The 142,053-nt window shown below is 53.0% G+C and overlaps 1 protein-coding gene across 2 annotated transcripts; it reads left to right on the top strand.

Moving 5' to 3' along the window:
• The first annotated feature begins 28,661 nt into the window (after nucleotides 1-28,661).
• On the top strand, nucleotides 28,662-132,152 carry ADGRD1 (adhesion G protein-coupled receptor D1). 2 transcript variants are annotated; one of them, XM_081037210.1, is made up of 26 exons: nucleotides 28,663-29,293; nucleotides 29,381-29,417; nucleotides 38,004-38,087; nucleotides 40,164-40,259; nucleotides 41,843-41,965; nucleotides 54,368-54,547; nucleotides 56,776-57,030; nucleotides 60,676-60,740; nucleotides 61,425-61,580; nucleotides 62,865-62,924; nucleotides 65,298-65,415; nucleotides 66,389-66,499; nucleotides 67,530-67,605; nucleotides 72,540-72,681; nucleotides 94,895-94,968; nucleotides 99,516-99,639; nucleotides 104,580-104,683; nucleotides 106,055-106,166; nucleotides 106,883-107,036; nucleotides 114,895-114,961; nucleotides 116,394-116,460; nucleotides 124,703-124,794; nucleotides 127,059-127,185; nucleotides 128,311-128,352; nucleotides 129,340-129,432; nucleotides 130,116-132,152. In XM_081037210.1, the coding sequence occupies exons 1-26, from the start codon at nucleotides 29,228-29,230 to the stop codon at nucleotides 130,209-130,211; spliced, it is 2,721 nt and encodes a 906-aa protein (XP_080893336.1). In that variant the 5' UTR covers nucleotides 28,663-29,227; the 3' UTR covers nucleotides 130,212-132,152. The 2 variants fall into 2 exon arrangements, with proteins under 2 accessions (XP_080893335.1, XP_080893336.1); XM_081037209.1 differs by lacking the exon at nucleotides 40,164-40,259 and having other exon boundaries at nucleotides 28,662-29,293.
• The last annotated feature ends 9,901 nt before the right edge of the window (nucleotides 132,153-142,053 follow it).

Below are 142,053 nucleotides of genomic sequence, written 5' to 3'. Positions count from 1 at the left end.
TAGACAAAATATTTTAATTAATGCTTTAGTGGGCTTCCATTGCTTCTTGTGTTTCAAAGTTGTCATTTGCTATATTAATGAGCAAAATTATTTTGTATGCGCTCTTTAACTAAGTATTTATGACGTATTTTTAAACAGTTCCCAGGTAGGGTGTTCTGTTTTTTTCTGGCTGTGAGATGTGATTGACATAACGCGGTCTAAGTGTAAGGTGTGCACCGAGATGGTTTCATACACGTACTTACTGTGCAATGTTGACCACAGGACGTTCCTTAGCGCGTCCTCCACCGCCCGTACTTACCATATTGGTTGTTATTATGGTGGAACATTTAAGATCTACTCTCACAGGTGTACAATCCAGCTAACTGTGCTCACCGCGCAGCGCATTAGATCCCAGAACTTATTTCATTTTAGGATTGGAAGTTCCCACCCTTTGCCCGACCTCTCCTCACTTTCCCTCCCCCTAACCCTCCCCCCACCCCCTCCAACTGCCATCTCCTCTCCTTTTCTCTGGATTCCACTGTGTAGTTTTCTATTTGTGAAGGTGCTTAACAAGATACTACATTGTAAAATTCATCTTATTTCCACTTTATTTTTAAATTTTTGTCACTTTAGACAAACAGAATATTTTTCTCCATTTTTTAAGTTTTAGCTGGTTATTGCTAATACACAGAAAAAAACGTTTTTAGTTATATTAATCTTTAATCCAACTGCCTTAACACATTCCTTTATTTATTTATTTTACAAGTCTTGCTTTTTCTGGGTACTCAATTGTATTTAGCAAGAAGAGACTTGTTATGCTGTGTCTAATATTTCTCATGGTTATTTTCTTATAGTTTTGAATATGCAGAACTGCTAATTAATTTGAATAATAATGGCAATTATGGGCATCAATGTTTTGTTCCTGATTTTAAAGGAAAGGCATTAGTATTAACTGATTTAAATGATCTCTATTCTTGGTCTTTGGCAAATAACTTTTAACATATTTAAAAATTTTATTCATAGATTTTATTGGAAGTGGTTCCTAAATTTTGTCAATTACCTTTTCAGTATCTAGTCATCACCATTTATTTTTCTCTCCTCTAATTGATGTAATTTTGTAATGTTGATGGATTTCCTAATATCACTCCTGAATTTCTGGACTATACCTTGTTAGGTCACAGTCTTTATTTGATGCATTTCTGCTTCCTTGTTGTTAATTTTTGTGTCTAGATTTATGAGGGCATTTTCTAGTTTTATGTACCCGTTTCTGGTTTGGGAGCCAGGCTCTGGGAACAGACGGCCTGGGCTGGAATCACCTGTCCCCCACTCACGGGCTGTGGCCCACGGACAGCCTTCTCTCTCCCTTTGAGTTGTCCCTTCTGTACCACCTTTCTTCTCTCACACAGAGGCGCTGTGAGTGGCTGACGTGCAGTGCTCTCTCAGCTGCCAGGAAAGGGTGCTGCCTCCTTGAGGTGGAACGAGGACCTTCCGATGTTTCTGTAGTCTGGAATTATATAAGGAACTGGTCTACTGACGTTAGCCTGGCATCTGGGGCACCAAATGTGTGTATCATGTGGTCATGAAATGAGGACACCTGAGGTGGGACACCTGACGGCAGGTGTTTTTACAGAAGAAAGGTCATCGTGGGCTGGTCCGTGGTCTGTGAACTCCATGCAGGTCGGTAGATTCTCAAGGTGAGGAGGGTGACACAACAGGCTGTGTCCCTTCTCGGAAGAAGGAGTCTGAGGTGCGACCTACTTGTACACAGCCGCTCCCGCTCCTCTGAAACTCTTAAGATTTGCCAAAACGTTTGACACTCGTTCTCATCTTTTAAGAACCCGTGATCAAGTTGGGCATCTTTCTGATGGGCCATGAAATAGAATATACTCTGGGAAGATGGAGGGTTTTCTTCTTGTCGTTTAAACTGAGAGTTATTCTCCTACTTAGGAGCAGGTGTGTGTTTCTAAAAGGAAGTCTCATGCTTAGACAACTTCCAGGCCGTGTGTAAATAGGGACAAACACAGGGAAGGAAGTTCCTTGGTTAGTACGTGAATCTTATATAACCAGGCAACGCAGTTACACTTGAAAGACAGAGCCCAAACCAGGGGACTTCAGCACTCGGGGGCGTCTGAAGTCACCTAGAATGAAATACACGCATCTCATGTTGACTCTTCAGTTTGCTCCTCTCCCAGTGACTGGCCCCCACCTCCCCACCCCCCTGTTCCAGCCACATCATTGTTCAGTCTAGTCCATGAAGACGCCAACTCTTACCCTTCTCGGGACCTTTCATGTTCCATCCCACTTTCTGGACAGGTGTTTGAACGGCTGGCTCCTTCTCAGTGCTCAGTGCTTAGCAGAAACACACCTTAGTGACACCTTCCTGAGGTATTGCCACATGCTCCTCGAGAGTTCTTCTGTCTTGTCGACGGCGGCCTGCCTCGTGTCAGGACTGTGGGTGAACAAATGAATTAACGCACAGAACGGCTAGCCCATCCACCAGAGAGTGAGGTGTTGTCCCTGGCCAGTTAGCTCGCTGCAAAATGCTGATGAAAATATGTTGTCAAACTGCATGAAAGTACTGACATTTTTCATTTTGACCTGCACACTGGCAGTTTCATGGGATTGAACCTTGTAAATTTGGCACCATCCTGGCTCTTTAAATATTTTGCACTAATATTCTCACACAGAACAAAGCTCTTTCCTCTCCCTACCCAGGTGTGTTATTCTACCAAAGCTGACTCCATTTCCTCTCCAAATTTCTGATCTTTTCTTCCTTTCCCCCAACTTTCCATTTTCAGTCTGGCTAACCCCAGGTGACGAGCAGTGAGAAACAGTTGGCCTTAATATGTGAAAGTTGCTTGCTCCTCCCTCCTACTGGAAGAATTAGCATTTCAAGGAGATTCTTGGTAACTCGTGTGAATCTTCAATTTACATAATTAAAGACACTTGAACAAAATAGAAATGAAACAGCTCACTGTGGATGGCAGTATGTGTCGGGTTTATTATATTTTTTCTATTACAGATGACAAAATTCTAAATTGGCTTTGACTCCAACCGTCTTATAAGGACCCCGTGATGACACTGGGACCCCTGATGACCTGGATCCTGTCCCGTCTCAAACTCCTTCGCTCAGTTCCACCTGCACACGCTGCTGCCCTGTGAGGTAGTGTTCTCACAGGCTGTCACGCAGGGTCTCAGCTCCCGCTCCCCGCATAAGAACGCAGGACACGGTGAGGCCAAAAAGGAACACCCACGGAGCCATAGGTAGGGGAGTCATACCACTATATTCTCGATGGCGGCTGGGCTGGAGACACAGGAAGCAGGAGCCACATGACCCGCAATCTGCCATCTGTGCCTGCTAACCCCACTTGCTAGCCATAGTCCGCTGTCTGCTTCTCTGCCTGCCTAACAGCCAACCAAACAACCAACCCCTTGCTAACTGCAACCCGCGCTTGCTAGCTCAGCCACAGCAGTTCTATCAGTGGCCAATGGCTAACTGGTTACAGCTGACGGCCAACTAGTCACAGCTGACGGCCTGAGCCAGCACCTTTCCACGTGAGGCCGAGAGCCTGGAAACTGCTCTCCTGGCTCTGTCCCTACACAGGCTCTGGGTCAGGACGTGGACACCCTGGGGGTCATATGCAGCTGGCACAGTGGGCACCATCACCGACACCCTTTTGTGCCCAGCGGTGCTGACGAGCAGGTAATGCCCCTGTGCCCAGGCGCCCACAGGCCCTCTAACCCCCGCGGTCGGCTCCTCCTAACCCTAGCCTGTCACCGTCATCTCAGAGGCACCCTGTGACACGCTGCACCATAGCAGCAGCCGTGTAAGATGCTTTCACCATCCTTCCTACCTTTTGTTTCTTTTCATTTGACCATTTAATACGCATGTATTGAGCACAGGTGCTCAATGGCCATCCGTGAGCAAAGCGGAAGGCTCTGGTCTGGGGGACTTGTCCACGCGGGCATTCTGCTTTATTACAAATGCCTGCTGTTGGCCAGAATGTGCTCTGTGGGCACAGGGACCCCTCCTGTCCTGTGCACCCCGCTCGGGGACCAGAACCCTTAGGAGTCCTCACTTCCTGGGTAAATTCCCCTAAGAGCCACATGGGGGCACTCATGCTCCATGCTTGTGGCCACCTACGTGCGTGAGAATCAAAAACCCGGTCCAGTCCGCAGGAATCACCCTCCACTTGGCCTCTGGAAAAGGGGCGACGTGAGCCCTTGTTAATGGCCGCAATACAGTCATTAAGTTACTAGGGAAGAAAAGCCATACCAAGTGCATGTCCAGTGGGACAAGTGAGAAGATTTGGTGGTTGGTCTGCACCCAAGGCCACCGCTCCTTCCCGAGTCGTGTTTCAGCTCCGCAGGGTGGTCCTCTGCTCCTTGCCAATGAGATCCTTGAGGGCTCAGAGCAGGACAGCTCGGGGACAGAGACAGGATCTCGGAAATGCCACGGAGAGCCCTGAGGACAGGAGACTTAGCCCTTGGCCACCGGCGCTGCCGGCCTGCACAGAAGAGAGGAGTGTTGCCCCGTGGCTGTGTCCACAGCTGCAAAGGTCATTGAGGAAGGAGCCATGCGGCTGGCAGCCGCAGTCAAGCTGACGAGGCACTGTTCCTTGAGTACTGAGCAACGCAGTCCCTTTGCGGGGTCTTTTAGGGAGATTCTTACACATGTTTGGGACCGTACCCTGAGATAGCTTAATGTTCCCAGCCTAAATGAAATCGCGTCTCTGGCAGACTGGTAGGAACACGTCAAAGTCTGCAAAGCAAGCCAGACCTGGAAGTGGCTCTCAGAGCCAGGGTGCTTCCTGACGACTTAGGGCCGCCCATCAGCTGTGGGAGCACCAGGTAAGTCACCAGCAGCCAGGAAACCCTCAGTGGCATCAAGGTACTTTGAGGGACGACACAGGTGTGTCAAATGCTGTTGCTTGAGGGACTCCTGAGATTTAGAGGATGGGAAGTGTTGACGCTCCGACAGAAGAAAGGCCAAGAGTTTAGCAAAAGGACCCTGAGACAGAAAAGGAAAAGCTGGGGCAGTTTCCCCGGTTCTCAGCAGCGTCAGAGACTGCCTTTCTGACCAGCTCCCACCACGTCTGCTTCTGCTGGTCCTCGGACCACACAGGACACTGAGGTCTCGGCTCGTTCCAGGTTACTGAGGCCCGTCCGGACTGGCGGCTGGAAACGTGAGTAAACCTGAACTTGGTCCCTGCCCTGTTGAGGCTTATTGTTTTACTTTGGGAGACAAATAGTCGCGGAGAAGGGCAACTGGTAACTTGTAGTGCCGTGAGCGGTGGAGCCCGTGGAAGGCTGTGAGCGCGTGGCAGGAGAGAACACCTGGTGGGTTTCCAGGGCGAATAGGATTGAGGGAGCCTCAGGTGGTGGGGGAGAGAATGTGGCAGACGAGGCAGCGTGTATGCAAAGGCCCTGGGACAAGAAGGACACGGTTTCTTGGAAGAACTGGAAGGTCCACGCGGTTGGAGCACAGTGAGTGGGAATAACCCGGCTCTGAGGCTGGAGGCGACGCAGGGACCTGGTGGGGCTTTGGGGGTCCCATTAGAGTCCCAGGACACCTGCCTAGTTGGAAAGTGCAAGGGCACTGCATACCGAGGGGAAATGGGGACTAAAGGCCCCTCTTTTTACAGTAAGGGGAGCATTCCGCGTTTACTAACTTGTCCCTGCAAAGCGTGAGCCCAGGTCACATGGCCTGACAGTGGGCCAAGGAGACCGGCTGGTCCTGGAACGGCCACCAGGGGGCAGCAGAGCAGAGACCGAGCAGCTCAGGGACCAGGAAACTGCAGGGAGGGGTGTCGCCAAAGAATCTTCAATTGATATTCCAGATATCCTGAAAGAAGCTGGAAACGCCCACAAACAGCCCGCAGAGCTGTTTATTCCAGTCGTGCTACTTCGGTGGCTTCAGCTGGGTTAGACTGCAGGTGAGAGTGACAGAGGGAGGGGAGGGGCACCATGGCCATGACATCTGGTGGGAGCTGGCGTGAGGCCTCCCAGCGCTACAGTGGGTACATCGCCCCTCCCGACGTGTTGCGGGGGTCCTGGCCGACAGACAGGTGCCAGACGGAGCCCGGTGATTAAATGCCGAGCTAGCCCTGAGGGGGCCAGCCGGGGGTGCCCTCCACCGAGGCATGGTGGGGTGGCCACACATGGCATGTGCCACGGTCTCAGCCTGTCTTACAGGCGTTAGGCTGGCCAATCTTGGCTCTGGGACTCTCCCGACCTTTCCACTCAGTGGCCAACAGGCCTCCAGGAAGGAAACAGGCTTCCAGTGTGACAACTAAGCAACAACCAATGTCAGCGTGTGGAGGGGACCATTTGAACCAGGACACTGGTACACTCTCATGTGCCACTCAACGACAGGGACATTTGTCGAGCAAACATTGTGGCCTGCGCTTGCACAGGCCTGGGTGGCACAGCCACCCGTCATGGTGTGTGCGAGCCCACTATGTGTATTCACACCAGCGTCACCACACACACGAGTAACGCGTTTTCTGTGGCATTACCATGGCTACAACGTCACCAGGCGGTCGGAATGCTTCTGCTCCGTTATAAGCTTATGGGACCACCGCCGTGTATGCGGTCTGTCGCCGACTGAAGTGCCATCAGGTGGCATGTGACTGCTTGTTCTCTTTCTTAGGCTTCCTTTCCGTTTGTTGGTGTAGGTGGAGACGACGCACAGGCTAAGATTCCCCGCTAACCTCAGAGCAGTGAGGGTCTGCCAGTTTCCAAAAGGGCGTTCTGTGTCCAGGGTGGACCTCACCACACTGCCATCCCGTAGTTTGTTCGTTATCTTGGCACCAAAAAAAAACTCGCATGTTTCTCTGTATTGGAACTGGAGTTGCCAGCGGGAGTCACGCGTCTCTTGTCTTGCCCCCGGAGCGGACAGGCGGCACCGGAAATATCAGCCCTGCCTGATCCCGCGCTCTTTAGTTACGGACCGGACTGGGTGATATGTGTGGACGAGATGCTGATGGGTTTGCTTTTTCCAGCCAGGGGTCTCCGTGGGGCCGGGGTTGCTGTTGGCCACTGCTTTCCTTTCTTGGTGGACACAGGGTTTCATATCCTGGCCTCCCTGAGCAGTTTGGTGTGGCCGATGGAGTGAGTGGAAATGACGTGTGACCTGTGAATTGCCCCACACGTGTGTGACCACCAGCCGTTTCCCTGTCTCTCCCACGGGCTTGATGTAGAAGAGCAGATGGGAGGGTCAGCGTTCCTGGATCTTCTGCTGAGTCAGAGGCCGTTTGGGGAATATGGACAAGAGATAAACATCGGTCATGCGTGAGTGTTGTATGTGGATGTGTTGTTCCAGCACTTGGCATTGTCTTACCTGGCACACAGGGGCTTCCCTTTTTTCCTTTTTCTGTTTTAAATTAAATAAATTTTTAATGACAGCTGACATACAACATTAGTCTCAGGTGTACGACATAGTGATGAGAGAGACGTTTATAAACCGTAGGAAGTGATCCCTGCTCAGTCCGGTCCCCACCTGGCACCATCTGTTATTATAGCATTATTGACTGTCTTCCCCGTGACTGTTTTTATAACTGGCCGTTTGTACACAGTGAGCTTTTTGTCCGGGTTCAGGAACACACAATATGAGGAGAGTCACCCGTCAGGGAGGAGTCCAGGGCGTCTGAAGGACCTGGCGTAGGTGACAGCACAGCCAGGCGGAGCCATGTGACGGCTGTCCCGAGGCCTGCGTGCTGCCCAGCAGCTCAGAAGGAGGCCTGGCCCTGACCTGTCTCCCGGTGGAGGCAGGTTTTATCGCTTACACTCAGAAACAGAGCTCGCTCTTGGAATTCGGCCCCGCCTTCCCGGGTCCTCCTCTGCCAACATGTATTCTGAGGCCAAATGATGACCAGGCCTGGCTGTTTGGACTGTCCTAAATGCACAAGACATGTTGGTGGGCGCTGTGCCAAAGGCGTGCCGCGTGGCATCGAGTCACCTCTAGCTGTGGGAGGCGGGCGCGCTGGCTTGGCTGAGAACAAAGTGTGTAAACATGTCTTCCTTCCCCCACCCTCCCCCCCATGGCAAGTACGTTAGTTGGGGTCCTGGGTTGTGGGCCGTAGACTGACTCTAGCTTTCTTGTGCAGGAAGGAAATTTTTGGAAGGATGTTGAGGGTTCAGAGAATCATTGGGGGGCTGGAGAGTCAGCCTTGGAAAACAGAACCACCGAGGAGGCCGGGGACGGCTGGAGCAAAGGGACGGCTGCGGAGGGTGGGGTGCAGTGGGGACTTCCATCACTGGATGTGCAGGCCGGAGTGGGGGTGGGGAGAGAGCCCGGTCCCGGCTCCCTGGGCTGTGCCAAGGTGGGGGCAGGGGGCCTTGTCCCCTTCAGCTTCCAGAGTGGCTAGAAATGCTGCCTTGTCAGTGCCCACGCACAATGGCAAAATAAAAATAAAAAGTGAAAGCTTCATTTTTCCCTGTCAGAGTCTGGTACAGCATTCCTCATTGGGGATGCCCTTCTGTGACTCGGAGCCAGGCCCTTCCCCTGGGGCTCCAGCCGTCTCAGAGGCCTCGGCCCCCAAGCAGAACCCAGAGAGAGGAGCTGCCGCAGTGCATCTCAGGCCCCACCTGGATGGCAGCAGGAGGGCATGCATGACAAGTGGCACTGTGGCTCCCACTTCCAGAGCTTGTGACAGGACAAACATAACCTCGAGGGGTCTGGGACACACAGGCCTGCTGTAGGGCACTCCCAGGGGGACAGCGTGGCTGCTCCCAGACATGGAAAGTCCCTGTGAGCTCCTGGGGCTGCACGTGTGTTGGGGGAGGTGGGGGGATGCTGGGGACAGAGTCCTTCCCTACACGTTGACAAGGTGGGTGGGCACTCATGTTTGTTGAGCAGTTATCATGTGTCAGGCACTTTGCAAATAGAATCTCGCTTGATGGTTAGCACAAGCCTTTGGAATAAACCACTGCCCTTTCCATTTTACAAATGAGGAAACTCAAGAGAACAGGCCGCAGGGGGGTTATTCAGCTGGCTAAACAGAGCTGGGATTCACTCCCAGGCCGTGTTTACTCAGAGCCCTCGCCCCTCACCCTTTTGTGCCCAATGTAAGGATCCCTGGGCTCCACCCTTGGCCCAAAAGATTCTTCTCACTGGGCAGCATTGGGATGCCCAATTTGGATCAAGATAAACCATAAGCAGTAAAAATACTCCGGGGGGTCAGATGTCACGTTTCCCCATGGAGAGGGAATTTTGGGGAAAGCTGGAAGGATTGGAGGGGCCGGGGAGGGAGGGAGAGGGAATAACCTGGCTCAAATGTGAGCAGTTACCATCATCAAATATTTCCCTAATTGCAAAAAAAAAAGGGACTGAGGGTTGCCAACAAAATAAGTACAAGAGTACTAGGCGTTGGCTTTTTTGGCAAAGCAGATTTGTCTGTAATCACTTCTAAAAAGATATAAAAGGAATTGCCTCACACAATGTGATCACTTAAGGCTGGGTTTTTATCTGTTTCTCCAGAAAACTGCATTTTGAAGGGGAACCGCATTAGCTGAAGATGGTGAATTTGTCTGTTAATTGCTTTCCATTATAAATCTAAACAACACTTAACACTGCGAGCCGAGGCAAAATTATCAAGACCGCTAAAAGTAGAAATCATCTTTTTCTGAGTCGAAAGTTCTGTTTTCTTAGTTGAGAATGAATGGTTTAATGCTCACAGGACACCATTTCCTATCACTTAGTCCGATTATGGGAGCAATGACCAGAAAGCCCCCCCAGCCCCTGCTGGTTTCGAGGCCTTATGAGCCTCCCCTGAGGCACATTAGAGGACCTACTCGGCAAGGAGAGACTCGCTCTAATCAAAATTACTTCCTGGTGGCGTGGGGTGGGGGCGGGTAACACTGCCCTGCCCTCATTGCTTCAGGCTTTTAAACTTCTGGGCTCATCTTTGCCCCATGTGCTTCTATTTTCTTTGTCAAATCCCTTTTGAAAGTTGGTCAATACCGCTCTGTCGATGGAGATAGACACCCAGTAGTCCTGTCCATCATTTTAGAATATTTGCATTCACTGTCAGTGTTGAACAAATCAAAATGTTTTGCACACCATTTAGAATTTGCAGCGTTCTCCAAAAACCCACACACATGAGAAGGTCTTGCAAACACGGAGGCCTCCCCGCCTCCTGGCAGAAAGGACTCTCCTCCAGGACCCCCAGGCTAAGCCTCCTGGCTGCCAGCCATCGTCTCTTGCTCCATCGCTCTCAGCAGACACGGTCTGTCCCACGTGTGGGGGGCTCACTGCTCACATCCTCTCCAACACGGGGTGCTCAGTCTGCATGACCTGAACCAGTCTGGGTGTGTGAGTACAAAGTCCTTGGGTTTCATCTGCATTTTCCTAATGACTCACGATGTTCGGCAACTTGTCATGTGCAACTTCTTTCCTGAAATGTTACTGTCCCAGCAGTGGCTTAGTGCCCGACTGTCCCAGAGCCAGCTCCTTACACCCTGTCGTGCAGTCGCCCTCGCTGGGCGGCCCAGGTCCCCAGAGGGCTGAGTGCCTGCTCTCTGGGAGCCCAGCGGCAACCAGAGGGCAAGAGATGCTCTGCTGACACGTCTCCGCAGGGAAACCGCAGTGCGAGCGTCTGAGCCTGACTGTGGTTTTCTGTGGTCAGGGGCAAAGAGGCAGTTAAAGCCGTCATGCGCACCATTGCACGGTGAGCAGTTAGGTGGGGAGGTTTCGGGGAGCTGTGGCGACAACACAGAAATGCATCCCGCAGCGGTTACCTGCCTGGTAGTGGGCTCATGACCAAAGGAGAGCCTCTACGAGTTTTCATCGAAGGCAGGGCAGGACGCCCGTCGCCCACGCCCCACCGCACAGCCTCAGGCTTCCTCCCGCAGGTAATTTACAGTGAAGTGGAGGCGCCCCGAAGCTGACCGCTGCCTGCCCGGGGCTGCTGCACACGTCCTCCGCCTGTGGCCTTCAGTCTTGTTCCAGGTGTCGTCCTTGGTGTTAATCGGTGGCCCAGGCGTCGTCCGTCGTGTTAATTGGTGTTCCTTCTAGCTCTCCGCAAGGAACCGGGCACCATCCTTGAACTTGTTTCCAGCAGGTGCCCACTGGGCAATAGGAAGGCGGGGCCCGAGGTTCCGCAAACAGACCAGTCTCCTGCCGAAGACGGCGCATGCCGGCAGCTGACGTCCCCAAACAGGCCGTCTTCCTCCGAAGAGCCTGGTGCTGAATGCAGGAGGAAACAGGGCAGGAGCGTCACGCACACATGGCCTTCTCTCATCTGCTGTTTTAAAGTCTTCAGATTGGTGAAGACTTGTCCTTGTTTCCTGCTTCTGAGCAAAAGTAATGGGGACATTTGGTTTACACGGTTGGTTTGGGAGGAGAAAAGGTTTCTTTGCCATTGATCTGACTTGAATTCTTGACCATCAAAAGGGCAAATCCTGCCTATTTGGAAAACCAAAACACGAGTGAAGAATTCAGCATATAATGAAGAACAGTGCAGTGGTCGTTTCTTAAGATGAGAAGTCCCAACATGTGCTGTAAACATTTATGAAGCAGCTTTAATGAAGTTACCTGCTGGGTCCTCCTTGTAAAGATGTGAAGTGTCCCAGGTATGGCTGGCAGCCCTCTTTGACTTCTGGCCTCTCCCTCCGTTTTCTAGAGGTATCTTCTCTTCCGATAGCCACCTGCCCTTCAGGACTTTCCCTGCTGCCTTTACCTACCTGCATACGTTCCTGGAGAGAAGCTCTGTGTGCACATGTGTTTTACATAAGCGGTGTGACTTGTATTAATGGCTCTGTAATTGTTTTCTTCATGCAGTGTATCTTTGGAGAGCTTCCCGTGTTTCTGCCCATAGGTCTTACCTTTTATTTTTATTTATTTTTTACTTTTTTAATATTTTTTTTGCAGCTACACAATACTGTAAACCATGAGTGCACACCAGTATATTTAGCCCCTTCGAAAGCATTTGAAAAACTCCGGAGCCCCTAAACTTCATACAATTGGACAACTTGCTTTCATTACCAGGAATGAGCAATCGCGATTTCTTTGAGCTTCCTGAAATCCCTGTCAGGTTGAGGATTTCCACCTAAGCATTTGTAGCAGGTCCGGGTTCCTTTTGAGAAAAATGATAGCATTATCCCCGTGAAGCCCCTTTTCCTCCGATATGTTCATTTGCTAAATTTATGAGCTGCTATTCTCTCTCATATTCCTTGATGGCCAAAATGAAAATAATCAGCATTTCTCTGTGATGCTCACCGAAAACTGGTCTGAAGACATACCCACAGAGCAGAGAGGGACCCAGGCCTGGAGCTGCCAGCATCCTCCCACGTTGCCGCGCGGGAGCGGGTCTGAGGGTCTGGCCGACATTGGGAGGGCAAGGCTGTGCCTCTGGACTTGGTCAGGATCCCAGATCCAGCGGTGCCTGCCCCCAGAATCACTGCTGGCCTCTCCCTTGGCAGCCCAGTGCGTCTTTCCTTTTGTTTCCGTCCAATGGGGTAGCAGTGGATGTGGCCCTCACCGGCAGGGCTTCAGTGCCGGGTTTTGTCCCTCCTGGCATGTTTCCTCTGGTTTCAGCATCCTCAGCGAGCTTCTGCCTGCCCCTCGATGTCCTGCCTCTTAGCTACTTATTTCAACATGGCAAAAGACCGACAAAATCAATAGTCTGGACACAGCGTACATCGTTCTCTGTCTGACTGCATAATGGTTACTACGTGCCCTCGCTGTGAGTTCATATTTTACTTAGGCAGCACGGCAACCTCCCCCGGCCCCAAATCTAGCAGGAATTACTTTCTGTGCAGAAACTTTACAGTCATCTCAACTCCAGCACGCTGGGAAAGGAGCATCTGGAGAAGCTTTGTGGCCTCCTCGTTACATTTACATTTCCTCGTGTGCGTCAGGCCTGAGCGCCTGCCAAAAGTTTACATCCAATTGCCCCACATCATATTTTCCCCCTTAAATAAAAACAAATGGTTGTAAACACTTTTGCTGCACACTGATTTTGTTTGCCTGCTCCACATGGGCTCACAAATGTAAAATGCTTCGCAAGGCACCTCAGACTTGATTCCAGGCAAAGCAAAATGTCAGTGGCACTATTTCTCTCTTAATGAGTGTACCGCTGGGCCCGCTGGGCCACTGGTTCCACGCTCTGGCATTGTCACAAACGAGACGGGACTATTGTTAAAAGGCTCAAGCAGAGATGGAATAATAGGAAGGATTTTTGTTTTGTTTTGTTTAATACATTAAAGAAAAAAACATTCAGGAGGAACATGCAGTGATGCTGGGAAGGGTTCCAGTGTTGGAATTGTCGCACATGAAATTGCTGGGAAAACTCATGTGTGAGCGTGAGCCTGGACGAGGAGAGCAGCGTGAAAGGTGACCACAGGTTGTGACAACTGCATGTTTGTGCACACGTAGGATGTAACATCAAGCTAATGGTACCCTTTACAATGTGTGTGTCTTCTTGATAAAGTATTTTTCTTTTGGCATGTTTAGGACACGGAGAGGCTGTACCGTGTGGTGGTAGGGCCCTGGCTGCTGGAGTCAGACGTCCTGGGTGTCAGGCTTTCCTTCCTGCTCATAGACTCTCTGACCTGGAGGCTTACTTTCTCGGTCATCGGGGCCTCTGTTTCCTCATCTGCAGAGCAGGGATTAAAGACAGCAGCTGTCTCACGCCCGTTGTTGTGAAGGTTCGAGGAGTCACTGTAGGTGGGTCTGCACGGGGGACTGTCCTGCCTGGGAGTATCTGCTTTGAGGGTGGTGGTTAGGCTGTGCAGAAGGAGATGCTGTACGTGGTGGTGATGGTGGAGAGAGCAGGAAACTGTCTGTGAGGATGGGCATGATGAAGATGGCCACGAGGACGGAGGGACGATCTCATCGCCCCCAGCCCCCGACGTGGCACGCTCTGCCAGCCCGCACAGACAAAACACCTCAGAGCACACCAAAAACACGCTTCTTGCTAAAACTCTCCCAAAAGTTATGGCTTGGGGTGTGTTTTCCCATTTTGCAGAATGAATGGCGACTCTGCGGAGGGCCTGAGGTTTCGGAAGCGGCCGCTCTGGGCCTGCAGCTCAGGACTGTACAGCGTCCGCTCGTGTCCTGCTGGTTGTGGACACACAGACGCTGTTGGAGCCAGATGCCGTGCAAGGGTCTCTCCTCCCACGTACAGAATGGCCCCTCTTGGAGGTCCGCGTTGGATGTGTGGCAGTCTGTCCAGTAAATGGCAATTTGCTTCGCTGGTGTATAATCAATGGCTTATTATTCTCCCACACGGCACCCTTTCAAGTGGTTTGTTCTCCTTACAAGTATTGTATGTACTGTGATGTTGCAAATGATTTTGAAAAGATTTTCCTGAAATTCTCAGTGTATAGATCGGGAGCCTTTTGACCTAGGACTTACCCCAGTTTTCAAACAGACATGGGCCAATCCACCATCCCCCACGACATGACACAATTTGGGACCCACACCAAATGCTCTCAGAAGAATATACTGTTCAGGAATTTAATATCGTTAATTTAAATAGATTAGAAATGGTATTATTTTCTACTCTTTTAATTATTACTTGGCACCCTCTTTGTTTGATAACCTCTGAGTACATGAACAAGGGAAATTAAAAAAGAAGGGTAGTTCCTGACATTATAGGAATACTTTGATTAAGGGACAGAAAAAGAATGAGGTGCGTAAGTGATACCCATGTAACTAGCATATTGAAATTAATCATAGTAATTAACTCGTTTAAAGTAACCTATAAGGAATTATGTTCAGGATTCAGGAAACGGGATCTTTTTAATGATTGCATAAATGGCATATTTTCTTCAACGACGTGGAACAACTTGTAATTGTTAAGTGTGAGGCAAACAGATGAGTTCGGGGCGTAAAAACCGCGTACGTTCTGAGGTAGCCAATTTCTTAAAGGTGGCTTACAGACATCCCAAATCTAAGGTCAAGGACATAACATAATTCAGACTGAGACATGTTAACCCTTTGGGTAACTTAGTTCTATGGTGTAGATTATCTTGTCTGTGGCAACTGAAAATATCCAGAATTAACACGACTCACCCCGTGACGTGTGACCCACTGTCCCTTTTGTCCCCAGACCAGGGTGTTGATCTATTTCAGAAGTACGATTTGAGCACCAGCATATTTACGCTCTTCTCCCCCACCCCATCTCCGCTGCACCCCAACACTATATACACACAGGGGAGCCTTTGGCCCTCTAAACCCTCATCAGCCCCTTTCCCCCAACTGTTATCAGCAAAACCATGCCAGTTCCACCATCTTTTCATTCTCCTTCTGATGAGAGACGCGTGTTTCCCACTCAATAGCCAATGGCATTCGTCCCTTTATTTTAGCAACGACGCAATGTGAGACAATCCATGTTCTCAGGAATTTGTAGCAGATTGTAAGTCTTTACGGGAAAGGAGGCCAACCAGGAATGAAATCTGACAGCTGGGGAGCTCGTTAAACTCTTTTCTCTCTTTCCTAAGGATTTTAGGACCAGTGATGCAGAGGGGTGTCTTAGCTATGTTATCAACGAAATTCCACATCGAATTGTCTTCTTGGCTTTTTGAAAATGAAAGTGTCTTCTGTGGGATAACGTGAGAGATTAAAAACAAAACAACATCCAGATGAGATTTCTACTAGCAAGAAAGGGAGGGTTTTAATGAGTCTATTTCTCTCCCCTTTTGTCATCCCCACTCACTGAAATTGCTTCTAATCTGTAGAATTCTGAGCGATATCATTGCAGAGCAGAGTTTGGCTGGGATTTGAAGGCTCTGAGATTGATATGGGGTCTAACGGTGCTCTTGGTTAGGAGAAAAGATAAAGGAAGGTGCCTTTTTATTCTGGAAAGACTCACGATAGCTAAGAAAGGAAGAGAAAGACAGAGGGTGTTTCCTCCTTGGGTGATTGCTTTTTTTTAAGTTACTTTTAAGGAGTTGATTGCGGAGTCAGCTGCCTCCTTCCCTGTTCTGTTCCAGCCCAACTGGCAAGAGAGGCACATTCCACGGACACTGAACAAAAACACTACACTGGAAACAAATAAACATGGGTGAGCCCTGTAGAAGGATGCTGGCGGATGTCTCAAGGGCAGTGAAAGGTTCTTTTGTTAACCCCAGCTGCTGGGACCCGGGGAAGGACAGAGCGGGGCCCCTCCACGGAGGCAGAGATGACACGCTTCAGAAAGGCAGCTGGGAAGTGGGTGTTTCCACCCCCTTGGAATTACAGACCCAAAGTCAACAAGGACATTTTTAGTTATGCAAGCGGTTTCTGCAGCGGTCCTTGTGGGCACCGTGTGGGTTCTCCAGAGCTGCAGCCTCACCAGCCCGTGATATGGTGTGGACCAGGGACGGGTGGTGACATGTGATTTGACCTTGAGATGTGGGGGCTCCAGGAGGCTCCCTCTGCCTCGACAGAGCTGCTCTTGGATCTCTGCTGGTGAGCCTGTTCCCAGAAGACGTCCACATTTTCCCGATATTCTCAAACACCCATTGAGTCTCCCCAGTGTCCCCACAGGCCCCCAACGTGGTGGCAGGGTCAGGATGTGCTGCACTCAGCCCTAAGCTCGCATGGCTCTCAGAAATCCCCATCTAAGCCCCCGTGGCTCTAGGGGGCAGGGGTCACCCTGGGATTTGGTTGTGTACTAATTCTGCATTTCCCGTGGCTTCAGTGACTCCTTCCCCTCCATCCCAGCCCCCGGCTGCCACCAGCCTATTGACGTCCCGCTTCGTTCTTCTTATTAAATTGCACCACCATTTACCTGGTTGCTCAAACCAAAACCCAGGAGTCGGGTCCACTTCTGAGTCTCTGCGTGGCCTCGTTTCAATGCCTCATCACGTCCCACCAGCTTTATTTCCCAAAGCGTATCTTGAATTTGACCTACGTCTCCATTCCCATGGCCGCTACCCTGTCCAAGCCACCGTTTCCTCTTGGTTGGCTGTCCCCAAAAGCTTCTAAACTAGATTTCCTGTTTCCAATGGTGCCCTGCCCTCCAGTAATGTATGAACGATGCGGCAGCCGGAACAATCTTTTAAAAACATAACGTAGCTCATGTCCTCATCTCTTTGAAATCTTCCAGTGGCTTCCCCTTCCACGTTGAAGCCAGTCCGAACTCTTCCCACCTGCAGAGCGAGCTCGTTGTGCTCCAGACCCTGCAAACTTCCAGTCTCCTTGTGGACCCTCTCCTCTGTTCCTGTGTCTCAGCCACACCAGGTTTCCTAATTCTCTCGACTACCACGTTCATTTTTGCCTCAGGGAATTTGATGTCTTCCTCAGCTGGCATACTTTCCCCTCAGTTTCACGTGTGTGCACACACAGGGCCCAGCTGAAACATCCCCTGTCAGGCAGGGAAGAACTTCCCAGACCGGCAGCCGTGGGAAGGCTGCCTCCGCTCTTCCAGTCGCGGATACCAAATGGTGCTGGATTTTATTGAAACACCGCAACTTTCCATCTTCTTGTTTTTTGTTTACTTGGGACCTGTGTTCTTTCTCCCTTCTCTATTAGACTGTAAGCTCCTTGAGGGCAGACACCCGTTTTTCTTGTTCTCTCTCCGTCCCCCGTGCCTAGAGGAGTATCTGGTATGCAGCAGATGCCTCTAGATGTTTACCACTAAACACCCCCCTGAAAAGGCAAGCAGACTGCAGAGAGCAGGGTGCTTCGTTTAGGCTCTGCCAAGTCCTTGGGCTCGTGGGTGCACGGGTAGGGTGTCCACACGTTGCTGTTGCCCAGCTCTAGCTGAAGCTTCTATGGGCGTGTGGATGCAGTAAAAACAGTTTTGTTGTGGGAAGGGAGGTAATAGTTGCAAGAAAAAAGACTGAAGCTGAGCCCTATCTCATGATTTCTCAGCTTCCATAATCACACAAGCCAATTCCTTGTCTGTCTGTCTATCTATCTATCTGTCTGTCTGTCTATCATCTATCTGTCTATCATCTTCTGTTTCTCTGGAAAACCCTAACTAAGACACCTTCTTCTCTCCTTCCATCCCACAGATATATATATATATGTGTATATATATATATATATATATATATATATATATATATATATATATATATATATATATATATAAGCCTGAATTGGATGTAATTGGGAGTTGGTATAACCTGGCCTTTATGCTCTGGGAACTAATAATAAGAGAGCGAAGATGAAGACACAAAATTCCAGCCGTAACTTAGAAAGCACCGTCAGAGAGGCACAGATAGGACACTCTAGAGTTCACAGGCAGGAGGTATAACCATAGAGTAGTAGGAGCGTGAACTCAGGAGCCAGGCCGTCTGGGCTCCACGACCTGTTCCCCTTTTTCTTTCTTGTGTGTTCTTTGGCAAGTGATTTAATGGTCTGTGCCTCCGTTTCCTTACTTATAAAACATACGGTACCTACCTCACAGAATTATTAGAAATAGACAAAAATAAGACCCTTAAAACAGCATCTTAATATTAAGTATTCAATATGTGGGGTTGAGGTGGAGGCATTTTATCCTCAAGTTGGGTAGGATTTGCTTTAAGATAAAGGTGGGCAAGGAAATTCACATGGAGCCATGTGAACAGAGGGAGCAGAAGGGGGCCACCGTGGATGGCTGGCAGCAGATGAAATATTTCATTTGGAAAACAGGAAGCAGGAGATAATAATGTTGGGAAGTTATGGCGGACCGTAATGGGGAGGGTCATGTTAGTAACCATCCTCCTGGGTGAGTAATTCTGTGTCACTGAAGATATCTAAGCAGAGAAATTGTTGAGATGCCTTAATTTCTGCCACAGCTCAGAAATCTTTAGTAACTTATAATGACTTAGTAAAACTTATTTCTTTCCTTCTGCTTGATTTGGGTTTATTTTCTAGTTTCTTAACACTCACATTTAGATGATTGATGTTGGGACCTTTCCTTCTTTTACTATAAACATTCAATGCTATAAGTTTCCCTCTAAGCACTGTGTCCCACCCATTTTGATATGTGGAATTTTCATTTTCACACCGTTAAAAGTATTTCCTCATTTCCCGTGAGTATTTCTCTTTACCTATGGATTGGTTGGAAATATGTTGTTTAATTTCCAAGGGATTTGAAATTTAACTGTTATTTTTTCTGTTGTTGATTTCTAGTTCAATTCCATTATTTCCACAGAGCATACTTTGTATTATTTCACTTATTTAAATTGGTTAAGATTTGTTTTATGGATGAGGATATGGTCTATCCTGGTGAATGCTGCACATGTATTTGTATATTCTCCTCATAGTTAGGTGCATACACATTTAATATTGTTATGTCTTCTTGATGAATTGATTCTTCTATGTATGTATTATTCCTCTTTATCAGTGGCAATTTTCTTTATTCTGAAGTCTATCTTGTTTGACATTAATATAACCAGTCCAGCTTTTTTTCTTTGGATTAGTGTTTGCATGGTATATGGTATACCTTCTTCCATTCTTTTACCTTTAACTTACCTATAACATTATGTTTGAAGTGAGTTTCTTGTAGACAGCACATATAATACTTAGATCATTATATAAAACCTAATCTGACAATTTCTGTCTTATAATTGGTGTGCTGTATATCACTTAATTATTGATAGTTTGGATTTAGATCAATCAGGTTATTATTTTTTTCTTTTTGTTTCCTTTCCTGGTCCACTGTTTCCTCTTTCCTGAATTCTTTTGGCTATTGGAGTGTATGTTAGCACCTCATTTTGTTTATTATTTTGATTTTGGCTGTGTCTCTGCATACTTTTTTAGTGGTTACTCTAAGGGTTACCAAATAAATTCTCAACTTTTCACAGTCTATTTAAAATAGTATTGAATTTTCAAATTGAATGTAGAAATCTTGTCACTCCATAGGTCCCTTTATCTTCCTCTCTTTATGTATAGCTGTATTACATATTACATTTGCATACATTAAAGACTTCATCAATGTTTTATATATATGTACATATATACACACATATATAAATATATAAAATTAAATACATAAAATTAAATATATATGTGTGTATATATATATATATATATATATATACACACACACAAAAAAATTTCAATTGTCAAACATGTTTAAAAGAACTTCGGAAGGGAGAATAGCATATTATACTTACCCATGTGTCTACTCTTTCAGTTGCTTTCTCCATGCTTAGAGAATGGAGCCCACAGAAAGTAAGTGGGGACTGAGAAATAGAAACTAAATTCCCAATGATATTGACCAAGTCCTGGATATAGCTATACTATCCTCTGGACTTTTCATAACTTGAGTAATACATACTGCGTTTCCCCCAAAATAAGATGGGGTCTTATATTGATTTTTGCTCCAAAAGACGCATTAGGGCTTATGTTCGGGAATGTCATCCTGAAAAATCATGCTCGGGCTTATCTTCCAGTTAGGTCTTATTTTCGGGGCAACACGGTAACACACTTTCCCCCTTTTGTTTGAGCCTGGTTTGAGTTGGATTTTCTGTCATTTGCAATTGAAAGCACCTTGATTGACACCATCTTAGAGGAGGAGGTTCTGGAGAAGGGGATTATGATAATTTTATGGCTCTGGTTTAATTTAGGCTAATACATGACAAAACTGGTGAAATTTAACTGGATTTCAAATCCAAATAGCTTCCTTTTTGTGTGTGATTTCTAGTTTAATCCCATTTGTAGTGTCTTTAAGAAACTCAGCACTGGAGCGCGTGTTGGCATTGGCTCTCCCAGGGATGAGTGGCTGGAAGTGCAGCAGTATTTTGAAGGTTGACATCCTTACTCTGTGAGACAGCAAGTACAGCTTTAATTAATTGCTCGTTTTGCTGCAGTGGTTCAGCAGGATTTTCTAAAAGGTGCGAGATAATTGATTGTCTTTTTCTCCGCCACTGATTTGACTTCTAAATGGCAAATCACATTGTTTGCTGGATAATATGCTAACTGCTCGTATCATGATGGGGTTGGTAAAGATGGATGATGGTTACTTACTTAGGGCCTCAATGTCTCTTAAGATCTCATCTGTTAATGTCTACAGTTGTTCATTTCTCAGTTGCAAGTAGGTGAAAACAAAAACGGACTTGTAGGTAAGGAACCCGGTACTGCTTATGTGGCTGAGTTCAGAGACAAAGTAGAAAAGTCTGGACTGAGACATCACCTGAGATGAGCAATCAGGATGAGGCCACATCAGCATGTCACACACTAGCGGTTGGAGATGATTTTCTAGCACATGTAACAGAAACTGGACTCCAGTGGTTTAGCCAAATAGAGGGGCAGAGATGGCAGTTCCACGACGTCACCGAGGGCTCAAGCTCCTTCTAACCTTTGGCTCTGCCATTCTTAGCCTACAGGACTTTGGGGGCAGGTTTATTTAGATATAATTCATAGGTAGAAACATAATCACCCTTTTTAGAGTGCAATTCTGAGTTTTTACAAACAAAAAGAGTCATGTAACCGCCACCATAACAGGACATAGAACAGGCTCAACACCTCCTGCAATTTCCCTCGTGCCCCATTGTAGTTACATCTCCTTTCACCCCATCCTGACAAGCAGTGATCTGTCTCTGTCTACTGTTTTGTCTCCCAGAATGCCATATAAATGCACTCATCCAGCGTGCAGCCTTCTGAGCGTGGACGCTTTCATTTGGAGGTAATGAATGTGACTTTATGCTGTGTGTGGATCAGTATGTTTTCCTTTTCAGAAAAACTGAGTAGTACTCTATTTCATGGACATGCCCTAGTTTGTCGAGCCATTGACTAGTTGAAGGACAGATGATAGGGTGGCTTCCAGAATTAGGAGATTACGAATCAAGCTGCTGTGAGCCTCTGCATGCAGGCTTTTGTGGGAACGTGTTTCATTTCTCTTGGGTAAGGACCCAGGAGAGGGGTTGCTGGGTCATACGGTGGGTATAGGTTTAGATTTACACGAAACTGCAAAATCGTATGTAGTGGCCAGACCATTCTTCCCCGTGAGGCACACAGCTCCCGTTGTTCTGTCTCCTCACCAGCAAGCGCGACTGGGAGTTTTTCCCTAATCTGACAGGGCTGTGGTGGGATCCCCTCGTGGTTCTGCTTTGCATTTCCATAATGGCGCAAGCTGTTGACCATCTTTTCATGGTTGATTTTCCATCTATATGTCTTCTTTGCTGAAATATCATCTTCAAATCCTTTGCCCATTTTTTTTTTGTTGGTTGATTGAATTTTCAGAGTTTCATCAAGATACACGCTTTGCAAATATTTTCTTTCAGTCTTTCATCTTTTTATTTTCTTAACACTGTCTTTTGAAGAGCTGAATTTTGATGAAGTCCAATTTCTCATTTTTTTTCTGTATGGTTTGTCTTTTTTTTTGCATCTTTTCTAATAAGCTTTTGCCTTTTCTCAAGGTCACAAAGATTTCCCCTTATGTTTTTCTCGATGTTTTATGTTTTAAGTTTTTTATGTTTTAAGTTTTAGGTTTTAAGTTTAGGACTGTGATTCCATTTGAGTTTATTTTTGTTATGATGTGAGGTATGAGCGGAGATTTTTTGTTTGTTTGTTTGTTTGTTTTCCATGTAGATGTCCAATCATTCCAGTTCCGTATGTTGAAGAGATTACCATTTCTCCATGGGGTTCCCTTTGCACATTTCATGGGCCTATTTCTACATTTTTTTTTCTGTTTTATCCATATATATGTATAACTGTTTGCTAGTAACACTGTTGATGACGACAGCTTTATGGCAAGCCTTGAAATCAGGTGTTCAAGTTCTCTAACTTTGTACATAATTTTCAGAATGGTTTTGGCTGCCCCCAGTTTGTTGCCTTTCCGTGTACATTTCCGATTCAGCAAGTCACCAAAATCCTGGTGGGACTTTGGTTGGGGTTGTTATTGACTGTGATCTGGGAGGGGTTATTTGGGGGCAAACTGACATCTTCACAAAATCCAATCACCCACTCCAAGGACACGGGGCCTCTCTCCATTTATTTGGCTGCCCCTTGTATATGTTCTATTAGACTGATACCGATTTCATTTTTTGGTGCTATTATAAATGATAGTTTTTGTATTTTAATTTCTGATTATTCATTATGAGCATATCAAAATACAGTCATTTTTTTATGTTGACCTTGTTTCTTACAACCTTATAGCCTCATTATTAGTTCTAGTAATTTTACATACTACAAAGTTCATCCATTTAAAGTGTACAATTCAGTGTTTCTTGGTGTATTGACAGACTTATGTAACCATCACCACAACCTAATTTTAGAATGTTTTCATCACCTCAAGTCCAGATACCATTCTTTCATTTGGATTTCTAGTTTAATTCCATTATGATTAGAGAACATCCTTTAGATGATTTCAGTTGTTTCTTTTTTCTTTTTTTTTTAAGTTTTTTTAATGGGTCAGAGTGTGTCTACTTTGGCGAATGTTTTTTGTGCACTTAAGAAGGATGTTGTTTTTCTGTTGTTGAGTGGAACATTTTATACATGTTGTTACTACAAGTAGGTTGGTAATTTTGTCAGATCATGCATAGCCTTAGTGATTTTCTGTCTGCTTATTTTATTGATTCCTGAGGGAGGTGTCTCCAAATACAAGTGTGCTTTGTGTATTTCTCTTTTCAGTTAGCAGCTTGGTAATCATGCATTGTGTAGTTATTTTGTGAGACGTGGGCCTGTTTAGGGGTGTTATGTGTGGCTGAATTTGTCCCGTCATCCGTATGCAGTGACCCTGGTTCCCCTGAGAACACCCCCGCTCTGAAGTCCACTTGGATAACAGAGACACTCCTGGTTTCTGTTGTGTCATGTTTCCAGGACCTATAATTTCTGTCACTTACAATTTTAACCAAACTCTGTATGTACATTTAAAATGGGTTTCTAAACATTAGATGGTTGGATCCTTCTATTTTGTCCAATCTGGGAAACTCTGTGTTTTATTTGGTGTGTTCAGATCATCTAAATCAATGCAATGATTGGTATGTTTGGAATTACATCAATGTTCTTGCCAATTATCTTCTATTTGTTCCATCTGTCCTTTGTTCTCCCTTTATCCTTCTTTTTGCTGCTTTTGGATTAGTTCAGAATTTCCCACGCTTCCATCTTATGTCTTCTTCTCAGCTTAGTACTCAGACCGCTGTAGCATTGGTTCCACTGGTTGTCCTACGGTGTACTTCACCTTCTCACACAGTGGCTATCATGGGATGTATCTCTTGAATTAATCACCGTCTACCTTCTAATCACACTTGAGGTACAGTGCAGACACCCCACAACTGTATACTCCCACTTTCTCCCTCCCAGCTTTTGTGATATTTTCATACATTTCACTTTTGCAAACACCTGCTATTAAGTCACAGCACATTCTACTCTTTTTATTAGACAATGGTATTTTTATAGCAATTAAAAATAAGAGAAAATGTCTTTCGCATTTTCCTCGGTTGTGGCTGTTTCTGGATAGCTTCATTTCCTCGTACAGACCCAAGTGTCTGCCTCGGGTCTTACTGGTCTGCCTAAAGTACTTTCACATTTCTTGAGGTGCTGGTCTCCTGGTAACAGAGTCTTCCAGTCAGTGCTGGTCTCCTAAAGTGTTTGTTTCTCTTTCATTTTTCATTGAGATATAATTCACATACCACGAAATGTACTTGTTTAAAGTATAAAATTCAGTGACGTTCACACCATCACCACTATCTGACTAGGAACAGTTTCGTCATCCCCACAGAACCAGGAGAAGCCACACCCCCTCCCACCCCAGCCGCTCCCTCCCTCGGAAAGGCTGGTACCTGACACGGCGTCCTGGCCGGCCAGGTCCCTCCCCCACACCTGGGTGTTACATGTGTCACTGCGTTGTCCTCTGGCTTAGAGTTTCTGATAAGAGTGCACAGTGATTCTCGTCTTTCTCCTGTGAATGTCATATGTGTTTTCCTATTGCTGCCTTGTGATTTCTCTGTTATATCTTATTTTTAGCAGTTTGATGATCAGATCTCCAGATGTTTGTGTTGTGTGTGCTGTGTGGTGTTGTGTGTGTGTGTTTGGTATTTATTGCTTGGGATTGTCTAAGTGTCTTGGGTCTGTGGTTGAACTTACTTCATTATTTTTGAACATTCTTGGCCAATAATGTCTCTTCAAACATTTTCTGCCCCATTTTCTCACTTCTGGGTCTGGAATTCCAATGACAAGTATCAGATTATTTGACCCTGTGACCCTGCTCCTTCACAACTTGACTTTCTGGCCGGGAGGCTCAGGGACCGTCCTCTGCTGTGTTGTGGGCTGGGCCCCCGCCTTGTTGTGTGTCCTTGCCCTGTGTCCTGGGGGTACAGCGGTCCATCTGCCAGTGACGTAAGGACTTTGCTCGTTGGGGAGAAAGGTCTAGGCAGGCTTGTGCCTTTGCACAGTGGCTGCCACTCCCTTCTGCCCCTGTGTCCGCTGAGAGGCTGACTCCAGGCCCCCAGCTGCTTCCAGCTGTCCCCTGAGTATCCTGGGAGGGGAGGCGGACTCCCTGGTGTCTGCAGTGCCAGCGTCCTGTGCGCTCACACTAGCCCACAGTGGCTTTTCCAAGTTCATTGCAGTTGTTTTGCTGAGTTCGTACTTGTTTGGGCCCATCTTCCTCCCGCGTGTGAGCTGATGCTCGTGTCCCCTCTCTCCTTAGCGGCGTCCGTCTTCCGCGGGCGTCAGGTGGTCTTCCTGAGCCTGCTCGCTGATGGGCTCAGGAAGGAATGACGGAGGGACAGCTGGCTGTGTGAGGGGCGATGCTGTTCCGGCATTCCGTGTCCCTGGAGGAAAAGCTGTTCCCATTCCCATGATGGCAGGACAGCCACTCTGCATAGTGACTCTACTTGTCCCTTCTATGTTCCAGTCAGAAGAAAAGTGCGTGCCTCTGGGGTGTTCAGCTCTCCTGGAAGCCAGTGCCCGAGTGACCGAGACCCACAGGCCCAACACCTGACAGTCACCCCGGGTTCTCAGGAAGCAGACCCCCAGGCAAAGACTTGGGCTTCTGGGTGTGATTCCGGCGTGTTCACGGGGGAGCAGCTATGAGTGGGGACTCCATTCAAGGGCGTGCTGTGATGTTGCTACTGCTAGAGTGAGGATGATGGGCGTCCACCGCCGACCCCCCCGACCCCCTCACACACACGCGCCCGCCTTCTTGTCACCGCCTCAGTGGGTTCATCCCTCAGATGCTCAACCCCGTAACCCCCACAGAACCTGTGGTCTGGGTGTGTCCCTTCTCACGTGGCTCCTGCTGGTCGTCTACCTTGAAACCTGCCGGCAGCCCCCGACAAACATGGTGGTTGATTGAAGGACGCGTGGCTGGGCGTAGAGCTGGGTGGTGGGAACTAGGCATTGAGAGCGCATTGTCCCTGGCGTGTCCAACCTCCTCAGCATTGGGAGACCCTCCAGGGTCCTGCATGAGGTCCCAGGCTGCCCTGCTGGGCACAGGGAAACGTACCTGCTGTGAGTGAATCATCAGCCTAGTCCCCACCTCCAGCTTCACACTGCACTCCTCCCTGTAAAACTGGATTGAGTGAAGCCTACTCGGTACTTCGTGTCCCCTCTTCTCACTCTCGTTTTCAGCTTTATTGAGGTACAATTAACAAGTAAAAGTGTATTTATTTAACGTGTGGATGGTGATTTGATATACGTACGCCTTGTGACAGGCTCTCCAGCGCAGAGTTAATTAGCACACCTGTTGCCTCACCGGGCACATTTCAATCGCGCTGTGCGGTATCCGGGCTACACACTGGACCCTCCGGCCTGTTTGTGTCACACCTGGAAGTTTGTCCCCTCTGACCCACCCCCAGCCCCTGGCAGCCACCATCTACTGTCTGTTTCTGTGAGTTTGACTGCTTTTTTTTTTTTTAGATTCCACAGCAAAGTGATATTAAGGTCCCATTTAAAATATTTAATTAACGTCTACCTCAGTACCAACGTACCATGCTTTCACGAAAGCATAACAATTTTTTCCACCCTTTACATTAAGCACACATGCACATATTTTTAAAAACCAGCACTTATTGAATATTGAGTATTCAGTCCGTGGCGCAGTTTTAGGGGCCGAGGATACAAGAGGGAACGAGACAGAAGAGTTTTCCCTCCTCATATGGAGCTTACCTTTCCCTGGGGAGAGAGTGACAATAAATGAAATAAGCGTTTCCAATATACAGGATTTCTGGTCGTGAAAAGTGACACTGAGCGGAAAGAGCAGGGCGGGCTTCGCGGGTGGGAGGCCTCAGGATGAGATCCCAGACACCCAAAGGAGGCAGCACTCATGAAGGGACCCACGAGCGAGTGCCGGTCTCAGAACCCCCACACTTTGGGAAGCGCTGCTGTAAGTGGAGGTCGGCTCATGGGATGTGTGACCAGGAGTGAGGACGGTGAGGGCTGTGATGTCACTTGCTCACGTCTGGGATGTGAGCCCACGGTGTGTGGACAGCTGGAGGCCAAGCTCTGCTCGGTTGGCCTGTGTGTGGTTTTCTGACTGCCATTGAATTGGGGCGTCTCCCAGTGCCCGATGATAATTCTTGTGATTGAGAGAGGAACACATGGGCTTTGTTCAGTCTTGGAAATGGGAGAGAGCCATGTATTTCACAGGCCATTTAATGCTCAAGTTGAGACCTGGATTGGGAAACCCAGCCCCTGCTGCCCCTCCGTACGCAGCGCTCACTTTCTTCCCGACGAGGCGAAGGGACAGATCGAAAACTCAGGGAATGCAAAGGCAGAGGCTGTAAATTAGTTTCTCCCGGCAACAGGATAAAGGTCGGTAAAAACAGCACCGTGCATTTGGGGTTCCCGGCTTCTCAAGAGCCCCAGATGAAAGTTCACAGGGATTGCCTGGAGCCAGCTGCTGGTCTCGGCTCAGCGACAGCCTGGGCCCCACGTTGGACACCACGCTTTTCCTCCCTCACAGACACAGGAAGACATTTTCTTTTCCTCTTTAGGCAGGATCCTTGGGTCAGGGCTCTATTCCCATTTAAAGTCAGGCCCAAGGCAGCGTATCAGCTAACATTTAATGGGTGTTACTTTCTACTGTATAATCAGCATCAGGGCTAACATTTATTGAGGGATATTTTTGCTTTGCAAAGAACAGCTAGCGTGTACAGGGTGCTCCGTAGTTCCCAAGGTCTGCTCTGAGAGCCTTGTATTTATCGGCTCGTTTTCCATTGTCGCCTTCTCAAGAGGGAGAAGTCCATTTCACAGACACATTTTCAAACAGAGACATAGAGTAACTCGCCTAAGAGCTCAGAGCTAGTCAGTATTGGAGGTGGTACTGAGAGAGACGTGTTATTTAAATCACACAGAAAATTACAGCCGTGACTATAATTGTGTGTGTGAGGGGGGCGGGGTGTACATGTATTTGGACCGGATTGGAGAAACTTCTGGTTTTGACTGAAGCGAGGCGCAGGCTGGCTGAGGGTCCTGCTGTTACCACGTTCCCGGCTGTTGTGGGGGCCTGGGGTCCAGTGCAATTACACGGGGTACCTTGTAAAGAGTTTCACAGCTTTCATTCACCTCTGAAAGGGTTAAAGAGGAAAACGTGGGCCGGCACTGGGGTGGAGGCACATGGGTGGGGTTTATCTTCTCTCCATCCATAGACCATCTTCTTTTTTTCTCTGGCAAGTAGGACTCGGCGCTCCATACACCTCACGGTTTGTTGTACTTGTTCCCATTTATGCTGACTTGCTCGGTGCCACCAGAAGGCACCCGGGGCTGAGGGTCCTGGAACTGCTCCCTGTTGTTCTGAACAGACTGGAGTTAGGACCCAGGAAGGACGCCGCAGCCCCGGGATACAGGATATAAATAGAGGACAGAAGAGAACAAAGTTTGAGGCGAGAGCCTTACATCACTCTGTCTCTCCACCCAGAGAGCTGCAGCACGAGAGGTGTAAGCTTGAGTCAGACCAGAAGGACTTGGCCGGCCACCAGCCCAGGAGCGGGCTGGGGCGCCGGGACAAAGTTCCTTTGGAAGTCCTCTTGCTCTGCCGACTTCAAGGAGAAGGACATGTCCAAGTCCAGCCCTGGATGGAGACAGTAAAGGCTCTTGAATAAGGGGGATGCAGTGACCGCAGGCCGAGCCCCCCGCCCCTCGGCGTGCCGCTGGTGGTCTGGCATCGCTTACCCAGGACCCAGTGTGGTGTGCTGACGCCTCCTGAGTGCCACGGCCCGTCTGGTCATCATGATGTGCGCACTGATCACTGAAGACTCTCAAGCCTGGAGACGAGGAAGGAGCAGGCAGTAACTCTCTGAGACACCCGCTTTCACACACTTGGGAGCAACAGATTTGTTTTTTACTCCGGGACCTGGGAAAATGTCCCTTGCCCGGCGAAGTGAAAGTTAAAGGTTGTCACTGACCTCCGGACTTTCACGTGGCTCACGTTCCCCCTCTGACACCATGAGGAAGGGGCTGCCGGGATGCCGCTGGCACTCCTGGATGCTGCTATTTTACTGCAATTTTCAGGTAACGTCCCAGGTGGCCGTCACGGTGCTGGGAGGAGGCTCTGCGGGGAGGTGCCGCGTGTCTCACCCTGTGCTGTTTTGTGTGCAGGTGCATGGAGCCCACTCCGGGTCACAAGCACATCCAGGTAAGGACCTTCCTCCTTTGCAGTGCGCTACCTGGTCCCCAGCCTCAAGGGCGTCTGCACCCCGCGGCTTGTCTCCAAGGGTGTCGGGTGGCCGTGCCTTGGCCATCGGGGGCCCCGCCAGCTGCCTACGTGCTTTGCCCACCAGGTCGCTCTGCTCATCCTCCATGTACGACCTCAGTGTCCCCAGCTGTGGCTCGAGAGGCAGGTGTCTGTGCCCCCAGGGCCTCTCGCTGTTGGTCATTTGAAACCTTGGGACTAAGGAATTGGGACGTTCTCAGGCTGAACGTTTTCTGTCTGTCTCCATCGTGCGTGTTCAGTGCAGCCCCTGGAGCTGACGTAGGCTCAGTCCTTCAGCCTCAGGGCGCTGTCTCTCCCCTCTGTCACCGACCTGTGCCTGGGCCATTGATTCCTGCAGCCACACTGAGATCACAGTGTTGGGAGGAACCCCTCACCCCCCGCCGGGCCCCCTTTCTTTTGCTGTGTGAGTCCTCGGTCTAGAAGCAGGCCAGACTTTTCTGGGGTGGGTGGTGGGGGGAACAGAGGAGGCATACGCTGTCAGGGAAAGCGCCTGCCCTGTGAGCAGCCCTGCTCCCTCTGGGCACCAAGCTTTAACGACCCACCAGCACGGCCGGCCCAGGTACGAAGCAGGTCCTCGGATGCACCGGGACCTTGTGGGGTGACGTTAGACCTGGGGGAGCACTTCTGTCGCCTTTGTGTTGTGACATGGCACAGAGCTAGGACGTTCTGACCGTCCAGCTGCCTCAACTTACCCGTGTCAGTGGCAGAGGTGTTGCCAGTTGTCTCTCACCCATGTCTTCTAGTTAAATCTGTTGAACAAGGCATGAAAGCAGTGAGATTCCACATGCTCTCCTTCTCTCAGCCACAATGCTGACAGAAAGAAGAGGGGATTTCTGTGGCTCGGGGAGAAGTTACATCCAGCATCGCATTAGACAGAGGACATGCCTCCCCTTCTCCAAGCCCCTCATGGAGGGGAAAATGACAGAGGAGGGGACAGTGCCCCACCAGGAATGTCAGGGTGGACGGGGCAGCCCCCAAAAACCCGGCCGCTGCTCAGTGTTAGGAGTGGAGCTGGGAGGGGGTTCCCAGATTGGGCCTGAACCATGTCGCGTCCACATGTGTCCACAGGCGTCCACATGTGTTCACACCTTGTCTACACATGTCCACATGTGTCTATCTGTGTCCACGCCGCATCCACACAGTTCACACATGTCCATGTCTCATCTACCTGTGTTCACCTGTGTCCACACATGTCGACACACACCCACATGGGTACACACGTGTCCATGTGTGTGCTTGTGTCACCTTTTGAACAGTGTGCCCTGTGGGCCTGATTCCTTTTCATCTAAGTTTCCACTTTCTAGCATTCTCTCTCTCTTCCTCTTGTTCTCCTGCTCTCCCCGCTGTTCTTTGAACCGTCCATTTCCTTGTCTTTTATTGAATAATGAGGAGTGTACGATGCTGAGCCCTCCAGAATCCTCAGCTGGATTTCCCCTTAGGGACGAAACCCTCGTGCTTCCTTTCCTTCCCCTCCTCCCTCCAGCCTTTCACTCTTGTCTTGTGTTCGTGCATCTTGGCCTCTGCTCTCCCCTTTTCCCCCCTCTGTCTGTGACCGCTCAGGCCCCAGGGTCCCACGAGGAGCCCCAGGGGAGGAAACCCCGTTCTCATCCACTCGTGGGCAGAGCAAACACACAACAAGCTGGTCCTCGTAGGAAGAAGTCTGGAAACAGCCTGGATGGCCATCGGTGTGGAAAAGGTACATACATTAGCATTTGATTCCAAGCAACACTAGGTGGGGACCCGAAACACCAACAGGGCAGCGTTTGGGGTGCTTGTACATAAACTCCATGCACTCCTCGCACATGGAGCTGGTTCCTCTCCTACCGAGGTACCCGCAGTACACGGTGAGCGCCCCTCCCTCTCAGAGGGTGGTTTGCCCAAGGCCACAGCTGGCAAGGTATGGTGCTCACGCTTAGGAAGACACAGCTTGGAGGGCGTGGGGGAGACGAACAGAAAGAGATGGTGGAAGACAGCGAGGGAGGTGAGCTTGGGGTGTCAGGGGGCCTTAGCAGGGCCCCCCACACAGGCTGGGAGCCTAGTCTCCTGACCGCCGGCCTGTGTCCCACCGCAGCCACACACTTTCCTTTTCACGGTTCTGACGGGCCTCGTAAGTCTGTCCCGGTCTGGCCCCGGGCACCATGCCTTGTGCAGGGTCAATGCTCAGTCACGCCTGTCACCTGCTGACATGACTGCACTGTCCACAGAACATTGGCTGGCCGTCGGGGTGCTGTCAGTGACCGCAGCTCCCATCCACACCAGCCCAGGCACCTAGACATTCGCCATGTAGACAGGCGTTTAGTTTGATAAATCACTGAAAAACAACTTCAAATAGTTTTGAGCCTTCTCGTTATCTGTGTTTATCTGTGACCGTGGATGGTCCCTTGAAAGACATTAGAGCTCGCTGTGGTTCAAAGGAGGCGGTTACCTAGCCTGCCTCCCATTTGATCACTGATGGAAGTGAGGCTCAGAGACGGAGAACTGGGACCCCCCACCCACCTCTGAAACCTTTCCTCTGGCCCAGTCTGCCCGATTTCTTGCTCCATTCCCCCATACAATGCTAGGAAACCATGATGGTGGATGAGACTAAATCCATAAATGGCGCTGGCCAAGAAATTGCAGGTCATTTCTTAAAAGTTTATAAATATACCCTTTACAGATAACTTTTGTAATGAGGAAAAGGGAGCTTCAAAAATAAACCCATGTCACTATCCAGAAGTTTCCTGGTCCCGGAGTATGGAGAGCAGCTGGCTCCAGTCCACTTCTAGGAGGTCGGGGCAGTTCCCTTCCCATCCCATCCTCTCCCCTCTCCTCTCCTCCACTCACCTCATCTCACTTCACTTCACCTCACCCCACCTCACTTCACCTCAGTTCAGTTCACCTCACTGGCCTTATGTAAAGGTCAAGGAGGTCAAAGCAGATTATAGGAATTATAATTCCCTGTATTTACTTGGTGGTTGTTTTTCTGTTCGAATCAATAGTTGGCTCCCTTTATTTTTATCTTTTTTAATTGAGATATAATTGACGTGACATTATAGTAGTTTCGGGTGTTCAACATCATGATTCAATATTTGTAAATATTGCGAAATGATCACCACAATAAGTCTAATTAACATCCGTCACCAACATCGTGTTGCACAGTTTATAAAGGACCATCAGAACCACCAGGTCAGGGTAGAAAATTCATTCTTCCTAGTGCAAAAACAAGTGTTTTTGTGCTGGAATTTTTATGCCCTAATGAACAAGTGGAAATTTGGCAAATAGAGATTTGGGGAGAGGGGGCATTGGAATCATTATGTATGTGTATATATAAATATATATATATATATATATATATATATATATATATATATAAATGGAAGGCAGAAGGGGAAGAACCACGGCCGTGAGAGAGCGACCACTCTCCTCTGGGTGGGGAAGGCTTCAGCCACGCCAAGTCCAAGGACACTGAACATGTGTTTCCTGCCAAAATTCAAGGGGTCAGGGTTTCCCTTCGCCGGCACAAAGAATAAGTATGAGGGAGATCTGGGAGAAAAGCTGGAAAGGAAAAATTGAAGGCTTTATTAACTTTCTTTTTGAGTATTGATACTCCTGTCTGTCTGTCTCTCTCCAAACTGAATCAATAAAATATTAAACATGGATGAGAAATTACTCCTGAAGAACTGATTCATAATTGTGGTGCTGTAGGCCCACTCTCCCTCTCCCTCCTCTCACCCCCATTTTATTTTTTAGGGCTGGGCGATGTTTTGAAATTCCCAAATAAGCCATGTTGTCACTTATGGTCTTGTCTGAGTAGACATTTAATCTTTATGAGAGTTTATCTGGTGAAAAGCGGGGCACTTATATAATTAGGAGATCTCATGGCACCTTTTTTGGAGGGGAAAGAGCCACAGTGTCTCATTCACAAAGGAAGATGTCCTTGTTCTCATGACACTCCGGTGTCTGGGTTGTTGACTGCTTAGCTTGTAAAACGGAGTTCGTGTGTTGAACTCAGTTCTTTGGCACGTCTTATTAATACCACACAGTGTTTTCATCAAGAAAACTTAATTCCTAACATTAAAATTGGGGGAGATTTCAAATGAAAAACTCAGGATTCCTGACTTCTCTTGCAAAGTGGGAGACCTGGCAGTGCTGGGCACAGCTTCGTACGGGGCCCTGCAACTGGGCCGGGGCAGCAGCTGCCTCCATGACAGGATGCCTGTCTCCATCTCAGGGTGACGCCGAGCTCTGTCCTGACTAATCTGTGCCTGTGCCTTCCAGGCTGGTAACGGTACCGGGCAGCATCCCGGCCGCAGGCCCCACACATATTTCAGCACGCGGCCCCTACCAGTCTGTTGGACTCACTCAGTGTGGCTAGTTTCAAGACCTCTGGGGTACTTAGTGGGAGTTTTACCCCTGTCTGAACTGCAGTGACTTGGACCAGCAGACACTCTTCTGATCTCAACCCCCCTGTCCCCACCACGGACACTGATGGACACTGGGGAGCTTGGGGATGAGTCTTTCCACGTGGACAAGACGCCCTCCCTTTACTCTCTCAGTCATCCTGCCAAGAATGGACTCTGGCCATTTGCAAATGGAGATGACAGGAACACAGGGCTTGTTTTGTGAAGATGAGGATTCTGAAGACACAACATCTGTTCTTTGTACAACAGATGTCCTCTCCCTTTCCGATTTCTTCTCCCAGATGCATTGAATAACAAATCAACGATGGTTTCCCGCTTCCACAAGGGCAGCCTGGATTTTACGAAAGGAAAATCCTGGTAGAAACTCAAAGGAGTATTTTTACTCTGATGTTTCAGGCTCTCTCTGGGGCATTGCGGACAGGGCCACGCCCAGCGGACGTCGGCTGCAGTCAGGTGTCGCTCTCTACCTCTGGTTGGAGAGTACGGCTACTATTTAGCCCATATTAATGGAACCAATTCTGTTCTTGGCTTATGTTTTGGTCTCAGGCACATAACACTTTGAAAAAACTGGGACCAGCGACCTGGATGTGCGCTGGTGTTTGGGGCCCCATGGACAAAAATTCCGATATTAGATGGGGTGCTTCCGTTTTCATCTGAAAATTTAGTATGGACAATACCCAGGGGTTATTCTAACTGTAAAAAGCAAGTCTTAAAACACTTCTAAAATAAATATAGTCTGTGTTCAAGGAGAACATGAAGCTCACGAAGTCTCTAAGTCTTTTTACCTCTTCCACCGACTTCCTCAGTCTCCTCAGCCCCAAAACACTGGTGCCCATCGCCACAGTACCCACGCAGACACCTCTCCTCCCCTTCTCTTCTTCCCATCCTCCCAGCTCCCTGAGCAACGGGGTTTATACAAATAGCTCAGAGGACACACATTTTTTTCTCACCTTGGTTTTTTTCTTCTTAACTTAGCAATATAACTCAGAGAACGTTCCGCATGAGTACCTGGGTATCAGCCTGGTCATTCTTCCAAGCTGCGCGCCAGTCACTATGCTGACGCTCAGTGCTCCCTGAGCCAGCCCCCTGGCGAGAAGCGTTTCGGCTGTCTCAGGCTTTGGATACTATGCATATAAAACCTGCAACAAATATTCTGTGCATAGGTCTTTGGTCATACTATGTGTGAGTGTATCCCCAGAATGGATTCCTAGGAGTGGAATTACGAGATCAAAGGGAATGTGCCCTTGTAATTTGCATAAATATTATCACTTAGCTCTCCGGAAGGGCTCCCCTCATTTGAACTCCCACCAAAAACAGGATAGAACATGCCAACTTGTCTATCCAACTTTTTGTTTGGACAGTCATAGGCTCTCTCCTTGTCATTTTAACACGCTTTTGAGAACAATGAGCAAGTTTGAACATCTTATCTTACAGTTAAAAATAATTTGTATTCCTTTTTCTTTATGCCCTTTGCTCCAATGTTCTGTTGGTTTAAATTTTCTTAATCATAGGAGTTTTATTAATATAATAAATGTAACACCTCTAAAAAGGCATCTCCATCCTAGGTGTTACATGTACATGCTTCCCCAGTTCCATTTTGCTTGATTTATTTTTCTGCACAGACATTTAAAAAATTTATGTAGTCAGATTTACAAACTGTTTTCCTCAGAAGCTTTTCTGTTTTATTTCATTTAAATTTTGATCATTAGAAGTTGTTACGGTATAAAGAGTGAAGTAGGGATCTTATATTTTTTAGATGGCTAACTGGTTCTAATACCTTTACTTGAGTAATATTTCTCCTCTGATTTGAAGTACCACCTTAACGTAAACTACATTTTCCTATGTGCGTGGGGGTGTTTGTGGCTATTTTGCCACTGACCTGTGTATATGTGTGTATTACCAAATCTCTATTTTGTGGCTTTACATTATGTTTTACTATCTGCGAGTCTAATCTCCCCTCAGCCACTGCTTTCCCCTCTCCAGATTTTCCTGATTATTCTTGCTTATTTATTTTTCTATATACACTTCACATTCAGCTTTCTCCCTTATAAAAAAACTCTCAGTATTTTTACAACAAATTTCCTAATATTTATATATAAAGAGTAATTGATATTTTATGGTTTTGAGTTTTCTTTTCCAAGAATAGATCAAGTACTTCATTTACTCAAGGGTTCTTTTTTTTTAAATTTTTTTTTCAAATGTTCCTTTACGTCCCTCAATATTATTTTAGTGTTTTCTTCAGGAAGATTTTGTACAGCTCTGATTCTTTTGTTCTTAAATGTCTTCTGTTCATTGGGCGAATTTATAAATGAGAACTTTTATTGTTTTTTAGCATTTCTATTTGAATACAGGGAAACAGATGACATTTGCTTATGAAGTCTGTATAAGCCGTCTTACTAAATTCCTTCATTGTTTCTAACAGTTTTTCACTCACCAAATTCTTTTCTTATTTGTAATGGTTTTTCATTTTCATTATGAGGCTCACATCATTTGAAAATAACGATCATATTATCCTCTCTTTAAAAATGTGTATTACAATGAATAACACGTAGATGATTAATTTTTAGTTTTCTATGATCTGGCAGACATTTAGGGCAGTTGATTATTATTTAGCCATCTGGACCATTCTTTCTTTCCACTTCTGGGAACTGAGCGCAGGGAACTAACCCAAGAGAAGACTAGAGCTGGGAGAATGGCGGAGTACTTGGTGGTGCCGCCCGTCAAGGGACCATTATCCACACTCGTCGAGATGGCGAGATAGAAGTAAGTAATGAAATGACGCACATGGCATTAAGCGAGAGCGCATGCAAAAGGACTGCATCTGCACAAAATTATGTCTACTCAAAACCCAAGGGTCACGAAGGAAACTGTGAAACGAGTACTTTTTAGTGTGGAGAAAACCCAGAGGTAATGAAAAGGTGAGGACTGAAGTGAGAGGAGCTCGTGTGTGAGCATTGCATCGAAAGCTAGCTGGCTGGTGATTGCCCAGGAAGCGTTTCGTTCCCTGTCCTTACAAATGGGTTACGAATACAGTGACCTTACAGATTACAGGTGGGGTGGGATGAGCAAGGGTTTGTACAACCTTGCACAGCCTCTGGCACACGACTGGTGTTGGTTGGCACCTCTTTTGTTTTCAACATTATTTCCGTCTCTCGTCTGATTACATCAGGTATTTCCTTAAAACAATATGTATATATATTTTTTAATTTATTGGGGTGACAATGTTTAGTAAGGTTGCATAGGTTGCAAGCGTACATTTCTATAATACATTATCTATATCTCACATTGTGTGCTCACCACCCAGAGTCAGTTCTCCTTCCATCTCCATGTATTTGATCCCCTTTACCCTCTTCTACCACTTACCCTCTGGTAACCACTAAACTATTGTCTGTGTCTATGAGTTTTTGTTTCTTTATTTGTTTGTCTGTTCCTTTGTTGCTTTCAGTTTTATATCCCACATATCAGTGAAATCACATGCTTCTTGACTTTTTCTGTCTGACATATTTCGCTTAGCATTATAATCTCAAGATCCTTCCATGTTGTCGCAAATGGTACTATTTCATCTTTTCTTATGGCAGAGTAGTATTCCATTGTGTATATGTACCACAACTTCTTTATCCATTCATCTATCGAAGGACACTTTGGTTGTTTCCATGTCTTGGCAGCTGTGAATAAAGCTGCAATGAACATCAGGGCACATATATCTTACAGATAAATGTTTTCAGGCTTTCCGGGTACATACCCAGGAGAGGGATTGTTGGGTATAATAATTGCTGAGTTAAATAATAACGTGAGGTTCTTGTCTTTTTCCTGACGCTCCTGGGGGTGCTTATGATGATAGCGCATTTAGCAGGATGGCTTTATTTTCTTTGGTTCAAAGGTATCTGTCTATCCCTATTTATCATGTTTTATCCTACTAAGGAAATAGTCATTGGTTTTTAATTTATTAGGACTAAAAAAAAAAACCACAACCCACCAGGAGACGTTGTTCAAACGTCCTTGCGGTGTGTCCCACCGTCCCCAGGACGCTTCTGCCCTCAGCCGCTGCAGGTGGAGAGCGGTCCTCACGCTGGCTTCTTCCCCCCTAACGTGCTTCTTTTCTCCGCAGGCTTTGAGGTCTTGGCCTCTGCCTCCCACTACTGGCCGCTGGAGCATGTGGACGGGATACATGAGCTGCAGGACACAACTGGAGGTAGATGCGGGTGGTGAGAGCACCCGAGGCCGCAGGGCTGGGTGCTGGGGGTCAGGGCCTTGGGGGAGCCCCTGCCCCACACATGCTGTGAAGCCAAGACCGAGGGACAGACAAACATTTGTGCGGCTTCCTCTAATCATTGCCATTCCAAGGTGTCTTACTAGAACTTCTATACATAGGTTTTCAGACTTTTATATGTTTGGATGATTGAAGGACAGAACTTATGATTCAAAGCATTGTTAAAAGGTATGTTTTCCCAAAAACCTTAAAACAGAAGCTGCTCTCTTAAGCTTTAAGTTGCAGGTGTTAGGTCAACCTATGCACGGGTCCCAATGTATGTTTTCTGGAGAGAAACTGGCATAACCTGCTACCCAAACACGGCCCCATCTGAACCCAATGCTGAAGGTTGTGCCAATGAAAACCAACTCGCGTGTTCGTGGGTCAGGGTCTCACTCAGCAAAGCCATCCCCACTTCCTGCCCTGCTTCTCCCCACATCACGGCGACCCCCATTGGAAAGATCAACACCTAAGATGCTTCCAGTGGTCCCCAATCCCATGGACAGTAACGTCTGTACCTAATCCGACTCAGACGTTTGCCGGAAGGGGAAACCGCATATGTACCTGACATATGCATTTTTTCCATTCCAATAAGAACTTTTAAAAAAGTGTCTGTTTTGAGAGATTTGCGATGCTTTTACATTTTTATTTTGTTTCCTTTATTGTTCTTAGTTATGTCAAATGGGGGATGTGTCCAGCAAGGCTTCACTTGCAATCATCCTGCCATGTGTACTCCAATTGTGTCTACTCTGGAGTGGATGTTTCTTTTAAATCCCGCATGTTGCTGATTACTATGCTTTCCAAACCAGCAAGTTGGCATTTTCCTTATACCTGTGACTTCATGTGCTGCCATAAATTGCCACCTAAAGTTCTAAAATGGTCTGTGCTTCTGGTTTCCTTAGGGCGGAGACAGCATTGGCGGCCACGGCGGGAAAACCATCCTGCGGCTCAGTATCTTCTCCCAGAGCAGACCTGTACTTTGTCCCCCGGGCGTTTATTACATGACTAGCTCGGGTTAACAGAAACTGCTTCCCCTTGTTATAATCTAGTTTTCTTTTCTCACGGCCTTTATTTTAAAGCCTTTGAAAGGAGATCGTTCCACCAAGTGGAAATGTATTGTCAAAACAGTTCATTGTTTAGGACACAGAAACTAAAATTGTCAGAGTTATTTTGCACAAGAGCTCAAATAACGATCTGTGCATTTCTCTCCCCACCCCTGCTCTCCAGTCGTTGTTGTGATTAAATCAGTAACTATTGGTGTCTGGAAAACCTTTACCTATGAAAAATTCTTTGTATAAGGTGATGTAATTACTCAGACACAATTACACTGTGGTTAAATTGTGTTCACTAAATGCATTCATTTTCCGTAAAAGTCTAAATATATTGACGTTTGCCCCAAAACACTCTCATTATGGAGGTTTTACAGCCGTTTTCTATTGCATCCATTCTTTAAGGTAGAGTGCTGTCCTGGCATATTTCAATTTGATTACAGACTTCTGAAGGAAAAAGAACAGAATCTATGAGCCATTTTGCTGCTGGGGGCAGTTGAATGGCTTTGGAAAGCATTTTGTGGACGTGCTTTGTTATTTGTTGCTGGATTCTCTGTCGTTCTGTCCGGTTGTCATCAGATCATGTGGCTGTTTTCATGCTGTGTTTCTGTTCCATCAGTTCCTGTGACATCACCACCTTTAATCCATTTGTTAAGGCTGTCGTACAGCCAACTTCAATTTCATATCTCTCAACTAAATGTCCGGGTGGGGATTGGAGCCAGCAAATGGGAACCAAAGGCTGTGGCCAAATTCAGCGGCCATCATGCTCTAGCGTGGGGCCCAGCGGGGCTACTGGAGTCAGCGTAGTGCTGGCTGAGTAGGTGAGAGGTGGGAGGAAGGGATGGCCAGCAGAGAAACTGGGAGATGAGAGGAACGCTTCCCAACACGTTCGCGTTCCGTTGAGAGATATGTTGGCTGCATTTTTGTGTGTGTCACTCATTTGTTGTGCTTTTTCTGTTGTTTCTCCCAGCATCACGAACCCACAACCTCACTGTGCTCCCTTCCCGTAATGCTACCTTTGTGTCCACCAATGACTCTGCCTACTCAAATCTCTCTGCGACCGTAGGTGAGCATGCGTCCACGCCTGTCCTGCCTCCTGTTCGGTGTGGGCCTACACTGAGCGTGAAGGCCCATAGATTTGGTTCTGCATGAATTCACTATGTCTCGGCTAGCAAACACGCAAATACGCACAGAAAGAGCAGAGACCCAGAGTACTGAGAATCAACACTTCACTGAGGTTGAGAGGAAGTGGCACAGGTCGATGCATTAGAAGGTTTTGATAAGCTTTCAAGTGACCAGGTTCTTCCCAACCAGCTGCTTGTTTTCAGAACAAACCAGACATATGGTGAGAGGTTTTCTAATAATAGAAATTGTTTGGAATTTTTAAATGGATTATATTCTTTGGGGGAGGAAAACCATGCCCTCTTAATGGAAAGTTAAAGTTGATTTTAAAATACCTCATAAAAAATTTGATCTCTCACAAACATTAACATCAGCATTTCTTCTGGAGCTAGAATTTTTTTCTAATCATTAGAAGCTGTTTCATAAAACACACACCCACAAGAGTCATGGTTGAATTATTATCTTATTTAATAACCTCCAGAGCCAATATGCTTCATGTTTTTCCTGCACTACTCGAAGCAAAAGGGAGAAGAGCTGGGGTGGCCTCCGTCTGACCAGCGTCGAAAGTTGGCCCGGATCACTTCAGTGTCTCCCTTTGATCTGTTTTCAACAAATACAACCAATTGCTCTTTCAGCTGTGAGGCGTCTGGCTTCCAAAATTAATCTTGCCAGTCAAACGGGCTGTTTTAGGGGTTTACGAAGCCGAATTCAGCGTTGCAGCTGCTAGCTGTCCGGTCAGGCAGGTGCCCACATGGCAGAGCGGGTATCTCAGCGACTTTGACCCTGGCAACCATAAATGCCCAACCGCCCTTGTTTTTACAGTCCTCGCTTATCGATTCGGTAAACCATTTACAACACACTCACAACATCAGATACGTTCCCTATGGCAAAGGGGCAAAACAAAGCGACGACAGGGCAGTGTGCCCTGCTGGGACTCAGGGCCCCTGGGTCCTGCAGGTGGCTCTTCTGGGACGATTCAAACTGTGACTCACGGTTTTCCTCTGAGAGTCTGAAAATGGATACCTTTAACATCGTGGGTTCCCGTGTGCAGGGCTAGGGACTTTCAATCAGAACTGAAACAGAGAGAGAGCTCAGGTGTAGTTTTAGGTTCAAACTTGTATCTAGAGTTTCGCTTGGGAAGTTTAGCGTGAAGGTGGGAGTGGGAAGGACTCAGTGGGCCTGCTGGTGGAATTCAAGTGTAGGACTTCCTGTGTTACGTAAAGATTATAATTATGTCGCCTCTGGTGGTGCAACTATTAGCGAATACAATAATTGTAACATCATTATAGTGTGGTACAGGTTCCACACTAATATAATATTAGCATAGATATTAAGGGACATAAATTTATTTAATACTCAGTTGTTAATAACTAAACATGAAATGAGGCAAACATCAATATTAGAGCTGTTTACGTCTAACCATAAACAGTGTGGTACCTTTCTGTGTATGTTGTGTGTCTTACATGTCTTTAGACGTCCGATCACATAAGGTCATTAACACACGACACGGGCATTCTTCTCACTTAGATATCGTCGAAGGAAAGGTCAACAAAGGCATTTACCTGAAGGAGGAGAAAGGCGTCACGCTCCTGTACCACGGAAGGTACAAGACCTCCTGCATCAGTAACCCGGCCCAGTGCGGTCCCGAGGGTGAGTAGCAGCCATTCGGCAGTTTTGATGGGTCTCATTGTCGGGTAGCGTGTGCTCCCCTGGGCAGTGGCAGATGTGACTGTGGCCTTCTGGTCAGTTGCCAAATTCGGGAAAATCATCACGTATGGGTTGGAGGGGAGGGGCGATGGGATGCAGGCACCCAGGATTCTCACAAGAGACCCGTCCTGGAGACTAAAACATCATCTTACAGAAATGTGAGATCAAAGTATTTAATCTCATAAAGGGGGAAAAAAAAACCTTCCATAAAAAGCAGACACAGTGATGTCACACGGGGATTTGGAGAGGCCCACGGCGTTTGTGGGAAGTGAACCGGTCGCATGGCTCACAGTCTCTCTGGCCCCAGGATGGTGACAGTGGGTCTGGCCAGGGTATGCCTTGCAAGACACACATTTGTGTTGTATCCACGGAGATTGGGGGCCGTGGAGAGAACTCGTGGTTGCAGGCCTGGGCTTAAAATAATGCCACAGGCAAAACACATGTATGCAAAAGAGAAATGAGGAATCAATTCTCTGTTATTTTCCTGTGCACAAAACTTGCTCTTTACTATCTGAGCTTCAGACAATGGACGTCTGGGCCACATTTCAAAGCTTTCTGGGCAATTGTCCCTTGCCATCCAAATCAGCTTCCAGCTTTCAAGTTCCATTATCCTCAGCAAAAGGAAAATTTTTATTTCTAGGGGGAAAAAAAGAGTTTAATGCAGTCCTGTCCGAAGCTCTCAGGCTCCTTGGGCATCCAATGGCCTTATCGAAACAGCGTTCTGATTAATTCATGTACACAAGCCGGGGACAAAGGGATGGCATTCCAACAAAAATAAACAACCGCTTAATAAGGCAAAAGCACGCAGGAGGGTACATTTTGGACTTCGCAGAACCCAGAGTTTAGGAAAGGTTCTGAGGTCCGAAACCACGGCTGGGTTTACAGAGCTGTCGTGTGAGCTGCTTGTGACCTCAGACAGCTCTGTACACACACGAGGCTGTTTCTTTCCTCTAAGCTACAAACATCCCCGGGCTCGGCTGCAGAAACTCTGGGAGGACAGCTGTGTCTGTCCCCACCGGGGGGCCGCAAAGTGTCTGCTAGTTTGTGTCAGATCTCCTGGAACAGCTTCTCTCCTGGGAGGGAAGGTGTCTGGACAGCCCCCGCTGCTGATAAAATTTGTTTCTTGGAATGCAATTGGTGCAGGTCCCAAGAATTCCAGTGTAGGGACCGTCCAGGAATAGCAGCCCTCGAGGGGGGACTGGAGGGGAGAGCATGGCGATTGGGGATCAGAGCTACTGGGAAGTTTTACCTGAACTCCGAGGCCACAGTTCTCAGGCCTCGGAGGTGATTCTGGCCTGGGGTTATGTTTGGCTTCACGGGTCTGGAGTTAAGATTTATTAATTAGCTGCCAACATTGAACAGTAGGAAAAGTTCACGTAAAAATATGGTTTCTCCTGAGACCTTCTCCCTTTCCCCGACTCCGACGGCACTGAACAGTGACGGCCCCTTTCTAATGGACCTGCTCTGTGTCAGGGTCACAGCCCCTTCAGGCTGCACCCTTTCCATCCTCGTGCACATTGAACACAGCGTGTGAAGAGCTTGGGCTCCGAGGCCGGGCTCCCGGGTCCCAATTCCAGTTCCAATTCTTTCTGCGGTGACCTTCGGCCACCTCTTAACCTCTGAGCCCAGGCTCCTCATCTGTCAAATGGGTCGCTTGTAGTGTCTGACTCATGTGTTGTTGTGAAGACTCCAAACTGACATCTGCCTGGCATGTTGGCCCAGTTTCACGAGGACATTCGTCTGAATGACACCCCAGTTTACCCCTGACAGGGGCTAACACGGTTAGCCTCACCCTAATGATGACCCACAGTTGTTTATACCTGCCCATCAGTCTTCTAATCCTAGAATGTGTGTTTACTCCTTTCATCCTAAAAAAGAAGAGAGGACGTGAGCTCGGGCCCTGGAAAGGGTTGTGCACTTCGCCTCCACGTCCCACTCAGTTAATAACTTCTGTGCTGCGTTAACTGCAGCCTTGGAAGACATTTTTCATTTGGGCATGTTCTTTAAAGTATGGCCAGATATAAAACAAAGCCAGGAAACCTTAAATCAGCCTTGGGTCCCTGAGTCCAGGCTGGCCTGAGGCTTCCTGCACTTGTAGACGGAGGTTGGACATTTCTCAGTCTGTCTCCTTGGTCTACAGCTCGGCCTCAGGGCCTCTGGCCATTCCCATGTCACAAGGACCCCCACATGCAGGTCCCACCCAGTTCTGTTCACTGTACCCTCTGCTCCGGGGGTTCCCTGGGGGCCCAAATGAGCGTGTATTTCTGGATTCAAGAAGAGCGAGACTGAGGGGGAAGGTCGCCTGGCGTTTTCAGGTGAACGTCTCTGGATTGCTCGAGAGGTGACTGGGCGATGATCTCAGACGGTGCGAAGGGCAACTTAAAAATGAGTTGTTTTGTGTGCATTTCAACACAAATAGCTCATCAGAAATGTGCTTTCGTGGGCATCATTTAGGCTGAGACTTCAGTAAGTAGTAAGCTTGAAAAACGGTATGACCGGACACCTCATAATAGTATTGGTGGTATTCAGACGCCAGGTTACCTTTTCAGGTACATGGCTCTGTTTTCCCTCCACTTTTTTTTCTTTTTTTTTTCTTTTATTTTTTTTTGGTGGCAATGGTGGGAACAAACTTACTGTGCTTTTTTTTTTATAACAGAAATGAACATTTAAATAACGAGGGAAACACTCCTCACTCCTAGTCCAAAGGGTCATATTTCTTATTTCTAAATTATCTTGTGGTCTCCATCCATATTCTTGGCTGATTTTTTTTTTTTTTTAAGAATGTTTTAGGAGACAGACTTGAAGTCTGAGCTTTTCAAACGGGAGTACAACATCCTTTTGAGGGAGCAATGTAACTGCCCCATTTGAGTTCTCAGATAGAGAATGGAAGCTGCGCTCGCTGTCAGACCGCCCATGCCGAGTTCTTCCACCAGCGCTGGCTTTTTCTAGGACTCATCCCTACCTGCTTTTCCACCTCCCTTTGTCTCTGTGAGCCATCGTGGGTCTTGCTATTTGGCAGATGGAGCCTTCTGGGAGCTTTTCAAGGGTCCTGCTTCAAATGTAGGGAGAGAAAAAGGCCATTTGATGCTTGGCCATTCTTGAGGGTTAGCCTGAGGGAACAGAGTCCATATTTCTCAAATCCCGAGGGGTCTGTCCTGCAACCCCTAGGACCAGCAAGCACACAGAGTAGGAAGGACCCTTTCTGGAATGTTCTAGAACCTCGTTTCGCCTACATGCAGACCCTGAGGGCTCAGCTCAGTGTTCCTTTGGCAGGAGGAGTTCCAGAGCAGGTGGGTTTCTCTGTTGGTGCTCTCAACCCCTGCACTTTCCATCTCTCCAGCTGCATAGTCTGATGGCCACTGACAGCCTGTCCCCCTTCGCCTCTGCCTCAGAGGGAAGGACTGCGTTTGTCTTGGCCATCGCTGTATTTTCAGGGATGAAAATCAACATCGTCGATGCTTCACTCATATTTCTTGAACAGATACATCTCCTCTGTCTTTCCAAGGCTTAAATCTCTTGGAATGCTGTTTGACGAGCTGTCATTTGAAAATTGCCCATGCTTGGCCGCTCTCCCTTCCGTCTTTGCACCCCTGGCTTTGGAAGGCCGTTTCTGATACTGGACTACACTCCATCCTGAGTAACTTCCACCCACTGCTGCTGATTCAGCTCCAAACCGCTGGCTCCTCCGGAAACAGCATCTTCCTGTCTGCCCTCAGCACTCCCATCCCTCCCCTGTAAACGCCGCCGTCTTTTCCTCCTGTGCATTAGGACTTCCTCTACTTATAAACACCCAGGCGGCTGCCAAGGCTCTGTAGCAGCAGCTGGAGAATCTCAACGCTCCTGCTCCCTTCTTCTCAGCTTTGATACGAGCGACTCTTCCCTTAGCATCAGGTTACTAAATTTAAACACCTGTCAACAAAATGCTAAAATATTTGCAGGATAGAGTTTCTGGATAGAAACTCCGGTGGATGCAGGCAGGGCCTGGATTCGATGGCTGCCTTCCTCAGAGGATCTGTGGGGTACGTGGATGCCGGAAAGCCTGGTGGAGCAGATGGCCTCAGGGAGAGTAGTCGTTCAGTACCCTCCCGTGACAGATGGGGAAACGGAGGCCAAGAGCTACACAGTGCCCAGAGCTACACAGTGATTTAGAGCAGTGTGTCCCAAAGCGGTGTTTGCAGAGCACGGCAGCAGTCAGTGATGGAGAGTGTTAAAAATGGAAGGTCTTAGTCTCTAACTCAGGACCCAGTGAATCAAAGTCTGTGGATGAGGCCTGGGCACCTGTAGTTTAGTTCAGACCCCCAGTCACCTCGTGGGCCATGTCTCAGAACCAGCCAAGGCCGACTCGGTCCCACAGGTGTGTTTTGCTTGTGACGTTATGTTGGTCCTCCCCGGTTTTAGTTTTCGGTTAGCTCTCTGGATCGTTTTCCCCAGGATGACTGGGTCTAAATATCCTCTCAGAAACAGGTCCTCGCGCAGGGCTCTAAATATCCTTTTCAAAGATTAATGCCCAACTCCCACAAAAGAGAACCGTTCACTTAAAAACCTGTCCTTCGGACTTCTCTTTAAAAATCAGAAAATCAGCTGTATTCGGGCCCACCTGGCAGCCGCTGGTTGGCGTCGGTGGCTGTCCCCTCTGGATAGGTCCGTCGCGTCTGGTTTCCTCAGCCCCCAGCACTCACGATGGCTTCCCGGCCAAGACTGAGGGCAGTGCCACTCGCCACACTGGCTCGTGCTATTGCTCTCTGAAAGGAGGCCCGAGGACAGAAACAGGACACTGAAGGAGAGTCCCACAGCACCAGGGGTTTCATGGAGGGGCCAGAGAGAGCCTTTGGGGATGGGGTGGAAATGAGCGTGTGACCTACAAAGGGCGGCGCATGTTGAAAGAATACAGCCCGTGCTGCCTCCGTGAAACAACGCAAGCGTCTTACACAACGAGGTGGGCTTCTGAGGTCGTGGTCCCTCGTCTACACGAGAGTCCGAAACACTGCCAGTCTGTCCGCTGCATCTCAGCGCGTCTCATCCACGCATCTCCTCCTCCGGCCATTGCAAACTCAGGTGGCTGGGCACGGAAGTCATCATGTCTCCCGCTGCCTGTCTGTTCCCCTGGTCCTCTGTCACTCTGAACTCCAGCTCCTTTTCTCTCCAAATGTCGCCCTTTGCTGCATCATTTCTCCCTCCTTACTTGGCTCTCCCTCGTCTTCTCATCATGGAGCTGGAAAAACCACCTCCCGGTGTAGTTTGGAAGCTCACGTTCCCATGGCTTTCCTTTGTCAAGTCAAAATCAGGTCTCGTTAAGGAGGAACTCACTCCGGACCGTGGACTCGATACTCTGATTTTCCCCTTGTAACAGTCACAGTCAACCCCATGGAGCCTGACTGTGTGCTCCGCGATTGTTCTGTGTTTTGTAGGATGAATAGCAAGTCTTAGGAACCATCCTCCTTGTGTTTTTCGGCATCTGGGTCTCCTCGGTATTGAGAATGGCTGATCATACATGACTTGAAAATTGTCCCAAAGGTGCTTGTACAGCCAGACATAGCCTCACCGTCCCACTGTGGGCAGAAAAGGGACATGTCAGACCCTGAACTCAACTTACCCAACCGACCACTGAGGTAGCGAGGCAGGATAGTGTTAGGCCAAAGAAGAAGTAAGTCCGAGGGTGGGTTATTTAGTGAGTGTAGGTTAAGGACGCTTTGTCTAAAATTCCAGTAATGGTAGAATGTTTTTAGTACAAGTTTTTAGCACAAGTTTTTAGAACAAGATTCTTAAGTTTAACTCACTTTTAAACCATTTTTACAATTTTTTTGCCATAGACCCATACCACCTGAATTCTTATCATACTTCGTATTTTTCTTTAAATTTTACCCAGTTAGATTTAATTGAAAAGGAAACTTTATATCATTGCCATAAATTGAAAGCCAGTAGAGATCCCGAAAGGAAAAGATACCTGTGTTATTGAATTCTGCTCGGGTATCACTGTCCACTGAAGGCTCTGCATTGAGATGCGGTATTTCCTTGTTAAAATGGGGGTAGGCTAGCGTTACTCACGTACACCGGACTCTGTCCTTGTCACGGTGAGAAGAACTGACAGACAGCGGGAAGGGAACGAGCTGATACTATGACTCGTGTCATATGAAGACACGTCTGTATGCTGAAACTCTCTTGGACAAAGTGCCCAAGGTCCTGGGGTGTGAAATGACCCAGTCTTATAAATATGTGGGTGGAGGCTGTCATACCAAGCAGCGCTGGGCTAAAATGTGGGGGTAGAAACTGCCTTTTTGTGTCCGACAAAATCAGAGTTGGGATATATATAGGGCAGCCATCTCTTTTCTCAGGTTAGTCAGGGGCCCGGTCCCCACGTCCCCCTGCTCCCAGCCTGTGCTCTCGTGGACATGCTTGCCAAGCGGCTGTTTCACAGTGGAGAGCCCGGTGTGCCTGCTTCTCCTCTCCTGCACGGTGGCCACACAGCGTGGGAAACCTGGTTAGGGTGCTAGGGTTGGAGATTCCCTTGATGTCTGTATTCATTTTATAACCCAAGAAGCCAAGGCCGCGATGCTGAAAGCCTCTTAATCCACTTCCCCGCCTGCGCGGCACTGAGAAGCTGCAGGCGGAACCAGCTCCATCAGAGTAAAGGCCTTTGCGACCAAGCAGTCTCTTCTGTTCTTCTAGGACCTTATTCTGAGATAATTATCAATGACATGCAGTTGTAAAAATAATACAAAATGTTCCCGTGTCCCCTCGACCCATCTTGCAGATGTGAGGAAGTTAAGGAACCTGAGGTGGGCCCACATGGGGTCATCCCAGGGGTCCTTCTAAGAGGGAGCAGAGACACAGATCGGAAGGCGTCTCTGAACACAGAGAAAGGCCGTGGGCCAAGAAAGCAGGTGCCTCTGGAGGCTGGAAGAGGGAAGGAACAAACTCTTGCCCTGCAGGCTGGCTCCTGACGCTAGACCAGTGAGACCTCTCGGCGCAGAGAGTGCGAGAACGTGTGTGCGTGTGTGTGGCGATGTGTTCCAGCGGCCACAGGCACTCACAGACGCACGAGCTCAGAGGTGCCTGTGAGCAGAAGTACAGTCACAGGCTGGCTCCCTCCTGCCCACATTTCCTCACTCACCTAGTTCTCTGCCTCTCCTTCCCCTTCCTCACCACACCCTGCACGAAACCACATCAGCTTGCTTCCTTCAACAGGGACAGTCCCCTTGTCTGAGTGACATCGCCCCCTCACTCAGGCCTCGGCCCCAGCGTGAGTTGCTCAGGAAGCCTTCGTCCGCCATCAGGTTAGAGAGCGCCCTGTTACGTGCCTACGGCCTGCGTGTCTGCTTCTTACTGCTCATCACACTTGTCACTGCAGGGAGCCCTGTGTGACTTTAGTGGCTGTCTCAAGCCCTGGCCTGTAGCCCAGGGACCTTGTGGGTCTGTTCCCCTTTCTGTCTCCAGACCCCCACGTATTAGCCACTAAATAAATATTTGTTGAACAAATGAGTGAATGAATGAGTGAATGAGAGTTGTTATGGTCTGACTGTTGGTGTCCCCCCAAGATTTGTATGTTGAAACCTCATGCCCAGTGTGATGGTATCTGGAGGAGGGGCTTTGGGGAGGTGGGGAGGCTGAGGTGAGGCCCTCGCAGTGGGAGTCATGCTGTATCAGGAGTGGACGAGATCGGGGCCACAGGAAGGCCGTGTGAGGACAGAGCCAGGAAGAGGCCTCCCCAGGAACCCACCCAGGCCGGCACCCTGGCCCCGGCGTCCAGCTGCCAGACCTGTGAGAGCCAGTGTCTGCTGTGTGAGCCCCAGTCTGTGTGCTCGGTCACGGCGGCCCGAGCTGACAGATGGTGGGATGCCGGGCCAGACCTTAGCCCAGAAGTGAGATTGATGGCATTGGTTCTTGAGGCCCTGAGTCTCCCATTCCAGAACATTCCTGAGCCTGCTCTTGTGGTGCTAAGGAATTCTCGTGGAAACTTGCTTTCAGGCAGCTGTCAGAGTCCACAAGGCGTGGATTGGCTCCTGTCCTCTGATGTCACCACGTTGTAGGTACACGTACGTCTCACACAGGCCTGGGCTGTCCCGGCGGAACCATGGACATATGTGAGCAGGAGAGGGTGGAGGTCTCCTCGATCTCCCTCCTCCCACTGCAGTTTCCTCTCCAGCGTTCTCCCCTGAGCCTTCCCAGCAAAGTAGGCGTCAGGAAGGAAGGAGGGAGCCACGTGCCCCTCCCTGTGGTGGCCTGTGGGGGACAGCGGGCTCAGGAAGGGCACGTGTCCTCTGGGGGCTGCCAGACATGATCTGGGCAGGTACCAGCGACTCAGCCTGACCAGGATGAAGCCGCAGGGGTGATTGGCTCAGGGAACTGAACGGCTTTATGCAGGTTGTGTTCCGGTTACGTATTGCCGTGCTGCAAGCACCCCCAAACTCAGTACGTCACAGTTTGGTGTCTTCCGCGGTTCTGTGGGGCAGCAGGGCTGCCACACAGCTGCAGTCAGGCGGCCGGGCTGGGCTGACTTGGTGTCCGACGTGGCTCTCCTCGCCCCATCCCGGCACCGCCGAGCTCATCTGCGCGGTTTCTCTCTCCAGCCCCGGAGCCTGCACTTCCGTGCGGTTGGAGGTCCGAGAGGCGGAGAGCAGAGGCTGTAGCATGGGACTTGGGCTGTGTCACTTCTGCTGGCACCTCTTGGTCAAGTCAGGCAGAGGCAGGTGGAGACACTGGCTCTGAGTCTGGCTGGAGAGTGGCACGGTTGTGGCACGAGAGCAGATAGGATGGGAGACAGTGTGTTTGCCTTTGAAAAATACCACGCCACAAGCTGGGTGCAGGTGCCCCAAATGCCGTCCGAAACCTGTATCTCTCCATCGCTCTGGCTCTGTCCTCAGGCTTTGCAGGTGGGAAACAGTGTCTGCCCGAAGCACCAGGCTACCATCCCTGGGCCTGCCCGAGTTAGCCCCAGGGGTGTGGTCGGTCCCACTCACACAAGAGGAAACGGGAGTGGGAAGGATAGCTGTCCCAAGGGACATAGCAATGCTGCACCCAGGTAAGGGAGGGCGGCTGCCCGGCCAGGACAACCCCTGCAGGGCCTGTCCCCGAGGCCGCTGCCGCTTGGGCCCACTTACGATCACAAACGCGGTGCTGAGTCTGTGGGCCTGGGGAGAGCTGCTCCTGTTCCCAGAAAGATTCCTCCCCAGCCTTGCCAGCCACCCCTGACCCTCCCACCAGAGACACAGCGAGGACAGACCTGCAGCCACACTTCCTCGCTGGCCCAGGTCTACAGGGTGCATTTTCCCCCTGGAATTCCTGGGAATCTCTTTTGTCTGGTTCAGCGAGTGAGTCCTCCCCGCTTCTCCCCCCAAACCCTGTCGGCTAGGAAAGGTTACACAAGTGTGAGCACAGTGAGCACAAATGCAGGCTCCAGAACCAGGCTGCCTGGCTCACGTCTGCCTCTCACCAGCTGTGTGCCCTTGGACAAGTCACTGTCCCTCCCTGTGCTTCCATTTTCTCCCCTGTAAAATAAGGACCATTCTAACACCCACTTCATGGGGCTATTGGGAGGATTCATTCTTAAAACAGTCAAACTTGTTTACGGCAAGGTCCCATTAAATGCCATTGATCACACTTTTTAAAAATAAAGTGTTCTTTAGCTCGTCGGGAAATTCACTTCTTGTCTGTTAAATGTAGTACAAATACCCCACTTCCTCCTCCGGGTTGTCATCTGTCTTTTGACTTTGCTATGGTAAATTTTTTGCCTTGCAGAATTTTGTCGTATTTATGTATTCAAATCTATCCATCTTTTCTTGTGACATCTGGATATTTTTTCTTTTTGTTTTTTTTCTTTTAATTTTTTGTCTTGTTGAGAAAGGCCTAGGATTAGGATCACAAGAAGAAAATGTATTGAGTCGATTTGTTGACCAGTTGCACTGGTTAGGCTCGCCCTCAGGTTTTTCCTTTTTGTATTAATGATCCCAGTACCTGAAACAAACTCCCTGCAAATGCTAATAGAGGAGGCTCCATGTGAATCTGGTCAGACTCTGAAGATGTAAATTCACTTTGCAATATAAGCTACTCCCCAGATGGAAGTGATTATTTTGCAGGTGGAATTACCAAAAAACGAAAAGCTTGGCTCCGGCACGTTGTTTGCCTTCATTCTCCCCTCTCCTAACACTAAGTTCAATGTTTTATTTTTATTTTTCTTCCTGGACAGAAAGACATTTGGCCAAGACAAGATTGAATGAAAGGAATTTTTAAACGCAGCAAAGTGTTTCCACGAATCCTACTGGGAATTCATTTCATAACCGAAATTTCACAATGTGCTGTGTTCATTTCCCTGTGAAATTGGTTTTTTTTCTGGGGAGAGGCCCGGCAGGAGGCTCCGAGTGTATTCGGGACTCAGCTCAGCACAGGAGACGCCCACAGACGTGGTCGGGGGACCCCGCCGTGCAGTCCCCACCAGCCAGCTGTGCAGGGAGCCAGCGCAGGAGAAGGCACGGCCCAGGGACAGCACAGCTGCCCTCTGAGTGCCCTTCCTCAGTCCTGTCCTGCTCTGGTGACCCACGTTACCGGGTACTTCTGAGAACCTCCTGCTTTCCTCAGTGGCCCTGAGAACATTTGCCTCGTGACCTGGAGTTCTGCTCTGAGCTTCTCCAAGCTCAAGCAAAGTACAGGCCCCTTCCTTTTTGTTTTGAGGTCCCTCTTATAATGAAAAAGAATGGAGAAATTCCAAACCATTAATTATAATAGGATTTTGAACCCACAAAAATACAATGCAGTATAATTGTCACAATTATATTGTCACAAGACGTTGAACAACTTGTAACAAATATGTTGATTCATAAAGCATGACAAAATGGTTGGTAACGGGGCCCAAGTTTATAATTGATGACAAATGGCTTCCTTTAGTTCAGTGACTCTCTGAGACTTTGTCCATAATCTCATTCGAAGATAATGTCCAAAGTCGAAATGTGGTGCCATTTGTGTAAATCAGGCCCTGGGCAAATGGCCCTCTCCTCTCTCTGTCCACCCCATCCTGGGCCTGTGTTGACCAGCTCTGGGCACCGTCCACAAACCAGCATCACCAAAGCGCTGTGCCCAAGGGCAGGGGCCAGGGCTGGGGGGGAGGCAGCTGGATTTATTTCCAGTTTTCACACAGTGAGTGCAGGCAAGTTGCTAGCTAAGCACGCACACATGCGTGCGTGCACACACACACACACACACACACACACACACACACACTTCACTCACATGCAAAGAAAGGGTAATGTCACCGGAGTCAGAGAAGCAGAATAGGCCCAATCAGAGCTCCGAAAGGGGATGACAGGCCACCTAAGCTCCAGCCGAGCATCCAGCTGGGTCTGGCCGTTGCCTCCCCTCCCCAGGAGCCCAGCCCCAGGCAGCAAGGCAACCTCGGGCCGGGGTCTTCACACTCCCCCGGCCCCATGTGCTTCCAGAGATGGAGACACTTGGGTCGCCGGCAGCTGTTTAGTCGCCGTGGATGGAGCTCAACCTTGGCCCCGAGGGGCTGGCTCAGGGCTCGGGCATTGGCAGGCAGGTGTCTTGAAAGGAGCTTTGCCTGCCAGGCCTCTGTGTGCCCCACGCTGTGGCTCTGCTAGAAGTGGGCCTTCACGGCTGCCAAGCCCTTTGGCATGGGCCGCCCTTTGCCTGGACGCTCCCTGCTGGGGTAGCCCCCAAAGGCGCCTGGTCTGAGAGCACAGAAAGCTCTGGCTTCCAGTCCCGTCTGGAAGATACAAAGCCGAGGGAAACCTTAAGACTCAGGGGGTTACCAGCAGCACAGGGTTGTTTAAATAGTTTGTGCCCATTTAGGATGCAATGCTGTGCAGAGAGAACAATGACAACATAAACGTGTATTCACGGGCCCAGCAGGGCGTTTGTGGTGCAGTAAGTTTCTAAAATGTGGTTCACAAACCAGGGTGTGTGAGCTGTTCTTTCTTTTTAATAAATGTCATAGACCACGATGTCTGTAGACTAACAGGAATAGAAACAGGATGGTGTCGGTTATTGAAAGTGAGCGTTCTGGGGTCAGACTGCTCGAGGCTGACCCTAACCTTAAGCACCAGTTTAGTGACCTTGAGCACACTGGCCTCAGTTTCTTCACCTGCATAATGGGGATGACAGGGTCTTCGTGATATGCAAGAGGAGATAACTCATTTAAAACTCTTAGAAAAGTGCTTGGCACTTAGTGACCTCTTAATAAACACTACCTATTATTTTCATCCGCATTTTCCGAATTGAATGTACATTGTCTCTAGAATGAGAAAAAATTGCTATTTTAAATGAAAAAGAGTAGAGAGATGAAGTCCCTTCTGCTTGTCATTGGTACTAACCCAACGACGCCTTTCCTTTCCTCAGGGGTCACATTTTCCTTTTTCTGGAAGACATACGGAGAGCCATCCCGACCGACACCCTCTGCTTATGGGGGACAGGTCATTTCCGATGGGTTCAAAGTGTGCTCCAGTGGTGGCAAGGGCTCCGTGGAGCTGTACACGCGGGACAACTCCATGCGGTGGCAGGCCAGCTTCAGCCCACCAGGTAAGGACGCCCTCAGCCCTGCGGGTCTGCAGCGAGGGGCTGAGGAGGCGAGCGCCGCCCGCTGATGGGGAGCTGGGGAAGCTTCCAGCCCAAGTAGTTCAGAGCCCTGTGCCTCCAGTACGGGAGCCCGTTTCCTCATCAGGGGGCTGCCTGGGAAGCCTGCCTGGGGAGGGAGAGCGACAGGGCGTCCTCCACTGAGAAGGCTGTAGGTAGCTCAGAGCTGCCGCCAGGCACCTGGGGCCGTGTGACTGAGCATCCGTCAGGTGTGAGTGCACCAGGCTGCTTTCCGTACCTGCAGGGAAGGTAGTGACAGTGTGACCGCACAGTCTGGGGGACGTGCCATGCATCTGGCCTGCAGGAGCGTACAGCTCTGGTGATGGCCTCTCCTTTTCCGCGTCCTCTTCCCCTCCCACCTCTTCCTGTGCCCCCTTTCCCCCTTCCTACTGCTACAGACCTGACAATGTTACAATATGATGCAGAAAAGCTTTGGGGAAAGAGGCTGAAGGGGAGGGGAAGGAGGAGGATGGGAGGAGAGGGTGTCGTTCCCCCCGGGCAGGAGGCAGGACACCTGGGAGTCCTGGGACGGGTGGGGGCAGGGCTGGGCAAGCACAGGTGTGGCCCTTCCAGGTGGGTGTTGACAGGCTGCGTGGTGATTCCAGTGTGAGGTCAGGGGTGTGGGCAGGGAGCTGGAGACGAGGGAGGCACAACAGACTCAGAGGTGTTTCGGGGTAGCACTGGGGGGGAGGGTGCTTGGAGGTGGCGGGGGCAGGATGAGGGCTGAGAAAGCTTTCCTCCAACAGAAAGTGACATCTTTGAGGTATTTAAGGAAAATTCATTTTCTGGCCCACTTAAAGGAGGCTGTGTGTCTCAGTGAAAAAACATGCACGCGAGGCCCGAGTGGCCTGGGTAGAGCCCTCTCTGTACCCACTACCCGTGTGGGCACCTTACTTTCCCACTAGTGCCTCACCTTCCTCATTCACAATATGAGCCTAGTGACAGCATGACATCACAGGGTGACTGAGAGTTCAGTGACTTCAGACGCATGAGCACCTAGAACAACAGGACCCAGACAGCACTGCTCTGTGGGAGCTGTGTGCTCAGGCCGGGCTCCACCCCCATAAAAGAGGAGAATCCAGCAGACACAGAGTTGGAGAGACCCTTACCTGCTTGTCCCCTCTGACCCCCACGGCCAGAAGCGACCTCTCTCCCCGACCCCCACACTACTGTACTGGTCCACAGCCCTGGTCACACTCTACCTGCAATCAGTGTCTGACATAAGTGTCTCAGCGCGTGCCCCGTGGGCTGTCCCAGTACCAGGCACCCAGCAGGTTCTTGAATGTGTTTAAGGTAAAGCCGCTGAGCCCTGCCTGTTTTCCACCCAGGGCAATGGGGGAGGACTGGAGACATTTCTTCCGGCAGCACACTCTTTGTTCAGTGGAGGGATTCGTTATTCTTCCTTCAGACGCAAGGGCAGTAATACTTCAGACGTATCTAGGGTCCGAGTGCTCTCCATCCAGAGACTCAGCACTGGAAAGTTGCAGGATCTTAGCAAACAGCCCTGAGGTAGCTCCTGGGGGAGCCAAGATGACGCCTGGCTCCAGGATATGTGTCCTGGGAAAGGGCTACCCAGCTCATCCCGGTGAGGACAGCTGAACACAAGACGCACGGAGTGAGGGGCGCCCTTTGGGGGGCAAAGTCTGATGAGCATCTTTCTGGTTGGTGAACGTGGTTCTCAGGCCAGAGACACGAGTGACCACACGAGCTCAGTGATGGAGGTTCCTGAATGAGCCGTGACAGTGGCCCCACCTGCCCCGGTGCCACCGTGTTGCTCAGTGCTACACGTCCTATGTCAGAGCACACGGTGGTACCACTGGCCTGTGGGCTGGGTCAGGCTCTCAGTTTTACTGACCTGCACTGAGGAGGCAGGCAAGATTTAAAACATGTTTTGAATAAGTTATGACCATTGGCTATTATTTCATTTTAATTTAAAATAGCCGAGGGTCGAATTTAAAACAGCAAAGGGTCTCTTTGAACTGCTTCTGGAATGTGGAGGGTGGCGTAGTTTCTTTCCTGTGCTCCGAGGATCTGTATTATGACCCATGTCTGGACTCACCAAAGGTGACAGGGACCAATCATCTTAAGAAAGAGGGATGTGCTGAGAAAGAGGGAAAACAAACCCATGGGGAGTTCATTTGCGCGTCTCAGAACAGCCATCTCTGCCTTTCCAGGTCCCTACTGGACTCATGTCCTGTTTACGTGGAAATCCAAGGAGGGCCTGAAAGTCTATGTGAACGGGACCCTCAGCACCTCGGACCCCAATGGGAAAGTGTCTCACGCCTATGGGGAGCCCAACGTCAACCTCGTGATAGGATCTGAGCAGGACCAGACCAAGCGCTACGAGAACAGAGCTTTCGATGAGTTCATCGTCTGGGAGCGGGCCCTGACCCCGGACGAGATCACCATGTACTTCATGGCGGCCATCGGTCAGTGAGAGGGTGAGGGCGGGGCCAGGCCCAGCTGTGCTCCTGGGGGGCCCTTTGTGCTACCTCCCCTAGCCAGCCTTTTTCTTCTCCCGACCCTCCTGACACAGCAGTAAGCCCTGTGGTCATGGCATGCGTCCTCAAGAACCTCGTAAATACAGTGGCGTTTCATAGAATACCTGCTCCCTCGGGTGGGAGAAGTAACAATTTACTTCCTGAGATTAACACTCTCCTGATATCAGGGAGTTTTTGAGGTCTGTGTGATGGATGACTGTAGAAAGCTTTGGGGAGCAAATGTTCCGGGGCCATTGGTGCATTTGATCAACAAACGTTCCCCACGTGCCAGACTCGCTGGCAGGCCCTCGTGGAGCCGGGCCACCCCTTCCTGCTCAGCACAGGGTGGTCGTTAGACCAGGGACCTGTGGGGCAGGTGGTCCTGGGTTCGAGTCTTCACTCAGCCAGCAGGAGCCATGGGACCTGGGAAGTCATGTTTTGGTTTCTCTTTTCATTGAGGTAAAACCCATGGAACATGAACCCACCCACTTTGCAGTGTACCGTCCGGTGGCACCGGCTGTGTTCACACGTGTGCACCTGTCACCTCTAGTTTCAGAACGTCCTCACCACTCTGAAGGGAACCCAGCGCTGTGAGCACCTGCTTGGCAGGATTCACTGTTTCCTCTCTGTCTCTGGGTTTCCCTGTTCTGGGCACTCCCTGTAAATGGAATCCTGGAGCATGTGACCTTTTGTGTCTTGAGCTCTGCAAACCACAGCTTTCTGCTCTGAAAAATGATGAAAATCACTCTCTTTCTCTGCCGGGGGCTGTGAAGGCAAACCGTGAGGCTGACAGCACGCTGCCCGCTCAGGCACGTTTCCAATCCATGTTGGCTGCAGTTAAAGTTAGTATTTGTGTGTTCCCCGCATTCATTTTCATTTACAAATGAGCGCACTGTTCCTTTTACATGAAATAACCTGCCCAATCACAGCAGTCCCCGAGTGGCAGGTCCTGCACGTTTCTCAGTTGACAGCTGCACTGACAGCCCCAGCAGCAGGCGTCCAGGCCCAGCCTGCACGTCCCCAGGCAGACACGGAGCCCCTCACTTGTTAGGACCCTACTGACTGGGTGACATAAACCCCAACGAAAACGACATAAGCCAAGAAGGGCATTTTTAGTCTCATATAATGGAAATGACAGAACTGGTTTAATCCAGTTGCCCAAATGACGTCCCCAGGGAGCTCTGCTATGGTCCCTGCCTTCCCTGCTTTCTTGTGGTGCCAAGATGGCCGCCATGCCCTCCAGGGTCACATTCTCATGCTCCAGCGACCTCAGCAGAAAGAAAGGAGCTTCTCCCTTCTGCTGAGTCCTCCAGCGGTGCTGGCTGTGACTTGTATCTGCCCAAAGGGGGCCATGTGCTCCCAGGTGCAGTGACTGGCTGAGTGTAGGGTACGCTGATGCCGGAAGCCTGGGTCACGTCCACCCTGATGTTGCAGGGGGTCAGCCTTGTCTGAGACGCACAGAGGACGCCCGGGGATGCTGGTCTCAGATGCAGAGGTGGGGGTGAGGCGGGAGCAGCCACCGTGCACACGAAACCAGCCGGTGTCCAGGGTAGCCCCTGGCCTTTCCATCTTTCACCAAGAAAATGAAATTCATTCCCTTTCACAGAAGTGACATAGGACAAAATATCATGTACTTTAGAAGGAAAAAAGGTATCAATCTACTGCATTGTATTGCCCAGGAGTCAGAGATTTGTCACTCCGAGATGACCAAGATGGCATTGTGTTTTGGAAAGCCTTAAACGAATCTTGCCTTCCTGATAGCTTGCTGCTTTGATGTCATTGTTTCTGGTTCCTGTAGCTATTGCAGCAGACCTTGTCCCCAGGACATTTCTGGGCTTAGGGACCCAGACATGGCAGCATTTCAGGAGGGCTCTGCTACTGACATGTGTGTAGTTCACCTGGCCCTCTGCACCGGGGAGGGCACGTCCGATTCTCCAGGTGGTTGAGGACAGGTATTCTACTACTGCTTAGCGTCCCAGGGAGCACATGTCCTACACCTTTGCGGAGTCAGAACTGGACCCATGGGAACCCCATGTCACTTGGGGATCTGGTTCTGATGTAAAGCATGTGTAGAAAAAGTGACCGGGAAGTCTCCGGGAAGGCCCCGCGTGGGGCGCCCCGTACCATCACTCAGCCGGCCTGCAGAGCTAGAGGGTGCTGTACTTACACAGACAGTTGGGGCTGACAGCCAGCCTGCCTCATGCTAGGCCAGGGCCCCGGTGGGGCTGCGTCCACAGGGGCAGGAGGACCTGTTCTTTGCTCAAGGATCTGGGGCTGGGGCTGCCAGTGACCTGTCCAGAGTGGACGCCCTCTTCTAATCCCATTGGCTAGCACAGGCCCCTTTTCTGAAGATCTGTCCGAATGGGTGACCTTTTCTAATTCACACCAAGGCAGAGTGTTGACCATCGAGCACCTGCCTGGCTTTGCCCTTCACTGGTGGCCATGCCTGCAGAGAACCAGAGGAAGTAGAAGACTGTGCTCAGAGTCATGTGCTTCAGACCCTGGAAACACACTGGGCTCAGTCACATGCTCCAGGAACACGTCCCTGGGCACTGAGATGGACTGAGGATAGGGCACATCATCATTTCTCCTCTTTCTCACGTAGTCGTCAACTTCATGCGGGCAGGATCTCTGCACACTTTTATTGTCCTTGGCTTTATTGTGTGGACTCCCATGAGTTAAATGTGAGATTGATGTGACCTCTATAAGTCCTTGGCACTCGCGGGATGGACGTCACTTGGACTTGGAGAACAGTCTTTTGGGCTCTCCCCACAGCGTCACACCTTCACCGTCCAGCAGCTGCACAGCCCTGCCCCACCCCAAGGGGTCAGTTCCTGGAGCCAACTAGGGGATGAGGTCACTTCTAGGTCACCCATAGCAACCTTGAGGGATTTCCCCAAAATGAGGGCGAGAATCAGTCAAGTCTGTGTTCTCATCAGGGAACACTAAGAAATAGTTGGTGGCCAACGGTCAGAGAACAGCCCGTCATGGCTGAATCCACAGTCCCGGATGTCTTTACCTGCAGTAATTACCCACACTTAACCAAATTATGCATAATTAACTATTTGTAATTATTCACAATTAACCAAATCAAGTCTTGACTAGGAAGAATTACTGGAATCCATAGGGAGGAAGGCTCTGGAGGGCCGTCCCCCCACCACTGTTTGGCGTCTTGCTTCATCTGTCTGATGGATGAGTTGTTTGGCCCAGTGATCACTCTGTCTCTTATCTCTGAATAGTCCAGGCACCACTGAAGATGTTGATTTCTTTTGGTTCCTTATTTCTTCAAAAATCGGTGAAAGCTTGTGTAACTTCAGCTTTTCATGTGGTGACTTGTGTGAAGGGTGTTCAAAGGCAACTGAGAATACAAATGGACACCTGACTGACCCAGGAAATTCATACAACCTGTCCATTAAGCAGACTTGTTAGCCCCTTATCTTCGCAGAAACTTTCCTGCCCAGAACCGCCCACAGGCTCCCTGACTTATGTCTGAAGCTTGTTGGGTTCTGAACAAGGACGGAACTTCCTTAGGATGACGGAGGTGCCCATGGGTCAGTACTTCATTGAGCATTATCATTTTGATTTTCTTTCCAGGAAAGCATGTTGCACTGTCTTCAACACCATCGAGCTTCCTCACGACGCCCGCAGCCAACAGCCTGGTGAGCAGACGCACGTGTCCTTTGCCCCCTTGTGGTGGTGTCGTTGTGCCTGGACTCTGTGCCAGGACTGTTGAAACTCCAGTAGACAGTCTGGCTGTCTCTTACGGGCGGCATCATGTCTGGAAGTCACACAAAATGGAGCAGAAGCTAACGGTTCTGAGACCTGCGGCTGAGAGTGGCTGACGAGAAAACTCTCACTTCTGGTGGCCGGCGGCCTCATGAGCACTGAGGTGGTTCCTGGGGCAGGTGGCACAGTGGGCAGACAGCAAGGAGGGCCCCGCCTCCTCCGGCCCTCAGCTTCTCTCTGTGTCGCCCCTCCTCCCTTCTTGAGGAAGGGATCCATCTTACAGAAAACGTTCCTCTCTGGAATTTGTGTTTGTAACCCGACAACGTCCCTTCCTTGAGAGCAGTAACATAACAGCGAGTGCACAGACACTTGAACCAGTCCTACCACTTGTTTCTGCCACGTCTCCCGGGCTTCGCTGCATCTCTCCCATGGGTGCATGTCTCCTGAGGTTGTCGGGAGGGTGACATGTGAGTGTGTGCCACACCCACAGGTGCCTGGTATGTAGCAGGTGCTGTTAGCATTAGTGTTCTGGGGTCAGAGGCATGCCAGCCACTGAACTTGGATAGCATGTCTTGACTTCAGTTCAGCAGAAACTCTCGTCGCTGATTTTTGTTTAGATGCCCACCGATGCCTACCATCCCATCATAACCAACTTGACAGAGGAGAGAAAAAACTTCCAGAGTCCCGGAATTGTCCTGAATTACCTGCAAAACGTGTCCCTCAGCTTACCCAATAAGTCCCTGTCCGAGGAAACGGCACGGAATCTCGCTGAGGTAATGCTCTGGCATTTCTGTGCTTGGTGGCTTGGGGACGGCTGCCAGAGCACAGCTGACTGGTGTGTATTGTCTGACCCACACGGAGTTTTAAAAAATTCAGAACTTTTGTATAAAATCTGGACTTCAGGCCTGTCAGGAACAAGCAGACAGTGTAGCTGCTGCAGGTGCCCTGACAGCTCAGTGGGACCCGCTTCCGAGGAGACCCCCTCTGCACTTTGCTTCCCTACCTGCCAGCCTGGCCGTCTCTGCAGCCGCCTGGCCCTGTGGTCACTGGGTTGGAACTCCTATCTAAACTGCTGCCTCCCTTGGCAAGCAGGTAGGAGGTGGAGTGGGGTCTGGGGCAGATTTCGCCATGGGGCCGTGGACCAGTATGAGGCCGACTGTGACCCACATCTCAGTGGGAACCTCAAAGTTACCTAAAGCCATGCATGAGGGCACCGTGTCATCAGGGACTCTCTCTTCTTATCGTCCTCCAAATACTTCCCAGGTCAACGTAGAGGTGAGTCCTGGGCTCGTGGGCACGTGATATGTGCTGTCCCAGCACCAGGGCTCTTGGCTGATGTGAGCAGAGAAGGGGTGTTGGCAACTGTCTCACCTCGAAAGCCCAGTGTCAGGGTTAAGAGCTGGGTGTCCAGGGTCTGACTGCGGGTGGAACTCCCCTCTGCCAGTTGTTTGCCCCATGCCCATGGTCACGTGACTTGACATCATCCTGCCTCTGTTGTGGAGGAGATAAAAGTGGTCCTCACCTCAGCGGGAAATAAACGGGCCCCAATGTGTGTAGAACAGTGTCCAGCTTTTTACCGTTCTTAATTCCTTCTGGTTTTCTTGCTGAAGACACACCTCAGAAGCATGTGGAAAAGCACGTGTATGGTAATGCAGGACGTCCTGCCTAGGTGACAGGAGTGAGCTAGACTTCTCAGGGTTCAGTCACTCGTGCAGAGAATATGCTGGGTTCCAGAGATCCAGGGTGAGCAAGAACCACTTGCTGCTTCCAAGAGGCTCAGGGTTGAGAGGATAAGATGGGCCCTTCAGTCTGAAAAAGGCTGTCACAGTATGTTCTGAACTGTGGGGGCTCAGACAAGCCTGGCTGGGCCCCCAGCTCTGTGTCCTTGGGCAAGTATTTTAACCAGTGCGAGCCTCAGTGTGTCCGTCTGTGACATGGGGGTACTTCAGTCACCCACAGCTCTCTGTTACCATGGTTGATAGAGTGGAAAACTGCAGGTCTTGTGATTTTGAGGCTTGAGGATACATTCTAAGCAGTGTCCTTCTGTCTGCTTTTAGACCTTCTTAAAAACCATGGGAGAGGTTCTTCTGCTGCCCAGTTGGACTGCTGTGTCACAGGTAAGAAAAAAGAACATTTTGATCTTCAAAACATATGGACCCGGGGAAGCATTTTGTCTTCCTAGTAGAGGCATAAACACGGCCCAGTTTGCATCTGTAAGAACAACGCGTATCTCAGTCGTGACGTCTGGGATGTTAGAGCTCATTCTGACTGCCTCCCCGCTGATCTGAAATGCCACGTCTTCCGTGTGGCTCGGCAGCTGTGTGAGCATTGGAAACACGTCACCGTCCTCAGCACTGAGCTGGGCAGTGGCTACATTTCTTCATGAGGAATGCACACTGGGGTGACCTTTGTTTATCATTTTAATAACCCATTTTTTACCATCACATTGTCCTTGAATGGCAATAAAAACATGTTGGATGTTTACAGCTCACTAGATGAAGTGGAAAAAGTAGAACGTGTGACACAATGCACTTCAGGATTATAAGTGAAAGACAAAAAAGCTTCTCTTCTGTATTTGAGTAATTAGAAAGGAGAGGGGACTAAGTTTTCTTTTCTTTTAAAAAATTATTGATTTTATTTCCTTAAAAAATAAAACAAGAGACTATGTTGTGGAGATGTTCGAAAATGCAGATCATAAAAAAATATATACAAAGTAAAAGTCAGCTGAACTCCTAAGGCTGAGAAATAATGACTGTTAACAGTCTTGTATTGCTCTCTTACCATCTAGCTTTTAATTCACTTACATGTATAGTCATTCTACAAATAGACTGTATATCTGACCTAACCTGTTTCTCCTTAGTTCCGTCAAGAACATTTCCCAATGCTACTAAGTACTTGCAAACCTACATCAGTCAGTCTCCGCTCGCTGGGCTGCAGTAACAAGCAGACCCTGCCTCTCAGTGGCTTTAACACAATGGACATTCTCACTCACATATCACTTCTCACTCAGGCAAAGCCCCAGTGGGTCACAGGCACCTCTTCTCCACCCAGTGATTGATTGGGGACCCCGGCTCTGTCCACCTTCTGATACTTCTGTCTCAACACTGACTTCCAGGGTTGCCCACCAGGGTGGAGAAGGCTGAGGTGGACTCGTAACTCGCCTAGAATGGCCACAGCCACACCAGTGTAATGATATCAAACGGCTCATTCTCCTGACCCCCGATAACCTTTAAAAAATATGTGCCCATTTGAGGCAGAAATGACATCCTCTTCTCTCATTATAAACGAGCTTGCACAAGGGTTTACATTTGATTAATTTTTATTTGAACAGTTTTTAAATATAATGAGTTTGGACTTAACACTGGCAAAGGGAGAAAAAGGGTCATAAATGTAAGAAGGATATAATTTTATCTAGAAACAAAGTCATTTTTAAAAGCACAACCCTCAAGTGTTCATGATTTCCAAAGGTGCGGAGTGTGCCGGGCTGAAGCTTGGGGAACCTCTGAGGACGGCCGGGGAAGTCCCGTGCAGACATATTAAATTAACTTTTTCTGAATGCTCCTCCACAAAATATGAATAATCGTGGAATGATTCAGACTTAGGCAGGCTCTCAAACACTTGGAGACGAGGTGCGGACCAGCCGCTCCCTGCAGAGCTGTGTGCTGGAAGCAGGATTTCACATGCTCACCTGTGCTTGGCTGATTGAAATCAGGCTACGGGCCTGAAAGAAAATGCCTAAAATTGGCCTCAGTGTTCTCCTCCCCGCGGGTTCGAGTCTCACAGAGCCTGCGTTTGTGAGAGAAAGCCAAGGACACTTAGCAGCAGATAGTGCTTTTCCAAAAGGCGGGAAGGAGAGAAGGGGTGTGACGGGGAGATTAACAGCCACTGGCGTCTGCCTGGTAGACACTTGTCTGACGATGAGGGATAATCAGCCTGAGTGAACGTGTGGCCACTGAGCTCTGGTAACTGGGAGGGGAGGGGAAGCAGCAGGCAGGGCAAGGAGGTCAGAGACATTCGTGGGTGTTGACACCTCCAAAGCACCTGTCCCTTCAGAGAAGAGGACTGCTGGTGTCCTTGTGCCAGAGATGACCTGAAGCTTGCTAGCCCCCTCCTTGTGGGGCGGTGGGATGGGGTGGGGGCAGGTCGGAGGCTTGCTGAGGTTCGTCGGTCCGTTCAGAGCAGAGCTACGACCTGGTGTGGGCATGGAAGCCTGGGTGACCGGCGTCCACCTGCCAGGAGCTTGGCTGGCCTGGGTGACCTCAGCAGTCCCCCCGTGTCTGTGAAATGTGATAGCTGGCACTCTCCCTGGTCCTCCTCACCTGGCCTTGTGAGGACAGAGCGCGGCCGCAATGACTCGGGAGACGCTGGGTGTCCTTCTTCCTTGGGACCGACGTCCGCAGTGCGAGCACGCACTTGATGATGTGTGTCCGCCCCGCGCGATTGCTAAGCGAGGTCCGTCTTCCATCTCCCTCCTCTCGCCTTGTTTTCAGGACAACGCCGTGGTGCTGGGCTTGATAGAGACCGTGGATGTCGTCATGAACCACATCTCCTCCAACCTGCACGCCAGCGAGCCCCATGTCGCCATAATGGGCTCCTCCTCCATGGCAGGTACCCGGCAGGGCGGCGGCGCACACAGGTGGTGCAGGCAGAGGCACGCCAGGGCGGCTTTCCCATGGACTGCACCGCTCGACCCGGGTCCTGTGACACGCACACACACAAGCACACACAGTGCCTCGTGCACCACGGGCACAGACAACTGCTCCGCCTTCCCAGACTCTGTTGTCTTATGTGAAATTACACTCAGGGGAAGACACGGTGAGATCAGGGCAGGTGTGTCCAGCTGTGATGTGCACATGGGATCATGTAGCATTTGAGGGTGACTCAGGGGCCAGAGTCGTGTCACGTGACCGTCATCTCAGCTCAGAACTGGAGTCGAGCAGCCGTGGCTCCTACGAGAGTCTGTGGGATGAAAGGTGCAAAGTGAGCTGGAGGCTTGGCCTGAACCGGCTTTCTGGGGTCGCTGTCACACAGTACCACCCCAGCAGACGGCAGGCCCTTGTACTTATGTGTCTGTGGGGAGCGTGGTGCTGCTGAGGCTGTGTCACTAGACCTGACTCTGAAATAAGCTAACTGACCCACTCAGGTTAGTGTCAGTGGGGCCCGCCGGCCAGGATGCTGCCTCCACGCAGCGACACTTGTCTGATGTGTAAAACACAAATGACCCAGGTATTTCCATTTGCTGTGTCTCCGGGTCCCCCAGAGCTTGGCGAGGGGCAGCCCCTCATCCCAGGGGGCTCATGGCACAACTGAACACATTTGGTGATGAAAACTGGGGGGCTACCCGCAGAAGGAGGGGTCTCCTCAGGCGGAGAGACCCCACAGGGTGTGGCCAGGTGGACACGTTAGCTACGTGGTCGCAATTACTCCCCTGCACGCTCATTATTTTAGGTCCTCATTTTCTGAAGGTAATTACACTCCCCGGGGAGTGTGTTCTGCTAAAAAAAGCAAACGCAGATGGGTTTGCAGCCCGACTTCCTGCCTGGCCCGCACTGACTAGCGCCTCTCTCTGGCTTGCTCTCAGACTTCTCAGTGGCCAAGCTCCTGCCTGATACCATGAACTCCTCCCACTACCGCTTTCCCGCCCAGGGACGCAGCTACATTGAGATTCCCCACGAGGCCTTCCACAGCCAAGGTGAGTGCACCTGGACCCTCCAGGGAGGGCACAACCACGGCTCTTTCTCAGGAGCGTTGGCAGCTGCCACCTGGCTGAGGCACTGCCCGTGGGCCTCACCTGCTCCTGCGGGAGCGGCTCTGTCCTCGGAACACAAAGTGCATCATGGGAAGCTCCTGAGATGTTCACTCATAAGCTGACTCCAAGCCCACTGCACCCTAATGAAGCAGAACTGGGGTGCAGGCTGGGAACCTGCATTTCAGATAGCACCGAGTCTGTGCCTGGAATCCCGGGCTCGAATCCTGGTTCAGCCACTCACTGGCCATGAGCCCGCTGTGCCTCAGTTTACTCATCTGTAAAAGGGGAACAACATGAGCTCCTGTCTCATGACACTGTTGTGAGAACTAAATGAGCTAAGCCCTTACACCAACACGTGGCACGTGGTGTGATATGAATTGTTAAATACATTCCTGAAATTTTAACATGGTCAACAAATGTTCCCGGAGAACTCAGGAGTCAGCTAATGGCTTGCTCCTCCCACACACCCTCCAAACTGTGGGGAGAAACAACAGAATACGTGACTCATTTCAAGGTGGTCATATAACAGAGAGGGGTCCCAGCCGAAGGCACAAAGGGCGGCTGGCGATTGCCACCCCTGGCACATCCTGCATTGGTGTTGCTGTAAACACTCCATGTGCAGACATGCTGCTGCAGAGCTGCAGGCTGGCACTGCCATCCGAATTGGCAGGGACTCTGCCTTCACAGGCTGGGTGCTGCTCCTGGTGAGACTGGCTCTCCCGAGAGCTGCAGCCTCTGCGTGTTTGGAGTGGGCTCAGGGGAGGAGCAGGGAGTCACTGTCACCGTCAGATTCACAGTCGAAGAGTCACAGCGTCTCTATTCAGACGACTTATGAGTGTCCCTCACATCCTTCTCCCCTGGTTCTGGGGTGTGAGGGTCTATGTTGCTGGGCAATGGGGTCTGGCAGAGGCTTTTTTCCTGTTTGTCACGTGGGACGTTGACCAGCATCTCTGATGCTCTGCTTCTTCCCCAGCCTGGACCACCATCGTGGGCCTCTTCTACCACACAATGCACCATTACCTGACCAACATCCCGCCAGACGGCACCAGGTGAGTGTCGTGGGGTGGGGTTGTGGGCTGCTTACAGGTGGCTGGCCAGCATGATGGCCCCCCTCCCCACACCACAGGCACAGACAACACTGTGTCACAGAGCGCTCACTGTCAGGGCAAGGACATGCCACAGCCTTTTGAAAGAGATGCAGGAACTCCGACACTGGGGTTCGACAAGCCCCAGGGGGTAGGCTGACAGTGCACTGGTCAGGAACGCCATCTGAGTCACCATATTGACCCCACGTGGAACTATCTGCATGACCTTGGACACATGACTTAACTTCTCTGAGCCTCAGTTTCCAGTTCTGTAGAATGGGAAGACAGCAGCATACGCCTACGTCAGTCAGGACTGTGTTGAATCCATCAGCATAAGCAGAAGGCCGGGGGGACTGAGGGCTATTAGGTCTGAGAAGGGCAGGAATAGGCTGGCTTCAGGCATGGCTGGACCCAGGGACTCAGAGGCAGCTGTGTAGACTGGTCTCTCTCTTGCTTCTGCTCTCTCCTGTGTGGACCCATTTCCAGGAAGGCCCCTGTACAGAAGCATGGTTGGCTCCAGTGGCTTTAGGCCCATGTGGGGTTGGGTCCTGAGATCTCAGAAGCATAGAAGTCTGTCTCCTGAATGGGCCTGTCGAGACCCAGGGAGAGCTGTGATTGGTCTGTTTGGGTCATGTGTCCATCTTGGCACCCCAATGATTGTGGCCAAGGGATCATGCTGTCTCATTGGTCAGGTTTGCTCATGCGAACCTCTGTGGAGACCCAGGGAGAGCTTTGATTGGTTCATTTGGGTCAAGTGTCCATCCTGGCCCCCCCAATGATTGTGGCCAAGGGATCCTGCTCTCTCATTGGCCAGGCCTGCTCACATGACCCCTGAGGCTTGGGGGTGGGTCAGCCTCACTCAGACCACAGGGAGGGGCTGGTTCCCCCAGGGAGAGATTAGAGAGGCAGGAATATCATCAGGGAGCGGTCCAGTTTTCCCCTTTCATGGGGTCCCTGGGACGGGCAGGGATGCAGAGCCCAGGGCCTGTGCAGAGAAAGTGCCAGCAAGGTGTGAGCCGAGGGACATGTTCCGCAGTCAGTGTTTGCAGGATGAGGCTATTTCTGAGGGGCTCTGCAGAGGGCAGCTGGCGGCTCCTGCCTCCCCTGTCCCGGAACCTGGCACCCCCTGGCTCAGAATAGGGTCTCAGTGAAGGTGCCTGGAGAGAGAGCCATGCGTCTCAGCATGAGCCTCACAGCCCTGTACCCGGCCTTGCTGAGGCTCCGCTCCCCCACTGAGAAAGCAGATGGCAGGAGGGCAGGGGAGGGCGGTCCTGCATGACCCCTGCCTCCCGCCCATGGGAGGAGCTGCGGGTGAGTTCCAGACGCTGGCAGTAGCTTGGTATTTAGATTCATGTGTGATGGAAAGCTGGCGGCACTTTCCCACCTACAGATAAACAGTATCTGACACACGGTGCAAATGCCTGAGCCCTGACGTCTCGTGTCTGTCAGTGCCACTCCTCTCCGGTGCTGGATGTGAGGGAAGTCTGGGGAGAGGGTGTGCTGCAGAGGGACTCCCTCGGGGTTTTGCTATCCACCTGGCCGAAAAGCCGACTCCTGGGCCTGACTGGCCTGAGAAACATGGACAAGTTTCCTTCTAACGGAAGGAAGGGGACCTTTCACTCTGTGTGTGATTTCCAGAATTCTTCAGAAAATTGTCAAGGGAAAACGCAACCTGCTTTCCTCTGATAGATGCCTTCTCAACCCCTTGGGGACAATTTCTCCAAAACCAAGTTCATGAATGAAAAGTGGACCCGGCCTTGGCCCCTCTTGATTCATTTACAGTTCTTGCTTCTGGAGGTTCAGATTTTTTAGTAAATGACATGAAACGTATATTTATGAGGTGTAGCTGACGGCTTTTGAGGGCCAAGGGGAAGGGGCATACAGGAGCGTGGTATCTGTACCACCACCCACGTCTCCCCCCTTCAAATAGGAAAGGAAAGATGTGTGCCGGTCACAGCCGTCCACTGCACATGTCATGCACTGGGACCAGGGTGGGCTGCCATTCTAGCCAGGTGCCAGCTCACTGGCTCATAAAAGGCCGGACATCAGCATTTTTGGCTTCACGGGCCATGAGGTATCTGTCACTGCTCAGGTCTGTACTGGGGGTTTGAAAGTGGCCGCAGATGGTACGTGAAGGGATGGGACTGGCTGTGTGCCAATAAAACTTTATTTGCAAACCAGGCGCCCCCCCCCCAGGCCTATAGTTTGCACACATCTGCTAGACCTGCCGCTGCGTTGGTACAGCAGTGGTGGGCGGGGGCAGGCCGAGTGTGTCCAGCTCTAGGGAAGCAGCTCGGCAGATGGGGTCCCTCTGTCCCCTCTGCCGTCCTCATTCCCAGAAGCCTCGGGACCCAACCCAGCAGGACCTGGGTCACCACGGTAACTCCCACCTCTCGCTGACACTCTGAGCCCCACAGGCACATGCCCCGCCCCCAGCCCCTGCCGCGAGCATCAGCGCCCAGCGACCCTGTGAACTCTACCAGCAGCAAATCCAGGTCCTCCGTGGTTTTCCTGAAGTCAGAACAGAATTATTTCTCAACGATGAGAACCCATTTTTCATGTGTTGACTCTTCAGCTTGGGTGACATTCTGAAGTCAGCACTTAATGCAGTGGTGTCTTGTTGTCACATGAACCTTGAAGAACCATCAGCCCAGCCGCTCACACGTGCAGTTCCTTATCTGTGGGTCCTCTCCTGTCGTGTGGGAACAGGACAGGAGAAGGGGCAGAGGCGGGGCTGACCAATAGCGTTGGGGTGCACAGTGCAGATTTGGGTGCCGGGTGCCTGGCTTCGCCTGACAGCAGGCAGCCTCTGTGGTCATGGGGACTTGGGCAGGCACCTGTTGGCATCCAGGCCTGTTCTCCCCTCAAGAAGAGGGGTGACGGTCCCGATTCTGAGGGTCACGTGAGCAGTGAGTGAGCTGATGGTTTAAATAAAGCTTGGTGCCCTTGACCACAACGTGTAAGAGCTGGGAAGATGATTGGACGCTCCCGACATTCCGCCTTTAGGATAATTTCCGAATTCCGCGCATGATTAGAAGTCAATGAGCAGCATTGCAGGAGAGTGCCCCGGCGTCCCCAGCTGCCTGCACCGCTGACTTCCTTCCATATTATGCACTATAATCTTTGTGCCTGGATGGTTTCTTCATGAGAATGAAAGGACGCGGTGGAATCATAACATCCTTTAAAGCCCCCTGGCTGGGGGTCTAAGTCAGCGTGTGAGTTTCACGCAAGACAATCGGACGTGTTGGGGTGGAAGGGGCCTTCCTTTCAGAGGCTCTAGTGGCTTCCTGGGTCTCCAATCTCGGCATCGCTGTCAGGCTCGAGGAATCAGTGCCTCTTTTGTCCTGCAGACCACACGCCCAGTGACGTTGTGTAGGGAATGCCCTCTTGTCCTCGTGAAGAAGGGCTAAGCCACCCGTTCCTTATGCATTGTTTCTGTAAACATTTCATACGTGCAGTCATCCTGCATGCTTCTCGGAGGCCAAGTCTTTTCAGGGACCTGTGTGAGGAGACCTTGTGCAGAGGTGGTTGGGGGACACGCTGTGAGGGCCCCACTGGCTGCATCCGGCGATGGAGTCCTGGAGGGCTACGTCGGACTTTGGTTATGGGGACAAAGTAGTGGAGGGAGGAAGCTGGTGACACACGGCCCCCAGACGCCTGTGGGATGTCGCAGGAGTGAATGCCCCGAGCAGCCCTCAGTCAGGCTTTGGAGGCGAGTAGGAGGCAGCCACGGTCCACGCGAGGGACAATAAAGTAGGGGACTGGGTGACCGTGTGGGGCCACTGACTCAGTCCAGTGTAGCTGTCCCACATACAAGTTCATACAGCAAACGTTTGCTGACGACCTACTACGTACCAGCAGGGCTAGGCAAGCAGCACTTGGGCAGTAGTTCAGACAGGTGACCGCCTTGGAACCATGCAGTGTGGCCCCTGTACCCCTTGAATCCTGCACCCCAGCTTCCTTGCCTGCCTCCCCTTAGTCCTGGCCCTGAAAATTGTGTCAAGCTCAGAGCTCCAATGAGATAAGAACAGTGCAGTCAGGGTTCTTCTGATAGGGCTGCAAGAGACCAAAAACCCAGCGTAACCCATTTTAAACAAAAAGGGAGCTTAGTGGCTTTTGTAAGCAGAAAGGTGCATGAGCAACTGCTTCAGGAGCAGCTTGATCCAGCTTCCAGCTGATGTCACCTGGCTCCCTCAGCACCCCCTTCCCAGTCTGCCGGTCCCCTCATGACTGTGAGACAGGACCTCACCCTTCAGGGCCAACGGGCAGCAGAGAGAAGTGACCACCTCAGAGCCAGCATTTTCCATCTGACTCTTGGCATCAACAACAGAGCACATGGGCCGCAGGTGGGGGAGGAGGTTGTCACCTGGAGGGAGAGGAAGGGGCCTCTGTCAGGGGAAAAACAAACGTACACTGGGCGGCAATGCAGCAGGTGTTGCCACACTGCTCTTTGTCACAGCCCCGTTGTCATGAGAGAGATAATAGTTCAGATAGGGTAGGTCACTTGCTCAAGGTCACACAGCACATTAAGTGGGTTGCTGAGGTTCAAACCCGTCATTTTGCCCTTTATGCTCTAACACTCCCCGAGCCCTGTCCCCTGCTTCTCCTACTAGATTACAAATGCTGTGAGGTCAGAGGTCAGGGCCTGTCTCCCTGGTGGTGTTGGCAGGTTCCGAAAGATAGAGTTCAAGCTGCAGGAGTAGAATACCAGTGGCAGGATGGGCATCAGGCCCCCCGCCCCCCAGCTGGAGCGGGAGCAGCAGGTGCTGACGGATGGGAATCGCGTTCCATCCGAGGGACCCCAGTTCAAACCCTCAGGCTTCACACACCTTCTGAACTCAGCTTCTTACTGTGTACCCCCCTTTCCACCGAGTAATGATTTTTCATTTGTTTCCTAGGATTCCCGAGGCGGCGAATTATAAGAGCTGCCCGCTGTCTGCCGCCAGCTCTCTCATCTCCCTAGAGGTCGCCCCTCCGCCCACACTCTCCCAAAACTTGTCGGGTTCCCCGCTCGTCACTGTCCATCTCAGGCACAAATTGGTGAGTTGAAGCGAGTCCCTCCTCGCTTCTGTCCTTTGGTTTGGTTTTGCACTGAGAAGTAATCGGTTGTCTGTGGGATTGTGTCGGGAACCTTCCACAGTAGGGGTGCTGGACAAAGTGGGTGTTTTCCTCTTGCGAGAGCTCTGTCTTGGGGAGTGTTTTTGAAGAACAGTGGGAAGTCCTTTGTGGGGCGTGGGGCTAGTCACACAGTTTGGACATTGGGTAAAAGGCCTCTGAGGCCACGGCGTAGCTTTCAGCGCTGTGTGTGGGTGGATGTTTCTGATTTGTAATAAGTGTCCCTTTTGGAGGAGGGGCCAACTGGCTCAGATCTTGCTCACCTCTGTGCTGGCCGTTAGCAAGATGGGGAACGTTTGCCGTTCTCTGCACACACTTCATCTTTGTCGGTAGGTGAGAATGACAAATGTGCTGGGGACACAGACGTGTCACTGTCCTTTAGAAAAGGCACAGCTTTTCCCGTGCTGAGATTTCGTCCTGAGATAATCATGTGAATTCAACACCCAGAGGTCGTGGCTTTTTTCAAGGAATTTATTAAAGAACACGACAGGTCTATGGCATTTGACAACAGACTAAAGGTGTTTCCTGCCAGGATTTCCGTTTCGTTCCATCCTGTCCCATCCCATCTCCCCCACCATTAACTGAAGACCCACTATGTGCCAGCACTGTGCGCACAGCCCCGTTACTCCATCCACATGTATGTTTACACCCCCTTCTCAAAGCGGTCGACCCGTGGGCTGCTGAATGAGGTAGCTCCTCTTACACCCTGCGCTGCTCCCCGCCCCACAACCTTCACCCCCTTTCCTGATCTCCGAGAAGCAGCTCCACCCACCCAGCTGTCCACAGTGGGCCATCGTCCGTTGGTGCTTTCCCAGGGGATCGGTGCCCCAGCAGTGGCTGCTCCCTTTCCATTGTTCACTTTACAATCTTACGGGTTTCTTACCCAGCCCTCGTCCTCCCTCCTTTCTCAGGAAAAGATGGTCGCCTCTGCTTCTCAGAGCTGACCCTCCCACATGGACCTCCCCTGCTCTCTGCACGCCCCCCACCCGGCCCTCCATCCACAGCCCCACCAAGGCGTGCTCCAGCACCCTCTCTATGAAAATCACAAACATTTAAAAAAAAGTTTTAATTGTGGTAAAATATATAGAGCAGAATTTCCCATCTCAAGCCACCTGAAGCGCACAGCTCAGGGGCATCAGGCATTCACGTTGTACAGCTGTTACCACCCTCGTCCCCATAACTCTGTCATCTTCCCTAACTGACACTGTCCCCATTAAACACTCCCCCAGCCCTGTCACCTCCACCTACGTCCTGTCTCCATGAATCTGATGAGTAGAGGGAACTCATATACATGGAATCCTATAGGGTGTGACCGGCGTATGTCACTGAGCGTAATGTCCTCAGGGTCCACTCGTGCCGTAGCCACTGTCAGAGGCTGCCTGGCAGCCGCCTGTTCTGTCGTCAGAGCCTGCGTGGAGCTCTGGCACCGAGCTGCCTCAGCCACACCGCGCGAGTGGCCTGTCCGACCGCCGTGTCATTGCTTGTGTGTTTGTCTTTGGGGACCACACTCACGGCTGGGGCAGGGGCACTTCCCCTGCTGCCCATGTGAGAATGACACCCACTCGGGCTGGCACGAAGTAGGCACATCATCGTGCTTCCGGTGTTGGGATATGTCATGTGGCACGTCAGTGACCAAGCGTGCACAGCAGCAGACAAGGTCGCCGTGAAGGACCCAGAACCAACGCCCCCCATGGAAGGGTCCCGGGGGCCGCAGAGCAGGACAGCTGGCGCAGACTGAGCGGGAAGGGGAGGGACGTGCGGCATGCGGACGTGGAAGTGCGGGGGGAGAGCACAGGCCACCCAAACGCGGGGACTTTGTGGTGTCCAAACACCGGTGAGTTCACAGGGGCACATGTGTGCCCAGGAGCTCACACACCCCATCCTCGTGCCTTTGGGCTGGTGTGAGCCCTGCGGTTTTGAGTGAGGACATTTGGTTTATTCGTCACAATCCCTCCCCTCGCCGTCTGGGCGGGGCCCTCTCCAGGGCACTTGATCTGAGGCCCTCGCACCTGGCGGCTCTCACCTGGGCAGCCCCCAGCCCTCCTAGAACGGGCCCCACATTCCAATCCCTTAGAACTCCCACCACGGCTCCCAGCAAGGCGTCAGGGGTAAACCAAGTCAGCACACGTTGTTAGGCTGTGGAGCTGACCTCTGCATTTGCTGAAGCCTGCACTCCTGGCCCTTCCCCCACGGCCTCATGACCACGGGAGTCTGGGTGCTGCAGGAGGCATGGAGTCCCTGGTTCCAGCTGCATCCCACCTCACCCCATCTACGGACACTGCGCCCTGCGTGCGGCCTGGTCCAAACTGTACTTCTAGCAAGGGCTTCATTCTGGAGTTTTCCAAAGGAGACTTTGAATGAGTCAGTGAGACAAAAGCTAAACATTTCACACGGTTAGCCAAGCCTGCAGTCTGGTGTTCCTACTCAGATAATGTCTTTTCTGATGTTCTGCACCGATTTATTTCACGCCACAAGGATCCCCACATTAAAAAAAATAATAATAGTCACGGCAGCCATAAAACTGGGTCCCAAATTACATCTCTGAATGTGTATCGCTGGCAGCTAATTCCAATTTGTGTTTAACACTGTCAACCAACATAAGTTTGTGGCTTGAATTCAGCCAGGATGGTCAGCAGTTGACAACCTCCATGCTTTTTTTTTTTTTTTTTTTTTTTTAGCTCTTTATTTGAAATGATTGTAAACTTAAAGAAAAATGCCAAAACAGGACAGAGTTCCCACACATCAAAGTACAAGGTGTGGTCAAACCATGAATGTTTAAATTTAAAATATTTATTACAGTAAAAGACACATTGCCATTAATCCCCCTCATAATACTCCCCCTCCTTTGAACACGCTTATCCCATCGTTCTTGCCACTTTCTGCAGCAGTTCTGGAAGTCCTCTTTCGTGAGTGTCTTTGGTTGTGCTGTTGTGCTGCCTCGATGTCCTGAATCAGTGTGACTTTGGGGAAGAGCCAGAAGTCTCATGGTGCCAGGTTCGGTGAATAAGGTGGAGGAGGACACACCGTAATGTTTTTATGTGACAGAAATTGCCGTACCAGAAATGATGTGTGACACGGAGCGTGGTCATGATGGAGGATGATTTACAGCACACTTTAAAACACACCTTCTCTCAACCGTAGCTCACACCCGACTGCCTGCGCCAAACAAGCTGAAACTCGTCACACACTGGTACTAAGGTTCAACGCACCACTTCCCATATTGAAGGTCCCTGCCTTTCTGCTGGATGGCACTCGGCAGCAGTATTCACTGTATTTTGTGATCACAACGGAAGTCTCCGTGTCACACATCATTTCTGGTACTGCAATTTCTGTCACATAAAAACATTACGGTGTGTCCTCATCCACTGTATTCACCGGACCTGGCACCGTGCGACTTTTGGCTTTTCCCCAAAGTCAAAATGATTCAGGACATGGAGGCAGCCACGACAGCACAACTAAGGACACTCATGAAAGAGGACTTCCAGAACTGCTGCAGAAAGTGGCCAGAACGATGGGATACGTGTGTTCCAAGTAAGGAGTATTTTGAAGAGGATTAATGGCAATGTGTCTTTTACTGTAATAAATTTTTAAACTTTGGACAGTCACTGTACTTTTTGGTCACACCGCGTACGTGATGGAACCCAGGACACTAACAGCGTTAGTCACTGATCTGTAGGTTTGGGTTTTGTTGTCACTTTTCCGGCTCGGGGCTCCTTTCTGTCCAGGCTCTCATGGGGCGTTTGGTCGTCATGTGTCCTTGGCTCCTCTGGCCTGTGATGGTCCTTCAGCTTCTCTGTCTTCACCACCTGACACTTGGGCCAGTTCTAGAATGTCCTCAGCCCGGGATCCGCTGTTTCCTCACAACTAGCTTGAGGCTGTCTGAGCGTCCGTTTCTGACAAGGATGCCTGGACGTGAAGTTGTATTACAGTGGTACCCTGGTTTTCGAACGTCTCCATTGACAAACATTTTGGTTTATGAACGCCGTAAACTGGAAGTAAATGCTTCGGTTTCCGAACACGACTCAGAAGTTGAACATGTCACGCGGCTTCCGCTGAGGGCAAGATCCTGAGCCCCCGCTGTCGGCTCTTTTCGAACATTTCAGAACTTGTGGATTACGTTCGAAAACCAAGGGGCCACTGTATTTCTTATACAATGTTGTGGCCTTTCTTCTTGTATTATATTAGGACTGACTCATTTCCTGTGGTGGCCGTAGCAAAACACCAGATTGGGGACTTAAAGCACAGACACTTACTGTCCCCCGTCCTGGAAGTGGGGAGCCTGAGATCCAGGTGTGGGCAGGGCTGGTTCCCCCTGAGGCCTCTCTGCTCAGCGTGTGGATGGCCGTGTCCTTCCTGGGTCCTCACAGGGTCACCCTGTGTGTGTCTGTGCCCTGACCTCCTCTTCTTATGAGGACCCCAGTCATATAGGATCAGGCTCCCCCAGTGACCCCATTTTACTTCAATCACCTCTTTAAAGTCCCATGGATGTGGACGGCCCTGCTGGGCTGTGTGACCTGAGTCTGGGCTGCAGGGATGTGCAGGGTGGCTTCCTGTGGTGCCAGAGGCCACAGGTCTTCAGGCCGCCAGACGAAGCAGCATCGGATGAAATGGAGTGTTCTGTGCTTCTTGGAAGCACCATTGTTTCCTTAAGGACACCCACCATTCAGCCTCCCAGGCGCGAGAAGTAGGAGAGAGAGTATTGGGAGCTGCAGGCAGGCGCTCTGTGACGTGGTCTCCCGCTGGTCCTTGACACTTGCTTGTTGCTGGAGTGCCCTGCCAGGTCCAGCGCCGTGTAACTGCCTGGGGGAGGCCCGCCTTCCCACGCACTCCCGGCTCCCGGCTGCAGCGGGCTCCTGGCTCCGCAGGCCTGGCTGCCATTGTAGGGAGCTTCTCACAAGTCTGCGTTTGAGTCTCCGTGAGTCACAAAGCTGCCAGTTTGGAAACCAGAGAAAAAGAAAGGGTGGGTTTAAATGCAACTCTGGGCTTAATGGTTGGGTGCTGTAGTTATTTTTGAAAGAGAAAGTTTCTGAGTAAAGGGGGGCGGAGGGGATGTTTATCATACCAGCAGGGACCAAAATTGAGGCCCACAGAGCCAAGCTCTCCCCAGGGCTTTGGGGTTTTCCTTTGAAGGCCGAGTTTACATTTCTGAGGATGGTTTTGGAGGCTCACTTTTCTGAGTTAAAATGATTTCTCCGATGGGAAACTTTTGTCCGACGGGAACTAGTGGGAAGGAGGCTTTGAGGCCCAAGGTTGGGGTGCCTGGTTTTCCTGGCTCAGAGTGAGGTGCGGGCTCCACAGAGCTCCACAGATCCCCCCAGGCTTGTCCTGGAGGTCCCTTAGAGGGTCCCTAGTTAAACTATTGGCCATCCCCCACCCCCCCTAGGATGGACCAAGAAAGCCCAGCAGAGCTGCTGCCCCTGTGTCTGGGACATGTGACCATTTCCACGTGCGTGGTCTGTCAGCTAATCCAGATGGTCAGGCTGCAGAGGGCGAGTGGAATGGGACGTTCATGAGCTCCGGCTCTGGGACATGCTCTGTGACAAGGCAGGGGGTCCAGCCCCTGGCTCGGGCCTGGCCCAGCACCCTCCAGAGGACTGATGGGTGTATTAAGCTTCCCCTTCTGAGCTGACAAAGTGCCTGTTTCAATGCCTTGGGGGCACGTTGCTCACAGAGTTGGCGCACATGTGTCTCGCCAGCCGAGACGCTGACTGGACGCCTGTCAGAAGTGGGCTCCACAGCGGCTCCCGGGGGACCTGAGGCCGTCCAGCGTCAGTGTCACCCCTGAACAGAATGAGTCTGACACACATGCAGGCGCGTCGTAGGGCCCAGGCTGGCCTCTGCCGTCAGCGTGTCTTTCAGGCACTGGCCTCCCGACTGAAGCAGTTCAGGTTTTTCTCACCATCGTTGTCAGTGAGATTCATCTACGTCAGGCTTCTCCACATGGAATATTGCCGGGGGCCGTCCTATGCATTTGGGGTGTGGAACAGCACCCCTGCCTGCTACCCCCTCGAGGACAGTTGTGCTCCTCCCCAGCATGACAACCAAGTACGTCCCCAGATGCTGCCAGAGCCCCCGGCGACTCATGCTGAGAATCAGGGTGTGTGTGATTGCCGTGGCGACAGCCAGGTCCCCCGTGGCTATGTAAGAGTCCAGCGAGCGAGGATAGGAAACCCCACAGCTCACTGCCCGGAATGGGGTTGTCTCCGGTTTGGGACTATGACCCACGGTCACTTCTCGATGCTTCTTAAATGATACGATTCAGCACCAGGTTTAAGAGAAGAGCCAGTGAGAGGACAGATTGCACTTTAGGGCTGAGCCCTCCTTTCAGGCACGTGGCACGTAGCTGCTGTTTCTCTAGGGTTTGTTGTGAACGAGGAAAGTTTTATTTTCTTCTTACAGTCATTCTCGGTGCAATAGAGACCAAGAGCTCTATCGCAATACGCTGTAGCCTATTGTGCAAACCATGACGCCCATGTATGGCTACTGAAAAAAATACACGTGCACACACATGCACATGCGTACACATGAACACACATGTGCACGTGTACACACTCACACGTGCATGCACGCACACACACATTTACATGTACACACTCGTGCACACACATATGCACACATGTGCCCTCACACCTACATGTAGCTCTGCAGCATGTAAATGCTGCGCCGCAGGGATAAGCCATGTTGACACCCTGATGAGCCTCCTCTGGGAGTTTCTTAGGAGACATGAGTGCTGCTCACACAGGTTCGTATCGGTGGGGTTACGCCGACCACACTGTCGTACAGCTGCCACGTCTCCATTTCCTCAGCTGTGTTCCACGCCGACAGCTAAACTGCGTGATCGTTTCCGTGACGTCATCGTATCTTCACCACCCGCCCAGGGGCACACCCTGAGTTTGTTTCATGTCTTCATTGGTATAAGCAACACTCGGCCCTTCATCGTGCTTATTGGGCCTTCTCTTTAGGACACCTCGTTACAAGGGCAAGTGCTCCGTTACAAGCCTACAGATTATTCTTCCCATTTTTAAATTTATTTTGGATGTCTCAGCCGGATCTACATTTCCTACCAAGGGAGCGAGGACTCACAGAATGGAAACATTAGAGCCAGGCGCTCCCCTTATCCAGACAAACTTCTCATTTCCCCCCGTTTTACAAGGAGGCGTGTTATTGGAGGACAACACACTTCCAGGAATGCATGCACATACGTGTGCAGGACATTTCACAAACAGCACACGCCCTGGAAATCAGCCCCCAGAACAAAGCCGCCTCCCAGCGGACCCTCTGGACCCTGCCCATGGGTCAGCGTTGGGGATGCCAGGCTGTGCTGGTTGGACACGTGCCTGCCACGCGGTGACATGTGTGTGCACTTCTGCTTGGTAGAAACCTAGGCGTTACTAGGTCACAGGGTACCAGACGCTCAGCTTCAATAGGTAACGCTAACCAGTTTTCCCACAGTGGACACAGGTCACACGCCGTCGTGTATGAGAGTTCCAATTGCCGGCACGTGGGGTCGTCTCTCGTTTCCAGCATAGCCATCCTGGTAGCGAATGGTTTCTCATTTGGGTTTTACTTGCTTTTCCCTAATGAGTAAGGAGGTGGATCACCTTTTTATAAGTTTATGGAACATTCCAATGCCCCCTTTTTTTTTTTTTTGTCTAGCCTATTCAAGTCTTTTGCCCATTTTTCTATGGGGTTGTCTAATTTCTTTTTCTCATTGATTTTTTTTTTTTTTAGGATTTCTTTAAATACTGTGTTTTGGATGTGAGCCGTTTGTCGGCTGTATGCATTGCAAATACCTTTTCTGACTAGGACTTCCCACTTGTAGCGTGTCTCCTGATGTCTGCCTTTTTCAGTTTTAATGCCGTCCCGTTCATCAAGGTCTTTCTGTGAGCATGGTGGTTTTTGTGTCCCGGGCAGGATCTCACCTAACCCAAGGTCATGAAGGTCGTCTCCTGTGCCACCTAAACACTGAGTTCTTCTCTCGTTCCCGCGTCGATCTGTGGTCCTGCTCTCAGTGTTTCTGTGTGTGCCACAAAGTAGGAGACGAGCTTTATTTAGTTTTCCCATGTGGAGGTCTAAGTTACGTCACTTGAAGAGATAAGCTACCCTCACATTGCAGTGTCACCTTCATCATAAATCAAGTGACTCTGTCATAATCAGGTCATAAATCAAGTGAACTGTTTACATGTGGCCCTGTTCCTGGACTCTGCCCTGTTCCTGTATCCGATGTGTTTATTCTTGTGCCAATCCACCGCTGTCGTAACCACGCAGCTTTCTAACAGGTCCCGAGATCTGCTCAGGTCCCCAGCTTTGTTCTTCAAGCTGCCTTGGCTGGTGTTGGTAAGATACACATTTTAAAATTGATACACATTGCAAAGCTGCCCTTCAGAAATGCTTGAGCAATTTATTTTGTCAATTGTCACCAAAGGGGCCTGATGCACTGATTTTCCATATCAAACTCTGATAGGCAAAAAGTCCCACAGCGACTGGGATTTGTATTAGCATTTCTTTGATAACTGGTGAGGCTGGACATCTTTCCCCGTGTGACCGAGCCATTTGCATTTGCATTTTTGATGTTGCTTGTTTCCTTATTGACTTCTGAGAGCCCTCAGGTTTAGCCTGATGGTTCTTGCAATCGACAGCCCTTATTTTTTATTTCAACTATTTGGTCCATGTGCAAGTTCAAGATGTTTGGACCCTCTGTTTTCTCTGGAAGAAGGGTGTGTCGCTTCCTATCGCTGCTGTAACAACTTCCTGCTCGCGGCGTGGCTTAGAGCACCATGGCTGTTACCTTACAGCTGCGGAGAGCAGACCTCCCACCTCAGCCTCCTCCCGGCAAAATCAGGACGTCAGTAGGTCTGCACTCCTTCTGCCACCTCTAGAGGAGACTCTGTCCCCTGCCTTTGTCACTGCCAGAGACACTGGCATTCCCTGGCTCGTGCCCTCTTCTGTCTATAGAGCCAGCGGCATTTTCAAATGTCTGTCCTGGTGACCTGTGCTTCCATCTCCCGGCACCTCCTCTGGCTCTGAGCCTCCTCCCTCCCTCTTACATGGACCCTGGTACTGACACTGGCCCTATGGGTCATCCAGGATGACCTCCCCATCACAAGGTCTTTGATCTAATCGCATCTGCAAAGCCCCTTGGGCCAGTGAAGTGACATTCACAGGTTCTGGGGACTAGGATGTGGGTATTGTGGGGCCCCCTCTGTCTCCACTGGGGAGCTGCAGCGAGCCCCTCCCTTTCAGGGGTGCTGAGACCCTCGGGGAAGCAGCCAGCCGCCCCTGCAGGGAGCACAGACCCCTAAGTCCTGAGACTCGCTGTATCCACACCTGTGATTTCTCTGTGGTTGGTGTGAGGGATGCAGAGGAACCTAAATGTTTGTCACAGTTTTCGTCCTCCCACAGAGGGCAGAGCCCGATGGGAAGTCTGCTCAGGGCTCTGTCAGGGCCGGGGCGTGGGGTGTCCTGCATGCCGAGGGCGGGCGCTCTGCCCTGGCCGTGCGGCCATGCGTGGGTGTGGCCCACTCAGCGTGTAAGCCCCGCAGTGGGTCACAGTTACTCTGAACAGGCACACAGTGGCCACGCTGATGCCCTGGGAGTGAGGCCTGCGGCCCCACAGCCAGGCTGGGTGGCCGGGTAACCTGCTTCCTACACGGCCTGTCGTCTGTGTGCCGCCTTTTCCTGGGAGGAACCTGCTGAGGTCCGGGGTCTGGTTTGTGTCTTTGCAGCCCTGCCAGCTCCCTCCCTGCATGGCGTGGGGCGGGGGTGGGGGGCTGAAGCCTCTGACAGCCAAGCCAGCTCTGGCCAGGGAGGCCCCAGCCCAGCCCAGCCCAAACTCTGACCCTCATCTTATTCCTTTTATGCTGAATTTCCACCAGGACTGAGGCCAGGGGTCCTGCAGCTGGGTTTGTGGCTTTAGGATTGATGGGGACTGTGGGACATGCCCAGAGTGTGGCGAGCTTTTGACCTGTAATTGAGATGACCATTCCACAACTTGATGCATAACTGTCCCAAGGCACTTACGCTTATTAGAGAAAGAACTGAGACTGTCAGCAGCCAGTTCATTTGCTAGGAGTCCATTTGTGTGGTCACTCTCCTCCCCAATTAAATAAAAATGTCATTAGTGCTGTTTCCCGAGGCTCCTGCTGAGGCCGTGCTGGGTGAGACCAAGGTGATGCCATCAGCCTGTGTTTCTCTCGGCCGCAAAGAAGCAGGGCCCACGATGCCATGGTTTCCTGCTTTGTGCGGGTGGGGCGCTCCGATGGGTCCCCCGCAGCCACGTCCAGGAAGCGTCCAGGCAGGGCTGGCAGCCCCAAGTGGCAGGGTGCTCAGACCTTGGCATGGCAGGGTGTGGACCAGACAGGTGAGGGGTGGGTCCCTGCAAGGCGGCCAGCTCCTCTCTGCCCCGAGAGGGACCGAGGATGGGAGGTGGGGGTCAGCTCAGCCCCTACCACGGTAAGCTCGCTTTCCAGGAGGATGGACGTCCCCTCCATTTCTCCTTGGTCCCCCGTGAGCAGCAGCAGCTCACAGCCACCAAGCACATCCCCTGGAGGACTGTCCAGCCGAGAGCACATTCTCTTTCCTCCCCTGACAAAGTGGGGGCCCTTGTATCACATTCAGCCTCCCATGACCTGGGCTGGTTCAAAATCAGGGAATATTGACTTAGCATCTTAATCCCTAGTTTCTGTCCATGCAGGTCCGGCTGCGTGTCAGGGAGAGGTGGCTGTGCCCTGGGTCCCGTGCCCCCTGGGTGGGGCCATTGCACCTGACCGTCATGCAGACACCTGGGTTATAACCTCTGACAGGGGCGTGGCTGTGTCTCAGGGATTCCCCGCGCGTGTCCTGGGTGAATGTTCCTGGTGCTGTCACCAGGACGGGGAGCAGGTGCTGCTGCTGGGGGCTGAGTCTGAGAATTAGGCCTTGGGGAGCCCCGAAGATGAAGTGAGGAGCCTTCCGTTGTTGTTCACGGCCCGGCGTTTGCGGGGAGCTTGGTGCAGATGCTGCAGGTTGGGTGTTCAGGGGTGGACATTGGCAGCAGGAGGCCCAGGACCGCAGGGAGCTGGCTCTGGGCGCGGAGACGCCGGCTGCGGTGGCCGGAAACAGCAGCGCGCCGGCTGCGATGAAGGCCCACGGACACGGCGGCCAGAGTTCCAGCCTCGCACTGTTTGCTCTGCACTGGCCGTGGCCTCTCTCCTCCCACCCACGCCTGCAGGAAGGGGTGTGACCGCGGGGCCGCTCTGTTTCCTGGGCAGGAAGCCTGGGGCTGTGGGGTGCCAGTGGCACGGACTCAGCATCAAAGCCGTGAGAAAGCAAACACTCCGGTCACATCTGGAGAAGCGTGTGTGAGGATCCTCGAGACTCATGAAAAAACCTGAGGTCCTGACCGTGGTCCTTGAAGGACAGCAGGGGCTCAGGCTGGACACGGCCCGAGGCTCCAAAGTGGACACCTCCATGCGCCTGTCAGCTGGACGGGGAGGGGGCAGCCTGCAGCCCTGCCAGCCGCCCTCAGCTCCAGGAAGGGCCAAAGGGCAGTGTCCGTCCTCCCCCAGGTGAGGGTCAGACAATGGATGGCACGAGGCCCCCAGTCCTGCTCGTCCTTGACCACCTCCTCTCCTTCCCTGTGGCTCAGGCGGGCCGGACACAGAGAGGCTGCCCCTCACCGTCCCGTGAACCTGGGTGCTGGGTCATCTCTCCCTCAGGGCCCCTGGGCATCCTGACCCCAAAATGAGAGCTCGGGGTACAGTCTGGGCGAGGAAGCCCTGGGTGGGAGGTGAGGCCTGAGTGGAGGGCAGGGAATGCACGTTCCCCTCAGTGCTGCCCTCCTGCCTCAGAGACACTTAGGAAGTTTTTGGGAAAGGAGGGAAGGGCGGGGGGAGGGAGGGAGGAAGGAAGGAAGGAAGGAAGGAAGGAAGGAAGGAAGGAAGGAAGGAAGGAAGGAAGGAAGGAAGGAAGGAAGGAGAGGGAAGGTGGGAGGGAGAGAGGACAGAAGGAAATACATGTGGGTCAAAGGGAAACCCACGTGGGTTAGGACTCCGTATGTTCTCCATTTGAAAAGCAACTTGACGACTGACCTCTTTGCAAAGTGGACAGGACCTGTTTTTACAGGAAACACCGCCCTGTATCAGTGTTCCCAGTGGATGTGGCCACACTTGGCGCTGTCTCCGGGGGGGGGGGGGGGACGGGGAAAGGCTTTCTGATTACAGGGGCGGGGAAGGCTGGCAGAAGCACCGGGGAGGCTTTGGGTGAACAGCACGTGCTGCCAGGGCCACATTCTCATGCAATTTCTGCGGCACAAACGCTGGGCACCTGCGTTTCTCCTCAGGGTTTCTCAAGCAGCACTGGAGCCAGACCTGGACAATGGCGGCTTTCGGCCAGACTGGTAATTTGATTTACTGGCAGCCATAAAAGCTGGTTCAGTTCACACAGTGCAGACTTGGGGCCCGTTTGGGAAAACGCAGAGGCGGGGCTGGGCAGCCACATTCCTTGCTGATAACGGCTGTCTGCCGCCACCAAGCAGGGGCCTCTCCTTGGATGGCCTGCTCAGCTCCAGGGGCCCATCCTGCACACCCCACGGCCCTGCCTGGCCCCCGGGAAGGCGGGTTTCTTATTCCCGTTTCCGAGGAGTCTCCAGTGCTCTCATGAGTTAACTCAAAGCCGCGTGAAGGGCAGAGTTGGGGGGCTGGGGGAACAGGCCTGGGGAGGATGGCGCAGCGCCCACATCGGGCGTCAGCAGGGTGCATTTACACAAGCCACTTCCCCTTTGTTCTCCTTCGTGTCCCCCACGCCCAGCCCTGGGAAGGAGCTGGTCTCACGCCCTTCAGGCAGACGACCAAAGGGGTTTGGGGCTTCGGTGGCTCCAGTGCTGGGAACGTGCCTCTGCTTGTGCAGTGTCGGCCGTGGTGCCCCACCCACCATGCAAATGTGACGCATGGTTACCTGCAGGACAGAAGCCACGTGGGAGGGTGCTGTCCACCTGTTGGTGAGGGCGGCATCCCACGCTCAGTGATGGGATGATCGGACACCGGACACTGGACAGATGACATCAAAGTCGGTTTGTTAGTCACAACTTGCACAGTCCGGGGAGGGGACAGGCTCACCACGGGGCCACGTGGGGCTGCACTCAGGAGCAGAGTGCACACCCGGGGCCGTGGGCGACCAGCTTATAGTGACAAGTGGGTGGTGGTGACCCTGCTCCATGGGAGCATGTGACGGCTTGTTTGAGTGACAGCAGAGACCCCACAGCCCCGGGTGTCACCACTTCTATTCTCATGTGACACTCGTTTTAGGTGATTCCCGCCCATCTCTGGGACACTGCACGGGGGACACTGGATGATGGGGCGTTCCAGGGACCCTCTGTCCCCTTATGTGCCCCCTGCTGCCTCTGGGACACAGGCTCCCATGACTGGCTCTCCAGTGGCCCTGACGGGGTGGCTGCTGATGGGGCCTCTGTGTGAGGCATGGGGACACAGCACCACGAGTCAGACCACAAAACGTGTCCCTCGCGGGTCAGGGCGGGGCTGCTCATATGAGGCTGCCACCTTCAGGCAGAAGTGAGTCAGCGGCCGCAGGACACCCCACATCCAGGTTCTCGGGGAGCAGTGGTGACCCCATAAACGCCCCAGCTCGGTGCTTCGTGGGACAAGAGGGAGGGCATTTCGCTTCATGTGAAACCATGTTGTTGCCTTGTCACCGACTCCCAGGTGACAGCAGCCTAACACTGGCCTGAGGTGAATAACACCAAACCTTGCAGGGCAGCCCCAGGCAAGCCCTTCCCAGGATTGGGACCCTGTCCCCCAAGTCTGATGGCACTGCCCTTGTCACCTGTATGTCACACATCACGGGGGGCATGGGGGCTGCAGGGCCTGTCAGCTCCCCTGCGGGAGGGTCCTGGGACCCCACAGGTGTGTCCGTCGACACCCCACCAGTCAGAACCGAGTCACAAGGCAACGCCCAGCTTCAAGGGCAGGAAGCATGGCTCAGTCAGGGGCCTTGGCCTGCAGACCACGGAGAGCAGGTGTCCGGTGTCCCAGGCCGGTGCTGTCCACACCCGGGCACATGGAGCTAGAGTGTCCTGTTTGCTGAGTGGAGCTTGTGGACACGGCTACAACCAGACCAGCAGCCTTCCTGACACCATGAATGGGGCGTGGATGGAGTGTGAGTGGGGACCCCGGTCATCTCTGAGTCCCTGTCCCAGGGACAGCGTGCCCTTCAGCTCTTCCTGCAGCTGCGGGAAGGCACGCTGAAAATGGCCGTCATACTCCGGCTCCGAGCAGCTGCTGCCGGTGACACTGCCGGATGGGCAGACGGCGCCCCTTCCCGGGTCTGAGCCCAGAGTCCTGGGATGGTGCTCCGTGCAATTGCAGGGTGGAGGCGAGTCCAGATTAGTAATTACTCCCTGGTGATGACAGGGTGTTGACCCCGTAACTTTTTATAGTTCACATGAAAGACGCCTGTCCTCTGAGAACCCGGCCGCGTTTGTGGCTGGGAGGGTCGTTTTCAGATCAGGGAACACGCCCACATTCAGGGGCCGGGGTCTGTGTTTGGGGAGGGGCCACGGGGCCTGCATTCTGGCTGGCCCTGTGACATCATCGTGAAGCCCCAAGTGTATACACCGGGGGCTCTGGCTGGGTGTGACAGCAGGACATGCTACAGGCTGTCCTAGGGTGAGCCTGGTGCCCGGCTTTTAGGAACGGGTTTTGTTGGATGGCGGCCAGCATGGCCACACCCTTCCCAGGGGTGAGTGATGAGCCGGAAACCCCCCCGAGGCACGGTCTCTGGGGGCCGTGGGGCCGTGGGAGGGAAAACAGCAGGTCTGACCGAGCACCTGGAGCTGGAGAAGTCAGGACTGTTTGCAGCTTACACGTGTCACCCCGGGTGGTCCAGGGCATCTTCTCTTCTCTGCTTGGGCTTGGTCCCTGGGGGACGGGGCAGAAATGCCTTGTGACCCAGCGTCGTGGTCACCGTGCAGTCTTGGTCAGATGTGCCGCCTAAGTGGGAGGTCTCGCTGGGCGGCCCTCTGTTCTGGACTCACTCAAGGTGAAGTGGGACTTGTATTTTTCTAGCCCCAATTCCCAGAGAACGTGACCTATTTGTGATGGTCACTGCGTCTGGTCAGCCGGGTGTGAGGGTGGTAGCGCCCTCTTGCTGAGGTCCACACCATGGAGGTGGGTTTGCTGACAAGCCCCAAGGAGAGCAGCGTTCCTCACGGCCTTTGATTGAGAGCAGCAGTCGCCAAGGCACACTTCATTACATTTTTTCCCTATCATTTGACTTGAAACAGAACTTGAGTATTTGCATTTCAATGGTAAATTTCCATCAAAATCCTCTGCTTAAGCAAATTGGGGGATTTGTGTAACAACGTATGATTTTCTGGAGGATGAGAGCTCTCAGCACAGCCACCGCAGTGGGTATCTGATTTCCTAGAGCCTGCTCAGCGTTCCTCAGCCAAAAGATAACTGTTGAAAGGAAGAGGGGCTGCTCTTCCAGGGTGGCTGAGATGACAGACTGAGACGTGCTTGTCTCCCCCACCTTTGTTCCTTAAGTGGTTTGTGCTGGGTCTGCTCCTCCTCACGCCACAGAAATCTGGGTCACAAGCCAATGAACCCCGATCCGAGTTTCCAACCCCTCCTGGGGTCTGTCTCTGTGGGAGACCCTCTGTAGCCCAGGGAAGGCCAGCTGTCGGGACCGGAGGGGCTGCAGGAGCAGAGCTGGGGGCGCTGCCCCCACCGCAGGTGACAGGCTGTGCATGGACGGTGGACACTGGGTGCTGTCTCTGGCGTGAAGCTCGCTGTCATATGTCTCGGGCAGCATGGAGCCCTCGTTACAGCCCAGACTAGGAGCCAGACGGGACCCGGTGTCAGAGCGACAAGCAGGGCTGCAGCGGGACGGGGCCAGTCCTGGGTGGCTCTCTCAGCTCCAGGCTCCAAAGCCCCCGGTCATCCCTGCCACATGCTGGTTTTCCACCATGTCACGTCCGTCCTTTCTCTGGCCGCCTCTCATGGGCTCCGCATTGGCCCTCGCGGCACAGAGCCCGCACGTCCCCCATGCCGCGCTCTCTGCCCCACGTTTGCGCCTTCCTCATCATCACATTCATGCCTTTCTGTGCAGAGTGTGGTGCTGTCCTACTGTGGAGCCTCCTGTTTGTTTGAGGTGCCCTGCCAGCTCAGGGAAGGGGCGTCTTTAAGCGAAAGCTGCACAGAGGCGGGCAGTACAGTGGCGTGGGAGGAGAATGGCGGGCGGCCGAAGAGATGGCAGCGGCCGTGGGGGTCCCACCTAAGAAATCGTCTTGTACCTGCAAGGGCAGGACACCGTCCCCCTCACGCGTTCTCCTGCCTGTTTAGTTGCGTGGCTCCCATGAGATCTGGAATTCTGCCCACTGAAATGTAAGCCCTGTGGGCAGAGAGGGAGAGCTGGTGGGGCAGCGCCTCCCCGGGGGTGTGAATCAGGTTGCCAGCTTTGTCTCCATGAAGCAGATCCATTCAGCGTTCCTGACAGCCTCCAGCCCTGATCGGTCACCCCCCTTCCCGTCCCCGAGTGGCAGTGCTGTCACAGTGGTTGCCTCATTCAATAGAGTCAAATAATGTCTTTGATGTGTGTTCATTTCCAATCTGTGTGAGAGTGACGATTTCACCCTTCTCAAAAGTTGTCTTTTTAGTATGTGGGAGACAATTTCGGGGAAAAGGCTTTATGTGTTTTCTGTTGTCTTAAGAAAAGGATTTTTTTTTTTTTTTTTTTTTTTGCATGTGGGTGTTTGAGGCCTAGAGAAATTTGGGCTGAACTATTTTACGTAGGAACTTTAAAAAGAGAGTAGCAAACAGTGGGAAATGGGAAACAAAGGTCGTTGACCGAAATGTGTACCCCAGCACGCACTGGTCAGAGTCCCAGGTTCACCTTGCCCAGCTCTCCTTAGACGGCTCTAGAATGCCTACTGTGCGCTTCTAAACTCCTCCTTTCCTCTCTGGGTAGACTGGTCATCGTTCATGGGGCGTGATGTACAAGAGGGTTTGAGATCACCAACGTGGTGTGTTACTAACACCAGAGGTTGGTCCGTAAACAGCCCAGACGTTTATAACCTTAGAAAGCCATCCCAGCAGAGAAATAAAGGTATCCCGTTCCCTGGGCCATTCTGATGCGGCCCCTGGGGCACGGCCTGCCCATCATCAGAATGTCCTGTCTGCCAGCCCTCCAGCTGCCATAGCCACACTGAGCGATCTGCTCTGTCTCCTGTGCAGTGAAAAACCGTGTTTTCTCCTCCCGTCTGTGGACAATTGTGGGGACAGAGTCCCTGAGAGCAGTTTCCAGGCTCTCGGCCTCACTTGGAAAGGTGCTGACTCAGGTAGTAAATGGCCATCAGCCATCAGCTGTGGCTAGTTGGCCGTCAGCTGTAACCAGTGAGCTAATTAGCCACTGATATAACTGCTGTGGCTACGCTAGCAGAAAAATGGGGGCTAGCAAGAAGATGGGGGCTGAGCTAGCAAGAGCGGATTACAGCTAGCAAGTCGGTCGGTTGGCAGGCAGGAAAGCGGACAGCAGGTCACAGGTCATGTGGTTCCAGCCTCCAGTGAGACTGTAGTGGTATGACTCCCCTACCTATGGCTCCGTGGGTGTTCCTTTTTGTCCTAGCCACATCCTGTGTTCTTATGTGGGGAGCGGGACCAGAGACCCCCGCAGGCCGCCCTGCATGACAAATGGTGCAGCGAGTGGGGTGTCCCGCCCGACACTGATACACACAGAGGCAGCGTTCACTGTCCTTAAAAACACTGTTTTTACAGTTACAGCCGAGGTTATACTTTAGTTTATAATCCAGGAAGGTTTTCTGGCTGGAGGAAAAATTTCCCACCTGCGGCATCGGAAATGAGACCCGATTCGGATGCCTGGCTGGGACCCACTGCCCATCCTTCCATAAGGACCATCCTCGTAGGGCCAGGCCCAGCCACGCGGGGTCCAGCCAGACGGAGAGGCTGGGGAGTCACGGTGTTTTACATTTAGCTTCTTTTGCCCCTTCTTATACCTCAGGACAGATAATATTAAAATGAACTTTGTGGAGCACCTTTGAAAAATTCAAAGCAGGTGTCTAGGGAAACGCAATTTATAATGTGAGTAGTCCCCAAGCCTGAGACATCTGGGAAGAAAGATAATCCAAGAGGAGCCTGGGAGGCAAAGCCCAGCCGCTGGGCTATGGGCAGCGCTCCATGAATAATCACCTCCCTGGTTCTGGGCCCGGCCACAGGGACGCCTCAGGGCGAGAAGCAGACACACACTGGCGTGCAAATGGGGGGCGAGAGGAGCAGCCGGGGCCAGAAGCGGGGCCACGGACGTCCAGGTCTGGGGTGGGCCGGCTGGGGCTGGGGTGTCTGGGACTCGCACGTGGGACAGTCCCCAAAGGGTTGAGATTTGAGGCACTGAGGAGCTGGGCGACGTCTTGTTTGTGATGATTAGAGCGACAGCCTGTCACCTGTGCTCCCCTTGGCTGAGTCCACGTTCCTGTGAAGAGCTCAGCTAGTCCAGTGTTAAGATGCTCCTCAGCCACAGCTGCCTGGCGCTGGGGTCTCTTCCTTGGGGGGTTCTGGGGACACCTGGTGTCTCTGGTCAACTTGTGGGGGGACACAGGGTGAGAGGTGAGGTGCGGTCAAAGGTTAGAAACCTGAGGCCAGGACAGCTGCCTGGATTCTACTTGATCCAAACTGGAAGCACGTCTGTGTAGCAACCCCAGATTCACGAGAAAGCCAGAAATAAATAAAACTCCTAAAATTACAGGCCAGAAACACATAAAACTCCTAAACCTGTGGCTCGACACGCGTTGACTCCCAGCCCCCCAGTCCTCGAACACCCCCGCCTCCTCCGTCGGGTAAGCTTTGCGTCTTCAAGCTCTGAGCCCTGCGTCAGTCAACTCCTCTGAGTCCCCATCTCTCGGTCACAGCTGGAAACACCACACGCAGAGCGGGGAGCGGCCGGGTCTGGCCCCTGGTAGCAATTTTTCCACAGAGAAAGTCCCTGCCAGGGGCTGCTAGGCATACGGACAATTTGAAAACACTCCGTTCAATTTTGAGGCAGGCTGTTCTAATTCCAGATCCCCAGGTAACTTCACAGGCTTTTTGTCTTTGTTTTTTGCTTGGAGCACAGAAGCCATTTCTTCTGTGCATGTTCCCTCACCTGCCCCAGGTGGACACGTGACTACAAACTACTGAGTCAGGAGTCTGCGGGCACCGTCCTTCACCCCAGGCTCCTGGGGTCACTGACGAGGGTCCTCATCCCGCGGGGGGGGGTCCCCAGAATCCCACGCTGACAGTGAAGGCGGAAACTTGGGTTCTGGGGCCTCTGGACCAGGTGGAGACATCCCGGCCATCAGACACTCTTCAGTGACGAGCCTGTATGGTCGGGGGCCAACCCCCCAACCCCCGGAAGTCTTCACTGCAGAACCAAGAGGTCCTTCAGGGGGAATGTGGCTTTCCTGCCACCCTGATGAGTACACCCCCATTTCCTGGTCCCTGGCCCCCCGGTGACTAATGGGAGGGTCCACATCTGTCCCCCAGTCTGATGGACCCCGACACCGCCCAGTTCCTCCAGGAAAGTGGGTGACACGCTGACTCACCGCCCCCCCTCTGGCCGCACCACACCCCTATGTTAACACCCCCGTCCAGATAGCACTTCTGGGAATGTTCCAGACCTTCTTCCTTGGAGAATGGTACACAGCCTTCCTTCCATTCGGTTGCAAACTCCAAACACAGATGGAGGCGAGGTGCTTTTCCCACGCAGGAGCCGGGCTGGGCGGGGCCTGGACGACCCAGGGCAGCAGATTCCCGGTTCTGGGTGCGACCTTGGCTCAGTGTCTGCCCTCCACCCTCTGACCACACACGCTGGGCTGCGTCCGGCTGAATGTTATATCCCCCTTGATGAGCGCAATTGGGGTGTAGTCAGGGGGTGGGGACTTGAGCCTCTGAGCTGGAGGCGGTGGGGGTGACACGTGGTCCCTCTAGCCCCGGCTTGTGTTAGCCTTCCGTTTACATGGTGCGAGCAACACACAAACGCACCTGCTGTTAAAAATGACACGTAAAGCTGTCCTGGAGGGCATGGGTCCAGGCGCAGGAGGCCTCACACAAGCGAGGTGGGGTCCCACCAGGTTTCTATTTGTAGCTTTGATTCTGTAGGGTTCTTGTATCACAGTTTCCCCCACTGGTGACCTTCCGTGGCACAGACAGGGCTGTGTCTGAGCAGGAAGTCACAGCCGGCTGAGGCATCCCGAGGGGACAGAGGAGGAAGTGTCCCTCAGCTTTCAGTGGGTCTCAAATCCTTGTGCGTCGTCACCCGAAGGGCTTCTGACACCCAGGGGCTGGCTCCCACCAGTTTCTGGTTCATGCGGCCATCCGACCAGCCATTCCAGGTCCCGCGTGGTGCTGGTGGGGTCAGGTGTGGAAAACCTCCCTCCTCAGTGGACACGGAAGGGGTGCCAGGCACGGTGTCCCCAGGTGGCATGGCGGATGGCGTCAGGTGTCTTGGCCACAGACTAGAAAAATGGATGAGAAAAGAATGAAGGCTCAAGGTCTTAGGGGTTTTTTTCCATGGACTTTCTAGATCCTGAAGTTGTGTCGCTTGGGCTCCCCGAGTTTCTTTATGGGGTTTGAGATTCAGTTAAGCCCACTTACCTGACCCGTGTGGGCTCAGACAGTGGGTGGCCCAACTGGCTTCTCACTCACGTTGTCCTGCCGTCAGCGCCAGGCCCATCTGTTGGGATGGACGTCTCTTCAGGGGCCCTTCTTAGGAATCAGAAATCACACCTTCCCGCCTGTAAACTTACATTTCCTCCGTAAGTCACACACAAGTGGCTCTGAGTGCCCCACACAAGCTGCCATGTGCTGGGCACAGCAGCGTTAAGACAGAGAGGGCCCCTGCCTGGGAGTTTTATTCTAATGCGGGACACAGATGACAGACCGACGAAATGGAAGAGGCCTGTGGGAAAATGGAAGAGGCCACAGGAGAGAGCGATGGGCTCAGCCTCCGAGGAGGTGACAATATGAAGGATTAGAGGAACTAGCCACTGTCGGGGGAAGAATGTTCTGGGCAGGGGCTGCAGGGTTTTCAGGCAGTTTCAAGAGACCCCACAGTGTATTAAAATAACTTAAGGTACTAGAGGAAGAAAGCAAGAGGTAGGAAGATTCCATTTTGCCAAAACATCAGCGATGGACAGTGTTAATACGATTGTAAATGCCATGGGTAAGATCAGAGAAGATTCTAGAATCAGGAAACGATGGAAGAGCCCTCTGGTTTTGTGGGAGGCCCGTCTGGGTTGCCACAGGCTTGCCCACCACCAGGGAAACAGCAAAGCTTACATGTGTGAGTTAGAATAGCGCTGAGGACAGAGACGTCATCACTGCCCATCCTGCAGAAAAGAACGGCGGACGAATGGCAGCCCTCAGACGAGGGGCAGTGACGACTCATGAGCGGCAGGGTTTGCAGATGGGAGAATGCTCCATGTTCTGAGCAATTAGAGGCCGGGAATCAATTAGACGCCATTTGTCCTGTGAACAGCCCTGGTTTCTGTGGAGCTGCTGGCTCCCCGAGCTTCTTGGGGACAGTTCCTGGAGGGGTGTCTCTGTGTCTTGTGTAGGACAGAGCGGCTGCTGCCATGTCCCCTGAGCTGGCATCCAGGAATGTCCAGGATCAGACGTTCCATGACTTGGGAGATAGCGGTAGTTCTAGGAAGTGGGTTGTGGACTCTTGCTCATTCTTCTGTCCACTCATTCAACAAATATTTAGTAAGCGCCTGCTGTGTGCCAGGCACTGGGGTAGAGCCAGGCACTGTGTGCACAGCCTAGAGGGGAAGATGGCAGACAAACCAATCAGTAAATACGCAACCTGTGCTGCCTGGGGACCAAGGCTAAGAACCTGTAAATAAGAGGGCAGGGCCTGCAGGGGTGCGCGTGGTTCCACATAGGCCTGAAGGGCTCTCTGAGGAGACCTGAAGGGAGGGACGTTGTCTTGAGGGAAAAAGCGTTTGAAGGGGAGGGCCAGCACGTGCCAAGGCCCTGCGGCAGAGGCCTGGACCACAGCAAGGACGAGCTGGAAAGTCAGTGGCTGTCACTTCAGTGTCGGGAGCCTGCTCCTCCGGCGGCATCACTAAGGGTGTCGTTTTCTCTCATTTCAGAGTAGGAGACAGTACAGCGAGGCCACCAACCAGAGTAACCACGTCTTCCTGTACTGCGCCTTCCTGGATTTCAGGTATTGTCTGCATGGGAGGCTCCCGGCCAGGGCAGGGGGAGGCTGGGAAGGGGCCGTGCCACGTGCCTGGCAGGTGTGCACAGGCCAGGTCATGACCACGGTCCCCCATTTCTGGAAGCCACACGGTTGCCTGCTCTGTGAGTCGGGAAACGACACTGGACACGAAGCAGGTCACATCAGGATTTACTAGGGACAGCCTCTTAAAGCCCAGGTGACCTTCAAAACACTGACCCTGTTCCGCAGAGGCACTGAGGCCGCAGGACGGGTGACGCTGTTTGGAGAGCACGGTCCCTGCTGAAAACCCTGTGAGACCCCGGCCTCTGCCGCTCAGCCTGGACCCAGGGGCGTCCCCCACCTCCCTCCCTCCTGACCCCATTCCGGCTCACCTGCTAGGTCTCACCTGCCCACCTTCCGGGCCTTCTACTGACATCATTCTAGTCGTGATGCCCACTGCCAGTGGCTCCACACTCAAAGCAGGGATGGAAAACAAGTGCCCAGGGGCCAGGGAGGGGCCATCAGTTACCATGAAAGAGAACTGGGCATGGGTGGGCTGCGGGCAGGGCGTAGGGCTCATGGACCCTCTCAGCTGCTCAGGTCTGGCCCTGTGCCTCGTTCCACGTGGGGTCCAGGCCCAGTGTTGACAGAGCTTCTGACTGTTGGATTTTCACGTGAAGCGTGAAATGCTACAGAGGCAGCAGAACACACCTGGGGCCTCCAGATCACACCCCACCTGACAGCTGCTCACGTTTCCTGTCACCAGGGCTCCCACACAGGCGGTTTTCCTCCCCTGTACCCCCCAGAGCTGTGCTGCCTTTGCTGGCGAGGCCCCACCCATCAGAGAACTGGGAGGCTCAGGATCCTAGACTGGGGGGGCCAAAGGGCGTTGGCTGATCCCCCTTTATCTCTGCTCCATGGGTGGTGGCGATTATGCACCCGGTCCTGCATAATGGCCAGCAAATACATTTTGTGTTTTTGTCTTCCTGGTGGAGTGGCTTTCTCTGGCTGTGGCCTTAAGCAGTGCACCCCTCCTGCCATCTGCAAAAGGGATTGATGGCTCTGTGATTTCAGGGGTTCTACCTGGGCCAAGCTCAGCCAGTTGTAGCCCATTGTTTCTAAATTATGAAAATTTGGAAGAATATTCTTTTAGAAAAAGTCATCCTGATTTTGGGGGCACTGCTTGTAGAGAAAAAAAAAAGTATGGCTAGAAAAGGGGAAACAGGATTTGGCAAGAACCCAATGGCATTGTTGGGTTTTATTTTTGAAGAAATTTTAGGAACAAATATTAAGAACAGAGAATAATGTAACACATGCAGATACCCATTGCCCCAAATTTATAACTATTAGCAGGTTTATATTTTTAAGAGTAAAACTACCGAAACATCAGAGATGGTGTTAAATGGCACTGTGACCTCCTGGCCTCAGTTCCCAGCCACCATGGGGGAAACAGCCTGGGTGTCTTCCCTGTCCATTTTCCCAATTGTTATTTAATAGGATACAGTTTACATTCAGCAAACCCACACTTTTGTTACACAGTTCTGTGAGCTTTCACACATGAACGTGTTTGTGTAATCACTGAATCAAGATGAGGAACAATTCCATCAGCTTCAAAGAGCCACCTGTGTCCACCTGTGGTCGCCCCTCCTCCACCCCTAGCTCACTGGGTTTATCTATTTCTCCTTTGCGTTTTATCGGGGTTTTTAAAATGTATTTTGAAGCTTTGTTCTTAGGTGCATGTATCATTAGGATTGTTACGTCTTCTTGGAAAATTGGTCCTTTTATCATTATCCAATGTCCCTTTTTATCCCGGGAAATATTTGTTGTTCTGAACTCCACTGAGTCTAATGTTGATGTAGCTATTCTGGCTTTCTTAATTAGTGTTTCCATGTTGTATTTTTTCCCATTCTTTTATTTTAGTCAAGTTAAATCTTTATATTTAAAGTGGGTTTCTTTTAGAGTGCATATGACTGGCCTTGCTTTTTTTTATCCAATCTGAAAATTTCTGTTTTTAATTGGTATGTTTAGATCGTTTATATTTAATATAATTGTTGGTGTGCTTGGATTATAATCTACCATCTTGCTAACTGTTTTCTAATTTTCTGATCTTTGTTTCTGATGTTCTCTTTTTCTCACTTCATTTGGATTGGGAGGTATACTTTATGATGCCATTTTATCCCACTATTCACTTCGATTGTGTACCTCCTTTTAATTAGAGGTACAGAGTGTGTATCTCTAATTCATCTGTGTCTGCCTTCAAATAGTGTTATCATTTCACATATATTCTAAGACATTACAATAATCTTTTTACAATTCCTTTTGACCATCCCTCGTGCTATTCTTGCCATACATTTTCGATTTATAGATGCCATAAATGCATGATACAATGCTAATAATTTTGCTTTAGGTAATTAGCTATCTTCTAGAGCAATTAAAAATAAGAAAATAATAATTGCATATTTTCCCTTTGCAGCTGTTTTATTTCTTTGTGTAGATCCAAGTTTCTGTCTGGTATCATATGCCTTTAACTTTTCTTGTACGTTCCCGAGTTTGTTTGTCTGAGAAAGCATTCTCTTTCATTTTTGAAAGATATTCTCACTGGACTTAGAATTCTGGGTCATTCTTTTCTAGACTATACTTTAAGAAATGATACAAGCAATCTGCAACACTTTATTCTTTTAAAAAGTAAAACATCATAAACAAACACACATCCCAAGGACCTTTATGTCTTCTCTCAGTCTCTTCCCCTTTCCCCAGCAGTAACCACAATGTGTGTGGGGGGGTGGGGGGGTGGGGAGTTGAGTGTGTTTTCTCAATAATTTAGGTATTATTTTTTATTTGTGTGCAAAGGAAATATACAGTACTGTTTAGTTTCACATTTCTGGCATCATTCCCAAAGTTTTGCCTTCTGCCCACAATTCTTTTAACCAATGTCCAGTATTTTATCATATTTGTCCATGCATTGTTTTACTTAGACTTCCTGGGTCACAGGCTCACCCACGTTTTCTCTGTAATGATATCGCGTGGCCTGGCTTCTGTGGCAGATTCATTTATGCACAGGCTGGGGGGCGCTTCTTGTTTTCATGGCTCCCTGGGAGTAGATCATGTGACCTCTGCAGAGGTAATGTCATTTAGGGCTAATTAAGGCACTCGTTGTCACACCTTCATGGCTTCAGCTGGGAAACGTGACTTTCATGGTTTTAATTCCCAGCCACCCTTTGCATAGCAGAAGGTGCAGTTTTTGTCCCCGTGGCTGTGTTTACCTAATTCAGTGCCTGTTCATTTCCAGGTCACCTTCTAGTTGAAGTATGGCATTCAGACCCTCAATAGACAGACAAGCGCTATAAATAACACAGCAGCCGGAGCTGCTGACTCTGCTCAAGGGCCTGGGAAAATTAGATCAAAAGGGATGGTGGGGGAGGAGGACGTGACCCCACCTTTAAGTCCCTTTCCTTCTGACATGATTTGTAGGGTTCTGCTCCTCTAAGCTGGCAGGTTCCAGTGGCCCTGGCTGTGCTCCCTGCTAAATGCCCCCACTCCCTGAGGAGGGCAGACCTTTCACCATGCAAACCACCCTGAAGCTGCAGTCCAGAGTCCCAGCCATCAGGCTCCGTGCCCACCCCCACCCGAGACTCACCCAGAGTTACAGTCACACCACGTCCTCATAGGGACACTCTCTGCCTCAGGGATGAAGGTCAAAATGCCGCCAGTGTGTGTCCCCTTCCCAGAACACCAGCAGCAGCAGTAAAGGGCTGAGCACTGGTCACCCCATTGGGACGCATGTCCACGGCTGGCATCTTAGTTAAAACTGAACATAAAACAAAGAGAAGCCAGAGCCCCTTCATTTCTTCAACTTTACAGGAGCTTTTCCCCCCAGGCCCCTGCCAAACACTGCCTTTGCTGATGATGCAAATTTGCAATTTCCGGGAAGAACCACTTAAACATCTTTTGTTTTTTTAATTTGAAAATCTAGAGAGATACAGAGAAGGACGCTGTCATCACTGGTGGTCTCACCGTAAGGATTAAGCACAGTGACCCTTTAAGCATTTTTGCTTCAAGTTGTTTGGGTCTAGGTTTATACTTTAAGGAATAATACAAGTAACACACCAATACATTGTTCTTTTAAAAAGTGAAGCATTATAAAAAAGCAAATCTTTCCCATCTTATTCTGATCTCTTCCCCTCTCTCTAGAGGTAAGCACTCTGGGGAGTTTCTCAATAATTTATGTATAATTTATGCTTATGTTCGTAGAAAATACATGGTCTTCTGTTTCGCGCGTTAAACATGATAGTACGTTCTGTTCTGTGTTTCACCCATGTTGGTGCACGTTCTGTCACATTTGTACGTCCCTTGTATTGATCCAGTCTCCAGGGAGGATGGACACTTCATGTTCTCACATGTCACCTGTCACTCAGTGATCGCCCCGACGTGTCCCTGTGCCTGGGGCTCAGAAACGCCCCGGAAGGGGCTGCTGGGCCGGCAGACTGGGACACGTCAGGATTTAACAGATTTGCTCCAGGTGTTTCCACTGACCACTTGTCCCATGTCTGCAGCTCCGGAGAAGGGGTCTGGTCCACCCAGGGCTGTGTCCTCACAGAAGGGAACCTCGGCTACTCCACCTGCCACTGCTCTCACCTCACCAACTTCGCCATCCTCATGCAGGTGGTCCCGCTGGAGGTAAGAGCCAGGCGTGGGGGACCCAGGCCCCAAGAAGGTACCCTTTGTACATCAGGCTGCAGGAAGGGCCAGAGCGATACGTCTTCCCCAGCAGTGCCCGGGGGGGCTGTCAGCCTCAGGGGCCAGATGGGGGAGTGGCCGGGGGCCGCTGGCCAGGAGGACCCCATGGTTAGGGACATCTGTGAGGCTCTGCTTATTGGCAAAAGAAATCTTTGCTTCAGGTGTTATCATGGCCCCCAGACATCCTGGGGCAGCTCCCCCCACCCCCGCAGGACCCCATCCCTCTCAACGAGTTGTGTACAGACTGGAAGGCAGGCTCTGCAACTTGGGTGGGTGTCGTGGGTGGTGTGGGGGGCGCACAGCGTAAGGGAGGCAGCTGAGTGCAACAAGCGAAAAAAGCCTGAGCGCCTTGTTTATAAGTATCATCTGTCATCACTCAATGTAGGTGAACAGATTTAGACAAACTGTGGGTGTCTTCATGGAAGCAAACCATTTCTACTCATTGCCAGGAAAGGTCAATTTGAAATGGTTTACAATTTCCCATGCTAAAAACGAACATAAAAAAAATGGAGGCAGTTATCACAGAAGACACCAGGTCCGAGGCATTTAGAGAATTAATGAAAATGGCAGGAGAGGCCTGCGCCCCCCCCCCCCCACGTCAGGCCCGTGTCTTCCTGAGCTCTGCCTTCTGGTGGTGAGACCAGGGCTGGCGTGGGGGTGGGAGAGGGCAGCGGGACAGACGGAGTCCAGAACAGACCAGAACAGACCCTGGCACCGACCGGCACCCCCCTGGGAGTCTCCGCCCAGAACTGAGGGAATCAGGAAGCAAGGTGAGATGTAGGCGTCGAGTAGAAGGCCCTTCACACCCTCCCCTAGAGAGGAAGTGGAATGGAGGAACACTGGTGAACACGACACGAATGATTTTGTAAATCCCGCCCGACACATCCACCGAGGGAGCCTGCACTGTCCTGTTGGTGGAGGAGATTGATCAGGAAATAACCTGCGGCTACTGAAGGATGAGTTACAACTGTGCCAAGATTTGGATGGGTTTCCATGTGAAAGGGGCAAGATGGGAGAGAACAATGGTGGACAGTCCCCGAGGCCCAGCCGGTGGGGAGGGCTGGGCAGGGGTGCTGGGGCCCCCCCAGGGCAGAAGCCCCACGAGTGGCTGTTCTCTGTCCTGGTGGCTGGCCCCAGCTGCGGCCGGTTCCCTGCACTGGCCACCCGGGGCTGCTCCGGTGGGCTCCATGGGCCACTGTCCTGGGCAGGGAGCAGGACCCAGGCATGGGCGGGCGGAAGCCGGAGGGGGGTCTGGCAGCCATAGGGAAGGCAGGTCAGTAAGACCGAGTCGCACGCCGTGGTCTGACCTGGGCCAGTGGACATGCTTCACTTGGCCCCCAGAGGTTTAAAAACATAGTTGTCAATATTTCGAAACTCCGACGGATTATCTAAAATTTTGGATTTCTGGTTTTCTTCAATGGAGAAGGCTTCCACGCCTGCCTGGTGATGGAGCGGCCACTGCCCCCTGCAGGCGGGTGGGCTCAGTCCCCACCACCGCCGTGCGGCCCACATCACGTCTGCGTCTGCGCCGTTGTTCTGATTTTAGGAAGACAGTGAAATGTTTCCTGTTCTTCTCTAGGCAGGAAGATGGCGTGTTCACCTAGGGGGACTCTTGTCAAAAGAAAAGGAAGATACATTCCTTTTTGGAAGGACAGCCCCACTTGTTTGGAGGCAGCGCGCTCCCAGCTGGCCTCCCGTGTTATAGTAAATGCCGCTCCAGAGGCATTGGAGTCTGTGGTCTGTGACTCAGAGCAGCCATGTCCTGAAACAAACCCTGGCTTTTCTGGGCTTTTCTCAATCTAGCTGTGGGCTGGGAAAGGCAGGGCACCACTGGGGCACAGACGCCTTCCCACGAAGGGAACTGTGGTGTGTGGGGGGAGGGGGTGTCCCGCCTTCACAGGACCCCCTCCCCCACCCTTCAGGGCTACGTCCACTCGGCCCCTGACTATAGGACCCGGCCAGGTGCAGCCACCTGAAGCCATAGAGCCCGGCTCTGCCTGCCAGGGAGGGCGCAGGCGGGTGTTGCGTGCAGCCCGACACAAGAGGGGAGCTGGTGAAAGGCCCCGCCTGGGAGCTGCACCTGTGTTCCCGTGGCTGTAGCACGAGCAGGCCGGCCCACGCAGCCGGTGCTGGGGGCAGCTTCCCTCCTCCGGGGTTTCTGTGTGTGCCAGTCACTTACTCATGCAACTTCTGACATGCTCTGTCGTCACCCCCCCACACCCCAGCCTTGGGTACCGTCAGCAGTGGGTCCCACCCCACCTCTGCTATCTCCTGGGCCCTGTCCCCTTCCCCAGTGGCGCCTGGCTGTCACTCAACCCTCGGCCCCCCACGACTCCTTTACTGGGGTGACTGTAGCCAGAGGAAGGCAAGTCTCCAACATCTTTTTAAGGATGTAGGAGCCAAGTGCTGTGCTCCCTGAGGGCCCATGGGCACCAGTCCCTCCCCCCGCCCCCAGCCAGCAGCCAAGAACCTCACCTGTGTGTCCTGGGCGGTCGGTGCATTTCTGTCACCGGGACGTGGGAGGCACCTGCCGCTGGCCTGAGGCACGGGCAGGCCGGCTGGGCTGCTGACAGATCTGGAGCTAGTGAAGCCACCACGTGGCTCGTGCTGTCCAGGGGCTGGAGGACAGAAGCGCGGGTCAGCACTGGTCAGCGTGGGTCAGAGCAGCTCCGTGGAAGGGTGACCCAGGGCCTGGAAGGCAGGAAGGCCCAGCCTTCCAGAGCCGGTGGGCGGGGGAGGCACAGGCCCGGGAGCAGCCAGGGGCCACTGCTGCGTGCTCCTGCCCTCTCACGTGTCCCCACTTGCCCTTCACTCTGATGTCTGAGGCTCCCTTGACAGCGGGAATGAGAGCCAATGAGAGACGGGCACTGGAGGTGAGCTTGTCTGTCGGCTCAAAGCTGCTGGCGTTGGCTGTGCCCTCAGAGTCCCTGTGCCCTGTACCCCCCGGCCCCCAGGCAGGCCTTTCCTGGTTCCAGCTCTGCCAGCAGCCCAGCCTCCCTCATGTCACCCCCTCCCATCGTCCTTCCATCCTACAAGCTCGGAAGCTCTCGCTGTGGCTGTTCTCCGGGCGTCTGGCCGACGTCTCTGCCTTTCCGTGCTTTCCCACTCCTCCATACCTGGTTGACCGGGTTAGGTCCCCCTCCAGAGTGACTAGGAGCGTCTTGCTTTGCTGTCTGGCCCCTCCTGGCAGACTGACTAAGGCGGTGAGGCCTTGGGGAGCAAGGGTACCTGCAGAGAGGCCCCTGGGGAGCGATGTGTGCTGAGTGGCCCCGGATACAGAGGACGGGGCTCGGGCCCGGGGGCTGGAGGTGGTGGAAACGGGAGACATGGAGACACATATGGACACATGTGGATACATGTCGGCAAGGAACTGCCTGGGCTCGGTGATGGGGGCTCTGAGGTGAGAGGGGCGGACCGAGAACGGCTGAGATGGAGAACTCAGGTGCAGTGTGGGAATGTGGCCCTAGGGACAGTCACCAGCCTGCCTGGGCCAGAACCCCACAGGCTGTGTGTCTGCAGATGGGGAAGTGTGGGGCAGACCTTGGGATCCAGCTGAGAAGGGCGCTGGGGAACACACTGCAGACCCCCACCACCCAGGGGACTTGTGGAGGTGACCGGCTAGAGGCAGGAGGTGACAGCTGAGGGCCACCCCCCACGTCTGGGCCCACGGGGCCAGGCTTCCTCCCGGCCTCCACTCAGTCAAGGGTTTAAAGTGGGGACGAGGTAAGTGGCAGTGGTCAGAGGCGAAAGCTGTGACCCCCACAGGCTCAGCAGCCCTGGGCCCAGCTCCCCCGGGACCACCCACCAGTCATGGCTCTGACGTGTGGCCTCCTGGGTCTGCAGCGTGCCCGTCGCCCAGACTCCCTGCCTTTTCTTCCTCGTTCTGTCCCAGTGACGAGGGGAGAAGGTGGTGTCTGAGGCGGAGACCGGGGTGTCCTGGCCAAAGGCGGAGGGACCTCAGTGTGGGCGATGGCACCTTCCAGCCAGGTCCCTGGTGTAGACGCAGCCGTAAACCGCAGTGGGAAACACAGAGCAGCGACCTTGCAGGACAGGCTGGGGGAGCTGGTGTTTGAGGCGCGTGGCTCAGGGAGCGTGGAGCTCGCGGGGGCCCAGCGCTGGTGTGTGTGACCTGAGACCCCAGCTCCTGCAGCTGAGAGGGCTGCCGTTTGGGGTTGCGCAGTTCCATGAGCAGTGGCTTCTGTCACCGTCCTTTGTGGCTTTGCCCCTTAATTTACCACGTTTGATTATGGTCAACGGTGACAGGGATAGTAGCAAACTCCCACAGTACCTCTCACACGGCACGTCCTGTGACCCCGAACAGGCCTAGTCACGTTATACACACGTTGGTGGAGTCCCCACCGCGTCCAGTGAGTCGCACGTCCAGGCCATCAGCTGGGATGTGTGCACGCCGGGACTGGAACCTGGCCGATGGCGCCCGGGACCGGCTCTTACGCAAACCCAGCTCCTCCTGTGCGGCTGTGGACACACTGCAGTCTAGACAAGGAGACGTGTCCACCGCGGGGATGGGGGTGCGCCCGGGCGAGGCTCCCGTTAGGAGGGAAGGATTAGCAGTAGTACGTGAGGCTGGCTGGGTGGAGGAGTCTCAGGCTTGAGGGAGCCGTTTGGAGCCTTTGAAATGCACAAACCCAGTGGCTAACACCCAAGGACTGGACGCCTACCCGTGGCAACAACAGGACATTTGAAGGAAGAAGCAGGACCTGGTGGTCACCACACACTCATGGCCTGGCATTCAGCCGTGCGTTAGCCCCGAGCCTTTCCAGCCTGCGCGCCCACCAGGCGGGGGCCGCACGAACCAGCGCCCAGCCCCCACCCAGGGCCCGGACCTGCCGCCTGACCCCTGTGCTCTGCTTCCCGCACAGCTCACGCGCGGACACCAGGTGGCGCTCTCGTCCATCAGTTACGTCGGCTGCTCAGTGTCCGTGCTCTGCCTGATCGTCACTTTGGTCACCTTCGCCATGCTCTCGTGAGTCACCTTGCGTGTCCCCCCCCACCTCCCTGCTGGCACTTGCACTCGGGAGCTGGAGAATGCCCCGGGGCCCCTGAGGTTCTGTACATCAGCCACTTTTCATTTCGCGACATGAGGCGCAGGGAGGGGCCCCGGGGACTGGGGAGAGGAGAGGAGAGGAGGGCTGTGCAGTGGGGCGCAGCTGGAAGGTTCTGGAAAGGTCCCTGACCCCCGGGGCCTTCTGGCCCTTGGACCGGCCAGTGAGAGCCCGAACTAGGACTTCCCCCCAGGACGTCGAAGTGGACGCGACGTGTGGGGGCTGAGCGCTGGGAGGGGTGAGGTGTGAGGGCGCTGGGGGGGGCACTTTCCAGGAGGCCCTGCCCCTCCCCTCTGAAGCCGCGTGGTCTGGTCGGAACTCAAGGAGCCCCCGCACCCCCCTGAGCGAGGGGACAGCTGAGTCCCTCTGTGGCCTTTCGGAAGGGGGACAGGGAAATAAAATGGGAGATGTGCCTCTTGATGGACAGCTGTGAAGCCACACCCCCTGGGCCCCTCCCTCTAGGGCTTCCCCTGGGGCTCCTCCTGGGGTCCTGCGTCCTGCCCTCACCTGCTCTGCTGTCCTGAGGACCTGTCACCTGGGTGGTTACGTGACTGGGGGGGGGGGTCCAAGCTGCTACAAGGTCAGCAGGGGGAGACCAGCAGTATCCCTGCGCCTCACCCACTGCTGCTGTCATCGGGACCCAGGACCTTTGGGACAGGGCAGGTGTGCATGAGGACAGATGGGGAGGCTCTGGGGAATCCCAGCCAGGGAGGACGGGACGAGTACACGTCTGGAGGGGCCACGCCTTATGCTCGGGACAGTCAATCTCTGACCCCTTGGTTCCTCTGCTGTTTGCTCGGCATGGCCCCCCACCCAGGTGTGGTCAGCTCTGAGGACACAGCTGTGCCCGAGACATCGACACGTCTGGTGGGGCCCAGCAATGACTAAGGCCACAGAGGCACGAACACGCCTCACAGGTGGCAGTGTCAGGAGATGATGGTTTAGAGAGTGGGGAGGTGGAACCCCTTCAGGGTGGGGCCTGGAGCTGATCCCAGAGGAACAGCTGCTGTGGAGGCCCGAGGCTAGAGCAGGCTGGGATGTGTGGGCACCAGAAAGGGCACTGAGAGCAGGAGAAAGGAAAGGACTGTGTCCAAGCAGCAGGCAGGTCAGGCCAGGCAGGGCTGTGTGGCTGCAAGGGGCTGGGTGGTTTCCAAGAGCAGCAGGGAGCCTGAAGGTCCAGGGCCGGAGGGACGGCACCTGGGCCAGCTTCACAAAGGCCCCTTCGGAGGCTCTGGGAGGCGTGTGCAGCGGCCGCCCAAGCCTGGGCCTCAGTCCTGCCTGTCTGTCCTCAGCTCAGTCAGCACCATCCGGAACCAGCGTTACCACATCCACGCCAACCTGTCCTTTGCGGTACTCGTGGCCCAGGTTCTGCTGCTCATCAGCTTCCACTGCCAGCCGGGCACAGTGAGTATTCTCCTGTCCTGCTGGCCTCCCTCTGCCTCCACTGGGGCTGGTCCCTTCTCCTGCTGACTAGAATGCTTCAACTCAGAATTCAGATATATCCCCCCAGAAAGCCCAGCCGTGGTTCCTCCCAGGAGACAGAGAAGATGACATGCAAGTCTGCTTTCTCTGCTCAGCATCTAGGTAGCCAGCTAACACCTTCCAGTGGATGAACTGAAAGTTCTAGAACCTACGGTGTAAGCCATGTCACAAGGCTGCTTCCTCTCTGTCTCTCAACTCCCTTCCCAGCCCCGCACACCCCCCTCAGGCTAAGGTGACTTCCCAGGCCCAGGTGCCTGTCCTCATGTCTGGAGGGAGGGTGGAAACCTTGCTCCCCGGTGGCCCCGCCCACCCTGGAACCCACCCCATTGGACCAGATGGGTCATGTGCCCACCTCTGATCAGAGGATGAGGATATTTAGGCTGATTGGCGGTGCCTCAACCCACACCCTCTGGAACCTATCACTGTGCCTGGGAGGGGTCCTGGAGCAGGGACTGGTGACCCCTGAGTCACATGCACAGATCCTTCAGACTGGAAAGGGAGCCGTGACTCAGGAAAAAAATGAGGCACCGTGACCAGAAGATGCCCCCAAAAAAGGTGCTGGGAGGCTGAGACCACAGGAAACGCCCCCTGCACCACCCAGGCAGACCTCACCTTCGACCTCTCCGCTCCGACCCCAGGTCCCGTGCCAGGTGCTGGCCATGCTCCTGCACTACTTCTTCCTGAGTGCCTTTGCCTGGATGCTGGTGGAGGGCTTACATCTCTACAGCATGGTCATCAAGGTCTTCGGCTCAGAGGACAGCAAGCACCTGTACTACTATGGGATAGGATGGGGTAGGTGGGGCTAGGATGGGGTGGGGTGGGTGGATGGGAAGGGATGGGATGGGGTGGGATGGGGGGATAGCGTGGGCTGGTGGAGTGGGATGGATGGGATGGGATTTTCTCTTCATATTGTCCTTTGCAACTTGAAGAGGGCAAGACAGAAGGAGAAGTATGTTGGCCAATCAAAAGCAAAGTCTCACATCATTGGAAAACACTTCCAGCATTTCTGACTTATTTTGGTGATTTTTACTAAGATTGACTTATTTATTTTATTGATTCTCTCTATTGTTTTTATTATCTAGTGCAATAATTTCTGGTGTAATCTTCATTATTTCTTCTCTTTTGCTTGATTTTCATTTAGCATGCTCTTCTTTTTTCCAGTACATTAAAGTGAAAGTTTAAGTTATTAACTTGAGATCTATTTTCTTTTTAAATATAGGTGTTTTAGCTATAAATCCCTGTAAGCATTACTTTATCTGCATCTCATAGGTTTGGTATGTGTGGCTTCATTTTCATTCATCTGAAAGTATTTTCTAATTTGCTTTTGGATTTCTTCTTTGATCCGTTGATTATTTGTAGCGTGCTGTTTCATTTCCACATATCTTTGAATTTCTCTTTTTTTTCTATTATTGATTTCTAATTTCATTCAGTTGTAGACAAGCAGCATACTTTGTAAAATTTCAGTCTTTATAAATGTATTAAAATTTGTTTTATGGACTAACAAATGGCCTACCCTGGAGAACATTCCATATACTCTTGAGAAGAATATATATTCTGCAGTTGTTGGATGAATATTCTGTAAATGCCTGTTATTTCTAGTGGTTTATAATATCGTTCAAGTCTTTCATTTCTTTGTTGATCTGTCTAGTTGTTCCATTCATTTTTGCAAGTGAGGTATTGAAGTCACCAACTATTATTGTTGAATTGTCATTTCTTCCTTCAATTCTGTTAGTTTTGCTTCATGTCTTTGGGGCTCTATTGTTAGGTATGCCAATGTTTATAATTATGTCTTCCTGGTGGATTGACACTTTTTATCATAAAATATCCCTCTCCATCTCCAGTAATATTTTATGTTTTAAAGGCTATTTTATCTGATGTTAGCATAGCCACTCTAGTTTTCTTGTGGTTGCTGCTTGCATAGTATATCTTTGTCCATCCATTTACTTTCCACTTATTTGTGTCTTTGAATACAAAGTGTGTCTTCTGTGGAAAAGACAGAGTGAGATCTTGGTTTTTATAAAATCCAGTCTGACAGTCTGTGCCTTTTGATTAAATTGTTTAATCCTTTTACATTAAATATTATGTCTTATATAATTGGATTTATACCTGACGTTTTACTCTGTTTTCTATGTGTCTTTTTGGTTCCTCTATTTCTCCTTTTCTGCTTCCTTTTGCATGATTTTACCACATTTTTTGAGTTATTTTCTTAGTAGTTGCTGATATGTGTATATATATATATATATATATATACACACATATATACATACATACATACATATATGTGAATGTATTTCAGATTTATGATGAATTATACTGAGATATGGAAATGCCACTTCTCTACAGCTCTTTTTCCCTTCCTTCTTACTACATAGTTATTGTTATATAGATTACATCTGTATATGGCACTACTGAACAATACATTGTTATAATTATTGCTTTATTTCATCTTATGTACTTTAAAGAAGTTGAGAGAAGAAAGAACAAGTAAATTTTCATAGAGTTTGTTATATTATCCTTCTTATTTTCTATTTCTGAGTCTCTTAATTTCTTCCTGTGGACTTGAGTTACAGTCTGGTGGTGTTTCTTGTCTCAAATACAGCTTTGCTATAATCTACTTCTCTTGTGTTATCATTGTCAAATACATTACATTTCTATATTTTATAGGTCCAGCAATACAATTATATACATTTTCATTGTATACTGTTGCTTTTAAATCAGTTATAAGAAAAAGAGGGAGAAGAAATATGCATCTATCCTATCTTTTATAGTTACATAATTTCCTTTACTAATGGGGTGTGTGTGTGTGTATGTGTGTGTGTGTGTGTGTGTGTGTGTGTGTTGCCTGGGGTCATTTTCTTTCAGCCTGAAGAAGTTTCTTTATTTCTTGTACGGCAAGTCTGTTAACAACAAATCTCTCATTTGTTGTTTATCTGGAAATATCTATTTCATCTTCACTTTTGAGAGATAGTTTTGCTAGATATTGTTTCTTGGTTGACACAGTTTTTTTCCCTTTGATTATGTCATCTCACTGCCTTCTGGTTGCATTGTTTCTTATGATAATTAGTCTCTTAATCTTACCAGGGTCCCTTGTACATGAAGAATTATTTTTCTCTTGATTCTTTCAACATTTTCTCTTTGTCTTTTGTCTTCCAACATATTTATTCTGATGTGTCTGGGTGTATATCTCTTTGTGTTCATCTTACTTGGAGTCTGTTGAGATTCAGTCTATCTTCAAGTTCACTGATTCTTCTGACATTTCAGATCTACTGTTGAGGTCCTCTACTGAATTTTTTGTTTTAGTTATTGTACTTTCCATTTCAGTTATTTGGGACATTAGATGGAGGAAGGGAGTTCTGATCTCTCAGCTGTTCTTACCTGGAGTACAGCTTCTGCAACACGGAGCTGAGGAATTGAGAAATGCTGGCAGCCTGCCCCCAGGGAGATATTGTGGCTCTTGGTTGGGTGTTGGGGGAGAGGGAACCCTGTCTTCTTGGTCATAAGTGTCTGAAGTGGTGCTTTCCTCATGCTGAGCTGGGCAGAGAGGAGGGTTGTATCTCAACTGTCTCAGAATCTTTGTTCTTATCAAGAGTTAGTAGGATTTCTTGAATAGAGTTTTCTTAATTTGCTGTATGCTCTTAGAAAAATGTATGGAGACTTTAAATGGTTGGGCTTTTTTTTTTTTTTAAGGTAATTTTCACCAGTTAAGATTGTCTCACTAAGGCTTGGGTCTATGGAGCAATGCATGCCATCATTCTGGAAGCACCTCTGCAAGAATGTGGCTTATATGTTTAATTTCCTTCTTACCCATCCTTGCGAGCACAGGAGGTCCCACTTTCTGCCAGACTGTAGCAATTGACACCTCGTTTCTTGAATTTGCTATAAAGCATTCATCTGGCATTGGGGAGCTGCTCCTCTGCTTTTCTTCAAGTCGATTTAATTTCAGTCTTCATTGTGCAAAAAACAGTAGACATGTTTATTTTTGCTTTGAGCTAGCTAATGCAATTTACTTGAGGGTGAAGCAGAGGTACATGATGCGTCCGTCGTGGATTCACCTGGGTGATGTGGAAAGAAACGGCTCAGCAGCCACCTCCCATGGCTGTGCAGGGACGCCGGTGGTCGTGCTGGGGTCCTGTACCCAGCCTGGGAGCAGGCCTGCTGAGCGTGCTTTCCACACCTGGACACCTTTGCCCACTGTGGGCTCCCAGCACAAATGTCCTATTCCCTCCACTCTCCCCCATGGTGAGCCCGGTTCAAGCATAACCTGCTCCTTCAGTCCTTCCATGACTCCCCAAGAGGACACTTGTTCCCACCTGCGACTTCTGTCTTCATTTACAGCAAGGATTTATAGGACAGTATGTGACCAACCAACTGTGATTGCTAGTTTCTTTATGGATATGGGCGTACAGTTAGAGGTGTGTACACACACACACACACACACACACACACACACACACACACACCCCATAAGCCACAGCAAGACAATGGAAGTGAATTAAAGTGTTTATGAAATTTGTCTCTGCAGTGAAAGGAACCTGGCGAGTGGAGTTGTGTGTTGGTTATAAGATGGGGTGTGTGTATGTGTCAACCCAATCTAATCCAGCTTTGAAGGCTCTTATTTGGTCTGCACAGTGTTGGAGAAAAACATTATTATCTGCCAATATTTTTAAATGGAGAGATTTTCCATCAAAGGACAGAGTTCTTTTGAGAAGTGAGGTGATCTGGGACCCCCGGGTTTACATTCCTCCTTGAGGACATCGGCAGGGGCTGGGTGCTTTCTGATCCCGCCCCGGGCCCTGGAGGTCTGAGTGTGTCGTCCCTGATGGGAGTTGTCTTCAGATAGAGAGCTGGCTGGCGTTCAGCCGCCTGCAGTCTCTGCCGCCACGTCAGCTCTCCCTTAATTAATTTCATCAGGGCTCATGAACTGCGTCCTTTGTTCTGATTAGGTTAGATTTAGCTTGGGGCCTAAATAAAGACGGTCTGCAGGCAGCTGTGCTCTCTCAACCTTCAGTTAGTAATTAAGAAGGAGCTGGAGGCTGGGCCGGGCGTGCTGAGGCCACGCTGCAAGGCGCCCGCGGAGGGAGGCCCCTCCCGTAGGTGTGTGCCCGCCTCTCACTTCAACCTTCCAACAGTTATTTCTGAAACCTGGGACTGAGTTTCGAGCCGAATCGGGATTGGAGGTGTCAAATCAACAGTATCTCTTGAGGTTCTGTTGGCTGTCAGCCCTGTGCTGGGACGCGCGAGGTGCATGAAACAGAATCGCCATCCACGGCGTCCAGGTGGAGATGAGTGACAAGCGTTTGAGTGTGCACATCAGTGCAGCAGACGGAAATCTCCGATCCCAGACTCGGAGGTGAAAGAAATGCAGCTTGCTTGCTTTTTCTCCATTACAACTTCATTTCTTTGGGGAGCCCCCACTCATCTGGGGGTGAAACCTTATCGTAGCTCATTCTCGACCCCCCTTTTCTCTGAATGGCATTTGTGCTCCGGGCTGATCACACAGTGCGGGGCTTTTGGAGCTGTACCAGTGGGGGTGTCACCGTGGCAACAAGCAGCTTCCACCCCTCAGTGATGGAAAAGCAGCAAGTACTTCCTGTTCACATGTCACATTCCCGCTGGCCAGCAGTGGTGCAGGAGTTCTGCTCACGGCACTCACGCAGGAGCCCAGGGCGTCGCAGAAGTCACCAGCTCGAGTCATTGCCAGTGGCTGTGAGAGAGAAGAGGACCCAGGACGATGTCACACTGAAAATTCATACTCAGCTGACAGGCATATGTCACTTCTGTCTGTACCCATTGCCCTGAAGGAGGCTTTGGCCCAACAGCCCCTGGGTGCGGGCGGGCACACCTCCCACATGTCCAGAGCCGTCATCCAGAAATATGTGGCAGTCAGCCCTGGTGACTTCCACAGGAGGGGACGTCTGTCTGCTGGTGATGTCACGCTCTGCCCCTCTCTCTGTCGAGACCACCCACGCTTTGTTGGGCCTCATATTAGCCCCGCTCTCTGCTGCTCTGACAGCCCCCCCACGTCTCCCCTCCCTGGACCTTAGGAGCCGCAGCCATGGAGGTGCCATGAGGCCCCTCAATGGTCACCACGTTCCAGAGTGCACATGTGGGACCCCATACATGGGCCAGAGGGACCCAAGCTATCTGCAGAACCATGTCACGTGTCTGTGTGGCTATGGGATACGATGCAGGTGACCGTGCGAGAGGAAATGGGATCCAAGCCACTTGATAACTGTGGGGATTGTGGGGTGAGCGTCTTCCCTCCAGTGCCTCAGGCCTCACACGGGCACATCTGTGACCCTCACAGCAGCTTGGGGACGACGGGCTGCTGTGTCCATTTCCACAGTGAGAATGTGGAGGCCCAGAGAGGTCCAGCCAGTTTCCTGAGGCTGCCCCCTGGTCCCAGCAGCTCTGGACGTAGAACCAGGTGTTGTTTGGCTCCGAAGCCCAGGCTTTTCCCAGCTGCTGTTTTCTCCATCTTGCTGACCTGTCCTCATTCACCCACCTGTGAAATGTCCTCCCTGGTGGCACACACGTTCACCCAGTCTCTGTGGCCCCACAGTTTGCCTCAGAGGAAGCAGACTGTGGGCCTGACGTCTTCTCAGACAGACCCTCTGGTCACGGCCCCATGGCCTGGCCCTGCTGGACATGGGGGCTGACACGGGGAGAAGTGGCAAAGGAGCTTCCGGCATTGGTTTGGGGATCACACAAGAAATGAGTCAGTTGTGAAAGCAGAAAAAGAACATTGACTTCTCCGTTTACAAAGAAGTGGCGACCCCAGACCTGGGCCCCTCGTCATGGCCAGAACCAGGGGAAGGGGTGCAGGCACTGGCTGAAAGCAAAGCCTCAGCTGCCGAATCTGAAAATCCACCCTTAGGACCCCTGGCTGCACCTTCCAGAACCCACGAGGATGGCCCTGGACCCATCACTCCTGGCAGAAGACAGACGCCATGGCCTCGGCACCTCCCACCACCATGGGGCAACGTCCTCAGTGCAGACTGGGGGTCTTGGTGGTGGCGCCACTGGGGGCTGGGAGGCTGGCTGACGGTGCCCCTGGCCTGATAGCCCCAAGGCCGCTCACCATCTCAGCTGTCATGTGCTGTTCCCATCGCACTTACCTGGTAGCAAGGATTCTGTGTGACCCGAGAACAGGGCTGTGTGTGGCGCCGTCCTCACCCGTGTGACTCTGGTCCATTCAGGCAGGAGGCGCCGGAAGCATTCACCACCACGGAAAGCTCTGCCTCCTGTCAGGCCATGGTCATGCCTGGAAAATGCGAGTGTGACGAGGGTGAGGCGTGGGTCCCCTCCTGGCGCCTGGCCTGCCCGCCTCTCCCCCGAGGCCTCTGGTCTCCAGGGTGGGCCCGGTGGCTTTCTTCCAGACGTTCCGTAATACAGGTAAACTACTTTGGTATCAAAACAGTATTTCAGAGACAGGAAGACTCTCCAGGAAAGTCCTTTTCAAGGAGACTATTTAAAACTGATGCAGTAGCTGCCTTATCCATGGTTTCAATGACAGCCACAAATATTAAATGGAAATTCCAGAAATGAACAATCCCAAGTGTTACGCCACACACGTTCCGAGTCGCGTGATGAGATCTTGCACCGTCTAGGGTAGCCCGGGACGTGACTCACCCCTTGGTCCCGCGTGTCAGTCACTCCGTCCCCGGCTCGGGCATCACATGGACTGTCACACTATTGCCGGGCTTGTGGTCCAGTCGCCCTGTTTTACTCACGAAGCCACATCCGCACGACGTTCATTACAGTGTGTTGGCATGGTTGTTCTATTTCATTACTAGTTATTGTTGCTAACCTTTTACTGTGCCTAGTTTCTAAGTTAAACTTCATCGTGTATAAACATGTTTGTACAGGAAAGAGCATGGTGTATACAGGGTTCAGTACTACCTGCAGTTTCAGGCATCCACTGGGGGTCTTGGAACGGATCTCCTGAGAATAAGGGGGGCATGCTGTGCTCAGATGGACAGGCCCGGAGCTGACGGTGGCACTGGGGGTCGTGGGAGAGCTGCAGCTTCGAGCGTCCAGGCCTGGAGCCAGGGCAAGCTTCCCGGAGCACAGATCCCCGCGGGCCGTGCGCCCACAGCCACCGGCTGGGCTGGCAACACAAGCGCCTCGAGTTTCCATGTATTTCCACCCCTCCCCCACCCTTTAATTCTAGGAGCTGTTTCTCGCGGACGCCCTCCCCAGGACAGGGTCATCGCTGGAATAAGGGACTGGGTCCTTTGCTGTCTTTCCTCCTTGCCCCCGCCCTTCACGGCAGGGGGAGCAGAGGGAGAGGCTGGGCGCAGGGGGAGCAGAGGGAGAGGCTGGGCGCAGGGGGAGCAGAGGGAGAGGCTGTGCGCAGGGCCGCAGGGCAGACACAGGCCCTGAGGACACAGGCTTCCTGAGCATCTGGCCGCGGGTCCTTGTCAGAAACGGAACAGGACCTATAAGCGAATGGCCTGAATTTCACCTGGCATGTGCGTGTGTGGCTTAGCTCCCTATTGAGGCTGTAGGTTCTTGGGGGACGGGGCTGCTCTGCGTGCGGCAGCCAGCACTTGCCTTTTGTCTGTATTAGTACACAGCAGATAAGTGCTCTCGTGAATGTAAGGAGGATGGGGCAAGCTAATGTGCTCCCCGGTCTGCTTCTCTGCAGGTTTTCCTCTTCTGATCTGTACCATTTCCATATCGTCAGCCATGGACAGTTATGGAACCACTAACAAGTAAGTGGGCTGTCTGCCATGAAGTCCTGTGTTGGCGGGACTCCCGTGGGAGGGCGCCTGGGAGGGGTCCCAGGGCCTTGGCGTCTGTCTCCCATGTTCTCCTGGGGAGGGTGTGTACGAGGCCCTGGCTCCCCCCAGGCCCTGGCAGTGAGAAAGGCCACACAGAGTAAGAAACAACCCCCGCTGTGCCCAGGGCACTGTCCCCCCTCGGAACTAGCAACTGGGGTGTCAAGGGGCCCCCAGAATGGTGAGGTTTCTTATGGGAACTGTGTCATCCACGTGGTCGTCCTAGATACACGGTCATCCGGGGAGCCTGATTCTGTGACCTGTTAGCCCTCTGTGGGGTGGTCGGCAGGGGCCCAGGACACAGGTATGTGGTTACAGCGCGTGAATATGCGCATGTGTGGGGAAGTGTCGTCCCCTGTGCAGCACGCAGGGCCGTTGGTCGGGACCCAAAAGTGTTCGAGACCTCGTGCCACACTCCAGACTGTAGCTGACGGGCCCAGAGCTGTGGGCCAGGTCCTGTTTCCAAGATCCAGGGAAATTGCCTGCCTTCCAAGAAAATGAAACAGATTCTAGCTCCAATGTCTCCAGGAAGCTGCATCCTCCCCTCAGCCATGCTGAGGAAGCACTGAGTGAAAACCAAAGGAGAGCACCGTGGAGAGTGTTCACGAAGAGAAAAGGAGTTAAGCATTTTTACAGCTTCAGGACAATGGTTTTTCGGCTGAACTGTTCAACTGGGAGAAATCTGGCCTTTTCCACTTCAGGGCAACAATTTACTGGGGAAGAGGCATGTGAAGAAAGCGCCGTCTGAGCTCGTATCAAAATGAGTGACGAGACAGACGGTTGTTCCGGCCCATTCCTTCCAAGCGTGAAAGGTTTCAGAAGTCGAGGCACTAATTAAAGAAGCTTCTTGTCGGATGTGTTTCCACGGCATTTGTTCCGTGTTGATCCATCTGGAGCATGTGGGTGCCACGTCCCACGCAGTGCGGGCCCAGGTCTGTGCCTGACACGAGCCTGTCCCTCTCACCTGCCCGAGAGTGAGGTGCCCGGGCGAAGGTGACGGAAGCTGTGTCTGCGGAGGACAGGGCGTCGGCAGTCCCTCATCAGCAGAAAGTCCTCGTGAAGCTGCGGGCCAGCCTGGCTTTCTCTGCAGGCGGCCTGAGTGCCCGTGGCAGGAGCGCCCCGGGCTCGCGGTGCCTGTAAGAGCCCTTTTCCCTGAGCCAGTCTGCAAACCTGCAGGACTCTTTCCACAACCGAGAGACGTGAGATCCTTGTGCACAGGGTCCAGACACAGTTGTTGGGATAAGTGCCATGTGACTGTGCCCAGGCTGACCCTGGACTGTCCTGTTGGCTCCTCCTGGATGAAGGTGCTCAGGGCCAGGGCAGGTGGCTCGAGCTGTTGAAGTAACGGTCCTGCTTCCCTCCACAGCTGCTGGCTGTCCCTGCAGAGTGGTGCCATCTGGGCCTTCGTAGCCCCTGCTCTGCTGGTCATCGTGGTAAGTTCCCTGCTCACGTGGGCATGGGGATGGGTGGGGGCGGGCCCTGGGCTGGGCGGAGACCTGAGACCCATCCTACCTGGTGAGTGTCACTCCTGTGACAGGGCCTCGTGGGGGTGTGGCCCTCTCTTTCCCGAGTGACACATAGGGAGATGGGCTCCTTTTCAGGCTTCCAGCGATGGGTGCGGCCGCTGGCCCCAGGGGCGGGGACACAGACACGTGGGTTCTTCTGTAGTTTTATCCCCCAATCTCTTCTTGGTCACGGAGCTCCAGGACCCCAGGGCTGTGTTGGGGACTCTTAGCGAAAGCCTCTTGGGGCCCACACATGCAGTCAGAAGCCCTGTGCTGGGCCCAGGGGTCAGACACGCCACCTTCCCGTGTTTGGGGCTCTGTGCTTCTCAGCTCTGTTCTCCTGCAACTTGGCTTTTCTCAGACAGGTCGTTCCAGAGCTGGTAAGAAACTGGAGGGTCACTGTTGGGGGGGGCGCCTTTGCTGTTCTCCCCACGGGCCAGGACCCCGGAGCACGCTCTCCTTGCCCCCAGGCCAGGCCCCAGGCCGTGGTCACTGCCTCGGAGCTTCTGCCTTTGAAGGGTGTAGAGTCCTCCCAGGGTAGGGGTGGGGGCCTCCCAGAGACACGTGTGCCTTCAGTGTCCTCACTCATCACCCCCCATCGTGTGTCCCAGCCTGATGACAACCGTGAACTGTTCTCCCAGTCCTGTCACTTTGCATATCCCCAGTGAGGCAGTCAGCAGGGGCTTGGGGACAAAGTCTGTAGGTGACACTGAGGTCCATGCCCCCCTGACATGGAAACTTCATAACTATTGTCCACCAGCCGTCCTCCTCGAGCTCCCTGCCCTTTTCCCCAGCTGCTAATTTGAAATCTCATGGGACTTTGTCCCCCATTTGGTGACACGACGAGGCATGAGCCCTGGTGGTTAATTAGAGATGAACCCGAGGGAAGATGCTGAAAGACCTGGATTACTTCTTCCTGATCAAATTCCCCTCAGACCCTCTTTGTGCCACACAGAGGTGCAGCAGTGTCTCCCTGGGGAAGGGTCCCCAGAGGGAGGAGTGAGGGGACCGGCGTGTCATCATCATTGTTTGGGATGGGGGCGCCAGCCCCGCACTTGATTCCCCGGTTCCAACTGCACTGACCCAGCTCCCCTCCGTGCCTGCCTCCTGCCAGGCGACGTGATCTGGGGCCTCGCAGGTGATGAGTGATGTCCCTGGTCACACACGGCCCCTGCAAGCCTCCAGGGTCCTCTGTGGCCACAGTACCGTGCTCTGGACCGGAGAGGAGGCATTGGAGGGCCGTGCTCCCAGCTCTGTGGGCTGTGTGGGGGTCCCAGTGGGAGAGCAGACGACGGAGCCATCGCCCCTCCCATGCCACCCCCCCGCCCTCGCTGTGCCCCCAGGGCTAGTCCAGATGGACATAGACCAGGCTCCCTGCCCTCCAGTCTCAGGGACGTTTGGCCAGTGGAGGCCCGGGCAGGTCAGGGCAGAGGAAGGTGAGGCCAGGTCCACCCCCAGGCTCCCCCAGGCAGCCGTGAGCCGAGGGGCTGCTGCGTCCCAGGCCACACTCCTGTCCACTCACATCACTACCCGGTCCCTGTGCGTCTCACAGGAGCCCGTGGCCCAGGCACCCTGCAGCCCTGCCCGTCTGTCTCTCTGGTTGCCCATTCCAAGTGGTGCCTGCTGTTCCCTTTGTCTGTCCATCCGCGATGGTCAAAATTGCATCCCTGCGTCCCCACTGTGAGCGGAGGGTCACAGCAGTCTGTCAGTCCAGGGGCCCCACACCTGTGCTGTAAAGGAAGTTCCTTCCAGGAGGGGTCCTGGTGGGGACGGGGACCCGACTGTGCCCTCAGAGCGCCCTCCTTTGTGTCAGCAACGAGCTCTGAGGACACTGTCCTCCGGCTGATCGTTCTGGGGCAGGAGGCAGCGCGTTGTCGTGGAGATGTGTAACTGAGCTACCAGAGCCAGGGCTGCCCTGTCCCCAGGGCTGCCCGCTCGTCCCAATCACTTTGTCACGCGGCCTTTCACAGGATTACAGAGGCTTTGGGAACAGATCCGTGCTTCCTCCCTCCGGCCCTCTGGGCTCTGGCTGAGTTGTTCACTTCTCCGACCAAAATGGAGAGCATTTCTAGGACAGACATCAGTCGCCTTCAATAATTCCATGCCTGCCACTTGGGAGAGAGATTTATGGGGAAAACGATGATGGGGAGTGAAGGGGGCATGGATGTGTAAGTCCCACGTCCCCTGCCCTCTCCCTGTCCTGACCTAACCCTCCAGATCTGCAGGCCCCAGGCAGGGTCGCCCCCCCAGACGTTTCTGGGTGATCTGAGTTTTCCTCTTTGTGGGTCAGTGACAGTGGAATCTCTGGGGGGCCCCCACTCGGGTCCTTCTCCTTCAGCCACTGCTGCGTGGGGTCCAGGACCAGGAATCCAGCGCCCGCATGTCCTCCAGATATGCTGGAGCCCCTGCTGCCACTCCTGGGGGGTGTGACCCCGGCCCCCACACCCAGCCCACTCCTGGGGGGGAGGTGACCCCGGCCCCACACCCAGCCCACTCCTGAGGGGGAGTGACCCTGGCCCCCACACCCAGCCCACTCCTGGGGGGTGTGACCCCGGCCCCACACCCAGCCCACTCCTGGGGGGGAGGTGACCTCGGCCCCACACCCAGCCCACTCCTGGGGGGGAGGTGACCCCGGCCCCACACCCAGCCCACTCCTGGGGGGGAGGTGACCCCGGCCCCACACCCAGCCCACTCCTGGGGGGAGGTGACCCCGGCCCCCACACCCAGCCCACTCCTGGGGGGGAGGTGACCCCGGCCCCACACCCAGCCCACTCCTGGGGGGGAGGTGACCCCGGCCCCCACACCCAGCCCACTCCTGGGGGGGAGGTGACCCCGGCCCCCACACCCAGCCCACTCCTGGGGGGGAGGTGACCCCGGCCCCACACCCAGCCCACTCCTGGGGGGGAGTGACCCCGGCCCCACACCCAGCCCACTCCTGGGGGGTGTGACCCCGGCCCCACACCCAGCCCACTCCTGGGGGGTGTGACCCCGGCCCCACACCCAGCCCACTCCTGGGGGGGAGTGACCCCGGCCCCACACCCAGCCCACTCCTGGGGGGGAGTGACCCCAGCCCCCACACCCAGCCCACTCCTGGGGGGAGGTGACCCCGGCCCCACACCCAGCCCACTCCTGGGGGGAGGTGACCTCGGCCCCACACCCAGCCCACTCCTGGGGGGAGGTGACCCCGGCCCCACACCCAGCCCACTCCTGGGGGGAGGTGACCTCGGCCCCACACCCAGCCCACTCCTGGGGGGAGGTGACCCCGGCCCCACACCCAGCCCACTCCTGGGGGGAGGTGACCTCGGCCCCACACCCAGCCCACTCCTGGGGGGAGGTGACCCCGGCCCCACACCCAGCCCACTCCTGGGGGGAGGTGACCTCGGCCCCACACCCAGCCCACTCCTGGGGGGAGGTGACCCCGGCCCCACACCCAGCCCACTCCTGGGGGGGGGTGACCCCAGGCCCCACACCCAGCCCACTCCTGGGGGGGAGGTGACCTCGGCCCCACACCCAGCCCACTCCTGGGGGGGAGTGACCCCGGCCCCACACCCAGCCCACTCCTGGGGGGGGGTGACCCCAGGCCCCACACCCAGCCCACTCCTGGGGGGGAGGTGACCTCGGCCCCACACCCAGCCCACTCCTGGGGGGGGGTGACCCCAGCCCCCACACCCAGCCCACTCCTGGGGGGAGGTGACCCCGGCCCCACACCCAGCCCACTCCTGGGGGGGAGGTGACCTCGGCCCCACACCCAGCCCACTCCTGGGGGGAGGTGACCCCGGCCCCACACCCAGCCCACTCCTGGGGGGGAGTGACCCCAGCCCCCACACCCAGCCCACTCCTGGGGGGGAGGTGACCTCGGCCCCACACCCAGCCCACTCCTGGGGGGGAGTGACCCCGGCCCCACACCCAGCCCACTCCTGGGGGGGGGGTGACCCCAGGCCCCACACCCAGCTCACTCCTGGGGAGAGTGACCCCGGCCCCCACACTCTGCTCTCTCCTGCAGGGACGTGACGCCAGGCCCCACACCCAGCCCACTGCTTGCAAGGTGGGGAGGGAAGCAGGGGCAGAAAACAAGGTTCATTGGTTTCAGGGTCCAGTCAGGGCCAGCTAACTAGAGCCCGCTGTGGCCCACCGCCCGCTTTTATAAATGGCGCTTCAGTGGCCCCCAGCCACGATTTAGGAACTGTCTGTGGCTGTGTTTCCACTGCAGCGCGGGCTGTGTTACTGCAAAGCCAACAATAGTTACTGCCTTGGCACGAAGAGCACGTGGACCCCTGTTCTAGGTGGGGTCCTGAGACCCGTGCCACTCTGACGTTGTCAGGCCTCACACTGGTGGGGGGTCCTTCTCCTCAGAGGACCCGTGGTGCCAGCTAGAGTTCTGCCACTATTTTCCCAGGGGTCCTCTGCCCACTTTCCAACTGGGGAAGAAAGTTTCAGAATAAAACATCTGGCCGGAACCCATGGGTGTCCGAGCAGTAGGTGCTTCCACACTCCAGGCATTTAAACAGCCAGAAGCCGCTTGCAGATTTGAAACTGTAACACTTTAGGAAGGTGTTTGTGTGGTGAGTGTGGTTTGTTGTGTCCTGCTGAGGTTCATCCTGGAGGAGCAGGAACAGGGTGTCATTCCCTGGGTGACTCCAGGTGGGTTAAAGGCAGACAGGGCCCTGGGACCAGCAGGCTTTACCAAAGCTGCACAGTCTGGACCCCTGAGAGCAGGGACCCTGGGGGCAGGGTGTGGGCAGGGCCATCTCAGCCTGAACCCCCAAAAGGGCTTGTCCTGTGCCAGCCCCACCGGGGAGGGGGCCTCCATACCAGGAGGAGAAAGAGTCTGGCGTTTTCAAATCGTCCAGTCGCTCCAGCAGGAGCCAGGTCACGTGGATGGAAATGCAGTTACAGTGGCAGGTAGTGACAGACAGATGCGGACGCTGCATACGGAGAGACCGAGAACCGTGCAGACACCTCAGTGTTTATGGAAGATGGACGTGTGTGCGTGTGTGTGCCCCTCCCATCACGAGCTATATCCTGGTGACCTGTCAAATAAATACCACGTGGCCGTGAGCGAGGTCGAGACACGGAACACACTCTGACCCCCAGAAGGCCTGTCCAGTCGTCCCCTCCTCCCACCCAAGGTGCCCAGGACCTTGAGCGCATATCCTCCCCACTTTTTTGTTTTGCTGAAATGCAGCCCGAGAATTATTCCTTTGACATCTGTCGGAAGCAGCTTGCTGGCAGTTCTAACATGGATGGATGCCCCGTTGCCAGCATTCACGTTCCGTACCCCTCACCCCAGGGCCTCTCTGATCTGCAGCCCGGCACAAGCCAGGATGAGTGGCCTGGGGTGGGGGGGCCAGGCCTGGTGCTGGGGTGTGTTTTCACGCAGCTCCAGACTGGTCTTTCTCGAAGCTGCCGTCCGTCTCCCCTTAGTTGCTCACTGACGTGGGATCAGAGGTCAGCGGTGCCTCCCTCAGGATGTCACAGCAAGGGTCCCGGTCCTCCTAGGTGGAGGGAGCGCGCATGCAAATGGAATCAGACACCAGGGATGAGAGCGAGGGAAAAACAAATAAACCCCGGCAAAATCTTTGGAGAAATGGGGATGGTGACAAATTGTCACAGCCGGTAGATACTGTGAACAGCTTAACCATTGTTCAGACACTTCCTTCCGATCTTAAATGGAGAAGCCAGGAAGTAAGAGAACACCTGAATCTAATTAATCACGTGTGGCGTTACTCTGTGTGTAAAACGCTTTGCCGTAATTTGAATGCACGCCCCACACCCTGAAGTGGGTGGAGGGCAGTCTGTGTGCCGTGACTTCTCCCCTGAGAGGCTGGGGCGGGTACATTCCTGTCGTCCAGCAGCAGCCGGGGTTGTGATGACACTGCTGGGCTCATGTGTGTTGGAGCTTCTCCCCAGGGGCTTCCAGGTGTCCCTCTCCCAGGTCCCAGGCCCCAGCGTTCCTCCCCCTTCCTGAATCACTGGGACACTTCAGGGCTAGGTTTTTCCTCCTGAGCCTGAGGACACTTGCTGAGTCTTTCATAAGAGAAGGGACTTCTGTTATTTCCTTTTTAATTCATAATTGTTCTAAATTGATATTTAGTTAAGTGATTTGATTTTCAAATTTTAACACATGTGGTCGAACGTGTGAATGAAAAGCTGAATAACATATAAGAAAGTTTTCTGTCCACATATCCAGCCCCGGCTTCCACCGCCCCTACAGACCACCCCTCGTGTCCGTGCCTCTCGCACCCCAGGGCTGTCTGTGGAACCCGCTGGGCCTCTGGCTTCCTGCTGCGTCCTCTACATGCAGCGCGGGGGCCACAGGAGCCCTCACCCCCTGGCCCTGTTGTGTCAGGGGGTTGCAACCTGTTGCTGTTAAGACAAGGCCTCAGGTCGCCCGTGTGTGAGGACCCAGGACACACCCCCCCAAAGCGAGGGAGGCAGGACTTGCAGGGTGGCAGGCAGAAGGCCTAGGGGATGATCCCCGCTAAATGTGAGCTTTCCGCTGGGTGACTCACGCATGTGAAACCCCATGCAGCTCAGAGCTCTAGAAATGCCCCAAAGGCAGAAAAGCTGAACGCATTTATTCAAGAAAAAATGACTGCATCTCAGGGAAAGCAGCTGGGGCTGTGGCATTTTGAAGTCCCCCCCCTTCACGACCCCCCACCCCCTGTGAAGCAGTCAGCGCTGCTGGAGGCAGAATGCTTCCCAGCGAATGCACAGCCTGGTTCCAGACGGTCACTGGCATGGCCTGGAATGGAAGCTCCCCCTCCGTGGAGCCCTGACTGCACCTGAGGCACCTCGCTTTTGTCCCGTCTGCGGCATTTTGACACCAGTCCCCGTGTCCTGCTGGCCCATCTCCCTCTGGCTGAGTGTGGCTCTCTGGTGGCTGTGACGCAGGCAGTCGGCAGTGAGGAGGGGTGGGGGGCAGGGCGCTGCTGGGCACTCGGGTCTGTGACCTCCTTCCACTCTCCCTGACCTCGGGAGATATCACGATCGCCGTCATAGTACAGGCGAGAAGACAGGGCCAGCCAGGTGGGAGTGGGGGTGCCAGGGGGTGAGCTGGTCGGTTAAGACAAGGCGCCAAACAGAAAGCAACAATTAGACCTTTACCTGCCTATTGAAATGGGATAAGCAAGGGCCAGACAGGAAAAGGTGCCACACGCTGTGTCCCATTTCCCAGGGACAAGAGACAGGGGTGCCTCAAAGGGTCCCCTGACGTAGGACAGGGAGCAGGGTGGGAGGAGGGTCAGGACAACGGCTGGGAGTGGAAGAGGGCTGAGCAGTGGGGCTGCAAGGCCCCCAGGGTGAGGTGGTGCTGCAGATGTGTTTGGAAACGCCTCAGGCTGGGCCCCAGAGGAGGCCTGCACATGCAGGAGCCCAGGCTGTGTGTGGGGCATGGCCGGCCAGGCTGGGAGGGGCCCCGGGGTCCATGCCTGCAGCTCCCTTCAGAGCCCCCGAAGCCCTGCTGTGTGCAGGGTCTGGTGGGTGGCCACCTTGCCTCTGAGGCCTGCCAGGTGAAGCGTTTGTCATTGCCCGTGGCCGGCCTGGAATTCACACAAGGGAGCTGGAGTCCTCAGCGACTCTGTAAATGGCCTGGGAGCTTTTCAGACATAAGGGAGAGGCCGCTGGCCACAGCCCAGCCCTGAATCGGGGCTGCCACACCCCTGCTGTCACCCGCTCTGACCCAGCCGCTCATCCGGGACCTGGAGAGCTGCCGTGGGAGGGCCCAGCCCTGGAGCCTTTGCCAGGATGTGCCCCCCACCCCCGCACAGACCCCAAGGGGAGCCTTCCAGCAGGCGCCCAGCAAGGAGGCGCAGGGGGGTCACACAGCGTCGGTCAGGGTGGGGCCTTCACACATGAGATTCCTCATCCTCAGCCGTCAGCGGGCACTGTGGGCTACAGAGCGCTTTCACGTCAAATGGGGAAGCGGAGGTTCAGAGGACTCAGGAGTTACCCAGGGTGGCACGGCGAGCGGAGGGCTGACCCACGGGCTCTCCCCTGGCTCCTGAGGAGCAGAAGTGCTGTGCTTTGCTGTCTCTCCTCCGTAGCACGGGTGTGAGCCCCCAGCGGGCGGTCTGCTGGGGCCTGTGGGCCGGTCAGTGCCCACGGCCAGGTGCACTCAGGGGGCCTGCAGCCGCAGCTCCAGACTCACCTGCTCTCTGTCCCCATGCAGGTCAATATCAGCATCCTCGTGGCCGTGACCAGGGTCATCTCACAGATCAGCGCTGACAACTACAAGATCCACGGAGATCCCAGCGCCTTCAAGTAAGCCGGCCGTGGTCGCCCCCAGTGTCCCCAGTGTCCCCACCCACAGAGGGCGGCGCCCGGGCAGTCACTGGGCAGTGTCCTCACGGTCTCCCTAGGACAGCGCTGGGCTCATGTGCTCGCTTAGCCCCTTATTCAGCCCCCGTGGCCGAGATCAGCCTCTCTTCCCAGCCACAGTGCCCCCATCTGCGGAAGACGGGCACCTACTAGATGTTTTCCTGGGGACCCCTCACCCGAGGGGCAGGAGCAGTCGGGGGGTGTTGAAGAGGAAGACTCTAGACCCGGATGGTCCCTGTGTCACTCGTGTCCCAGCTCCCACCGTCCCCTGGGACCTTGCGACGTATCTAATCCCTCAGTGCCTTCTTCATCTGAGGGGAGCAAGGGGATGTGACAGCAGGCGTCTGTGGGGCTGTCACGTGAGGATGTCCTAGGAGAGTGAGCCCCCACCGTGCTGTGGGCTGGGCCGTGAGGGGACGGGGCAGGTGTGTAGGGAGGTTTCCTGCCCTGTATCAGTGAGGGCCCCGCCAACTGCAGGTGACAGAACACCCAGCACACACTGGCTGGAGAAAAGGACCTAGCAACACGACCATGAAGCCCCGGAGGGCATCTAGTTGGCTTGTGCAGGGCTCAGAGCACAGCCCGGGGCCGCTTCCCACCGCCCCTCCCAGCCTGGGCCTCTGGGTCAGCTTCATGCTGGGACAGACCCCACTCCTGCTGGCAGCGTGGCTGCAACACAGTTCAAGTCTAGGAAAGTGTCTCGTTCCCAACAGTCAGGCAGAGGTCCTGAGGCCGGAGGCCGAGCCTCGCTGAGTCACATGCGCCCCCCGACCTGAAAACCTGCGCCTGGGACGCAGTCAGCACCCCCAAACCACAGGCCATGGAAGGGGGTGACGGCTCCCAGAGGACGGGGCCGACGCTGTGTAAGTCCCCTCAGCCGCAGCATATTGGCCTGGTCTGAGGGGAGACAGTCTGTCAACAGTAAATCGATAAGACGAGGATTCTGTAATGAATTCCAGCCTCGGGGGCTCTTTCAGCTGCTGGAAGCCTTGGAGGGTGCATCTTGTGGGAGAAAAGGTGACCCTGGGCCAGGCATCACGTGCTGTCCTCCTCGTGGCGAGAGCAGGCAGTGCTGCCCTGTGAGGCTGGCCTGTGCCCCCCGGCCTGTGCCCCCCGGCCTGTGCCCTCCGACCTGTGCCCTCAGGCCTGTGCCCTCAAACCTGTGCCCTCAGGCCTGTGCCCTCAGGCCTGTGCCCCCTGGCCTGTGCCCTCTGGCCTGTGCCCTCAGGCCTGTGCCCTCCGGCCTGTGCCCTCAGGCCTGTGCCCTCCAGCCTGTGCCCTCTGGCCTGTGTCCTCCGGCCTGTGCCCTCAGGCCTGTGCCCTCCAGCCTGTGCCCTCTGGCCTGTGTCCTCCGGCCTGTGCCCTCAGGCCTGTGCCCTCCGGCCTGTGCCCTCTGGCCTGTGTCCTCCGGCCTGTGCCCTCAGGCCTGTGCCCTCCAGCCTGTGCCCTCTGGCCTGTGTCCTCCGGCCTGTACCCTCAGGCCTGTGTCCTCCGGCCTGTGTCCCCCGGCCTGTGTCCTCCGGCCTGTGCCCTCAGGCCTGTGCCCTCCGGCCTGTGTCCTCCGGCCTGTGCCCTCCGGCCTGTGTCCCCCGGCCTGTGCCCCCCGGCCTGTGCCCTCAGGCCTGTGCCCTCAGACTGGCAGTGGCCTGGCCAGCGAGGAGCCTGTCCCTCCCTCACTCCAACCTCAGCTCCCCCAGGCCTGGCGTGCTCACCCCACACCTGTGGCCCCTCTGTGTCCACACCCCACTCCTTCCGTCACTCACCACAGGCCCCTCCATCATGACCTTGTCTCCGCCTCCGGGGAAGTGTCTCCTGAATGGAGGGATGACACAGGTGGAGGTGGAGAATGTGGGGTGGGGGCGTTTCCGTGTGTCTACAGAGCCTTCCTCGTAGAGGTCACCTTCCCAGGGGAGCCCACTAGGCCGACGCTGCAGGTGTCCCAGTGCTGGGCACGCCTCCCACCCCACTGCTGTGGGCACCTGGGACCAGCCCTTCCATCCGGTTGTCAGTCTGTGTGCCCAGAGGGCACGCTGGCTCCTGGGTCCCATGGCGGCTGCAATAGGACAGAAGTGGTGCTGTTGACGCCCTGTCTCATCTGTCCCGGGGTCAGCCTCTCACCTTGTCCGCTGCAGGGAGGAGCCCAGGCCCCTCTCCCCGAGGCCGGCCCTCTAGACCCACCCAGAGCAGACACCCCTTTTCCTTTTCAGGTTGACAGCGAAAGCTGTGGCTGTACTGCTGCCCATCCTGGGCACGGCCTGGGTGTTTGGCGTGCTGGCTGTCAACAACCAGGCGCTGGTCTTCCAGTACGTGTTTGCCGTACTCAACTCCCTGCAGGTAGGAGCCCGGGAGACCCTCAGGTGGGGTGTTGGCTGTCAGCTTTGCGAGTGGACGTGCAAGGAGCAGGTTGTCCCAGGGCTGGAGCGACACCCTCTCTCTCTTCCCTGCATGCACCCTGTGAGCCCACAGCATGGGGCGTCCCCAAGGCCCGAGGACAGGGGAACACTCCAGGGTCTCTGAGCAAATGGGGCTGCAGGATGGCAACCTGCTCACGAGGCCGGTACCTGTGGGAGGCACATCCAGGCCTGACAGAGAGGATGGTCTGTGTGGACAGCTCCCAAAAGGGGGCTGGGCCTGGAGAGCCGGTGATGGCGGTGCCTTGGTTATGAGTTCACATCCGTCCCCTGCACGAACGGGCAGGGAGGGTCACCAGCCTGGAAACCAGAGGCTTGGATGCCCAGAGGCTGAGGCCCCAGACGTACAAGCCCCTGACTGCGGAGCCTGTCGCCGTCCTCAGCCCCCGCCCTGCATGTGGCTCTCGAGACCGGTGACCGTCTTACTGTGGTGTGTCAGGTTTCTAATTTGTAATAAGCTTCATGCACACTTTCCCTCTGACTGTTTATCACGAAAGTGATAGGTGGTCCTGCGGCCGTCCTCACCCACGGCAGGCCCTGGGACTCGTGTCCTCTATGTGTCCCGGTTTCCTCCCCACAAAATGGGGCCAATGACAGGACTCACTCCATGGGGCTGCTTCCAGCACAGATGAGACATGTGACCTGTTTGCCTAGATGTTAGGGGACATCTTGGTCTCGTGTCCTGCTGCTCTTGTCATCATCCTCAGTCTGCAACAAGCACCCCGAGATTCAGCTCCGGTGACAATCTGATGTCCTCCCCTTGGTCCGTCCCCGGCATTTGACTGTCTGGGGACCCGCCTGTCCTTGAGTCTTTGCCCATCACAGGCCACCTGTGACCCCACTCTAGTGGCCGTCTGCCACCAGCTCACGCTGCAGGTGGGATCCAGGACACCCCCTTCCTCACAGACCGCAGCCCACGACAGCGCACTCCCAGCTCCCCAGGAGGGGGTGCCACTCTTGGAGCCCGTCTGAGCTGCTGGGAAGAACTTTGGGACGATTGTAACCAAATGCAAGTGGTTCTAACTGAGCTGCCTCCCTTCCTTTCCAGGGAGTTTTCATCTTCCTCTTTCACTGTCTCCTGAATTCAGAGGTACGTCTCCCGTGCTCCCAACAATAGGAGGCGGGTTTTCGTTTTTTTCTGAAAGGGTGCAGAACGTGAGAACAGTGTCGCCCTGTCAGGCTGGCATCTGGGAACGTAATTCTGAATAAGCCTTGCGATTGGTGACCAGTTGTGCAGAGTGGGGCTGCTTTCCATCAGCCCTTGTGTCTCACCCGGTTGCTAAGCAACGCCCCAGTCTCCTTCCTCAGGCAGGACTGGCTCAGGGCCTTGCAGTGTCTGCGGGGCAGTGAGACCTACGTGTGCTCCCAAGGGTCCTCCCCAAAGGCACTGGGAAACGGTCCTGGGGTGGAAGAAGGGGTCTCCTGGCAGCAGGGGCTGGAGAGGGGACATGGTGATGTGGCCCCCAAGGGCATCGTGGCAGCTGGCACTGGCTCTGGGGCACTGCACCCGCTGTGAGCTTGGCCTTGGGGAGGGTGGGGCTGCGCCAGGCCTGGCCCCGCCTCAGGACCCACAGTCCTGAACTGCGGGCTTGGCGTTGTGTTACCTGGCACTGTAGCCCCTTCCAGGTTGTGGGTGCGGGGAAATTCCTCTGGAGTGGTGAGTGGGGGCGGGGCAGAAGCACCCCCCCATCTGGTCAGGCAGGGAGAGTCCCTGAGGAAGACGGGGCCCGGTTTGGGGGGTCGTGTGATTGGTCAGACCAGGGAGCAGCCCAGGGCTCCCCCGTGTGTATCTGTCTTCACCTCTCATTTCTGCCGCCTGCCACTCGCTGTGCCCTCCTCGCCACTCACTGCTGTGTGTGCCCCAGCTCCCCACCCAGGCCGCGAGGGGCCAGACCCAGCTCCCCACGCGGCGTTGGTACGGTGGTGGGGACACGAGCTGTCCCTGCCACGTGAGCCTGCGACTCTGACAACAGAGCTGTCCCCAAATCCTGTCCCTAAGTGACGTTCAGGTGGCCTCCGACTGTGGCTCGTTCAACCTCTGGAACCACTTCTAATGACCCTTGTTCTGCCCTCAAAGGTGAGAGCTGCCTTCAAGCACAAAACCAAGGTGTGGACCCTCACAAGCAGCTCCAGCCGCCACCCCAACGTGAAACCCTTCAGCTCGGACGTGGTGAGTGCGCCGTGGGGTGTCGTCTCCTCCCCTTCCTGCAGCAGCTGCGTGCGCCGCCCACCCCAGGCTGCTGGGGTCTCTCCCTGTCGCCTGGAGATTTATTTGTCTCCTCACTTCGGAGCTTTGCTGAGCCGCAGGCAGCCTCTGCCTCGCCGAGGTCGACGTGGAGCCCAGTCCCCACGCGTGGTGGCGTCAGTGCAGGCGCAGCTGGTGGTGGTGGAGGCAGCTCGGCTCCTGCTTCAAACTTCTGCCACCTGCCGGCTGCACGGCCGTGGGCCCATGTCACACCACAGCCTCTGTCCTGTGAAACCTCCTCCCCCTTTCCCAGGCTCAGCCCTTCTTGTGTTGACTTAGGGGGGTGGAAAGACATCCAGGTTGCTCACTGACCAAGAGGCAGACGCCACACAGGCTGGTGGGGTCCTGTGGGCACAGGAGCTTGTCCCCTGCATCGGGTCTCCACCCCGTGGGCGCCTGAGAAGTCAGGCAGGAGGGAAACCACGCAGAGCAGGTGGGAGAAGGGCACCCAATGGAATCCAGGATCCTCACTTCCGGGGGAGCAGGGCCCCCGACAGGGAGGACCTCGGCACCCTCCTGCCAGGCTCCCTTCCATTCTCACACGGGTTCGGGTTCGGGAGTCCCATTTTGGAGCAGAGCCTGCACCCCTCACCCCCTGTGCTTTGCAGATCAACGGGACCCAGCTGGGCACGGCCTCCACCAAGCTCAGCGCCTGGGACAAGAGCAGCCAGTCTGCTCCCCGCGTGGACCTGTCCCCCGTGTGAGCAGCGGCCGTGGGCCTGGCCTGCCTGCCGCTCAGAGCACCGCCCCCCCCAACAAAATGCCTTCGCCGGTGAGACCTCTCCTGCTGCTGTCTGGCTGTGGCGTCACGGCCCCTCCCTGGGTGGCAGAGCCCCCTGCGTGCCCAGTGATGGGTGGACCCCCGGCTCAGGTCCTCCTGTGGGCTGAGTGACCGCCCTTGGATTCCCCCGGAGGACACAGTGGTCTGGCTGCAGCGCTGTGTGGGCCTGCTGTCATCACTGCACCTGGGCGAGCATCCGACCTGCGACGCATGAGCACACAGGGCCTGGGGACTCAGGACCACAGAGACAGGACCCAGCCAGCAAGCCAAGGTCCCCACAGGCCCCCAGTGGGTCAGGCGGAGGCAGATGGGGACGCCTGGGGCGCGTCTGAGGACTGTGTTCAACCTGCTGAATTCACCCAACACGCTCCAGCTGGAGATGGCTTTGTGTCGGGGGTCGTCCTGTGTGGGGTCCTCGCGGGGTCTGCTGGGCTGGCAGTGAGCCGAGCAGCCCAGTCCTGAGTGGGGGCCTCGCCAGGGTGGAGTGCCAGGCGTGGCGAGGCGCAGCGGGGCCTGGAGAGCTGCTCAGCCGTCCTCACGCGTGTTGACGCTTCTGACTGGAAGCCAGCCCTCAGAGAGCGCCTCGGGCACCCGAGCCGTGCTCACGGCGGGCGGGCGGGCTGCGCCCTGCGGTGGCTTCCCCGTCACATCTCCGTGTCTCCAGGCCCTAAGTTCCCTTTGAGAATTCCTTCCTCCTCACTTACAAACGCTTTCTTCTACGTCTCTATCGCGCTGCCGCAGTGGTGGCTGGCACTGTTTGTGTTTCGTGTTGCTGTAGAGGTTGCCCGCGCCCACGTGGCACACAGCTCCGAAGGGCAGTCTGATCTGGGGGAGCAGCAGGGGGTGTGACAAGCGCTGTGTCTTCTGAGTCGATGTTAATCTGTGGCTCAGCCCCTTAGGCCATGGAGTCATGTCAGCACTCTGTGTGCGTCACAGAGTGCACCAAAGGCCACCGACACATTCAGAAGCAGGAGCCGGAATACCCTGCAGTGACCATCGCTCGTGGTGTCTGTGAGATGTGTCCTGCGGAATTCCGACCCGCCTTCCACCGTGGAGACGGTCCTTTGACACCGACCACGCCAGCAGCAAGCCCTTCCCCACCCCACATGTCGGCTTGGTTGCAGAGTAAGTTCCTTGTGTAGTTCCGTGGAGCTTTGCCACCCTCTTCTGGTCCCTTCTACATGGAACTCGGCCCAACCACAGTGAGCATGACATCATGCACGGCCACCGGCCGCAGCAGGGAATCGGCTGCAGACCAGCCCGTCCACACTGAACCTTTGGGCCACCCAGGCGAGCTCCCAGGAGCGCCAGGCAAGTCAGCACATTGTGCCGTATGCAGCTCGGGTGCAGTCCCCATGGGCGTGCTGGGGGGCACCTGGTCCACACAGGTGGACACCCCCGCTTGGGGGAAAGCCTGACGTGCCAGCCCAGCCACTCCTCGTGACTCAGAATCTTCTGTGCCCGTGAGCAAGTGACAACACTGTATCCCTAGGATTTACACTTGGATTTTCCCTCGTTTAGTTCCCGGTGAAGCAAAGCAAATGGGAACAGTCTTCATTGTAGATGGAATTCTTTGCTTTTTAACTGTCGGCGTCCGCACTCTCCATGGCTAATGTGTCAGGAGAGGTGGTGAGCGCGCCTTTGACGCCCAGCGAATGAAGCGTGCACTTTATTTATATGCGAGCTGCTCTGGTTGCTGCAGTGTTTTATCATGTGCACACACTGGGCCAAAGCTAAGACATTGGAAAGAATCGTGTGTTTAGAGTAGTTCACAGCACAGCCGCGTGATGAATGCCACTCAGTAGCGAAAGTGTGTTGTGACTTTTATGAAATAAAATCTTAATGTCCTTAAAAGAGAGTGTGTACTTGAAAGTGTTTTGCTTGGGGCAGGTGACCAGGACTGTGGGTCTCTTGACAAAAATCTAAAGAGAATCACATGTGGGTCCAGGGCGTCCTGTGACACATTTACTTGGCAACGTGTAGGCAGCACATTCTAGCTCTGGGGACACGGTGATGGATGATGTGCCCTCCCCCCTCCCCACCCCACCCCACCCCTCCAGGTCCCTGAGATGGGGGCACAGCAGCCAGCGTGCATGGCGTGAGGGCAGGGACACGGCGTGGTACCCTGTGTCCCCTTGTCATGTCCTACGTGACATACTGGTGCTTCTTCACAGGAGGGGCAGGGTCCGTCCGCATGCTACCTTCCCAGCTACACGGTTCATTTGCCGCAGGCTTGAGCCCCTGCTGCCCTCATGGCCCCCACCTCCTCTGGCCAGAGCCCCCGGCCCCAGCCCTGCCTCTCGCCGCCGCCTCCTTACGCCGTCTTCCCTCCAGAGAGTCCTTGGAACTTGGAGTCCACACGTGGAGGGAATCATTGTTCTGGGCCGGAAGAGCCCTTTAAAACATCTTTTTCACCGTGTTTAGCAAGTTCGTGAGCGAGTGGTGGTGCTGTGCAGAGACGGGTGGTGTGCAGCGCCGGGCACTGGCTGGTGCCCTACTTTCTTTTTAATTTTATTTCTTTTTTATTGAGGTATAATTGACATGCAGCATAGTAAGAGTTTCAGATGTGCAGCAGAATGATTCGATACTTGTATGTGTTACAAAGTGGGGACAATCAGTCTAGTTAACAAGTGTCACCACATATAGTTACAAATTACTTTTTCTTTTGATGAGAGCTTTATAGACCTACCCTCTTAGCAAACTTTCTAATGTGCAACAGCGTAATGTTGACTGCAGTCCCCACGCCCTCCATCACAGCCCAGGACTTGGTTACCTCACAACTGGAAGTTCGGACCTGTGACCAGCTTCCCCCATTTTGCCGCCCCGCCCCCACTTCTGATAACCACCGATCTGCGGTTTCAATGAGTTCAGCTTTTTTGGATTCTTCATATAAGGGAGATTACACAGCATTTGTCTTTGTCTGACTTATTTCTCCCGGCATCAAACCTTCAAAATCCATCCATGTTGTCTCACATGGCAGGATTCCCTTCTTTTGGCAGCCAAATAACATTCCACGGTATATTGTACATATAGCCATTGTAAATATACAATATAGCACATTTTTATCCATTTATTCATTGATGCTGATTTTGTATCCTGCAACTTGACTGAATTCCTTTATTCCATCAGTGTGTGTGTGTGTGTGTGTGTGTGTGTGTGTGTGTGTGTGTGTGTAATCTTTAGGGATTTCTATGTAGAAGACATGTCATCTGCAAACAGAGACAATGTCACTTCCCCCTTTATGATTTGGATGCCTTTTTCCTTCTTCCTCTTGCTCTCGCTGGGACTCTTGTTGTGCAGAACAGGAGTGGTGAGAGTGCGCACCCTCGTCTCGTTCCTGACCTTAGAGGAAAAGCTTTCAAACATTCACCATTGACTGTGATGGCAGCTGTGAGCTTATCATCTATGGGCTTTTTATGTTGAGAGTTGATCATGAAAGGAACTGAATTTTGGGAAACGCTTCTCTGCATCTATTGAGATGATCATACCATTTTTCTTTCATTCTGCTAACGTGGCGTAGCCCGTGTGCTGCTGGGGCTGCAGAGCCATCCTGCATCCCGGGCTCCATCCCACCCGGTCGTGGTGTATGGTCCTGGAACGTGCTGCTGAATTCGGGTTGCTGGTACCATGCTGAGACTTTGGCCTCTACATTCACCAGTGCTATTGGTGTGCAGTTTCCTGTGGGGTCCTTGTCGGGCGTTAGTATCGGGGTGATACTGGCCTCATCAAATGACTTTGGGAGAGTTCCCTCCTTTTCAATTTGTTGGAAGAGTTTAAGAAGAGCTGGTATTAATTTTGTTTCAACATGTGATAAAATCCACCAGAGAGCCATGTGGTCCTGGGCTTTTCTTTTGGGGGAGGTTTTTGATTAGTGATTCAATCTCGTGACTCTTTATTTGTTCCTATTCCTTCATGACTTAGTCTCGTGGGTTGTTTGTATCTAGGAATGTATCCATTGCTTCCAGGTTTTCCAAGTTGTGGTCATGACGGTTCACGGTAGCAGATCCATGCTGTCAGTTGTACTGTCTCCTCGTTCGTGGCCGACTTTGTGTACTTCAGTCTTCTGTGTCTCGGGGGGTACGTTCTCTCGGCCCCACGACATAACCTGGGGCTTTCTCCAGCCTTATCTATGAATGCACCTACTCCACGCTTGGTCCCTCCTGTGGCTCATGAGCCTCCTCTCGAGCCTGCAGAGCACGGGGCCACCTGTGTCACCTCCCTTCCGTCTTTTGCTTTCCCGGGGCTGTGCTGCAGCTCAAACCTCTGTGGCTCCTCCCAGGCCCACGCAGCCTGGCCGGCTTTGTGCACACGCTCAGCAGCCATCTTTCAGAGGCCGCCTCTGGCTGCCCTCGGGAGCGCACAGGGAATGTGTCACGGGCAGCTGTGGGTGGTGGTGAGGCCTAGAGTGTGGGGTTTCCTCTGAGCCAGTCCAGCTCCCTGATGGAGCCGCAACGTGGTTGGCAGGTTCTGTACCCTTTGATGCCCTCCAAGAGCCCCGTCTGCTGTCCTCCCAGCGGCTCCCACTCCCAGTCACTCAGCACACTCCGTGTTCTGGGTGGATGCGAAAGAAGCAGGTCTGGCAGCACCCACGCAGCGGGGGTGATCATTCTCGCACGCCCACTCACCCGTGGGAGAAATCATAGACCGAGAAGCTCTCTCTGGGCCCTGAGCTGAGCCGCACGGGGAAGGGTAATGCAGGTAAAGTGAAACTGCTCCTCTTAACCTCAATGCGTCCAGCTTCTGGTGGGTTTGCTCCGAAGGTGAGCTGGACCCCTAGGCTTCCACAGAGGGGATTGTGTACATTGCTGTTCTTTGGGGGGAAAGGGAAGAAAACTCTTGGTCTGCCATGATCACGCTTTCCTGGCCTCTGCCCTGGACACTGAGGGGTCTGCGCAGGAAGCCTGGAGCTCTGACATGAGCCGGGGGAGCTGGCCAGGCCATGGGATGGCTATGGGGAGGACGGACAGAGCTGGGGGCCCTGGGCTCTGGTGGAGCTGCTGCTGGGAGAGCATTTCCTCACTTCCTCGGGCCAGCAGCAGAGTTCCCTGTCGTTCCCAGAGCAGGCAGGGCCCCCTGTGGCAGCCTCTTACCTGGGCTGGGGAGGGGGAGGCGCTGTGGGGGCCATTCCTGGGGGCGCCACCCACCGCCCTCACGTCTCCCCTGGCTGGTGTGTGACCACTCCCACCCCACCCCACCCCGATGGGCACCCTTAGAGGAGATTTAATCAAGAAGAGCAATGGGCCTAATGAAGTCTGTCAGATAAATGGGTCAGCGGCCTGGCCCGTGTGTGCTGTGCGGCCTATTCACATAATTGGATTCTGGCACCTCCTCTGCTTCTATTAGAGTAAGAGCTGCGTTTGTCAGTTCGATGGCAAACAGCTCTGTCCCTGGTCCTATTCCTGGTTTTACAGGCCTCGTGGGTATTAAGAGATTTCTCCTCACTAAGTGTATCGACTTTCTCTCTTCCCTCCCTGGTGTGTCCTACAGATGAATGCCATGCAGCCCCTTTCCATGTGGCGGCAGGGAGCACGGGGCACACAGAACACGCATGCCTGGCGCTGCTGGGAGAATTAGTCCGACCGCCCCAGTGTTCATCGCAGGCTGCAGGCTGCGGCTGCCGTGACTGTGTGTGAAGCTGGCCCCCAAGCCTGGAGGTGGCTGGAGAAGTTCGAGAGAGTAGAGTCAGATGAGGACGATGGCCGACCTGTCCCAGGCAGCTGGAACGTAGATGTGAGGGCTGGCGCTCGAGCAGCCATCAGGGAACATAAGAAGGAATCAGATGGTGAGGAATTCCTAGAAACGAGACAGAGGAGCCTCTTCCCTTAGGATGATGGACGATGGTGCCCACCCTGGACTGCACTTGTCCACACTCGGTTTTTGTGAGGGAGAAGTAAATTCTGCCTTGGCTAAGCTCCTGTGAGTGGTGGTCTGTGGTCGCTCACAGCCGACTCACTCTACAGATGCAGCCAGGACAGTGCTCGTCTCCCCTCAGGCTGTGCCGCCAGGAAAACAGCTGCCTGCCACTGGGAGTCAGCACTGAGCTCGTCAAGGTCCCCCGGGGCTGCTGGCACTGCAGGTGCTGCTTCCCGGGCCTGGGTTCTACATTTCCAACCAGCTGCTGGGCTGCAGGTCCCCAACCACAGCTGGGACAGCGGGGTGTAGGATGCACCGGCCTGCTGGGGGCCCAGGTGATCTCACCCCCCCCCCAGGACAGCCCCTGCCCAGCCCCTGCCCATAGGAGCAGCTGCCAGAGGGAAGCCAGCAGCAGGGAGGGTTCAGCGAGAACAGGCTGGCGGGGAGGGAGGGACTGGGCCCTGAGGCCACTCATGCTCTTCAGCCCTGAGTAACAGGACATGGGGACCTCTCCTCGCCTGGCTGCCCCTGCGAGCGTCATCCCCACGTGATGGGCGTCGTGATATCGGGCCCCGGGAGAACCCAGAGGTCCAGGTAACAGTTTCTGTTCATGCTTCGCTTCATCTGCAAGGTAGGTTTTAGCAGCCGTGTGCTACGTACAGATTGGCTTCCCCCTGTCTCCTGAAGGCTGGTTGGACACTGGAGGCCGCGGCTGGGGGCCCTGACTTACCTTAGTTCCACCTGGGACATTAGCGCCCTGCAGACAGCGGGCCACCTCCCTCCACCATGTCCAGCCCTCTCTTTGTCTCGGGCACAGACCCTCACTATACGCGTTGCCGACAGGTCAGATCCTGGAGTGGAGGGCGGAGCTGGAGGAACTGTCACGCTGACCGCTCTCTGGGGGTCCACAGACCTCAGCATCCTCTCCTTGTCACCCACTGCCCTGCAGGGAGCCGGCCCGGACACCCCCTGCTTTGCGTGATGAACCCTCAGACCTCCTCTGTAACTGTGTGGTCTTCCTGGCTGAGATTCCCCCGCTCTGTGAGTGAAACGTCGCTACAATCATTCCTTCTGGAAACTGTGAGTCAAGTTTCAGGGAGCTCATCTACTTACTCATGTGCATTTATTAATTTTTAAACAGCAGTTTCTTGAGCAGCTTTACAGAGAAAAGATTAGCCAATGACTACTAGACTCCAGGTATGCAAATATATTTAAATGAATTTCCAACCTTTGGCAGTTCCCATGGCTGTAATCAGTGTTAAAATTGCTCTTTTTGGTTCTGTAGTTTTGTACCTTGTGGTATTTTCATTATTATCTCCTATATGCAACATTCAAGCGCCATCAACTGTGTTTGGAGGATTAGAAGGATGGTTTAAAATGTTATCCTGTTTTGTTATAAAAATACGTAATTATTGTAGAAAAAGTGCTAATTATTGATGAGCAAAAGGAAGGGAAAAAATCGCGTGTTCTCTCAGGAAAACATTAAGTATTCCCTGGTTTTCCGGTTCTGTCCCTGTGAGGTTGGTGTGCGCACTTCCCGGTGTGTGCATTGTCTTGACGAAAGTGGGTTGGTATCACACAGCTGTGTTTTCTTGGTACAATGAGTGCATCAATGCAGTGTGGCTGTGTTGTTCCCGACAGCAGTGTGGTCTCCAGCAGGGGCTGCCCTCTGGCTGCAGATCCGAGGAGGCTCCCAGGCGCCCCCGGCTCTGGTTGAATGGGGCTGGTTGGTGTCCCTGGTGCTTTATCTTTCATTTGCCTGAGCTCTAATTTCATCTATTCCAAGCTGTTGGGAACCTGGGAGACTTTGTCATTACAAGTATTATGGGGCACTATGCCATTCTACATACATAGATATTTGTTGACGTATCTTTCATACAACTATTGTGTATAAATCCTGGGTCACAGGTGTCCACCCTCTGATGTGTGCTCATGTGTATTGTCACTCACACTCCAGAGAGAGGAGACCAGTGAACACTGCACGCCAGGAATGGCTGAGCCCCGCGGGCCAGAGCTCAGCCAGAGCAGGACAAGGAGAGACACTGGGCCACCGTGCCCTCCAGTAAGGCCTGCGATGTCCCCGCAGCCCACAGTCCTGCGTCCCGATGAGGCGGCTCACTCCCGTGCTGACAGGTGTGTCCTGCGTGGAGAGAGCACCCAGAGCCCACGAACCTGGTCCGTCGGGGCAGCTGGGGGAGACCCACCTGAGCCGTGAAGGCGCAGGAGCCCGACACCCGAGGGCTGGCCCCGCGGGCACTCGGACCTCCCGCCGGAAAGCTCCAGACCGGCCCAGGCGGCCTCCCCCGCGCCCCTCGCCCCGGGGCCGCCCAGAGCCCCGCGTTGGGAACGGACTCCGGGCCCCTCTCGGCCGGTCCCTGCCTGGAATGATGGCGCTGACTGCGCGTCGGGCGTCCCCGTCCCCGGGACCCGCAGGTGACGCCCTTGTCGCGCTGCCCCTCCCGGACACGGGACAGGCCCCCAGCCTGGGACCCGGCGCGGTCGCGGGCGCCCCGTGGCCGTGTCGTGTCGGGAGGAGGCCTCGCCTCCAGCGCCCCTTCTGCCGGGGGGGGGGGGCCTCACCTGCTCCCGCCGGGCGTGTCCTTGGGCCCGTGTTCGCGCTCGGGCGTGCCCAGGCCGTCCTGACGTTTTGTGCGCGCGTGCACTTGTCTTCCGTGTCGGTCTCCGTGGGTTGGGTCGGGGCCAGCTTCGCTGCCCGTTCGTCTCTGCTCTCGGCCCCCAGAGGCGTTTCTTCTACGGTTTTCACAGCAAATCAACAGGATTTGGAGTGTTTGTACTGAGTGTTCTCACCCTCGGGCGGAGAGCTCACTGGGATCCGAGGCTCAGAGCGTGGGCCCGGCCTGTGAGACCCTCAGGGCGGTGGGTACACTGGCCCAGGGGACACGCAGCTGTTTATTAAGTTAAATGCCCAGAAACACACCTACTCAGCACTGGATGGTGCTGTGTACATTTAAGAGAGCACGCAGGTGCCTAAAGACGTGCAGTATACAGACAAACTTAGGGAAGAAGAAATATTCAGAATCGCATTCAGGCTTTACACAGAACCCATGCACATCTGCCGCCCTCAGTCCAGGCTGATGAGTTAACGGCGGTCTCCACTGACCACCAGGATGGTGTGCCCTCCCCACCTGCACCCAGCACAGGAAAACCCACCCTGGGACCCTGGGAACAGGCCTTGGGTTCATGTGCAGATGCAGCCATCACAGCTGGGAGCTGGCACATCAGGAGCTCACACGTGTGATCTCAGCCCTCAGCCTGCCTCTGAGTCAGGTACAACTGTGCCGTCACCGTGTGAGGCAACTGAGTCCCAGAGTTGGCTATGGTCTTGCACTTAATGGGGAAGATAGGACAGGTGTGTGTGACATGTGTCACAAGGACCTGTGGTCAGCGTGGGACACGCAGACACAGAGAGGGGCTGGGGGCCACTGTGGGGACAGTGAGACTGCTGTTCATGGCTGGGAGTCAGCCCACACCCAGGGCCCGGGTCACTGCTGCAGCCTCGACCTCGTGGGAGACAAGACCTCAGCCATCAAGCAGATGTTCAACCTGCCACATAGTAGGGAACATTCTAGAAACTAGAGGGGACATTGGCCAAGTCTGATGGTGTTGAGGCTCTAGTGGGGTAGAGGCCGACAGCGATCAAGTGACCGAACCATGGGCACCATGCCCCCAGGTGGTGACACGTGTTCTGGGGACGACAATGCAGGGCAGTGTGATTGTGAATGTGTGTGTGTGTGCGTGTGCACACGTGTGTAAATGTGGGGTATGTTGTGTGTGCCAGTAAAATCTTGATGGTCACACTGTCTGAACCCTTCCTCATCAGCCCCACAATAAAAGGGCTGTGCATATTCCCAGACTTTCAATCTCCACAAACCCCAGATGTACCTCGTGGTTTTGCCAAGCTGTCTTACAGCAGCACGGAGTTCCTCTTTTTATCATCTATCGGCACGAATTACAGCATCCAGTGAGCACCACTCATTTGTGCATAAAGGTCCAGACATTGTCCCAGAAGTAATTTCATTAGCCGCCTCATTTTCTGCCACACATGACTCTATCAAAGGCTCCTCTTAGGAGTTATATTTCCACGCTTGGTTTCCACCTGATGGTGACTTCATTGTGGAATTTAGTGAAATGTATGTCAGTCCTTTGTGAGGTGACCGAGTGTGCACTTCTAACCAGCAGGTGGGTTTTAGAACTTTACATCTGTACACACCCGGGAGCTGCCCAGGGGGATCTGTGTGGAAACGTTAGCCTTGTCTTTCCCAATGTGCACACGACAGGAAACAGGGGTGGGGTTTGGCAAACGTCCTCCTTGGGAGTCCTGTCCAATCAGCTTAGAGTCCAGAGTTTGCTCATACTCACCCGCCTTCTTCTCAAACGTGCAGGTTAACTCCCACCGGGGCTACCACCATCCCGTAAGGTTTTTGTTTCATTGAGAGAGAATTTAAGGGTCTTTCCTTCATTATCAAACATTCATTCAATCATTCAGTGTTCATTGAGAAACTGTCGTACTGACGGCACAGTCGTACCTGACTTCTTAGCACCTGGCCTCATGCTAATGGTACAGATGGGAAGATAACACATTCACTCCTTTCAGGAACTTGCCCTCTGTAGGAAAGACTGATGTATAACCTCTAGTATCCATTCTCCCTTCTATTTGTAATAGAGCCCCTGAGTTTAGCTGGATGAATGACCCCCCCAGTTGGAGACTACATTTCCCAGGCTTCTTTGCAGTGAGATATGGTCATGCAACTAAGTTCTGGCCAATGGGATGTGAGCAGGTGTGCTGCTCTCACTTCCCAGAGGGTCACACCTGCTCCAACTTTCCAGCCAACCCCAACTTCCTATAAGAAAGAGACCTCTGGTCTTGCTCAGATAGGGCGAGGTTGACTCTAGTGAAGCAGCCACAGCAGTATGCTATACAGACCCCTGAACGGGTCATTGAAATACTGCCATCCTTTCTGTAATAAGTTTGTCAGAGGTGACATGAGCACAGGGAGAAGCATCAGAGCCAGTGTGAAGGACTTGGGAAGGTTGACAACCGTGGAGTGTGTCTACAGGTCCTCCCCGCCCACCCCTTCCCCAGGTGACCAAGCCAGCCCATTGCTCTGCGTGCTCCCCACCACTGCACACCATTCCATCCCCACAGCTGGCGTCACTGTCTGCAGGAGTGTCCTGCTCACTGCTTCATCTCAGGACATCGTAACAACTACGTTTGTCTTGGTTGCCTCCGTGGGCAGTTATCATGGATGATGACTCGTCTGTTATAGGGAATGTGCTAGCACAGGGGAGGGTGCTGCAGAGTCCCCTGGAGAAGCCCAGGAAGGCTTCCCAGAGGAGAGCACTCCACGAAGGGAGATTCTCCAGGCTGAAAGTGGGGAGAGGACATCGCAGGCCTAGGAACCAGGGGGCCCAGAGCTCAGGGTGTGAACTCATGGGGCAACTGAAGACTGCTGTGGGGCCACAGGAGGTGGGAGGAGGGCTGGGTCTGCAGGTGGGGGCACAGAGGAAGCAGGGAGGAGGCCTGTGAAGGAGGAGCTGAGCTGGTTTGTCAGATGCCGACTTTCCCCAGGTAGAGCCTGTAAACAGGAGACATGATCTGGGCAGGACCTCTGGTGCCTGCTTAGCCCAGTCAGTGCTTAAATAGTTTGGACTTGCAGCCAATCTTCAGAGGTGAGATGTTTTGCCTGGAATTCTGATTTCTGGATGTTCCTGAGTACTGAGAGCTCAGGCAGCCCTGGGCCCCATCCACATGGCAGCTGTGGCCAGCCAAGCCAGGGACGCCCGTTGGTGGGGCACCTCTCACCAGCGCCCCAGCCCCACCTGGTCCATTGTGTCCTGTAACCACCTGCCCGGCGGTGTCCTGAGGAGCCCGCCTTTGCATCAGCTCGTAT

This window comes from Rhinolophus hipposideros (assembly GCF_964194185.1).
Source record: "Rhinolophus hipposideros genome assembly, chromosome: 24".
Lineage (NCBI taxonomy): Eukaryota > Metazoa > Chordata > Mammalia > Chiroptera > Rhinolophidae > Rhinolophus > Rhinolophus hipposideros.
This window is presented reverse-complemented; position numbering and strand designations above follow the sequence as displayed.

Excerpts from the sequence above, each read along its gene's own strand:
- ADGRD1 (XM_081037210.1), top strand. The coding sequence starts at position 29,228 with ATGAGGAAGGGGCTGCCGGGATGCCGCTGGCACTCCTGGATGCTGCTA. Across the intron at positions 38,088-40,163 it reads GCTGCAGGACACAACTGGAG|CATCACGAACCCACAACCTC; the intron begins GTAGATGCGGGT and ends TGTTTCTCCCAG. Across the intron at positions 116,461-124,702 it reads CTGCTCTGCTGGTCATCGTG|GTCAATATCAGCATCCTCGT; the intron begins GTAAGTTCCCTG and ends GTCCCCATGCAG.